The 144,179-nt window shown below is 47.9% G+C and overlaps 1 long non-coding RNA gene across 1 annotated transcript; it reads right to left on the bottom strand.

Annotated features, from left to right (window-relative positions):
* Positions 1–57,860: 57,860 nt before the first annotated feature.
* On the bottom strand, positions 57,861–134,397 carry LOC138266634 (uncharacterized). Its single transcript, XR_011199588.1, has 3 exons — positions 134,374–134,397; positions 133,134–133,276; positions 57,861–58,856 (listed from the first exon to the last, which is right to left on the bottom strand). It is a non-coding gene; the product is annotated as an uncharacterized lncRNA (long non-coding RNA).
* Between the last annotated feature and the right edge of the window lie 9,782 nt (positions 134,398–144,179).

The raw sequence follows: 144,179 nt of genomic DNA, 5'->3' as shown, positions 1-144,179 counted from the left end.
GCCTCTCACAGGGGATTGGAGTCACCTGTCTTAACTGTGTACAAATCTGTGGCAAGGCCAACTACTACTTATGGAGTACAGATTTGCGGCTACGCAGATGCAGTAATTCTCACTAAGTCCAAGAATAAATTTATCACTGCTATAATGAATCTACCATTGAGTACCCCCTTAACCTCTAAGACTTGATTTGGCACACAATCTAATCCATCTGGCCACTTTACTTAAACCTGTAATACACTGGGTCTGTCTGTGGTCAACAGTGGAGCTGTCCCCACACCGGAAGACAATTAAGGAGTTGATTGCCTGTGACAAGCAAGTGCAAATGCTCTGGTTAAAATGGTGAGGGATTGTCTGAGAGGGTAGGAATGGATGAACTGTGGTCTGTTCCAGGAGAAATAGGAAAGGTAATATTCAGCAAGTGAAGCAATTATACTGGTACAACATTTTGCACCAGATCTGGAAAGAATATCTGGAAGGGAGGATTACAGGGCAGTTCTTGAATTTTAAGTCCTTACCAAGGTTTGAACCATGTTTGGATAGAATAGCGACTTATCAAGCAAAATTTTTATACGTCAAATTCAGATGTTGTATTCCTCCTCTAAAAAAAATACCTCGAAGTGGGACGAACTGGGTTGCTCTTCAAACTGCTGACCATTTTGTCTGCACAACGCAAAGACAGAGGCACATTTTTTACCTTTTCCCTCAACTATTGCTCTGCAAGGAAAACAATGATTATTGCTCTGTGCAAAACTGAGGGCATAAGGCATTACAGGGAGGCACTTAGGATCCTAAAGAGCGATGCCAAGGAGCAACTAATGTTTGCTGTCTCTCATTACTTGTACTAGGCATGGAACCTGCATGTAAAAGCTGGATAAGTACCCTGGAACTGCTTATGATGCCTACATCTTCTGTCACTGTATTATCAGCAAGCACTTCCAAATTGGTCGATTTGCGAATGGCCTACTTGTTGGCAAGTAAATCTGTAGTACCCACCATACCAACAAACATGTTGAAACAAGACACAATAGCCATCTCTGTGTCTGTTGATGGAGCTTGGGTCATATGTAAGAGTGGCGTGCCTCATACTTGCACCCTGCATTGTGGTACATGATGCAAATTTATAAGTCAGATATTAGAACAGGCCAAGCCACTTTGTGTGATTTGGAACTTTTTACAAAAATCTGGAGTCATGCAACATAGCGACAAGTGCTGTGTTGCATGGAATGTGTGTGTGCGAGGTGTTTCAGGGGCGACGTGGGTGTATCCATGCAACTCCCATGGTTGATGATGCATGTCATTGTTAGAAATGGGGTCTTTAGTTGGCAGTCAGGTTACCCCCTTTCCAAGCAAGGACCCTCACTCTAGTCAGGGCAAAGGAGAAACACGCCAGGTTAATCCCCACTCTCCCCCTTAGTAGCTTGGCACAAGCAGGAAGGCTTAACCCAGAAGCAAAGTGTAAAGTATTTGTACCAACACACACAGTAATGCAGTGAAAACACTACAAAATGGACACCACACCATCTTAGAACAATAGGAAATATTCACCTAAACCAAACAAGACCAAAACGACAAAAATCCAACATGCACAAGACAAGATATGAATTTTCTAAAGAATAGGAGCCTTATGCAATAGAAAACTTTGGAAATTTTGATTTTACACAAAGTACCTGGTTTGCGTCAAAAATAAAACCGCACAGGCTAGCGTGCGTCGGAAAAGCCAGCAATGCGTTGATTCTTACTTGCAAGAGAGGCTGTGGGTCATTTCTGTCCAGTCGGGTAGGCGATGTATTGTTTTTCTCCCTCACAAGAGAGTGATATGTCAATTTCCAGACAGGGCACCTTGGATCCACACAGGTTCGCGATGACTTTGATGCCCAGGGACGATGAGTGAGAAATCGAATTGCACGGTGTTAGAAAATCGCGCTGCCTGGGGTTTGCATCATTATCAACAGCCGCAAGCGGGTGTTGCGCATTGTTTCTTCAGCCACGATGTGTCGATCTCCCAGCTGTGATGCAGTTGGAGCATCGATTTCAGCTGTGAAGCCAGTGGCGCGTCATTTATCAGACCCATTGCAGATGATGCGTTGAAAATTTCTCTGCACAGCATTCTGTGCATGGATTTCAGTTCTTGTTCTGCCAGCTTCACCTTTCAAGGGCCCAGAGACTGGATAGGGCACCACTAGGCAGGAGTCTCAGCAGAGAGTCCAGGTGCTGGCAGTGGAAGTCTTTAATGGCCCTGAGACTTCAAAACAGGAGGCAAGCTCAGTTCAAGGCCTTGGAGATTCTTCTCAAGCAGGAATGCACAACAAAGCCAGTTTGTGTCCCCTTTCATGGGCAGAAACAGCAACTGCAGGATAGCCCAACAAAGCACAGTCACAGGCAACACTTCTCCTCAGCTCTTCAGCTCTTCTCCTTGGCAGAGGTTCCTCTTAAATCCAGAAGTGATCTAATTTTCAGCGGTTTTGGGTCCACTACTTTTACTCCTTTCTGCCTTTGAAGTAGACAAACTTCAAAGCAAAGTATCTGTTGTTTACCGGATCATGCCGTGCCCAGACCAGGCCCCAGACACACACCAGTGGGTTGGAGACTGCATTGTGAGAGGGCAGGCACATCTTATTCAGGTGTAAGTGACCACTCATCCCTCCACTCTAGCTCAGATGGCTCATTAGGATATGCAGGTTACACCCCAGCTCCCTTAGTGTCACTGTCTAAAGGAGATTCACAAATAGCCCAACTGTCAGTTTGACCCAGAAAGGGAATCCACAAACAGGCAGAGTCGCAGAATGGTTAGAGCAAGACAATGTCCACTTTCTAAAAGTGTAATTTTCAAACTGACAATTTAAAAAACAACTTTACCAAAGGATGCATTTTAAAATTGTGAGTTCAGAGACACCAAACTCCAAATTTGTGTCAGCTCCCAAAGGGAATCTCCACTTTAAAAATATTGAAAGGCAACCCCCATGTTAACCTATGAGCGATAGGCCTTGCAAAAGTGAACAAATTTAGCAATATTTCACTGTGAGGGCAGGTAAAACACATCAGTAGATGTCCCACCTTTAACATACACTGCACCCTGCCCTTGAGGCTACCTAGGGCCCACCTTAGGCGTGCCTTACATGTATAAAAAGGGAACGTTTGGGCCTGGTAAGTAGTTACACTTGCCAGGTCGAATTGGCAGGTTAAAATTGCACCTACAGACAATGCTGTGGCAGGTCCAAGCCATGTTTACAGGGCTACTAATGTAGATGAAGCAACTATTGCTGCAGGCCCAGTAGCAGCATTTGATTTACAGGCCTTGGGCACCTCTAGTGTACCTTATTAGGGACTTACTAGTAAATCAAATATGCCAATCATGGAAAAGCCAATTACCCATATATTATACACAGGAGAACTTGCACCTTGGCACTGGTCAGCAGTGGTAAAGTGTCCATGGAACCAAAAACAACAAAAATGGAGTCTAGCACACAGTCAAAACAGGGGAAGCAGAGGCAAAAAAGACAAGGATGCCATGTCTAACAGTCATGTATACCAAACATGGTAAACCTTGGAATGCATATTAAAATATGCCTTCCCAGGTAATGTGTAACAAGGATAAATGATGATAGTTGTTCAAATCATTTCTGCTTCCTATGAGTGCTGCATTGAGTGACATACATAGATAGAGGACCAGGCCTCTAAAGATTTTTTATGTGCTGGAATGTGCTTCTTCCTGCACTAAAACACTCATGCATGCAACACAGGCATAATTACCCCATGGTGTGTGCCACTGCATGGTGAAAGTACACAAATATACAGTGTGGTTTAAATATTGTGCATCCTTTCTCAGTGACACAGTCCACTTGCTGCGCAGCTCTGTGCCACTTTATCAAGTATCTGGTCCCTAGTGTCTTGTAGACACAGTGGGAACAACTTATAGCAATGTGTGGACAATAATTTTCCATTCTGTTATATCCTCACTAATCCTCTAATGGCAGTAGCAACAAAAGATCTGTGTGTAGTACTTTCTCATCTCACACTGTCTGAATGAACTGAACCACAACATCTAACATTTGCACTGGTTAATACTTCAAAGTAATACTCATTTGACACATAAGACAACTTCATATAAGTGCAAACTGCACATGATGTCTAAGTGTGGAATGAGAGTTTCTTCAATGGTGTACCTTGTCTCAGTGTCAGTTAAATGTAAAAAAAAGATGTTTAACTAATCCTGTGTCCATGACTAAGTGTGTCACACATGGCCAAAGACTTGTATGTTGAAAATTGTTCCTCTAGCAACTCTGGAAGAACTAGTTGTGAATTCCATTTGTGTCATGCAGTGAACGTATAGGCCACAACAACATTCAGAAATTACCAGAGGACATATGTTTGTGTGTGTGTCAAACAGGTTGTCACTGTCCAAACCCACCCAGTGCTGAATATATGATACAAAATTAGATCACTATTTTGTCTCTGCACACGTGTAGTGAGTGCACAGAAGATAGAGCTGTCTGCAACTTTCAGAAGTACCAATCACAGTAATCTACTGCCTCCACATGAACATCAGCATGTGGAAGAGTCCAAATATAAGGAGCCATGTAAGCGCTGAAAAGTGTTGGGCTGAGGGAGGATCCCTGTGGGACGCCACAGATGGTTTTAGATGATTCAGACAGGTAGGGCGGAAGGGGGACTCTCTGGGTTTTGCCGGAGAGGAAAGAGGAGATCCAGTCGAGGGCCTTGCCACGGATCCCGGTATTGTGGATGCATGTTCGAATGGTGTGGTGACAGACGGTGTCGAAAGCTGCGGAAAGGTCCAGGAGGATGAGTGCTGCAGTTTTGCCTTTGTCAGGCATGGTCCTGATGTCATCTGTGGCAGCAATGAGTGCAGTCTCCGTGCTGTGGTTCTTGCAAAATCCAGATTGGGAGGTATCGAGGGCTTTGCTGTCTTCCAGGTAGCGAGATAGTTGGCTGTTCACGATTTTGTCAATGACCTTCGCTGGGAAGGGGAGAAGGGAGATGGGCCGGTAGTTTTTGGGGTCATCTGGATCTGCTTTGGGTTTCTTCAACAGGGCGTTGATGTTGGCGTGTTTCCATCTCTCCGGGAAGGTGGCTGTCTCGAAGGAGCTGTTGATGATGGCACAGAGGTGGGGTGCGATGATGTTGATGGCTTTGTTGAAGATCTGGTGCAGGCAGGGGTCCGAAGGGGAGCCGGAGTGAATGGAGGCCATGGTGTTGATGGTGTCTTCATTGTTGACGTGGGTCCAGGAGCATAGAGGGTTGGTGTTGTTTGATGCGTTGCGTTCTTGGTTGTCTGTGGTTGGCTGATGGGTCTGGTTTTGAAGCTGTTGTGGATGTCTTCGATCTTACGACAGAAGTGAGTGGCGAGGGAGTTGCAGAGTTCCTGTGATGGCAAGGGTTTGTGGGAGCAGGTCCTGGGGTTGGAGAGTTCTTTGATGATGCCGAAGATCTCTTTGTTGTTGTGGGCATTGGTGTCTATTCTGCTTTTATAGTAGGTTCTTTTGGTAGTGCGGATCAGCTGGTGATGTTTGCGGATGGAAGTCTTGAGGTCGGTGTGGTTGGATGCAGTGAGTGCAAGGCACCAGGTCTTCTCCTTTCTTCGACATTCCCGTTTGGAGGCCTGCAGGTCGGGGGTGAACCAGCTGGCCTTGGGTCTGTGATGTGTGTCTGAGGGTTGTTTGAGTGGTGCGAGGGTGTTGGCGCAGTCTTCTATCCATTTATGCAGGTAGGTGGCGGCTGTGCTGGGGGCCCAGGTCCTGGGAGGAGGTGCCAGGGTGAGGGTGGAGATCAGCTGTTCTGTTGAGATTCTGTTCCAGTAGGGGTGGGGGGGTTTAGTGGTGAGGTGGTGAGTGACCGGCTTCTGAAAGGAGAAATGGATGTAGCAATGGTCGGTCCAGAGGAGTTCGGTGGTGTGGCTGAAGGAGACGTGGTTGCTGGCTGAGAAGATGGGGTCGAGTGTGTGTCCTGCGGTGTGGTCGGGTGATGCGACGAGTTGCTTGAGTCCGAGGTTGGCGAGGTTGTCGATTAGGTTGGTGGTGTTGATATTGTTGTTGTTTTCTAGGTGGAAGTTCAGGTCACAGAGGAGGATGTAATCCGTTGAGGCGAGGGCTTAGGAGCTGATGGCGTCGGCGATGGCGTTGCAGAACTGCAGTCTGGGGCCTGGAGGTCTGTAGACCAGTGTTCCTCTGAGGGTGGTGTTGGCGTTGATGTGGATTTTGAAATGGAGGTGCTCGGCAGAGTTGATGGTGTCGTGGGAGCTGGTGGAGACTCTAATGTTGTTTTTGTGGAATATGGCGATTCCTCCTCCTGATTTTTTGCTGCGGTCTCTTCTGGTGATCTTGTAGCCTTCTGGTATGGCTATGGCTATGTCTGGTTCCGAGGCTGAATTCATCCAAGTTTCAGTGAGAAATGCAAAGTCAGGCGAGGGTGTGGTCAGTAGGTCCCAGAGTTCAATTGCGTGCTTGTGGACGGAGCGGGTGTTGAGCAAGATGCATCTTAGGTGGTTGTCTGAGGCTTTGAGTTGGAGCTTGGAGGTTAAGTTGCAGGTGAAATTGCAGGCTTTGCAGGAGAAGGGCCCTTTGCTGTGCTTCGGAGTGGACTGGAAGCAGATAGAGGAGCGTCCTGGATTGAGGGCGTGGAGGTCATTAGCAATGTAGTGGTGATTGGTGGTACGGGGGCGTGTGGGCCAGGGGTACTGGCGCTGGGCGCGGTCTTGGTGCGGACGGGCGCAGACGGGCTTGCCTTTGGCGTGCCAGCAGTGTGTCTGCGCAGCGGCTGCCATAAGAGGGGAGATGGGAGGGAGTGGCAGCTCAGAGGAGGGAGGGATCGGCTAGGTTTGCCACAGATACACATCTAAATAGTACATTTCTGTCCTCCCTATCTTAGCAGAGTAGTGCTGCACAACTAGGAGTCTTGCTGTGTTTTGCAGCAGCAAAGTGTGTTTCCTATGGTACTCAGTGAGTGTTGCAACACAAATCACTCAAAATGTCCATAACTGAGATAAACCACTCAGTGTAGTGTGTCTCCCTAATGTGGTAGCATGCAGAATGGCAGCACTTTGTAGGAGTGAATGTTGTAGAACATACGTTCACAGATCATGACTGTCAGTTGTCCTGGACAAAGGGCAAGTATGATGTGCAAAAGCTAAACTTTTGTTTGTTCAGAATGCATACATGCCTGTCTGTGGATCCTCAAAACACTACACAAGTCCATTGCTGGCCACACTGTCATATATACCACTTCAGGTCACTGTTGTAAAAATACACATTAGACAGCCATTACACAGCAATGTGAAGAGACTCAAAGTCCTGTAATTCAACAATACGAGCATATGGTGTTGCAATGTGAGTAATTTCTCTCAGAAATATGACAATGGAGATGGTTTTTGCAAACATCACAACACCTGAATAATGCACAGATTTTAAGAGTGTGAAGTGTACATTTGAAAAGACATACAAAACTGTGTACGTACTATAGGAAAGTACCATCTTGCCTGGCATGTTACCCCCATTTTCACTGTATGTACGTATGTATGTTTTAGCCCCTGTGTCACTGGGATCCTGCTAGGCAGGACCCCAGTGCTCATAGTATGTGCCCTGTATGTGTTCCCTGTGTGGTGCCTAACTGTATCACTAAGGCTCTGCTAACAGAACCTCAGTGTTTATGCTCTCTCTGCTTTCTAAATTTGTCACTGCAGGCTAGGGACTAAATTTACCAATTCTCATTGGCACACTGGTACACCCATATAATTCCCTTGTATATGGTACTTAGGTCCCCAGGGTATTGGGGTTCCAGGAGATCAATATGGGCTGCAGCATTTCTTTTGCCACCCATAGGGAGCTCTGACAATTCTTACACAGGCCTGCCACTGCAGCCTGAGTGAAATAATATCCAAGTTATTTCACAGCCATTTTTTACTGCACATAAGTAATTATAAGTCACCTATATGTCTAACCTTCACTTAGTGAAGGTTGGGTGCCAAGTTACTTAGTGTGTGGGCACCCTGGCACTAGCCAAGGTGCCCCCACATCGTTCAGGGCTAATTCCCCGGACTTTGTGAGTGCGGGGACACCATTACACCTGTGCACTATACATAGATCACTACCTATGTATAGCGTCACAATGGTAACTCCGAACATGGCCATGTAACATGTCTAAGATCATGAAATTGTCACCCCAATACCATTCTGGTATTGGGGGGACAATTCCATGATCCCCCGCGTTTCTAGCACAGAACCGGGTACTGCCAAACTGCCTTTCCGGGGTTTCCACTGCAGCTGCTGCTGCTGCCAACCCCTCAGCAAAGATTCTGCCCTCCTGGGGTCCAGGCAGCCCTGGCCCAGGAAGTCAGAACAAAGGATTTCCTCTGAGAGAGGGTGTTACACCCTCTCCCTTTGGAAATAGGTGTGAAGGGCTGGGGAGGAGTAGCCTCCCCCAGCCTCTGGAAATGCTTTGATGGGCTGGGGAGGAGTAGCCTCCCCCAGCCTCTGGAAATGCTTTGATGGGCACAGATGATGCCAATCTCTGCATAAGCCAGTCTACACCGGTTCAGGGATCCCCCAACCCTGCTCTGGTACAAAACTGGACAAAGGAAAGGAGAGTGACCACTCCCCTGACCAGTACCTCCCAGGGGAGGTGCCCAGAGCTCCTCCAGTGTGTCCCAGACCTCTGCCATCTTGGAAACAGAGGTGTTGGGGGCACAATGGACTGCTCTGAGTGGCCAGTGCCAGCAGGTGACATCCGAGACCCCCTCTGATTGGCTCTTACCTTTCTTGGTAGCCAACCCTCCTTTCTTAGTAGCCAAACCTCCTTTTCTGGCTTTTTAGGGTCTCTCCTCTGGGGAATTCTTCAGATAACGAATGCAAGAGCTCACCAGAGTTTCTCTACATCTTCCTCTTCGACTTCTACCAAGGATCAACCGCTGACTGCTCCAGGACGCCTTCAAAACCACAACAAATTAGCAAGACGACAACCAGCAACATTGTGGCGCCTCATCCTGCCGGCTTTCTCGACTGTTTCCTGGTGGTGCATGCTCTGGGGGTCATCTGCCTTCACCCTGCACTGGAAGCCAAGAAGAAATCTCCAGTGGGTTGACGGAATCTTCCCCCTGCTAAGGCAGGCACCAAAAGACTGCATCACCGGTCCTCTGGGTCCCCTGTCATCCTGACGAGAATGGTCCCGGGAACACAGGAACTCTATCCAAGTGACTCCCACAGTCCAGTGATCCTTCAGTCCAAGTTTGGTGGAGGTAAGTCCTTGCCTCCCTATACTAGACTGCAAACCTGTGTACTGCGTGATTTGCAGCTGCTCCGCTCCTGTGCACTCTTCCAGGATTTCCTTCATGCATAGCCTAGCCTGGTCCCCAGCACGCTGTCCTGCAGTGCTCAACCCTCTGAGTTGGCCTCCTACGTCGTTGGATCCTCCTTTGTAACTCTGCGTGGACTCCGGTTCACAAATCTTCTAAGTGCCTGCTCTGGTACGTCTGCGGGTGCGGCCTGCTTCTGTGGGGTTCTGTGAGTTGCTGAGTGCCCCCTCTGTCTCCTCCTCCAAGGGGCGACATACTGGTCCTTCCTGGTCCCCAGCAGCACCCAAAAACCTCTACTGCAACCCTTGCAGCTAGCAAGGCTTGTTTGTGGTATTTCTGCGTGGGAACACTTCTGCAACCTTCATCGCGATGTAGGACATCTTCCATCCAAAGGAGAAGTTCCTAGTCCTCTTCGTTGTTGCAGAACTCCAAGCTTCTTCCCCCGGAGGCAGCTTCCTTGCACCTTCATCCGGGGTTTTCTGGGCTCCTGCCCCCCCGGACACTATTGCGCCTCTTGGACTTGGTCCCCTTGCAGGTCCTCAGGTCCAGTAATCCACCAACAGTGCTGTGCTGGTGTTTGTTGTTCTTGCGGAATCCCCCTATCAGGAATATTGTGCTCTTTTGGGGTAGTAGGTGTACTTTACCCCTACTTTTCAGGGTCTTGGGGTTGGGTATCTTGGACACCCTGACTGTTTTCTTACAGTCCCATCGACTCTCTACGAGCTCCCACAGGTCTGGGGTCCATTTGAGATTTGCATTCCACTTTTGGAGTATATGGTTTGTGTTGCCCCTAGATCTATGTCTGCCTATTGCAACCTTTTGTAATTCTACACTGTTTGAATTACTTTTCTGACTCTTACTTACCTGTTTTGGGTTTGTGTACATATAACTTGTGTATATTACTTACCATCTTACTGAGGGTACTCACTGAGATACATTGTGGCATATTGTCATAAAAATAAAGTACCTTTATTTTTAGTAACACTGTGTATTGTGTTTTCTTATGATATTGTGCATATGATATAAGTGGTATAGTAGGAGCTTTGCATGTCTCCTAGTTCAGCCTAAGCTGCTTTGCCATAGCTACCTTCTATCAGCCTAAGCTGCAACAAACACCTCTATTCTACTAATAAGGGATAACTGGACCTGGCACAGGGTGTAAGTACCACAGGGTACCCACTATAAGCCAGGCGAGCCTCTTACATTGGTGGTGCAGCTGTGGGATAAGTACTTGTAACTGCTTTACTACTTTCTCATTTTGTACTTTTCATAAGAGACTCATATACCAAACAGTTCAGTGTATGTACACTTAACCCAAAAAGTTTGCTTTTCTATCCTAAAACTTTTTACAAAGTTCTGAAAAGTTGCTTAAAACTTCTAAAAAAATTCTAAAAATTAGAAAAAGTTTTTTTTTCTCTGTGCTTTCAAAAGTTCTAAAACTTTTTCTCTCTTCTCACTATCCCTAACCTCTTCGCTGTCAGGCCTTTTCCCCATTCTATGCTAGGCCTTTTTTTGGCTCTTTGGGGCAGTTTGCGCTTAGGCCCTCATAACTTTTTGTCCACATAAGCTAGCCAAGCCAAATTTGCGTCCTTTTTTTCCAACATCCTAGGGATTCTAGAGGTACCCAGACTTTCTGGGTTCCCCTGAAGGAGGCCAAGAAATTAGCCAAAATACAGTGAAAAATTCATTGTTTTCAAAAAAATGTGAAAAAGGGGCTGCAGAAGTAGGCTTGTGGTTTTTTCCCTGAAAATGATATCAACAAAGGGTTTGCGGTGCTAAAATCACCAGCTTCCCAACTTTCAGGAACAGGTAGACTTGAATCAGAAAACCCAATTTTGCAACACAATTTTGGCATTTAACTGGGACATACCCCATTTTTACGTTTCTTTGTGCTTTCAGCCTCCTTCCAGTCAGTGATAGAAATGGGCATGAAACCAATGCTGGATCCCAGAAACCTAAACATTTCTGAAAAGTAGACAACATTCTGAATTCAGCAAGGGGTAATTCGTGTAGATCCTACAAGGGTTTCCTACAGAAAATAACAATTGAAATAAAATAATATTAAAATTGAGGTAAAAAAAACAGCAATTTTTCTCTACGTTTTACTCTGTAACTTTTTCCTGCAATGTCAGATTTTTTAAAGCAATATACCGTTACGTCTGCTGGACTCTTCCGGTTGCGGGGATATATAGGGCTTGTAGGTTCATCAAGAACCCTAGGTACCCAGAGCCAATAAATGAGCTGCACCCTGCAGTGGGTTTTCATTCTATACTGGGTATACAGCAATTCATTTGCTGAAATATAAAGAGTGAAAAATAGCTATCAAGAAAACCTTTGTATTTCCAAAATGGGCACAAGATAAGATGTTGAGGAGCAGTGGTTATTTGCACATCTCTGAATTCTGGGGTGCCCATACTAGCATGTGAATTACAGGACATTTCTCAAATAGACGTCTTTTTTACACACTCTCTTATATTTGGAAGGAAAAAATGTAGAGGAAGACAAGGGGCAATAACACTTGTTTTGCTATTCTATGTTCCCCCAAGTCTCCCGATACAAATGATACCTCACTTGTGTGGGTAGGCCTAGCGCCCGCTACAGGAAATGCCCCAAAACACAACGTGGACACATCCCTTTTTTTGACAGAAAACAGAGGTGTTTTTTGCAAAGTGCCTACCTGTAGATTTAGGCCTCTAGCTCAGCCGGCACCTAGGGAAACCTACCGAACCTGTGCATTTTTAAAAACTAGAGACCTAGGGGAATCCAAAATGGGGTGACTTGTAGGGCTCTGACCAGGTTTTGTTACCCAGAATCCTTTGCAAACCTCAAAATTTGGCTAAAAAAAACAAGTTTTCCTCATATTTCGGTGACAGAAAGTTGAGGAATCTGAGAGGAGCCACAAATTTCCTTCCACCCTGTGTTCCCCCAAGTCTCCCGATAAAAATGATACCTCACTTGTGTGGGTAGGCCTAGCGCCCGCGACAGGAAATGCCCCAAAACACAACGTGGACACATCACATTTTTTGACAGAAAACAGGTGTTTTTTGCAAAGTGCCTACCTGTAGATTTTGGCCTCTAGCTCAGCCGGCAGCTAGGGAAACCTACCAAACCTGTGCATTTTTGAAAACTTGAGACCTAGGAGAATCCAAGATGGTGTGACTTGTGGGGCTCTGACCAGGTTCAGTTACCCAGTATCCTTTGCAAACCTCAAACTTTGACTAAAAAAACAAGTTTTCCTCACATTTCGTGACAGAAAGTTCTGGAATCTGAGAGGAGCCACAAATTTCCTTCCACCCTGCGTTCCCACAAGTCTCCCGATAAAAATGATACCTCACTTGTGTTGGTAGGCCTAGCGCCCGCGACCGGAATTGCCCCAAAACACAAAGTGGACACATCACATTTTATGACAGAAAACAGAGGGGTTTTTTGCAAAGTGCCTAGCTGTAGATTTTGACCTCTAGCTCAGCCAGCACCTAGGGAAACCTAGGAAACCTGTGCATTTCTGAAAACTAGAGACCTAGGGGAATCCAAGATGGGGTGACTTGTGGGGCTCTCACCAGGTTCTGTTACCCAGAATCCTTTGCAAACCTCAAACTTTGGCTAAAAAAACAAGTTTTCCTAACATTTCAGTGACAGAAAGTTCTGGAATCTGAGAGGAGCCACAAATTTCCTTCCACCCAGCATTCCCCCAAGTGTCCTGATAAAAATTATACCTCACTTGTGTGAGTAGGCCTAGCGCCCGCGACAGGAAATGCCCCAAAACACAACGTGGACACATCACATTTTTTCACAGAAAACAGAGGTGTTTTTTACAAAGTGCCTATCCGTGGAATTTGGCCTCTAGCTCAGCCGGCTACAGGAGGGGCAGAAATGGCCTAAAATAAATATGTCCCCCTAACCCCTCCGGGGAGCGACCCTTGCCTACGGGGTTGCTCCCTTTGCGTGACATTGGCGCAAAAAAAAAGATCCCCGGTGCCTAGTGGTTTCTGCCCCCTTTGGGGGCAGATTGACCTAAAATCGGCCGATCTGCCCCCAAAGGCGGCAGAAATGGCCTAAATACAATTTGCCCCTCCAGGGGAGCGACCCTTGCCTAAGGGGTTGCTCACCATCTGTAAAACAACAACAACAACAAAATCCCCGGTGCCTAGTAGTTTCTGCCTCCCTTGGGAGCAGATCGGCCTAATTAAAATAGGCTGATCTGCCCTCCAGGGGGGCAGAAATGGCCTAAAATAAATTTGCCCTCCAGGGGAATGACCCTTGCCTAAGGGGTCGCTCTCCTTGCGTGAAATTCACGAAATAAAAAAACCTCCCTGGTGTCTAGTGGTTTCTGTCCCCCTTGGGGGCAGATCGGCTTCATAAAAATAGGCCAATCTGAAATGGCCTAAATGTAATTTGCCCCCTAGCGGAGCGACCCTTGCCTAAGGGGTCGCTCCCCACCTCTAAAAAAAAAAGCAAAACAAAAACAACAAAAAAATGATCCCTGAGGCCTAGAGGTTTCTGCCCCCCCGGGGGCAAAAACGGGCCTTAAAAAAAAATGCCCCCCCTGGGAGCGACCCTTGCCCAAGAGGTCGCTCCCTTATGCCAATTTCCAAATAAACAAAAAAACTCCCTGGTGTCTAGTGGTTTCTGTCCCCCTTGGGGGCAGATTGGCCTCATAAAAATAGGCCAATCTGCCCCCAAGGAGGGCAGAAATGGCCTAAATGTAATTTGCTCCCTAGGGGAGCAACCCTTGCCTAAAGGGTCGCTCCCCACCTCTAAAAAAAAAAAAAAGAAAAAAAGATCCCTGGTGCCTAGAGGTTTCTGCCCCCAGGGGGGGCAGAAAAGGCCTTAAAAAAAAATTTCCCTCCTGGGAGCGACCCTTGCCCAAGGGGTCGGTCCCTTATGCCAATCTCCAAATAAAAATAAAATCCCTGGTGTTTAGTGGGCGTTTCAAAAGCCGGATTGCTTTACAATACGGCTTTTGAAATGCTGAGAGAGACTTCAAAGGGAAGGAAATGCATTTCCTTCCCTTTGAAGCCTCTCCGGGCCTCCTCCAGGTGATTGGAAGAGAAATGGTTTGCAAGAAGGAGGCCTCTGTGACAATCAGCGCACAATGCGCGAATGACGTCACAGGGATAGGTGGTCGGGGGTAGAAGGGGAAGGGATTCCCCTTCCATCCACGACCTGGGGGGTGGGTGGGGGTCCCAAGGGGACCCGGGAACCGGTGCCTTGGACGAGATCACCTCGTCCAAGGCACCGTAGGGGTTAAACCTTTTCTATCATGTCTGTTGTAGATTCCACTCTCAAAACTGTTAATGCAACTTATGAGAGTTTGAACTACAAGAATTTAAGGGGTCTCTGCCTGCATAGAGGTTTATGTATAGGAAAGAACCTTACAAAAGAGTTCTCTTTAATATGCTTGTTGTGGATGACCAGAACCAGTCTGGCCCATCAAATGAGACATTAGAAAAGGGAGAAGCTTCCCAGTCTGATTCAGAGGATCCCCCTGAAGACGCTGGGGAAGGTTCTGACAAGGGTCTGCCCCCTAGCAGGGCACCTAGTGATGCTGGCAGTGAGAAAGGTTCCCATAACAGTAGGGCATCCTTTTTCCCTAGAGGCCAGGTTACCAGGGTCCAGACAGTTAGGGACAGGTCTCCCTCTGAAGTCTCCAATCTGTCATCTGTGTAAAGCATTCCCAACCCACCCACCCTGAGGATAACTTGTTAGAAAGGGAACTCAAAAGGTTTAGGGTTGAAGAGACCCGACTGAAGCTTAAACAGCAACAGCTGGCCTTAGATAGGGAATCCCTAGACATAGAGAAGGAAAGACAGAGGTTGGGGTTAGTTCCCCATGGTGGCATCAGCAGTATTCCTGATAGCAATCCTGTTAGAGAGCAAGATTCCAGGAATCTGCACAAGATAGTCCCCCCTTACAAGGAGGGGGATGATATAAACAAGTGGTTTGCTGCACTTGAGAGGGCCTATATGGTACAGTTGGTCCCTCAAAGGCAGTGGGCTGCTATTTTGTAGCTATCTTTCAAAGCAAAGGGTAGGGATAGGCTCCTTACTGTTAGAGAAAGTGAAGCCAACAACTACAAAGTTTTGAAAGATGCACTCTTGGATAGATTTGGCTTAGCCACTGAACAATACAGGATTAAGATCAGAGACACCAGAAAAGAGTCTTCTCAAGACTGGACAGATTTTGTGGACTGTTCAGTGAAGGCCTTGGAAGGGCGATTACAAGGCAGTAAGGTATCTATCTGACTATGAAAGCCTGTACAATCATATTCTGGGAGAGCATATTCTGAACAACTGTGTGTCTGACTTGTTGCACCAATACCTAGTGGACTCAGATCCGACCTCTCCCCAAGAATTGGGAAAGAAGGCAGACAAGTGGGTCAGAACAAGGGTGATCAGAAAAGTTAATACAGGGGGTGACAAGGATGGCAGGAAGAAGGATGGTAAGTCTTCTGAGAAGGGTGGGGACAAAAGTAAACATTCTGAGTCTTCATCAGGCCCACAAAAATCCTCTGCGGGTGGTGGGTCCAAATCCTCTTCTAATAATCAACCTAAAAATCCTTGGTGTTATTTGTGTAAAGTTAAGGCCATTGGGCAACTGATTCCAGTTGTCCAAAGAAAAACACAAAAACCTCCCACCACCACAACCCCTGCTGCAAATTCTAGTGCCCCTAGAAATAGCAGTGGTGGTGTGAAATCTACTACTAATAGCCAATCCAAGGGTGTAGCTGGGCTCACTATTGGCAATGTAGTTGGGGTTGGTCTTGTTAGGGAGACCACAGAGGCTGTTTTAGTCTCTAATGGTGGCATTGATCTTGCTACCATGGTTGCTTGTCCCCTGAATATGGATAAGTACAAGCAACTTCCCCTAATAAATGGTGTTGAGGTTCAGGCCTACAGGGACACAGGAGCCAGTTTAACTATGGTGATAGAAAAACTGGTCCACCCTGAACAACACCTACTTGGTCAGCAGTACCAAGTGACAGACGCTCATAACAACACTCTGAGCCACCCCATGGCTGTTGTGAATCTCAACTGGGGGGGGGGGGAGGTTTACTGGTCCAAAGAAAGTTGTGGTTGCCTCATATTTACCTGTAGACTGTCTACTGGGGAATGATTTAGAGACATCAGCTTGGGCAGAAATGGAGTTGGAGGCTCATGCAGCAAAGCTGGGCATTCCTGGGCATATGTTTGCTTTAACCAGGGCTCAGGCCAAAAAGCAAAAAGGACAGGGTAACTTGGATCCTGGAACAATGGACCAAGTGCTCCCTAAAGCTAGGAGTAGCAAGGGTAAATCCCTACTCACTATCCCTCCCTCTACAGATGATTCCCCTTCTGAGGAAGAGGAATTTACTCCTTGTGCACAACCTACACCAGAGGAGCTGGCAGCAGACACCGATGAGCTTTTGGGTGGAGGGGGCCTGCCAGGGAAGAGCTAAGTGTGGCACTGCAAACATGTCCCACATTAGAGGGTATCAGACAACAAGCTGTCATGCAGCAAAATGAGGATGTCAGTGACAGCCATAGAGTATACTGGGAAGATAACCTCTTGTACACAGAGTCAAGGGAGCCAAACCCCGGAGCAGCCAGGAGATTGGTCATTCTCCTGCAGTACAGAGAGTTTCTTCTAACTCTAGCACATGACATTCCTTTGGCTGGGCATTTGGGCCAGACGAAAACTTGGGAAAGACTTGTCCCCTTGTTTCACTGACTTAACACATGTCAGAGGACACCAAAGACTTTTGCAAGTCTTGTGTGACCTGCCAAGCCAGTGGCAAGACTGGTGGCAGTCCAAAGGCCTCTCTAATTCCACTTCCAGTGGTTGGGGTGCCCTTTGAAAGGGTAGGGGTTGACATAGTTGGCCCCGTTGACCCTCATACTGCTTCAGGCAATAGATTTATCTTGGAGGTAGTGGACCATGCCACAAGATATCCTGAAGCCATACCTTTAAGGACCACTACAGCCCCTGCAGTGGCAGAGGCCCTCCTGGGAATCTTTTCAAGAGGAGGGTTTTCCTAAAGAGGTAGTATCAGACAGAGGTAGCAACTTCATGTCTGCATACTTGAAAGCAATGTGGAAGGAGTGTGGTGTTACCTACAAGTTCACCACCCCTTATCATCCACAAACAAATGGTCTGGTTGAGAGGTTTAATAAAACTATCAAAGGAATGATAATGGGACTCCCTGAAAAACTCAGGAGGAGATGGGATGTCCTGTTACCTTGCCTCCTTTTTGCTTACAGGCAGGTACCCCAAAAAGGAGTGGGCTTCAGTCCCTTTGAACTCTTCTTTTGGCACCCTGTAAGAGGTCCACTTACTCTTGTAAAGGAGGCTTGGGAACAACCTTTAAAAGCTCCTAAACAGGACATAGTGGATTATGTACTTGGCCTAAGATCCAGAATGGCTGAGTATATGAAAAAGGCCAGTAAAAACCTTCAGGCCAGCGAGGAGCTGCAAAAGCAATGGCATGACCAGAAGGCTGTTCTGATCCAGTACCAACCGGGACAGAAGGTGTGGGTATTGGAGCCTGTGGCCCCAAGAGCACTCCAAGACAAATGGAGTGGACCCCATCTAATTGTTGAGAAAAAGGGTGAGGTTACCTATTTGGTAGACCTGGGCACTGTCAGAAGTCCCCTTAGGGTGATTCATGTCAACGCCTAAAACCCTACTATGACAGGGCTGATCTCACCCTGCTCATGGCAACAGATGAGGGACAGGAAGAAGAGAGTGACCGTCTCCCTGATCTCTTCTCCACCACTGAAGCAGATGCCTTAGTGGAGGGAGTAGTTTTAGCAGATTGCCTGACTGCAGAACAGAAAGACAACTGCATCAATCTCCTAAGCCAATATTCAGACCTCTTTTCACTTGTACCAGGTACCACATCCTGGTGTGAACACACAATTAACACTGGAGACAGCCTGCCTGTCAAAAGTAAAATGTATAGGCAGCCTGACCATGTCAGAGACTGCATTAAACAAGAGGTGCAGAAAATGTTGGATTTGGGGGTGATTGAACCTTCTGAAAGTCCATGGGCTAGCCCAGTGGTGCTTGTACCAAAACCCCACACCAAAGATGGAAAGAGGGAGATGAGGTTGTGTGTAGATTACAGATGGCTCAATTAGGTAACAAAAACTGATGCTCACCCTATACCCAGGTCAGATGAGCTCATTGATACACTGGCTTCTGCCAAGTATCATAGCACTTTTGATCTGACTGCAGGGTATTGGCAGAAGATGCTAAACCAAAGACTGCATTTTCTACTATAGCAGGGCACTACCAATTCACAGTAATGCCCTTTGGCTTGAAAAAATGCACCTGCCACTTTTCAGAGGTTGGTGAACACAGTCCTGCAAGGGATGGAGGCTTTCAGTGCAGCATATCTTGATGATATTGCTGTCTTTAGCTCAACCTGAGATGAGCACCTGGTCCACCTTTGGAACGTTTTGGAGGCCCTGCAAAAGGCAGGCCTCACTATCAAGGCCTCAAAGTGCCAGACAGGGCAGGGGAAAGTGGTTTATCTGGGCCACCTAGTAGGGGGAGAACAGATTGCACCACTACAGTGCACCTGTCCTAAAAAGCCCATGTTACTCCAAGAAATTAATTGTTCAAACTGATGCATCTGAATTAGGGGTAGGGGCATTCTTATCACAACTGAATTCTGAGGGCCAGGATCAACCAGTTGCTTTTATCAGCAGAAGGTTGACCCCTAGAGAAAAGCGTTGGTCTGCCATAGAGAGGGAGGCCTTTGCTGTGGTCTGGGCACTGAAAAAGTTGAGGCCATACCTGTTTGGCACTCATTTTATTGTTCAGACAGACCACAAACCTCTACTTTGGCTAAAACAAATTAAAGGTAAAAACCCTAAATTGTTGAGGTGGTGCATATCTCTACAGGGAATGGACTATACAGTGGAACATAGACCTGGGAGTACCCACTCCAATGCAGATGGACTCTCCAGATATTTCCACTTAGACAATGAAGACTCATCAGGTCATGGCTAGTCTTATTGTCCTTCGTTTGGGGAGGGGGGTTGTGTAGGAAAGTACCACCTTGCCTGGCATGTTACCCCCATTTCCACTGTATGTATGTATGTATGTATGTTTTAGCCACTGTGTCACTGGGATCCTGCTAGGCAGGACCCCAGTGCTCATAGTATGTGCCCTGTATGTGTTCCCTGTGTGGTGCCTAACTGTATCACTAAGGCTCTGCTAACCAGAACCTCAGTGTTTCTGCTCTCTCTACTTTCTAAATTTGTCACTGCAGGCTAGTGACTAAATTTACCAATTCTCATTGGCACACTGGTACACCCATATAATTCCCTTGTATATGGTACTTAGTTACCCAAGGTATTGGGGTTAGAGGAGATCCCTATGGGCTGCAGCATTTCTTTTGCCACAAATAGGGAGCTCTGACAATTCTTACACAGGCCTGCCACTGCAGCCTGAGTGAAATAACGTCCACGTTATTTTACAGCCATTTTTCACTGCACAAAGGTAGCTTATAAGTCACTTATATGTCTAACCTTAACTTAGTCAAGGTTGGTTGCAAAGTTACTTAGTGTGTGGGTACCCTGGCACTAGCAAACCTGTTTACTGAGTGATTTGCAGCTGCTCCGGCTCCTGTGCACTCCTCCAGGATTTCCTTCATGCATAGCCTAGCCTGGGTCCCCAGCACTCTGTCCTGCAGTGCTCAACCCTCTGAGTTGGCCTCCGACATCATGGGACCCTCCTTTGTAACTCTGCGTGGACTCCGGTTCACAAATCTTCTAAGTGCCTGCTCTGGTACTTCTGCGGGTGCTGCTTGCTTCTGTGGGGGCTCTCTGAGTTGCGGAGTGCCCCTTCTGTCTCCTCCTCCAAGGGGTGACATCCTGGTCCTTCCTGGTCCCCAGCAGCACCCAAATACCTCTACTGCAACCCTTGCAGCTAGCAAGGCTTGTTTGCGGTATTTCTGCATGGGAACACTTCTGCAAACTTCATCGCTATTTAGGGCATCTTCCATCCAAAGGAGAAGTTCCTAGTCCTCTTTGTGGTTGCAGAACTCCAAGCTTCTTCCACCAGAGGCAGCTTCCTTGCACCTTCATCCAGGGTTTTCTGGGCTCCTGCCCCCCGGGACACTATCGCGAATGTTGGACTTGGTCCCCTTGCCTTGCAGGTCCTCAGGTCCAGGAATCCACCTTCAGTGCCTTGCTGGTGTTTGTTGTTCTTGCAGAATCCCCCTATCACGACTATTGTGCTCTTTTGGGGTAGTAGGTGTACTTTACTCCTACTTTTCAGGGTCTTGGGGTTGGGTATTTTGGACACCCTGACTGTTTTCTTACAGTCCCAGCGACCCACTACAAGCTCCCATAGGTCTGGGGTCCATTTGTGATTCACATTTCACTTTTGGAATATATGGTTTGTGTTGCCCCTAGACCTATGTCTGCCTATTGCAACCTATTGTAATTCTTCACTGTTTGCATTACTTTTCTGACTCTTACTTACCTGTTTTGGGTTTGTGTACATATATCTTGTGTATATTACTTACCTTCTTACTGAGGGTTCTCACTGAGATACTTGAGGCATATTGTCATAAAAATAAAGTACCTTTATTTTTAGTAACTCTGTGAATTGTGTTTTCTTATGATATTGTGCATATGATATAAGTGGTATAGTAGAAGCTTTGCATGTCTCCTAGTTCAGCCTAAGCTGCTATGCCATAGCTACCTTCTATCAGCCTAAGCTGCTAGAAACACCTATATTCTACTAATAAGGGATAACTGGACCTGGCACAGGGTGTAAGTACCAAAGGGTACCCACTATAAGCCAGGCCAGCCTCCTACATGTACACATACACCAACTATTTGAGCATGGTGTGATGCAGACATTTGGATGCAAACTTGCCTTTGCATGGCAACAGTAGATTACCTCTGACTTGAGTGTGCAAGTGCATAGTTGATGGGGTCACAAACCTTGTATCACCCCAAATGGGAAATGGGAATTGAGTGTGTGCCATTACATATCCCTGTGTCAGGGAATGCAGTCTTCTTGGACCAGGAGGGCCACACAAAGACCTGCCCTCGGAGTAGATGTACTGCTACTAACTTTGACAGGAGTAGATATCTTGTGTGTTTTGCATCATTATGTTAATTCAACAGCAGTAGTGAAAATGACTATGTGCCCCTGGTTCACTGCAGTGATGCCTAATGGCTCATTCACCTAATCCCAAGGTCTGTTGGTGTGTGTCACACTCACCTCACCCAACATCATGTTGTTAGAAATAGTTGCACATGATAACACCATGTGCAGAACACCTTTGCAAGAAAGGTTGTAACAGTGTTATATGCTGAGAGTGTATGTGCTGCAAGATTGTCTTCACCTTCTAGCACAGTACAAAGGTAATGCAATTCCAAACAGTCTACAATGACTCATTGTGCGTGCTGCACATCATGATGTTTGTTTCCCTCCTATGTAAGTGGATCACAGTATGATTTCCATATGTGACTGCAAACAAAGAGGCACATAATGAGCATGGCCACACCCTGCCACACAGACAGTATCCCTACTGCACAGCTATGTGTGAAAGCAAATTGCAAGTAATGTTCTGTATGTCCCTTATTACAAAACAAGCATGCCTTTTACACTTTGTCAGTGCTGCTATGACTACCTAGGCCCAACACAGGCACACTTGCACCATGGAGCAAGGATGCAACTATCGGATGCAGGAATGTATGTGTGTCTGAAGATGTGTCTTCCTGCTAACCAATATATCCTGTGAACCATATTCTACCATCTGTGTGTGCTGCAGAAAGCAGCACACATGGAAAAATGAAGTAAAGAGGAGAATTTAAGATCCAACTCCATGTGATGCCTCTCCTAGGTAGGTTGTACTTACTGGTACATTTCCAGCTTCACCTGGTGTTGTAGGTTTGGCAATATATGTAACCATCAGATTTGAATTGCTACCCACTTGCAACGGTCAAGGAGCCTCTCTGTGGTGCAGAGTAATGCATGCAGTGATTTACAATCACTTGTTATTGATGTCACTTTTATGGGCAACTCAATGTGGCCTTGTTCGGCCCAAACAATAGACAAATGATTACATGGCTACCTGACAAACACATGTGCCTTACTGGAACTACACCATAACTTTGAGAAAAATCCAGTAAATCTGTAAGCTGGCAGGCCCATACACTGTAGAATGGGTAATTCAGCCTGTCTCTGTGCTTCCCTAAGTGTGTGTTGCATCAATAACCCATCTTATGGCTGGAATCCTGACAGTTTGACTAAATAAAAGTATTGGGAAGAATAGGAGATACAATAGTGTTGCACATAGGTGTAGTAACCCATGTATATGACATAATTTCCGTTTCAGCGCAGATACCTAATTCCATCCAAACGTACTACAAACCACTAAGGTTAGTTAAACTCGAAAATATCTCAATATATTTCAGTATTTATCTGGCTTCCTATACAATAAATTGTCACTCAATATGAAGTTTAGATCTCACACGTAAGAAGCTTATATGTCACACGCAAGCACACCATGACCAATGAAAATTGACACGTCAGCAAGTTGTTTACTTGTTTAGTAAAAGTACTGGACCAATGAAAGTGTGCCCACGGTGCGTTTTCCTGCATTGCACAATTCTCTACAGTGGATCCAACACATTAGTCAGGACCCACATATCCACCCAGTTGCACACTGCATTACACTGGTTGTGCCTGTCGTAACCAATGCATTGATGCCAATACATGGACGTGACTCAGAAGTGCTCTAATGCGCTGTGCGTTCATCACACACTGGACATTTCAGTAGCAATGTGGCAAAAAAACTACCCAAATGTTGGAAACGGGTGGCAAACACCCAGAAAATGATGCAATGGGTGTGGCAGGCTACATACTAGGAAGTATGAAGTTACTTTCACTTTCTCTTATACTCTGTGCTTGATGTAGGAGGTGTTTTTGGAGAGTAGCTGTTGTTTTTGTGCAAATATTGTTATTGCTGGTGTGTGGTCTGTCCCTATATCATGCAATTTGTGTGCCTTTTGCACCTTTTTGTTGATAAATCTATCTGTCTTGTCATTGTTTTGTCAGGTGTCTGTCAAATTAGGAATTTAATCTTTTAGAGGTAGTGTTTGGGTTAATGAGTGTTTGTTTGGTTTATAGGTACTTTTGTTTCTATGACTATGTCAGGAAAGGGTAGGGCAAGAATTTGTAAAAGGATTAGTTGGAGGGCCAGCTACAGCTCCTGAGCCATTACCTTCTGAACATCCTCGCTTCAGAGGCAGGATCAGCGAGGGCTACCCTGGCAAGGAACAGAAAGAGCGCTGGGAGAGGGTGCGTTGGCACAAGTCAACAGTGTTTGTAACAGAGCACACTGTCCACCAGCTAAAAGACCACTGGGCTGATGTGGTGTCCGGAGAGGGTGATTTGTTCGACTCCATTGGATTGGAGATTGGTAGACCCATAGGTATGTATATGTGTACCATCTGCATGTAGATATGCTGGTAATACATTTAAACCAGTGTAAGGATGTAAGGGGCAGGTCATTTATTGTACTGGTTAAAATATTCCATTGTAATGCTATGAAATTGCCATACCCCATTCTAGGGACCTGTTCAATGGGTTGTGTATGTGTTGCTTGGACTTAAAATACATGTCTTTGAAAACATTACCTGAATTCACAAATATGCTTGTGCAGGGTATGAACCAAACATTTTGTAACCCAAATCAGGTGGTGTGAAATGAGAAATGTCATGCTCATTCCCCTCTAATGTGGATCTTTTCATGTGTGCTGCATTGTTCACTGCCCACAGACATATGAAAGTGCCTCTGGAAATTGTATTTTTTATTGTAGGTGGAACTTTCAGGAGAAGACATTTACACATTCTTCCAAGGCATGCAGCCCTGGACTAACTACATTGCAGGCAGCATGATTTACTCCTAGTCAGCACTCTGTTCACCAGGGCCATGATTTGTCTGATATGGTCCTTACAATGTTACCTATGGCATAAATCTGTCCTATCCATTGCTGCAGTACTTTGGTATGCCTATAACCAATCATTTCTCCCTGCGTCATGGTGCAAGGGGCCTAAGGGGACGCTGCCCACCAGTAAACATAACATCATATGCCTGGTACATGAATCAGGCATCTGATATTAGCTATATCTGAGCCTCAACATCCAGCCATTTCTGTACTGCAAGGTGTAATGCAAGGTGTTGAATCTCCCAATTCACTGGGATGTCATAATACTGTTAATGGAATTAAGAGAGTGGCCCTCATTCCGACCCTGGCGGTTTCAAACCGCCAGGGTGGAGGACCGCGGGAGCACCGCCGACAGGCCGGCGGTGCTCCAATGGGCTTTCCGACCGCGGCGGTAAAGCCGCGGTCGGACCGACAACACTGGCGGTCTCCCGCCAGTGTACCGCCGCCCATAGGAATCCTCCAAGGCGGCGCAGCTAGCTGCGCCGCCGAGGGGATTCCGACCCCCCCTACCGCCATCCAGTTCCCGGCGGTTCTCCCGCCGGGAACCGGATGGCGGTAGGGGGGGTCGCGGGGCCCCTGGGGGCCCCTGCAGTGCCCATGCCACTGGCATGGGCACTGCAGGGGCCCCCGTAAGAGGGCCCCTAAATGTATTTCACTGTCTGCTTCGCAGACAGTGAAATACGCGACGGGTGCAACTGCACCCGTCGCACAGCTTCCACTCCGCCGGCTCGATTCCGAGCCGGCTTCATCGTGGAAGCCTCTTTCCCGCTGGGCTGGCGGGCGGCCTGAAGGCGGCCGCCCACCAGCCCAGCGGGAAAGTCAGAATCACCGCCGCGGTCTTTCGACCGCGGAACGGTATTCTGGCGGCCCCCGACAGGCCGGCGGCGACCGCCGCCGGCCAATGTCGGAATGAGGGCCAGTGTGTCTTAGCAATATTTACAATACAATATTAACATTTTGTTTTGTAGGTGGACCTGTCCCTTACACAAGGGACGAGGTAGACACCTTCCTGAATCCCAAATCTACCTATAAGTGTGACAAGTACATGGTTGTAGCTCTGTAAGGTTTATGTGTGATCCGTGATAGTAGCAAGATTGTGATTTGTGTCTGGATGCATCAATCACCTGCTAATAAACCACACTCAGTGTACCAACACAACCGAACTTGTGTCCAGAATAATATTAAAAGGCCAAGCACATATGTCAATGTGCATGTAGGGCCAATGTCTGAAGGCACACAGATAGTGTGCATCATTAACTGCTGTGGTGATGTTTGCCCAACTACTGTTTTGATGCTTACGGCATATGTCCCATCATCTGGTGCGCAATCAGCAGGTGGGCAACACAACCTAAATCTGCCATTAAAAACATGGCATTGACATTGCATACACAGTTTCAACATATGTTTCATAAATGTGGAATGAGCTAGGCTAAGCTTGCCTGGGCACTGTTTGGAAGCCTGCATCCATATTTGAGTATATCTCTGGTGCTGAGGAGGTGTAACACATTACCCAGACAGTGTTACTAAGTGTAAAATAATCTTATCACATGAGATATGATTTAGAGTAAGTGTGTGTCCAAATGTCACATATAATGTGCCATTCTTCATCATACTATGAACAAACATGCTGCATACGTCAACTCCATCCTGCATTGCGGATGGATATATGTGTGGGCAGACATTCATGCAGAAAGACAGTGAAAATGTCAGGTCAGACAAACATGTTTGAGTATGTATGTGTGTAAAATCTAATTACAATTTTTTTAATCTTGTATGACCAAGCCATCAGGCTAGCCTACACAAAGAGACCATTTTTCCTTTGATGGATGCTGTAAATATTGTTGTGAGAGGCCAAACCTGTTCCCAATCATGGATTTGAATCATGACAGAGGACATATGGCATCTCAGCAAGTATGTCTCTGAGGGTGTGAGTTAATTATCAGTAGTATATTAGTTACATCATTTACTTAACGTAACCTGAATCCAGCCTCAGGAAACCTTGAGCATCCCTCAGAGTTGTCTCATGGTGCATTGTTCCCTGTATCATACCCCGACAAAGTTCTTGTACTGATGGGTAGTCCAGGTTACATGCACAAATTTCTGAGATGACTTTACAAATGAAAATTGTGTAGGGTGGAAGTCAGCCTTGGGAGAATGTGTATACAGATATTTGGAAATGTTTAGATCACTGCGGTATTGCTACAACTATACACCATTTTCCATCTGTCCGATTCACTGGAATTTGCCTGAGGCTCAATTGTTTTGATATACTACAGTTATATCTTGCAGGAGGTAGCTAACCTCCCTCCATCATGTATTGACTATTTAGCACTGCGTAAATCAAGACAGCAATGTATGTGGCCTTGTGTGACTCTAGATACTTAATGCAATACAGAAGCACACTCCCTGGACTTGCTTTACTTAACACATCACATATGTTAATGAGCAAATTACATACCCACTTGCATGATGCAATACCAACAGCAAAGTGTCCAGATTTGGAGCATTGTCCTATTCCCTGTGCGCAAATAATAATGATTGCAAATCATTGTCATGAATGATATGCAATTGGAAAATTGTGAGACTACATTTCAATATCATATACCTACACTGCTAGCACTTGAGTTAGTTTGTATGGTTTGATTTTGAGATGTATTTGTTCAGATGGTATAGTGTCAGATCCCTTTCACCTTATTTGTGGTTGGCCTGGGCTGCCACATATGATTGTACGACATTGTAACCGTAGTCTTGTTGACGTCATGGTCAGTTTCAGCTGGAGCTGATATGCCATTTCTTTACCTCCCTAGATAACATGACAGCAGAGGAGGAAAAACATGACTCCTTGGGACTGGAGTGCTTCCGCCATATCAGGCATGTATGCAAGGCTTTCTGTAAGATGGATGTGCAATATGAGAGGGCCAGGTTGGTGAGTACTTGTCAAACAGGAAAACATGTAAACACAAGCAGATCAAGTCCACACAACAGGAGGGAGCCCAACTACAGGTGGACATTGCCCAACCCATTGCAGGCCCATCTACTAGCTTTCCTGTACCAGGCCATCAGCCCTTGCAGACCAGACCTGCAAGTGACTCTATGTTCCAGGACCAGGTCCTGAAGAACCTAACTGAACTGAAAACACAGATGAAGGCCTTTGAAAGTGAATAGGCAAGCCTGTGTGCCATGCTGATGCAAATACAAAATAGCGTTGATCGCACTTGTGCCCACAATTGAACTCTAGCCTTCACCAATGCACTTTCCCTGTTGTTAAATTATTTTTTTTATAGTAGTATTAATATAGGCATAGTGTTAGTTAGGACATAGCATAGGTTTAATGTAATTTAGTTTTTTTACCATATTTTATTAAGTAGTTAAGTTGAAGGCTGTTTTTATAGTGTTACTTTTGTAAGTGGGGGAATGTTCATGTTCAGTGTATTACAAAAAAGACCAAAAAATACCAAAAAACATCTGTTTAGGATTACATGATTAGATAGTCTATGTTTAGGATGTGGATGATGTATGTATTGTATTGAACTATGTGTATTAAGGGGTAGGGGACCGATGTTTAACTTGTCATTTGTGTTTAGTAGGTAGGATAATTTTAGATAAGTTAGGATAGTGTAGGCTGGAGGTAAGGTTAGTTAGGATAGGCTAGGTAGGTATAGGTAGTGTAAGAATATGTAAGTTAGTGTAGGGTTGTTTTAAGGTTAGGTGGTCTATACTAGGTAGGTGTAGTTAGGTTAGAGGTTATATAGATTAACAATCTTACAGTTTAACTACTTTGTCATAATTTCAATCATTATGAGTTGGTAGCATGAAGTGAGTTAAATCCTACTTTGTCAGAAGCCAATGGAAAGATGTTCTTTGTCAAGTGTATTTCATGTTTCTACTTTAGGCATTAAGGTGGACCCCATTTTGATATGTTACGCACAGCACAATACAGGTAGCATACTACTGTTACACGCAGTGTGAAAAGTGAAAGGGCAGGTATATTTAGGATATGTTTGTCTATACAGATTACAGATTTGTGGCTGTGCACGTGCACACACAGGTACCTACCACTCCCCCACACACCCTTGCACCGTTGTGTAAGTGGGTCATTGCTGTAGGCTGATTACCAATCATGACTGTGTCTACACCTGCATGAGGAACCTTCATCATCATTGACATTGACTACTTGCTAAGTGTGGCACTTAATGCATGTAACTTTGTTATAGTACTTGCACAGTTTGTAAAATATATTTTTCCCATTTATTTTCCCCTGGGGAGGTGTTGCTTTGTTCCTGGACTTATGCTCTGATTACTATGCAATAATATGTGTGTCTATAATGCAATAGATTTCATGTGTGGTTACGCTCACACTCAAAACGTGAGGCCTCTCAGGGGCAGAGGAACACATTGTCCCTATGTATCCCATTGTAGCTTGATACACCAATTATAAGTTGACTTAGAACACCAATAATAATCCCTTGCATTTCAAGCATACTGACATGCAAGGTATTGCATGGCCCTCATACATCCATATGTGGCACAGGTATGATGCAAATTCAGAATGAGCCAGGCCATGAGTATCTGCATATCATCAGTGCACCCACAATAATTTATATACTATATGCTCTATTCAGTGTGAGGACTGAGGCCGTCATATGTGTTTGATCATGTTATCATGTTTACTGAGGTAGATATACTGTGAAAATGTGTTATTGACTCATGACACACAGGCCTCCTTTTTACAAATTAGGCACTTGTATGATAAACAAGGGCTTTTCACTGTGTGCCAGCTAAGTAATTGAAACTTATTGTCACACTGTGACGTGCAATTGTGAGACAAGATATTCAGCACATTGCCAGCGCAGTGGATGTACATAATGTTGGTGCATTAACAGAGTGCAGGTGGTAATGACTTTTGGGGGAGTGTCCAAGATGGCGACTGCATTGGACGCTCTTTAACGAGCTCCGTGCGGGGCCCAAACATTATCCTGTTTTACACCATGAGGAGTCCCACCAATGGCATACGGACCTGCAAGCTTGCTCTATGCTTGCAGAACCCCCGGAAAGTGAAGACGGTGTGGTGTATGACGTGGCGAGACCCAATCCACCCGAGGTGATAGACTGCAGAGGTGGTGGAAATGGCGGCTCGCCTCTAACACACGGACTGGTGCACATGACTGCGACTACCAGAAGATTACGGACGGCATCGCCGTCGTCCCCCCTGTCAGTTGGGATCGACAGAGAGGCCCCGTGATCGCTGTTGCGTGACACCGAGCTTGGTGACACTGCACTTGGCTGCGGTCACCTCTGTCCCCGGACCGATGAGAGGTGGGCGCGACGTCGCGGAGATCCTAGGACCGTCGTCATCCTGCAGAACAGTGGAGCAGTAGGTCTGCCATCACGGAGGGGGCAATGGGGCACACATTAAGTCTATCACTGCTGCGCATGGCCCCACCCCAGCTGCGAACTTGCTCCATTCCTAATGGAGTGAGCCCCAGGAACATTGTGAAGGCATGCACGTAGGGGTCAGAGGCACTGATTACAGGGTACAACATCATCAGCTAACAAATAATAAGAAGACCTGCAACTCTACCATACATTTCTTGCGCGCCTCCTTGGAGAAACATTGGCGCACATGAGACTACACCGAGCCTGCTGGTCATGTCACCTGCGGCAGTCTGCACTAGAACCTAATCGGTTGCTCTCCCTCCCTTGCTCCCTCATGTGAGTCAGTGTAACAGCACACACAGAACACAGGTCTACGCAATCATACTCACTCACTGACTACTTAGCGCTATGATTCTTAGGACCCTACTACATCACTGCTTGTGTGCACTATCATCCTGTGACTGATAAAACCTGTGCTCAACAGTACTGGTTGTGTGCCATCATTCACAATGACCCAATAACGTGAGTGGGTGTTTGCTGTCGTAGAACCTTTCCTCGCGACACCATGGGGAAACCGCAGCCTACCAAAACGACCGGAGATACCATGCATACTGCCGATACTCAATCAGCGGAATCACCATCACAAATTGATCAGTGTCGTCACTTGGAATCCACGCTTCATAGAAATTTGAAAAAATCCTAAATGCGATATTAGACACTAAGACCTCGATGGAAAATAAGATCGACTCAGTCTCTCTGGAAGTGAAATTATTGAGAGCTGACCATCGTAAACTTTCAGAAAGGGTCACCTAAACAGAAGCAGTCACACAAACTATATCACCGACATTCCAATCAATGCAAACACAAATAACTTCCATGCAAGAAGAACTAACTGCCCTTCACCGTAGGGCTGAAGATGCAGTGAGACGCTCATGGCACAACATCCATTTTATTGGTTTCCCTGAGTGCTCAGAACTTCCCAGTGCTGAACTGATCTTACAAAAATTGCTTCTATTGATGGTGCTCAAAGATCACATACTTCCTTTGTTCTCCTTAGAGAGGGCTCAGCTCATACCAGGTCGTCCCCCCAAAAGCGGGAGCGCCACAGCACCCTCTCATAGCCTGTTTACTGAATTTTCATGATTGTGACTTGATCCTTCAGCTGTTCCATACCAAAGGGCCTTGGCACTTTCTCCGTGTCCAGATTACCCAATGGAGGTGCGACGCAAACAGGGGTCCTACACGTTGGTTAAACAATGGCTCCGTGCCCTGCAAATCAAATATGCTCTTCTTTTCCCAACGAAACTCAAAGTTATGGATCAAGAGAAAACACTTAGGTGGTCATTACAACCCTGGCGGTCGGTGTTAAAGCGGCGGTAAGACCGCTAACAGGCCGGCGGTAAAAAAATTGCAATTACGACGTGGCGGAAACCGCCAACAAAGACAGCCACTTTAACACTCCGACCGCCACGGCGGAACAAACAAACAGCGCGGCGGTCACTGCCAAAAGACAGGCGGGAGACAATGTACCGCCCACACTATTATGACAGGCCAATCCACCACCTTTTCCGGGGCCGATTCACCGCGGATAAAAACACGGCAGAAACAGGAATTCCGAAGGGAAAACGCTCACCTCTACACACCCCACGAGGAACGAGGACACCATGGACCCAGAACTCCAAATTCTACCTGCAATAGTCTTCCTGCTCCTCTACCAGGAGCACGAACGCCGGCTGCGAAGACCACGGTGAGTACAACACCTACGACACAGAAGAGGGGGGAGGCAAAAAACAGGGACACACACACGCAACACCCCTACCCTCACCCACTACAACACACACACTAATACAGCATGATACATTACAGTTACACCCCCCAAGCCCCCGGAAGAATGCAAAGACAAAAGGAAATGAGTGTAATATATTAAAATCCAGTACTCAAAAATATATATACACTATAAACAAATATATACACCAATAATACAAGTCCAGTTATTGCACCATTTATAGTCCGTGGACCACTGGGCCCAAAATGCATGGGCGAGGCCCACACTCGATACCCGATCAAAACAGAGAGAACACTGCAGGGGCATCAGATAGAAATACAACAGGCACCTCAGGGGGAAGGGAAGGTGGGGCACCTCAGTCGGATGAGTGCACGACGCCAGATCCACGAGAAGCTCAATGCCCACTGTTCAATCCTGGGGAGTGCAGAGCCACAGACTCTCAAGTCTCTACAGTGGGTGGCTTGCCCACTGCCATATCCTGGGGAGTGCAAAGCCACAGTCTCTCAAGTCTCTACAGTGGGTGGCTTGCCCACTGTTCCATCCTGGGGAGTGCAAAGCCACAGTCTCTCAAGTCTCTACAGTGGGTGGCTTGCCCACTGTTCCATCCTGGGGAGTGAAAAGCCACAGTCTCACAAGTCTCTACAGTGGGTGGCTTGCCCACTGCCATATCCTGGGCAGTGCAAAGCCACAGTCTCTCAAGTCTCTACAGTGGGTGGCTTGCCCACTGTTCCATCCTGGGGAGTGCAAAGCCACAGTCTCACAAGTCTCTTCAGTGGGTGGGTTGCCCAATGCCATATCCTGGAGAGTGCAAAGCCACAGTCTCTCAAGTGGATAACAGTCTCCACTGGATCTGGAGGGGGACTGGTGCCCAGAGTGCTTCATCCTGTAAAGGACAGTGGTAGTGGATGGATCTCTCCACTGTTTCAGGAGGGGGACTGGTGCCCAGAGTGCTTCATCCTGTGAAGGACAGAGGTAGTGGATGACAGTCTCCACTAGTTCTGGAGGGGGACTGGTGCCCAGAGTGCATCACTCACCCCGTGACGGACCCAGTTGCGTCAGTGCCCCTGCCGCTCATGGGCTAGCGGTGCTTGAGTTGGTGGTGCCCTGTTCAGCGGTGCTTGATTTGGCGGTGCCATGTTCAGCGGTGCTTGCGTTGGCGGTGCCCGGCCCAGCGGTGCTTGATTTGGCGGTGCCCTGTTCAGCGGTGCTTGATTAGGCGGTGCCCTGTTCAGCGGTGCTTGAGTTGGCAGTGCCCGGCCCAGCGGTGCTTGATTTGGCCGTGCCCTGTTCAGCGGTGCTTGTTCAGCGGTGCGTGAGTTGGCGGTGCCCGTCCCAGTGGTGCTTGATTTGGCGGTGCCCTGTTCAGCGGTGCTTGATTTGGCGGTGCCCGGCCCAGCAGTGCTTGATTTGGCGGTGCCCTGTTCAGCGGTGCTTGAGTTGGCGGTGCCCGGCCCAGCGGTGCTTAATTTGCCGTTGCCCTGTTCATCGGTGCTTGATTTGGCGGTGCCCTGTCCAGTGGTGCTTGAGTTGGCGGTGCCCACCCAGCCGTGCTTGATTTGGCGGTGCTTCATGGCCCAGCGGGGCTTGTGCTGGCGGTGGGCTCCAGGGCAGCTGGGCCTGGGCCTGGGCTGGCAGGGCCCTTTGGGACAGCTGGGCTGGGGCAGGCGGGCCATCCTGGGCAGCTGGGCTGGGGCTGGCGGGGCCCACCTGGGCAGCTGGAATGGGGATGGTGGGGCCCTCTTGGGCAGCTGGGATGGGGCTGGCGGTGGCCTCCTGGGCAGCAGGGATGATGGCGGTCTTCTCCGCCGTGCAGCTCTTCCCAGACTTGCCGGGTTTCTTGTGGCCCTTCCCCACCTTGGGAGGTGTAACAGCTGAGTCAACACTCCCACGGGACCCCTGGAAGCGGCTTTGGTGGCTGGAGTCTTCCCCCTCTCCCGCCGGGCACTGGCCAACTTCTGATGCTTCACAGGGGGTGGACTGGCTGTGCTGTGGCTCCGTGCCATACTGGCTGTCCTGGTGGCCGGTGCACTCCACATACCTGTGACAACAGGCACTACTGGTCCCGTAGATGTTGTGGCTGACGTGCTACTTCAGGAGCTATGAGATGGACGGGGTGGGGGAGGTGTGGGAAAAAGGTTAAGGCTGGACAGGAAAATTATTTTGGATACACTGGGACGGGTAGCTGGAGGGGGTTTGGGAGTGGAGGAAGAGGTGGTGGTTGTAGGAGGTGTACCTTTGGTGACTTTGGATGAAGGTGCATGCGCTGGAGGCTGTCGTGAGGTGGATGGCTGTTGGGTGGGTGTGTGCCTGCGTTTGTGTATCTTGGGAGGGGGCATCACAGACACACTGGGAGAGGACACAGGGGACGTGTGAATGCTAGTGGGGGTGGTGACTGCACGTGAGCGGGGTGTGCTGGTGGGTGTGCTGGTGAGGGACGTAGTGGGTGTATAGGTAGTGCATGCAGGTGTGAGTGTAGACGAGACTGGGAGGGAGGAGTGAGACGATGAGGAGGGGGTCACAGTGGAGGCAGTGGATGTTGCTGTGTCTGCATGTGTGTGTTGCTTGCGTGAGTGCCTGTGGGATGTGTGTTGCTTATGTTTGCCTGAGCTTCGCTTGTGTGTTGAGGTGTGTGCAGGCTGGTCTGATGGTGTGCTTGGGATAGGCAAAGGTACAGGGGATTGGGTCTGGGTGGAGGAAGTTGGAGGGGGGAGGCTAGAGACGGGGGACAATGGCTGCCAATCAGTGCTGATGCCAGAGTTTGAAAAGCTCGGTGAAGGGCTGCTTGACCAGAATGAATACCCTCCAGGAATACATTAGTTTGTTGCAACTGCCTTTCTACACCCTGGATGGCATTCAAAATGGTAGACTGCCCAACAGTGAGGGACCTGAGGAGGTCAATGGCCTCCTCACTGAAGGCAGCAGGGGTGACTGGGGCAGGGCCTGAGGTGCCTGGGGCGAAGGTGATGCCCACCCTCCTGGGTGAGCGGGCAAGGGGCGAAGGCCAAGGGGCTGCTGGGAGGGCGGTGCTGGTAGGGGGGGTGGCGGCTGTCCCTGTAGATGCGGGGGCACAGATGTTGCCGCCACCACAAGGGAGCTCCCATCAGAGGACGAGTCCGTGTCGCTGGTGTCAGCTCCTATCCCCGCCGTGGAGCTCCCCTCGCCCTCCGTCCCACTGGTGAATTCCGAGTCCATAGTCTCGCCCTCCATGGCCATGTGGGATGCAGCTCCCTCGCGCTCCGGTGCCACTGCTCCTCCGCCTGATGATGCTAATGCACACAAAAATAGGAAGACCAAAAAAGGGGGGGAGACAGAAGAAAAACAGTGCATGGATTACAGCTACCGTTGCAGGACAAGACAGACACAGCGGCCCCCTGCACTACGCCACGCTCTTGGGCTCCACAGTGCAATTCCTGGGAAATGGCCTACAAGGCTATGGACGACATCTGCACATATAGATGATACAGGGGCATGAATAGCTGTACTTGCCACTCTACAGAGGTGGGGGGGGGCCACAGGGCCATGCCTTACGGAGGGGCCTAGCCTACAGAACTCGCCCTGGCCTAGGGATACCCACAGCCTTCCTCCCCCACCCAGACACCTCCAATGTGCGCAAAATCAGCAGAATGTGCTTGTACTCACCCCCTTGTGTCTGCTGTGATGTCCTCACGCGCCCATCCAAATCGGGGTAGGCCACCGCCAGGATCCGGGACATCAGGGGGGTCAAGGTACGACTGGCACCCCTCCTACGTTGGGAGGCCATCCCCAGAAGAGCCTCCGCGGTCTTCCTACTCCCGCGGCGGATGTCCTCCCACCTCTTCCGGCAGTGGGTGCCCCGTCTGTTGTGTACCCCCAGGGTCCGGACGTCCTTGGTGATGGCACGCCAAATGTCGATTTTCTGATGGGCACTGACCTATGTGACATGTACAGGGGGGGAAAAATAAAAATCATCACCTTCTGCATGCTCGATGTGAGTGGCCCCCCATCCCCACCCTTGCCATGTGGCACATGCTCTCATCTGTCGTTTGATGCATGCCTCATTCGCTCCCCTCCCCACTATCTTTCATTCACCCCACTCAACCCAGGGATTGCCCACAAAGCATGGTCCCAGTGTACTTACTTGTTGGTCTGGAGGACCGTAGAGTAGCGCATACTGGGGAAGGACCCCATCCACGAGTTTCTCCAATTCTTCAGAAGTGAAGGCAGGGGCCCTTTCCCCAGTCGCAGCAGCCATTGTCTCTTCCAGACCGAGGTCACAGAAGCACTTGCAGTATAGGTCCTCTCCTGTGGATGATCAGGTATCGAGTGATTAAGCAGATAGAAAATGGCGGTCATGCCCGCGGCGGTGCGTACCGCGGCGGGGCGTCCCGCGACTGCCGGCGCACATCGTCATTGGCTCCTGAAACCCATAGGGATCAATGTTAACCAATGCAGCTTTGCGCCGCGGTCTTCGACCGCCTACCGCCACGGTGTGCCACGCCAGCGCTTGACCTCACATCCCACTGTCGCACTTCACAGATCAGGCAGCCGCCATTTCAAGGGCCCCCATATCTTAATTTCTACTGCGTCACACATGCCTAGGCCTTGCATCAACACTCATACAAGCCATTCAATGCATTGAGAATCTTGTACTGTGCAAGTTGTGGGAACGTACCTGTGGGTTGATTGACTCTGTGCTCCATGTTGTCCTTCCTAGGCACCGTCCGCTGGGACTTGCGAGGAGATGGAGGAATCTTCCCGTGTACAGACCGCTGCTGGACCTGTCGACAATGGAAGAAAGACATGTCATACTGACATACAGGCTTGACAGAGCCACTATACAGGAACTGTGTGCCCAGCTGGAGCCAGACCTGATGTTACCTATCCGCCAACCCACAGGGATCCCCCCTCTAGTGCAGGTTCTGTCAGTACTCCATTTTTTGGCAAGTGGGTCATTTCAAACAACAGTGGCCATTTCATCAGGGATGTCTCAGCCTATGTTTTCCAAGGTGTGGTCCAGAGTGTTGTCTGCCCTGCTGAAATACATGCGGAGCTACATTGTTTTCCCTGAGGTGGGCGATTTGGCTACAGTGAAGGGTGATTTCTATGCGCTTGGACATATTCCCAACATCATTGGTGCAATTGATGGGACACATGTTGCTTTGGTCCCCCCCAGCACGAGTGAACAGGTGTACAGGAACAGAAAAAGTTATCATTCCATGAATGTCCAGGTGGTCTGTTTGGCTGACCAGTACATCTCCCATGTAAATGCCAAGTTCCCTGGGTCAGTGCATGACGCGTACATCATGCGAAATAGCAGCATCCCTTACGTGATGGAACTACTTCAGAGACACCGTGTGTGGCTAATTGGTGACTCTGGTTACCCCAACCTGTCATGGCTACTGACCCCAGTGAGGAATCCCAGGACCAGGGCAGAGGAACGGTACAATGAGGCCCATGGGCGTACTAGGAGGGTGATCGAGCGGACCTTCGGCCTCCTGAAGGCCAGGTTTAGGTGCCTCCATATGACAGGGGGATCCCTAATGTACTCACCAAAGAAGGTTTGCCATATCATCGTGGCCTGCTGTATGCTTCACAACCTGGCTTTGTGACGCCAGGTGCCTTTCCTGCAGGAGCATGGTCCAGATGGTGGTGTTGTGGCAGCTGTGGAGCCTGCGGAGAGTGAAGAGGAGGAAGACGAAGAGGACGAAACAGACAACAGGGACACAGTAATACAGCAGTATTTTCAATGACATACAGGTAAGAATCAACACCGGCATTTTACATTTACTTAAAGTCTCCTGCCTCTCTACTGTCTGAGTTTCCCCCCAGTGTATGTTAACTGAGTTGTGACTTTCCCTTCCAATTTCAGAGATGTGGGCCCCACTCCGTGACCTCTGCTTTGTTTCCCCATGGACTACAGCTGTGTGACAGTGGTATGTTGTCATCACAATGTAACTGGACATTTTGGCACGGTTCTATCTAATACATTTGTTCAAAAATACAGGCAGACTCCAGATTATTTTTGTACAATAAGTGTGTTTATTAAAGTTCTCAATTTTGGGTAATGGTTGCAATTCGGTGATGGGTGATGGTGGAGGAATGTCCATGGCAGAGTCCAGATTTTCAGTCTCACAGGTGCATTGTCCATATGCCTGTGGAAGGTGGAGCTGGGGCAGTTTAAGGTTGGACAGGGTGACAATGTGGGACAGTGGAATGACAATCAGGGGGTATCCTTTCCTGGCGGGGGTCTTGGCATCCTACTCTGTCTTCTTCCTAGATCTCAGGCACCGCTTGCGCGGTGGTTCTCCTTCTGCAGGGGGTGGGGTTCTGGTGGCCTGTTGTTCTTGTGTTGGGGCCTCCTGTCCACTAGCGCCGGCGGAGGTGGTAGCCTGTTCTTGGTCCATGCTAGTGACAGGGGCCCTTTGTGGTGCCACATGGTCCCGCAATGTGCTGACAATCTAATTGAGAGCCACAACAATGGTGCCCATTGCGGAACTGATGTTTCTGAGTTCTTCCCTGAATCCCATAAACTGTTCCTCCTGCAGTACCTGAATCTCCTGGAACCTGGCCAGGACCGTCGCCATCGTCTCCTGGGAGTGGTGGTATGCTCCCATGATGGAGGATAGGGCCTTGTGGAGAGTGGGTTCCCTGGGCCTGTCCCCCCCTGTCGCACAGTAGCCCTCCCAGTTCCCCTGTTTCCCTGGGCCTCTGTCCCCTGGACCGTGTGCCCACTACCACTGCCCCCAGGTCCCTGTTGTTGTTGGGGTGGTGGGTTAACCTGGGTGCCCTGTAGTGGTGGACACACCGCTGATTGACGTGTCCTGGAGACAGAGGCATGAGCCCGCTGGGTGGGTGCTGTGCTGGTGTTCCCAGAGAGGGGTAGGTCTGCTGTGGCCTGTGGCTGTCTGACGGGAACCGACTGTCCCGAGGTCCCCGATGGGCCGGGCTGGTCATCTGGGTCCAGGGAGACAGAGCTGCTGTCATCACTGTGGGCCTCTTCTGGGGGTGGAATGGACATTTCTGGACCCTCTTAGGCGGTGTCGTGGCGTTCGGGTCCTGCAGGGGTATAAGAGTATGGTTATTGCTTCTGTGTGTGCCATAGCGTGCAATGGGTGGCTGCCCGTGTACCCCAGTGCTGGCATTCCCTTGTGGGGGCTGTTGTGACTGTGGTTTGGGGGGGATGGGTATGTGCAGTGGGCATGCTTAGGTGATGGGTGTCCATGGTTTGTGGTCGCATGCAGGGCTTGGTGTTGGGATGGGTGGGTTGTGATGGTGAGACATTAGCAAGGAGGATGTGTGATGGGGTGGGGGGGAGGGTGGGGGTATGATTTGGCATGCCGGTGGGTGGGGGGGATGAAGTAGTTGAGATTAGACTTACCAGAGTCCATTCCTCCGCCTACTCCTGCGAGGCCCTCAGGATGCAGGATCGCCAAGACCTGTTCCTCCCATATTGTAAATTCTGGGGGTTGAGGTGGGGGTCCGCCGCCAGTCTTCTTTACCGCGATGTTGTGTCTGGATACCATGGAACGCACCTTCCCCCGTAGGTCGTTCCACCGCTTCCTGATGTCGTCCCGATTTCGTGGATGCTGACCCACAGCGTTGACCCTGTCCACTATTCTTTGCCATAGCTCCATCTTCCTGGCAATTGTGGTGTGCTGCACCTGTGTCCCGAAGAGCTGGGGCTCTACCCGAACTATTTCCTCCACCATGACCCTGAGTTCAGCGTCTGAAAACCTGGCATGCCATGGGGTGGTGTGGATGAGGTGTGGGGTGGTGTTTGTGGTGATGAGTGTGGTGAGTGTGGTGGTGTGGTGTTTTGTGCGTGGATGTTGTGTGAGTGATGGTGTAATGTGCCTGTGAATGCTCTGTACTAGCTGGTGGTGTCTCTCACTGGCCTTAGTCAATAAATGGTGGTCGTAGTGGTTTGTGGGTGATGTGGGTGTATGTTTTATATTGTATTGGGTGTGTGGGAGTGGTGTTTGTATGTGTATGAGGTGTGTGTATTTCAAAATGTCCAATGTGGCAGTGTTTTGGAGCTGTGTGTGTATTTTGACCGCGGCGGTGTGTACCGCCAATGGAATACCGCGGTTGAAAGACCGCCGCGTGGATTCGTGGGTCGGAATGGAATGGGCGTATTTCTGTTGGCGTGACAGTGGAGGTTTGGTCATCGGCATTTTTTCGCTGGCCGTTGGTGTGGCGGACTTTTGTGGATGTCGGGTTTTTGTCAGTTTGCCTGTTGCGGGTCAGAATGACCGTGGCGGTTTCCCGCGGCCGCTGCGGTGTTATGGCGGTCTTCTGACCGGCGGTAAGCGCCTATTACCGCCGAGGTCAGAATGACCCCCTTAGTGTCATATTTAGCCAACTTTAATCGGCTGGTCGCGGAGACATCCTGGCCGGAAGAAAAACAAGCGGCCTTGTTTTACAGGGGACTCAAAGAGGAGCTAAAAGACATCTTAGCGCGAATTGACCCACAACCTGCAAACTGTCAAGATTTAATAAACCTTGTCTTGAGGCTTGATCATCGTTTAAATGAACGAAAAGGAACGCGTAAAAAGACTGAAAAACATTCTTGGCATGCTCATGATAACAAAGACTCAAGAACTCCGAGAGAAAGAACGCCGGAACCTATGGAAATTGGAACCATCAGGAGACCTTTGACCAAAGACGAAAAGGATTTACTCAGAAAAAATGGGCAATGTCTCTATTGTGGGCGGAAAGGTCATTTCGCCAAAGATTGTCCAATCAAAACAAAGAGCAAGCGAGGCCCAGTTCAGAAAGTTGCAACCAATGCATCAGTCGAGTCGGAAAATCTAAAGCACCCAAGTTGCAGAGAAGGGTTGCTCTTGGGTGTCACCGTGGATCCTTCACAATCCAAACATCTAAAATTGGGAATAAGAGTTCAGGTCAAGAAAAAGACCTATTTCAAGAAGGCTCTAGTTGACTCTGGGGCTACCGGAAACTTTGTTGACGCCCAATTGGTTTGTGCATGGGGGATCTCATGTATTGAAAAGAAGACTCCAGAAACCATCCAGGCAGTTGATGGAAAACTCTTGACTGGAGGTCCGATAACTCTTCAGACTGTCCCCTTGACAATAATTTGTGAAGGTAAAAATCAAAGAAAGAAACATAAAGAGGAACTCATCCTTGACGTGATCCATGCTCCCAAGTATGGGATCATCCTTGGCTTGCCATGGTTAACTCATCACAATCCAGAGATTAATTGGGCTGAACGAAAGATCGTGTTCTCATCAGTGCTATGTAAAGAACATTGTCTCCAAAGGACTCAAGAATCGGAAGTTCGCCATTCTTACATAGCTACCGCCGCAGAGAAAGAAGTTCAGTTGCCCAAACAGTATTCGTCTTATGAAGATGTATTTGATGAGAAGGAAGCAGAGAACTTACCTCCTCATAGATCTTATGACTGTCAAATTGATCTAGTCCCAGGGGGAATACTTCCCAACTGTCGTGTGTATGCCCTGTCAGAACATGAAAATCAACATTTACGAAAATACTTGGATAAATTCTTAGAGAATGGTTTCATCCGCCCCTCTAAGTCTCCCACAGCTTCTCCTTTGTTTTTTGTTCCAAAAGCGAACGGAGAGCTTCAAACTTGTATCGACTATAGGGGCTTGAATAAAATCACCATCAAGAACAAATATCCTTTGCCTCTAATTCCGGTCTTACTGGAACAAGTAAAGAAAGCAAAAATCTACACGAAGCTTGATCTTCGAGGTGCTTACCATTTGGTCAGAATGAGAGAGGGTGACGAATGGAAAACGGCATTCAAAACAAGATATGGCCTTTTTGAATACACCGTCATGCCTTTTGGTCTGTGTAGTGCTCCAGCAACATTTCAATTTTTCTTAAATGACTATCTTAGAGAGTACCTAGATATCTTTGCCATAGTTTACATTGATGACATTTTGATCTACTCAGACAATGAGAATGAACATGTTCAACATGTCAAGAAAATTTTGGCAGCCCTTCATAAACACCATTTATATTGCAAGCTAACCAAGTGTGAGTTTCATGTTACCACAGTTGAGTTTTTAGGGGTTATCCTTACCCCTCAAGGTATGGTGATGGCAGAAAGGAAAGTAAAAGCCGTATCTGAATGGCCCATCCCAAAGTCTGTTCGTGATGTACAATGTTTCCTGGGCTTTGCAAATTTTTACCGGAGGTTCATCAATCATTTCTCCCAGACAGTGGCTCCAATTACTAAGTTATTAAGAAAGAAAGAAAAATGTGTATGGTCTCCAGAAGCAGACCAAGCCTTTTCAACTTTGAAAGAAGCTTTATCCACCACCCCAGTCTTGACTCATCCAGATGCGGATCGACCTTTCATAGTGGAAGCTGATGCTTCAGATGTGGCGATAGGAGCAGTCTTGTCACAACGAAACAAAGACACTGGTCAGCTTCATCCTGTAGCTTACATGTCTCGGAAGTTGAACGAAGCCGAACAGAACTATGTCATTGCTGAAAAAGAGCTTCTGGCGATTTGTGACGCCTTTAAAGAATGGAGACATCATTTGTTGGGAGCTAAGTATACTGTCACAGTATATACTGATCACCGCAATCTTCAATTCATGAGTTCTGGCAGACTTTTGACTCCTCGGCAATTACGCTGGATGCTGTTTTTTGCCGAGTTTGATTTTGTGGTAACCTTCCGGCCTGGTAAAGATAATCGCAAAGCTGACGCCTTGTCCCGCCAAGAGTCTACCACATTGCCTGCAGTTCAAACCTCCAGAGCTATCATTGCTCCTGACAAGGTCCTATGTATCATAAAAACAGAAGATTTCTTTGAAGACATCCGCAATTCATTCACTGTTGAAAAATGGCAGGCGTGGGCCCAAGCAGATCCAAAAAGATCAATCAAGCAAGGATTACCCTTTTACGATGCTCGTTTGTTTGTGCCCACTACCAAACTTCGCAAGATAGTGTTTCATTGGTTGCATGTTATACCTACAGCAGGTCACCCTGGTACTCCTAAAACTCTTGAATTAATCCAACACTATTTTTGGTGGCCTACCTTAACAAAGGATGTAAAAACAATGGTAAACAACTGCGAAGTCTGTGCTCGCACTAAAACAAGTCATTCAAAACCGAAAGGGTTGTTACACCCACTCCCAACCCCAAGTCGTCCGTGGGAACACATCTCTTTAGACTTTATTACAGGTCTGCCAGTGGTACAACAGCATTCAGTAATTCTGGTGGTAGTAGATAGTCTCACGAAATATGGACATTTCATTGCCTGTAAGAAATTACCCACCTCTAGTGAACTGGCAACTATCTTACTGAATAGAGTGGTTCGTTATCATGGACTGCCAAAAGTGATCCTCTCCGATCGGGGATCGCAATTTGCCTCCAACTTCTGGAAGACATGGTGTAAAACACTCCAAGTGACATCTACCCTATCTACTAGCCATCATCCTCAAACAGATGGTCAAACGGAGAGACTAAATCAGACTTTGAAGCAATACCTACGTGCTTACGCTGAAAAAGCACTTAATTCATGGACATCAATGCTCTGGTTAGCTGAGTTAGCCTACAACAACTCCTTCCACACTTCTACTGGCATTACACCCTTCTTTGGTTTGTTTGGCTATCATCCTGACACCTTGCCCATCACAATTCCTCAAGAAAGCTCTCTCACTCCAGCTGTGTCAGAAATCATTCAACATTTGCATCAAACTCAGAAATCGATTCAACAACATTTAGAAAAAGCCAAACAAAAATACAAAAAGCATTATGACAAGAAACATTGCGAGGGATCGCAGTATCAACCTGGTGACAAAGTGTGGCTTTCCACAAAACATATAGACTTCAAGACGAAGCACATGTTCAACCCCAAATTTATAGGTCCTTACACTGTTCTTCAGCAAATCAATCCTGTGACCTATAAACTAGAATTGCCAAAATCATTACGGATTCATCCAGTGTTCCATACTTCCCTCTTGAAAAAGGCAGTCCAAAAGGTCTGCCCTCATCCAGCTCCTGTTCTAGTACAGGGGGAAGAAGAATATGAAGTCAAGAAAGTGTTGGACTCTAAACTGAGAAGGCGTAACCTATGGTACTTAATCTCATGGAAAGGTTAGGGTCCTGAAAGTAATTCATGGGTTTCCGCATCTGATGTTCATGCTCCAGTACTTGTGAGACGCTTTCATCGTCTCAATCCAGATAAACCAGGCCCTAGAGCGCGCCTGGGAGTACTGTCAACACCAGGACAGTGCGCGCTCTACGGGCATCTAGAATGCAAAAACCCAAAACTCGCAAGATAAAGTAATTTATGCATTGTGATGATATGTTATTGTTCAACCTTTTGCATTGCAGAATTCCATCCAAAAGATTCATTTTTAAGGTGCTTATAAATACTGTACATTTACAATGTGTTGCTGCAGACATTCAGAGTGTGTTAAGGTGTGGTCCCTTTCCAGGGCCTTCTGGAGACTTTCCCTGCAACATGCCTGGGCGTGGTTCTAGGCTGGGCCAAGACTCTATAAAAGAGAGTCAGCCCAACTTCCAGTGCTCACTATTCAGAGGTCCCGGTGCGGAGCAGCAGCTTCTTCCTGAGCTCCTGTCCCGGCGGCCTATTTGGATTTTCCAGTCTTCTGCACTCATCTCCCATTGGTGATCACTGTTTCCAGGCGGTAAGACGGTGTTTGGACATTTCCCAACACCGTAATTGAGAATCTTCATATTCTTGATTTTAATTCTTAAATGAATAACAGATTACTTGTGCGCTGCCATTTTTTGACATTTGTATGGTGGTTTGCAAATAGGGAGGACGCGCAATTTATTCCATAAAGATTTGACTTCGTTATTACATTATTGTTCATTGCGCGCTGATATTTCTTGACATTTACATGATGTTTTACGAGTTGGCAAGACGTGCAACTCGTTTCATGAGCATTTAACGTTGTTGTTCATTGCGCGCTACCTTTTCTTGACATTTACATGGTGGCATTCGAATCGGCGAAACGCGCGATTCACTTCTCGTGTGTAATTCATGCTGTTCATTGTGCGCTACCATTTTCTGGCATTTACATGGTGGCATTCGAATCGGCAACACGCACGATTCTTTCCTTAAGTGTTTTTTCATGTTATTCATTGTGCGCTACCATTTCTTGGCTTTTGTATGGTGGCATTTGAATCGGCAAGACGCGCAATTCTTTCCTCGTGTATAAATAATGTAAGTTACTGTGCGCTACCATTCTAAGACATTTTCTTGGTAGCATTTCAAGTTGACACGTCGCATGATTTATTCCTTGCATCTACATTGTGTGATTTCATGGTGCACAAACCTTTATGGTGTTTAATACTCATATAAAAATCTGCAGTGTGCGCAATTTACTTCCCAATGTTTTTTCTGAGATGAACACAACACAATACCAGAGTTCTAGAGGTAATTCTGTGTGTTCCTGATATGTATTCCTAAAAGGAGATTCATATGGTTGTTTAGAAATTGCTCAGAGTGTTTCCTGATTCTCATGCTAAAGAAAGTACTTGAATCTGAAAGTCCCATTTAACTTTTCCTGTTTCCTCCTCAGGTATTTGGTCATCTAAAACCTAGTCAGTTTTAGGATTATTCTAGGGTTGTTCATGTTTTTTGGAAAAGACGAAGCTTAAAGTTGTGGCATGGTACTGATTTCATGAGATGTAATTTTGATGTTGTATTTTAACCTTTTGCTTCCTACAGGTCTCCTTCCCAGCTGTTCCCGTCCTAATCCCCTTTTCCCTACTTGGACTCTCTTAGACTCTGTGATAAATCTAATCAGAGTATTGGAGCTGTCTTGTGGTGGAAGTGTTGGGAACCTGCACGGACCCCGAGGATCTGGTGACTGTGACACTTCCAGACTGAGGTCACAGCAGCACTTGAAGTGTAGGTCCTCTCCTGTCGAAGATCAGGTATCGAGTGATTGAAGTGATAGAAAATGGCGGTCACGTCCGCGGCGGTGCGTACCATCACTGCCGGCGTACATCGTCATTGGCTCCTGGGACCCATAGGGTCCAATGTTAACAAATGCAGCATTGCGCCGCCGTCTCTGACCGCCTACTGCGACGGTGTACAACTCCAGCGCAGTTAGCTCACATCCCATTGTCCCACTTTAGAGGTGAGGCAGCCGCCATTTCAGGGGCCCACATGGCCTCATTTTCAACTGCGTCACACATACCTAGGCCTAGCCTCAACACACATACAGGCCAACTTTTGTGTATGATTGGTGTTCTGTGTAAACTGTGGGTACGTACCTCTGAGTTGTTTGACTCTGTGCTCGCTGTTGTCCTTCATAGGCACCGTCCGCTGGGACATGTGAGGAGATGGCGGCATCCTCCAGTGTACCGACTGTTGGTGGACCTGTCGACAATGGAGGAGCGACATTTGATAATCACCTACAGGTTTGACCGTGCCACAATCCAGGAACTGTGTACCCAGTTGGAGCCAGACCTGATGTCAGCAATCCGCCATCCCACAGGAATCCCCCCTAAAGGGCAGATGCTGTCAGTGCTCCATTTCCTTGCAAGTGGGTCATTTCAAACAACAGTGGCCATGGCATCAGGGATGTCCCAGCCTATGTTTTCCAACGTGTTGTCCAGAGTGTTGTCTGCCCTTCTGAAACAAAAGCAGAGCTACATTGTTTTCCCTCAGGTAGAGGATTTGCCTACAGTGAAAGGTGATTTCTATGCCCTGGGACATATCCCCAACATCATAGGTGCCATTGATGGGACCCATGTGGCTTTGGTCCCCCCCCACAGGAGTGAACAGGTGTACAGAAACCGGAAGAGTTTTCACTCTATGAATGTACAGATGGTATGTTTGGCAGACCAGTACATCTCCCATGTGAATGCCATGTTCCCTGGCTCAGTGCACGACGCCTACATCCTGCGGAATAGCAGCATCCCTTATGTGATGGGTCAACTCCAGAGGCACCGTGTGTGGCTATTAGGTGAGCCCCTGGAAGCAAGACAGTGGGAATGGTTGTCTGGGGTTATCCCTACAGGTTAGTGTGTGTCTAACAGTTGTCCCTCACCATTTGAAGGTTACTTTGGGTACCCCAACCTGTCATGGCTACTGACCCCAGTGAGGAATCCCAGGACCAGGGCAGAGGAACGCTACAATGAGGCCCATGGGCAAACTAGGAGGGTGATCGAGCGGACCTTCGGCCTCCTGAATGCCAGGTTCAGGTGCCTCCACATGACAGGTGGATCCCTATTCTACTCACCAAAGAAGGTGTGCCAGATCATCGTGGCCTGCTGTATGCATCACAACTTGGCTTTGCGACGACAGGTGCCTTTTCTGCAGGAGGATGGTCCAGATGGCGGTGTTGTAGCAGCTGTGGAGCCTGTGGACAGTGATGAGGATGAAGCAGAGGAAGAAGACATGCAGAACAGGGACTCAGTGATCCAGCAATATTTCCAGTGAAACACAGGTGAGAATGCAATCCTGCCTACTAAATGTACTTTTACACTACTACCTCTTTCCAGTCTGTCGTTTTCACCCAGTGTATGGTCACTGAGTTGTCACTTTCTCTTACGGTTTCACAGATGTGGGTCGCACTGTGTGTCATCTGCTTAAATTCCTCATGGACTAGAGCTGTGTGACATAGGTATGTTGACATTACTATTTCAAAAACAGTTTGTCACTGTCATTGCAAATACACTATTTTGAAATCACAGACAGACTCCAGATCATTTTGTGCTTTAGGTGTGTTTATTTAAATGCAAAATATTGGAGTGGGAAGTTAAATGGTGAGGGGTGATGGTGGAGGAGTGTCCATGGCAGAGTCCAGTCTATTAGTCTCACAGGTGCATTGCCCATATGGGCATAGGAAGTGGAGCTGGGGCAGTTTAATTATGGACAGGGTGACCAAGTGGGACAGTAGGATGACAATCAGGGTGGTCTAATTTCTTGGCGGGGGTCTTGGCATCGTTCTCTGTCTTCTTCCTGGATCTCAGGGACCGTTTGCGGGGTGGTTCTCCATCTGCAGGGGGTGGGGTGCTGGTGTGGTGGTCCTGTGGCGGGGCGTCCTTTCCACTAGCGCCGGCGGAGGTGGTGGGCAGTTCATCGTCCATGCTAGTGTCAGGGGCCCCTTGTAGTGCCACAGTGTCCCTCCTGGTGTTGAGTACTTCCTTCAGCACCCCTACGATGGTGCCCAGGGTGGAGCTGATGGTTCTGAGTTCCTCCCTGAAGCCCAAATACTGTTCCTCCTGCATGCGCTGGGTCTCCTGAAACTTGGCCAGTACCGTTGCCATCGTCTCCTGGGAGTGGTGGTATGCTCCCACGATGGAGGAGAGGGCTTCGTGGAGAGTGGTTTCTCCTGGCCTGTCCGCCCCCTGACGCACGGCAGCCCTCACAGTTCCCATGTGTTCCTGGGCCTCCGTCCCCTGGACCGTGTGCCCAATGCCACTGCCCCCAGGTCCCTGTTGTTGTTGGGGTGGTGGGTTATCCTGGGTTCCCTGTAGTGGTGGACACACAGCTGATTGACGTGTCCTGGGGACGGAGGTATGGGCCTGCTGGGTGGGTGCTGTGCTGGTGTTTCCAGAGGGAGGAAGGTCTGTGGTTGCCTGTGCCTGTGTGAGGGGAACCGACTGTCCAGAGGTTGTCGATGGTCCGTGCTGGTCATCTAGATCCAGTTGGACAGAGCTGCTGTCATCACTGTGGGCCTCTTCTGTGGGTGGAGTGGACATGTCTGGACCCTCCCGTCTGGTGACGTTGGGTAGGGGTCCTGCAGGGGTGGAAAGGCATGATTATTGCATCTGTGTGTGCCATTGTTTGCAATGGGTGGGTGACCGTGTACCCCAGTGCTGGCATTCCTGTGTGGTAGCTTGTGTGATGATGGTTTAGGGGGGTGTATGGCTATGTGCAGTGTGCATTCTTTAGTGATGGGTGTCTATGCTTTGTTGTTGCATGCAGGGCTTGGTGTTGGGATGGGTGGTTTGTGATATTGGGACATTTGTGAGGAGTTGGTGTGATGGGGGTGAGGGTGAGGGTGGGGGTATGTGATAGCATGCAAGTAGGGTGGGGGATGTAATAGTTAAGGTTTGACTTTCCAGAGTCCATTCCTCCAGATACTCCTGCGAGGCCCTCAGGATGCAGAATCGCCAAGATCTGCTCCTCCCATGTTGTTAGTTGTGGGGGAGGAGGTGGGGGTCCGCCGCCAGTCCGCTGAACCGCCTGGTGGTGTCTTGAGACCACAGAGCTCCTTCCCCCGTAGGTCGTTCCACCTTTTCCTGATGTCCTCCCGATTTCTTGGGTGTTGTCCCACTGTGTTAACCTGTCCACTATTCTTCGCCATAGCTCCATCTTCCTTGCAATTGAGGTGTGCTGCACCTGTGATCCAAATAGCTGTGGCTCTACCCGGATGATTTCCTCCACCATGACCCTGATCTCCTCCTGCGAGAACCTGGGTTGTCTTTGCTATGCCATGGAGTGGTGTAGGTGATGTGTGGGGTGGAGTGTGTGGTGATAAGTGTGGTGATATGTAGTGGTGTGTTGTGTGAGGTGCGTTAAGTTGTGTGGGTGATGGCGTTATGTGCCTGTGGATGCTGTTGTACTTGCTGGTGGTGTCTCTCTCTGGCCTTCTTTCTGTATATTTTGTCGTGGGGGTTTGTGGGTGATGTGGGTGTGTGTTTTATATTGTAATGGCTGTGTGGGAGTGGTGTGTGTATGTGTCTCAGGTGTGTGTATTTTGAATCGTCCAATGTGGTTGTGTTTTGTAAATGTGTGTGTATTTTGAGCGCAGCTGTGTGTACCGCCAATGGAATACCGCGGTTGAAAGACCACCGCGTGGATTTGTGTGTCGTGATAGTGTGGGCGTATTTCTGTTAGTGTGACGGTGGAGGTTTTGTTTTCGCCAGTTTATCACTGACCTTTGGTGTGGCGGACTTGTGTGGGTGTCTGAATTTTGGTGGATTTCGAGCTGTGGGTCATAATTGCTGTGGCGGAATTCCTCGGCTGCGGCGGTGTGTTGGTGGTCTTCTGCATGGCGGTAAGCGGCTTTTATCACCAATGTTGTAATGAGGGCCTTATTTTCCAATCCCCAGAGGATGTTTGGACTTGGCTGCATGCCAAAGGCCTGGTGGCAATACTTGGAGAAGAGAAAGAGACGGACACATGGGTAACCCCTAAACCAAAACGACGTCATAGGAACCCACCCAACTCCCGCACACATCAAACTCAAGCAGCGGCAGTACGGGCTTGAGTGGTAGTGACAGCCACACAATGTCGGAACAACTCCTTCACTGCTCTTCGCTCTGAACATATACTAACGTCGGGATCTGACACTGGCGGGTCTGAGATCTCCTCTACTGGCAGCAACAGGGATCCACACGTCACACCTGCATCAGTGGATGACCTCATTTAAATCTCAATAACCAACAAATCGGGTATCATATTCCAGCAGACACTATTCCCTCCCTCGTTCAATGATGAGGCCTTCCTGCGGACAATTACTCCTCCCGGACCCTTCCTTACTATCCACTATGGGCCCCCAAGTGGGGCACCTTAGTAACTGGGTTGACACTGCCTGCACACGATGCATCTTTTGGACACACTGTTCACTGAAGTATCATGGTAACTGTTAATTCACGCATATTTTGGCACATTGGGCAGTAATCTATATAGTTACAGCCCTAGGGGGGATTGTTCCAACTGTTGGGGTTATTCCTTATTTTTTATTTGCTTGTTCTACCATGCTTAACATTACATTGTTATGAGCAGCATTGCTATTTAGGTTATGGGAAAATAATAATGCAGATGACTATGAGTGATATCTGATGTGGGTGCAACGCGGGATCCAGGAAGATATTATCTACTATGCATTGTCTTAAGAATGATGTCTCACACACCCTAAATGACCCATGCTCCACAGTATAGATTCTTGACCTGAAATGTAAGGCGTGTGGCATCCTACACCAAGCACTAAAGAATACACTCATCACTCAAAGGTCCTGGAGTAAACATTGCAGTGCTTCAGGAGACACATCTTACGACCTCAGATTTAAACAAGGTATGTTCTAGATGGAGAGGACAAACATACTGCACTACTACATATGTAAGGGGAGTCCTCATATGTGTGGACCCTGGAACTCCCTTTGCTCTCACGACACAGACTATAGACCCAGATGGCAGATATGTCATCTTAGAAGGTAGACTAGATGGCATACACATTAATTTGGCGGCTGTGTATGCTCCTAATGCAAATCAAATACAATGTTTTGATTCTCTGATGCCAGCTCTATTCCATGACCCATTTGTTCCAGCAATTTGGGGTGGAGACTTTAATTGCATCTTGGATCCTCAACTGGACCGCTCTCATCCCCCATTATCAAATGCCACCAGTCACTGTATTGCCCACCACTTTAGGACCTGGAGTACACATATGAGACTTGGTGACATATGGTGCATGGGCCATCCGCAAGACCGCGAATACTCATTCTACCCTCCCGTACATGACCTCCGTACTAGGATAGATCTCCTATTTAGCACCACTTACACCGGACCCCTCCTAGATCGTTCAGAGTATTAGCGAAAACACATTCACATCACAGCCCACTGACAGCGATACTGACTTGGGGTTTCCCGCAACCCTCTTTACCTATCTGGTGCCTAGAAATGGAAGCTCTATTAGATTCCCCGTTCCGGGAGTCATTGTCGCAAACCATTTGACAATACTTCCTAACAAATGCTGGCTCCACCTCCTCTCAGGCGATAAAAGGGGAAACTCATAAAGTGGTAATTAGTGGTCACTGCATGGCCTCTACCTGGGGAGTTAGGCAGCAATTATTGCGTGACCTCTCTGAAATAGAACATGACTTACACCAAATGGAAATACATGAGGCGAACTGTATCGCCATCATGACTCCAACAGCTCCGTGTTCTTAGAAACGAAACAGAATGCACCCTAAGTCACCATGTCTATCGCACACGAATGGCTCTGCAACATGCCCAAGAAGATCGCTCGGGCAGGGTGCTTGCCTGACTTCTCCGCGAGGTACACCATGGGACACCGGCTATGTCAATTAGGACGCAGGATGGCACAGTAGCCACTTCACAATTGGACTATAAATGACACTTTTTGTACTTACTACCAACAGTTATATGAGAAACCGGTTGACCTGGACGCGGGCGGTGTACAGGACTTTTTACGGGGCATATCCCTCTCTAGGTTCACAGCCTCACAATGCGCCACCATCGAGGAGCCTATACAATTAGAGGAGATCAAAACAGCTGTCACGCAAATAGCCTGCAACAAATGCCGGGTGCAGATGGCTTACCCATTGATTATTATGCTACGTACCCCACCATCCTTACTCCTCAACTATTGGAGGTCTATCATGAGGCATTTGAACGGGGCTCCCTACCACACTCCTTATGCAAAGCCCTTATTGTGGTGCTACCTAAGCTGGGGCGTGACGCAACAGATGTACGATCCTATCGCCCTTTGTCCTTGCTCAACTTAGACTGTAAAATACTAGGAAAGGTATTAGCTAACCGAAAACTCCCTCTAATGCACAAATTAGTACACCATGACCAGTCAGGCTTCATACCAGGCCGTACCACATTTCTTAATATCAAGCGCCTCATAACCTAATTCACAATACGCCACCCAGTGACACACACCAAGTGGCAGTCTCCCTAGACATAGAAGAGGCCTTTGACACTCTGGGATGGGATTTTCTCTTTGCATGTCTAGAAAGTATGGGGTTCGGTCCTCATATTTTACGATGGGTCAAAACGCTACATGGGGAGCCATTGGCTATGGTGAAAATGGGGCGGATGATATCAAGCTGCTTCAAATTAAAATGAGGGATGTGACAGGGCTGTGCGCTGTCACCACTCCTCTTCGCCTTGGCCATGGAACCCTTGGCATGCTACCTGTGTAACCAGGCTGAAGCCTGGGGGATATGGGATTCACAGCGGTTCCATGTGATATCCCTATATGCGGATGATACTCTCATTTACATTAGAGATGTATGCACTACACTATCTGAGATAGAACAACTGCTGACACGCTTTGGGCGGGTCTCGGGTCTCCAAGTCAATTGGCCAAAATCATGTGTGTTCTCGCTAGCATTGTGCCCCCGTCACAGACCTACTAGGAACACCTCGTGCCTGCAATGCCAGTACAATACTTTCAAGTATCTGGGAGTTACTATTTATCACACATCAAAAGTCCTTCTTGATGGTAACTTACATAGAGCGATAGAGAATATATGCTCATCTCTCACTTTTTGGCAATCACTACCGTTATCTCTGATCGGTAGGGTGGCAATATCCAAGATGTTAATCCTACCCCGGCTGCTGTATTTTTTCTCGGCCTTACCCAGAACGTTACCACGCATCTTCTTTAAAACATTGGATAGCTTGCTCTTGGATTTGATCTGGGGGACAAATACCGCAGAGTAGGCCTCTCCAAACTCCAAAGACCCTTACAGGAGGGTGGTTTGGGTGCCCACATTTCGAGACTTATTATGCAGCAGCACAACTGCGATGGCTAACTTCATGGCTAATTTCACTGCTGCACCCAGAAACACGAGACATACAAGCTCATCTGGGGAACGTTGCATTATACACTTGGCTAATCGATACCAATAGATCTGGTACCATAATAACCCCACTATTGAAAGTAGCATGCACATGTTGCCACCGTTGCTTACACCTTAAAGGACCACACATCCCTTACTCACCGGAGAGTTCAATATGGGACGTCCCCGGGATAAAGCAGAACACACAAGCCCATGCCTGTACCCACTGTATAGAAAAAGGGGCCACCCGCTTGGGACATTTCTTTTCAGAGGGTATGCTCAGATCCTTTCCAGCAATGGTCACAAATTTTGACATTGCACCGGGATAATTTATCACTTATCACACTATACTACAAAGCATGCGCAGCTTCTGGGGTACGGTGTCCACTGAGCCACCCATATCGCCTGCATTACACTCCGTCCTATCAGCCCGGACCACTAAAAGAGCTATCACCACCTTGTATACAGTGCTGCGTGTGATAACCAGTAACCTCTTGCAAACAGCACATGAAAAATGGAGCACGGCACTGCCACACCCACTGACTGCACCAGATTGGAACACAACGCTACACTCAATAAGGGTGATATCCAGTAACGCCAGGTTCAGGTTCACCCAATTTAATTATGTACATCATGCATATCTAGAGCCTCAATGCCTCCATCGCATGTACCCTACACATGAACCGTTTTTTCCACATTGTGCCTTCCCCTCAGCTGATCTTTATCATATGGTGTGGGACTGTCCAGTCTTATGGACTACTTGGTACAAAATTACTGAGTTAATATCAGAAATGACTACTCATCCTTTACCTGTGACACCGACCTCCTGTCTGCCAAGCATTCGCATAAAAAGGAAAAGAGATAAATACCTTCACAGGTTTATTGATTTAGCTTTTGTACTCTTCAAACGCAGGATAGCCATGTCATGGAAATCTCTTTCTTCCCCATCCATATCGCAATGGTTAAAAGACTTATAGATCTGGTCTAAAGCAGAAGCTTATCATCTATGATGGCTCCGAGCCTGGGGCATCCTTAACATGGGAGTGGAATGCTGGGGCTCCCTAGTTCTGTCGGTGGAGGCTAAAAACTATTTGCATCCACCCTGAGACATGCTATCATCACTGATACACACATTGTTACTCCACACCTACATACCCACTCAGAAAGCAAAGGTGTCTGCTTATGTTGACAATCCCCCTCTCCCCTTGGATACTGCATAGTTCACAACCTACTGCAACCATTCTATCCCTTAGTATTGTATACAATTATGTGTAAGCATGGTTTTTGTAGCTTTTGTTGTTTTTTGTTTTTGTTTCTTTTTCATGGCTGACAGCCTTAATGTTATATAAACTATAAGTTTGTACATTAATATGCTGTTGTAACAAATAAGGAAACCTCCACTATAATATTTTCAGTAAAATTTGTAATATATCATTACCCGCAGCAATGTTAATAGGAACAACGGAACAATATGTTGTACTGTATTACTCGAAATCAAAGTTTATGAAAATCAATAAACAAACGTAATAATAATAATTTTTAAAAAAGGTGATAATGACTTTAGCTCACACTTCTTGAGATACTAAGAAGTGTGTTTGGTATATACACAACCACCATGGTACAAGTAGTCCTTTCTACAACAGACATACAACACTCGGTCTTATAGGAGTGAATTCATTTACAAGTGTGGGTTGGTCAGCATGAACATTTTTGCATTGTTTGATGCAACACCACCAAAATGGAAAGTGAGCAAAGGATGATCAGACAGATTCTATTTGGGAGACACGCCATGCGACACGTGGAGTTGATGAGATTTCAGTGAGAAGATATATATTGTCATTACGGAAGGTTGGCCACTTCAACAGTTTACAAGTAGATAAGATTAACAGGTGCACAAACAAAAAGTGGCAATTCTGGGAAACAAAAGAGGTGGTCTGATGATAGACACCGGACCACTGAGAAGCTGACCAGGGGCAGATGTTACCTGACAGTTCTCCATTGGAAATTGGAGAGGTCCACATCTTCTTTTTCTAATGGGAGTTGTGCCTAACCTGCAGTTGGTGGTGTTTATGTGTGAGGCATTTGAGGCAAACACACATCAGGGACTGAACATATGGCTCCCCTGTTCCTGAAAGCATTTGTCTGTGCCAGCAAGGAAGACAGTACAGTGCTGACAAGGTTCTGATGGCTTCTCAGCAATGCAACCAGCTCTCTATAGAGGACACCCGTTGCTTCTCTGTTGGAATCCAACTTGCACTCCAGAGATGCCATGATGTGCATGATGGTCACCAGTTTGGTGGCAACCTCACTGGTGTCAGATGTTGAGGCCGTTGTTCTTGTCTCTGCTTCATGACGCTGGCAATGTCAGCTAGGAACTCACCCATACTATGGAGCCAGATGAAGGTGCCTTTTATTGCCATAGATGTCTCCTTATTGGGACTGAGGCACCTATGGACTCCTTCTAGGGTACTCGCTATGGTCTCCATCCCCTCCCGCACCTCATTAGTCATCTGCTACTGGACTCCTATCCCTTGCCATTGGGAGACAACTTAGGGGTCCCCCGAGTCCACAGCTAGACTTGGACTGGCTGATGGGGCATTTACTGTGGGTGGCGGTTCCTCTGGAGACCCTGCATGTCATCCCTTACCATGTCCGGAAAAGAAGATTCTATGAAGTCCAGGAGTTGCTGGAAGGTGTTATCATCCGTCAGGGGCAGGATGTCATCACCAACAGGAAGGTCATCCAGGACAGGCTGCTGGACAGGAGGTGTTGTTTGTCAATCTGCAATGAAAGTTTTTTTTTTTTTATGAAGATCTATGATAGGTGTGGCCAATAGTAATTTTTCTGATAAACAGACTTTATAATCATTCACTTTATATTACACATAGATGTGTTGAACTTTGTTACTAACAATAAATGAGGGCAAGGTATGCTATTTTTGCTTTGCAAATGGCAACATCTGTACATTGTTCACAGTACCACTGTGTGACAAGGGGCCAATTTTGTGTCATTGCAAGGCAGTTACGCAGCTTGGTTGTCTGTCCTGGCTGAAAGGGTTAGCGCATGTAAGGGCCCGTTTTAGCATGCTGCTGGATGTATTTTCATATAATGGCTATATTGATTTAAGGTTCACTTATTTAAACTACTACTGAGAACATTGCACCATGTCATAATGGTGCCCGCACTCCCTCTAACAATTACTCAGCCCACAACTCCTGACCTGAAAAAGTGATGTTAGTTTGGTCATCTATTAATTTTGGTGCCTTTCACACAGTGAACCACACCAGTATGACTTGCAGTGCTGTATTGCATGGAATTTATACAATCATGTGGCCAAGGACAAGGGCTCATACTTGCCACACATCCACACAAGTCTATGCAGAAAGCAACCTTTCTACTGCATGAATGGGTAAGGGCATGTACTTACCATGGTTTACTTATTTGCGTGCACTCATGTGATTTCCTACCACACACAGTCATCTCCGGAGTCCAGACCAATAGGCACTGTGAACCACCTCTGGACAGCCCTTAATTTTCAAATAAAAAACACGCCAGTGCTCGAAGCTTTCCTCTTAAACACGCTGGTGATGCAATTAAAAGTGCAAGCACATAATACTGAGGCAGCGTAATCCTAAAATCATCTTGAGCCTCATTAATCTATTTATAGCCACTCCCTGCCCATGCAGCTCACTCTTGCAGCTTCCTGCTTTTCCTCTTTCTGGCGTTTATTTGTTTTTCTCTTCCTCCGTCTTTCTCGCATGTCTTTTGCTCACAGTAAATGCTTGAGATGGAAAACTAAGTGCCGGTGCTCCGCACCTTAAACAACAAGCACAAATTGAGCACTGCCTCTGAAGGGGATAAGCACAGTCACACTTGTAAATATGTAACCACTGAAGCGCAACCCATTTTGTCATTACCCAAGTTGTTCCTCTGCCTGGTATCACAAATTTCTTCACTCAGCCCTGCTCACTTCTACCTGTACATGACTCCTCTGTCTATCATCATTTGGCCCTAGGGCCAGGACCTACTCTCAGATATTGATGACACTCAGACCATACATTGACTCTCAGAAGGCATGAACACAACCTGCATTAGTTACAATATGCAACTGCCCAACATGCCTACCTGTGTGTCAGAGCTATGGCTCATGATGAACCTCACACGAGAGTTGTGATGATAATTTGTAACATGTACCTACCCTGGTTGCCCACATGACTTGTTCCAGATACCACCCTCTCCAAACATCCCAAAATCCTGCCCATCATCCTGGACAGCTGGCTCATACTGTCACTTCACAATTTGCTAGTTAAAATCCACCTGCTTTGACATACATATCATATTCAGACTTTTCTACTTACACCTTCCTCCTGACCCAAGCTACATCTTCTGCCAGGCCCCCATCACATGTCAAGTGTGGGGCAATTATGCCTTCTTCTTTGCCATCCCTACACAACTACTACAGAAGTGCAGCACTATCAAACTGATGTTTTTTTTACCCATAACTGTTTGAAAGTTCTCTCCTAGTTTGTGGAAAAAAAATGCACAAAAAATCAGTCATCCCTCCCTTTTTAAAAAAAACCCAAAAGGTTACACACACCTCAGTGGCTAACCAGAGTGTGTTTAGGAGACTGCTTAATTTAAATTGTGTTTGGAAAGTGTCTTCATCACTTGTTTTTGCCTTGAAAAAGCCAAATATCTAAGTGTGCGACATGCAGTTGCTAGCGCACCTGGTCCTTAGTAAGTAAACTTACAAGGGGACTCGTATAGGTTGATGAACCTTTTGATTCACATGGAGTATCCTAGCTACGGTGTAACCAATGCTCATCAATAATCACTACACAAACCAATTACCATTTAAGCAAAACATTAATCAGTATTTATCAACGCCAACATTCATGAATAACCACTACTCAATATACGTTTTAGCAATTTTATTTCCCTATTAATTACAATGCTAAGTCATGAGGTTAATTATAACTTTATTCAATTCCACTTAAGATTAATTCTTTAGTTACCACCAATGACATATATTCTAATGCCTCGACATAAGCCAATAACGATGAACGTGTTAACATGAGTAGCAAAGTTCAGCAAATCAGTCCGTCAATCATTTGTCACTGTTTTATGTCAACGTCTTAAAATAGGAACCCAACCTAACCCAAATTAGCATTAGCATGTGGGACTTCTTGCGAAAACAGTTTGGAACATGAATTTGGAAAAACATCTAGCTAGGAGAAAAACTATTTAGACAGCGCAGTTGGTACCTAGAAAGGAAAGGCACAAAAGTCAATCAGTCACATTGTCATAGCTACCTATCCACAGTATGGATCAGCAGCAAAGTCAGTCTTTGGCATCAAGCGATCAGCATAGCATCAGGCTCTCGAGAACTTGAGCCCCATGACAGAATCTCGAATCTCTTCAAACATCCACACCTAACCTCGAACCTCTATTCTCTCCATTAGTTGTGAAGTCCTGCCCCTTTGTCACAGCATCTTATCAAAGTCACCCAGACTATCCCCCAATTCCTAATTGTCAATTAGTCACCGGTTAGGACTCTACCCAATAATTTCAGTTCTTCAAATCTATGAATTCTATCATTATGCGGTTACCAAGGTGTTGATTGGTTCACTGTACGATGTTCTCATCATCCGGCTCGTCAGGCATTAAAAATGTTGCATTTTCTTCTTCAGTCGGTGTCTCCATTGTTCGAGTCCTGGGAAAGTACATCTCATCTGCTTTACACAGTCCTTGTTACACTTATGATTCCATCATCTCCTGTCCGTCGGTTCACGCATAGGATTTTGCTGAGCTGATTTTTATTAAACAATTAGCAGTTCAGGGTCCGTTCAGCACATTAGCTTCTCGACATTGCACCAATAATTCAGCTTCTGCATGAGGCCTGGCAAAACTAGGCCACAACTTTGGCTAGGTTAACTCTACAATATAATGCAAAACATATGTTATATATCTCTCAATATGACATATTACTACATTATTGTAATACACTTTCTATATTTCATACATGTTATTCATATTATTAGTACATTTTTTAATCTTGGTGACCACTCTCTGAGGGCACATTTTCAATGTGCACATTAATATCTCTATATTATTTCTTTCTACAATTTATTATTATTATTCAAAATGCATAAACATTCATTAATATTTCTAATTAACATATTGGCTTTAACAGTCCCTCCTCTGATGACTAATTATGTTATCACACTACTTTTCCCATCAATATTTTCATTGCTCAATTTCTTCAGTATTTTGTCTCCTTCTCAAATCTTCCCTATGAATTCTTTCCCTGTTTCGTTCTTCCCTCCTCTGATTATTTTTAGACCTTTTCAATTTAATCTTTTGACACAATTTACATGAACCCCATAATCCTAATATGCAAGCAATCACAATTAATATTCCCTTTATGATTTTTAATAACACCCCATTTCAAATATATTAATATTTTTTTAAATATATTTGTATTGTTTTTAAAATGTAACAAATAAGCATACAAAGAAGAGATAAATACAGGTGATCAAGTTACATGGCAGGTAGTGACATGTTCTGCTCAGCCCACAGCACCCAGGTCAGGCCCCTCCAGGTATAGGCTCCCAGTGGTGCCCTTCATCGCGCGATCAGGGAGTGGCGCGCGCTGGTTTGGTATGGCGGGGCACAGGGAGAGCGTTTATCCGATCGACCTTAAGAAATTAAGATTATATTACTAGGAAAACATAGGTGTGAGCACAGGTCTGGGGGTGGGGTGCCCACCCAACGAACGCCGCGGGGAGGGGGGGGGCACGCAAGGGGGGGAGGAGGCACCGAGCCGTTTTTTTTTTTTGTTTTGTTATTGTTCATTGTTATTGTGTGTTCCCTAGTTAGAAGTATGTTGAGCTTTCCTTGTGCCCGTGTTGTTCTGTGTGCTATGAGACGCACCTTTGTTGTGTTTATGTTAATATGAGGTAGTGTTAATGGGTTTGTAGTGTGCAGTCTCGGGGATTGCCGTTTTGTAGGATATTCATGGTGGGCGTTCGTCGTCTTTGTTGTCTATGGTTGTTACAAAGGAGTTCCAGGTGGTTAAGCCTTTAACTGGAATCCCCCTGGACAATAGTAGCTGCAGTGTGTCTGCCTCAGCTTTGGCCCATCGCAGCAGCTCAGAGCGCCACATATCTATCCCAGGGGCGGCCGGGGCCTTCCAATGCATGGCTATGAGGCGCCTGTATATCACCAGTGCCAGAGCTATACATCTTAGTGACTGTTTCTGTTTTTTAAGACCTGGAACTATCCCCAGTAGGCACAGTTTGGGTGTGGGGGAGAGCGTGATGGCCGTCCATTCCGACAGCATAGTTATTATGTCGTTCCAAGTTGTATGAACCGGGGGGCAGTCCCAGGTCATGTGATAGAAGTTGGCGTCAGGAACAGAGCATCTGGGGCACACCTGGGTTGACTGAGGGAACATACGCGTAATACGATGAGGGGATAGGTATGTTTGGTGCATATAATTAAACTGGGTGTAGCGGAGACGTGGGTTGCGCGATACCTCTTTTATCATGTTCATGGCTTGGCTCCATGCGTGTTGTGAGAGTGGTGCAGTCAGCACGTTGTCCCATCTGTTTTTTGCTTGTTCTTGTCTGTGTTCTTGGTGGGCTGCTAGGATCGTGTATGTTCTGGATAAATTTAGTGGGGAGTCTATGCTGCCCAGTATGTCGTGGAGCGTGGGAGCAATGTTAGGTTATAAATTGCCGCAGTTCCACCAAGAGCGTATTATCTGCCTTACTGCTCCGAATGTTATGAATCCACCCTGTCCCAAATCATATTTTTCGGCAAGAGCATTGAATGTTGGGAGGTGCCCTTCACTATATATGTCGCCGAATGTGCGTATGCCTTTATCAATCCATCCATCTAGCCCAACCCTTGCTGCTATATTGGCAAGTTTCGAATTAGCTAGTAGTGAATTTTGGGGGAGTACGGCGGTTTTGGGGCGCCGGCTAGGACGTAGTGGCCCCATATCCAGTGCACGATTTTCAATAATATATTGCGTGGGTGTTTGGGGTGCTCGCGATTCATCAGATATTGTAGTAGCCCTGGGTTACCCATTGTGGAGAGAATCAATTGTGATTCCGCGCTATCAGGGCACCCAAGCCAGGTGGATATCCACTGTATTTGGGCGGCTGCCTAGTATAGCTCAAGTCTGGGTGCTCCCAGTCCTCCCACGTTCAGTGGTTGGTATATTTTAGTTAGTGCTACTCGACGCCGGCCGGTGCCCCAAATTAAGGCTGTTAATAGGCTATTCAGTGGTTTGAACAAGGATGCTGGTAAAATCAGCGGGAGGGCCATGAAGTAATATAATAGCCGGGGGAGGATTATCCTTTTTGCTATGGCCACTCTGCCTAGGGGCGAGAGCGGGAGCGAGCACCAGAAAGGCAGGGAGCCTCTGATGGATCTGATTGCTTGACCTAGGTTGCCCTCCCTAAGGTCGCGTGTATCGTGGTATATATTTATGCCTAAGTATTTGAAAGTATTGCTGCACCACTGCAGATCGCCCGAGCTGGGAGGCGTCCTGAGTGCTTCAGGGACTGGGCGCATAGGGAAAATACATGACTTTGTCCAGTTCACCTTTAAACCGGCTAGTGCGCCGAATTCACTCAATAGTTTCAATAGTTCTGGCAGAGTTTCATTTTGATTACGAAGGAATATGAGGGCATCATCTGCGTATAATGATACTATGCGGTATGTGTGAACGTCGCGGATGCCCCATAAAGGGGCAACCGCTCGTAATCGGGCTGCTAGTGGTTCGATAGCAAGTGCGAACAGGAGTGGTGACAGTGGACATCCCTGTCTGGTTCCCCTTTTTATGTTGAATGGTTGGGAGATCATGTCGCCAGTTTTGACTCGTGCGGTGGGGTTAGCGTAAAGCACCCCCACCCAGTCTATGTATATCCGTCCGAATCCCATGCGTCGAAGTGTATCCGTCAGGAAGGGCCATCCCAACGTGTCAAAAGCTTTTTCTATGTCTAGTGACACTGCAACACGGTGATAATCGCCCTCTGGGGAGTTTGCCATTAGGCGCAGTAAATTCCGGATGTTGCTGAAGGTGCTGCGACCTGGTATGAAGCCGGATTGGTCTTGGTGGACCAGATATGTCATATATGGGAGTAATCGATTGGCTAACAGTTTACCTAATAATTTACAGTCTGTGTTAAGTAACGAGAGTGGTCTGTATGAGCGTACATCTAGTGGGTCACAGCCTGTTTTAGGGAGTACCGCTATTAGAGCCTCCCGGCAAGTGTCAGGCAGTTGGCCACGCTTCAGGGCTTCAGATAGCATAGCGAGATATGGAGTTAATGTTTGGGTCGGGAACGTGCTGTAATATTCTAGGGGTAACCCATCGCTGCGGGGAGCCTTGCCTTGTGATAGTTGTTGTAAAGCCTGTTGTATTTCCATTATGTCTATTGGCCTATCTAGGTCAGCTGTTTGTGTGGCAGTCAGGCAGGTCAATGTGATATCATTAAAAAACCCATTCAGTGATTCTGTGGGAGGTGTTGGGAGAGCTTTGTATAGTGTACTATAATACTCTCTGAAAGCGCAGTTTATATCAACTTGCGTGTTTACTATTAGTCCTGTGTCAAGGCGGATGGCCCCTATAGGAGAACTCCTTGGTTCGGGACGCGTGAGCCATGACAGAAGTTTGCCTGACCTATCTCCCTCCGCATGCGCACGTGCCGTGCAGTGTCTGAAATTGAAGAGCCTTAGTCGCTTATCCGTTTCGTGCCATTGTGCTCACGTTCCGGTGAGCTCAGCTTGGGTAATTGTGCCACAGGCAAATTTACATAACGAGGAGTGGATTTCATCCTCGAGCTTGCGGAGCTCACGTACCAGTGTTTGGCGTACTCCTACCGTTGTTGATATGCAAGCACCTCTTATAACTGCTTTGTGGGCGTCCCATTCATTTGCTCTTGTGTTCGTTGATCCGTCATTGTGAGTGAAATAAGAGGAGATGTGTGTGGCTAGTACTTTTCTGAATGGCGGGTCCTGTAATAACTGTGTTTGCAGGCGCCAAGTTGGGATACAAGCGTGTGGCCTGCCCCACTTGATATGTGCAATAAGTGGGGAGTGATCTGAGATCACTCTGGCAGTGTATTCGATGCCTGTGATTCTATGTATCAAGTCATGTGTGGTGAGAATGAGATCTATGCGAGTGTGTAGAAGATGTACCGGGGAGTAATAGGAGTATGTCCTGTCTTGAGGATGTAAATGTCTCCAAGAGTCTATCAGGCGGTGGTCCGACATCCATAGTCGCAGAGTTTGAGAGTTTTTAGCTACAGGAGTGACCGCTATGGGGTGGTGTGATCTATCCATGTCTATCTGTGGGACGCAGTTCATATCCCCACCCCAGATGCATGTTGAGAGTGAGTTGTTTGATATATGCAATATCGTTCTTTGTAGAAAGCCGCCCTGACCAGCGTTCGGGACATATAGTCCATTAATCCTCAGCATCTCTCCGTCGAGATGGGCTACTAGTTGTATGCACCTGCCGTCTCTGTCTGTTACGCTGCGTTGCACCACATAGGGAACCCCTGGAGCTATCCAGATCAAGACCCCCCTAGCGAAGGATGAATTGCCAGAGCCGTAGACTTGCCCCGCCCACGATTTCGCCAACCGCAGGATCTCATCTGAGGGGATGTATGTTTCTTGAAGAATGGCTATTTGGATGCGATGTCTTTTTAGATGTGAATGGATTCTGTTGCGCTTGTTTATTCCTGCCATGCCTTTTACATTCCAAGTCATTATATTGTATATCGGTTCCTTATTCATTATGTTAATTAGAGGTTTAATGTGTCAGCGTAATGATCCGGGGATCCCATCCCCAGTGTCGTCTATGTAACGCTGTCGGCACGGCGCGCACACCCCCAACCCGAGCCCGTCCCACAATGGCACGGGGGCCGCCCCATCCCCGAAAAGGGGAGATAGTGCAGAGGTGGAGTGAAGAAAATAGAGAGGAAAAACAAAATACAACACTAAAGGATATTTCGGGTAAGGCCCGAGTTGAAACAAAGTGGCACAACCGGTGCCTAAACAGCAGTCCAGGAGGTTAAGTTCCATACGGGTATGAGGTTGATGGGGAGCGTGGGTTAATTGAGGTTGGACCTCCTATGGCCCACCTCCAGGATAGTTCTTTCCCTGTGCGCGTTAAGTTGTGGTCGCGTCTCGCGGCGACCGTCCGGCGAGGAGCCGGAGGGGCGGTAGCAGCTTCGGCCCCAGTCCAGGGCAGCCGCGCGGCTCCATTCGTGGCTACGCGGGAAGGGGGGCCCAGCCCCCCCTCACATGACATCTGGAGAGAGCGCGGTTCCGGCTTGTGTAGAAACATTAGAGTTCGGCAGCCGAGCGTGGGGTGAAGACGGGGCCGGCCAGGAGAGGGGAGAGGGATGGGCTGGATCCCCCCCGGGAGAGCCATTGTCGGTGTCATCTGCCTCGCTTCTGGTGTGGGTTGGGGATTGGGTGAATGTGCTAGTTTCCTTTAAGTTTTGTGCTTGATCGGCTTCCATCTGTGATTTTGTTGGTCGAGATATTATTTTGGGTTTCTTTTTCCTTCTGGCTTTGGGGGTGACCCATTCTTCAGTTTGTTCTTTTCCTTTGGGCGAGTTGACCAGGCCCTTTGCGTGAATCCATGTCCATGCGTCCTCCAGAGAGGGGAACATGAGTGTTTTATCGTCGGTATCAATACGCAGGCGGGCTGGAAACACGAGTGAGTAGATGATGTTATGTTCCCGCAGCAGTTGTTTTATCTTGACGTATGCCGCTCTTTTACGTTGCACTTCTATTGTGTAGTCTGGGTAAGTGGAGATCGTGCTGTTTTCCAGGATGATTGGGTTAGCGTTTCTGAAGTGCTGGAGGACAGAATCTCTTTCCCTGTGGTTAAGGAACCGGGCTATCAGTGGGCGTGACGGTGCTCCGGGTCGGGGGGGTTTGCCCGGAATTCTATGGGCTCTTTCTATTGCAGGGGCTTTGGCGGTGCCTTGTATGTCCATAATGTTTTTCAGCCATTTCTCGATGAAATCTTCGGCTATAGGTAGTTCCAGGCGCTCCGGGATGCCTACAAATCTGATGTCATTGCGTCTGGAGCGCCCTTCCGCTTCTTCGGTCCTGCGGTGCAGTTGTGCCAGCTCCGTTTCCATTTGTTGGATTTTGTTTTTCATGTCTGCTATCTCTGGTTGGACCGTTTTTAATGTTGATTCTGTGTTATGCACTCTGTCTGTCAGTTTACGGTGATCGTCGCGGAGCAGCGAGACCTCCAATGCCGCGGCGTCTCTTTTCCCTTCCAGTGAGGTCTTGGTCTCCATTATTGCTTGCATGATTTTGTCAAACTGTAGGGAATGTGTTCGTAGAGTTTCGCTCAGTTGGAGCAGTGTTGCCGCTTGCGTAGCAGAGTTTTCAGTGTCATGGAGGGATTCCCCACCAGTGGGGGGTCCCGGTTTGGGGAGCTTTGGCTTGACCATGGTGCCCTCTTCTTGGGCGGAATAAGTAGAGTTAGGTAGGATCCAGAGGGGGTTCCAGGAGGATTAGGTCGGACAACTTGATGTGATATGAAGATGCAGCGTTCGGTGCTACTGTTGCGGGGTTCAATGAGTAGTAGTGTGAAGTTTAGTACTGTTGTGGAGCCAGAGGTTGTCTGAGATTGTGTTATTAGTGCAGGCTTAGTTTTTTTCCCTTGCCTCATCTGTGCGATCCACAGTGTCCTCGTTGGTGCAGCCTCTGCAGCAGCAGCCTCCGCTTGTTGGAGAGCAAAGGTATTATCGTGTGCCAATGGTGTTTGTTGTAGTCAAGAACTTACTACTTAAGGAATTTTGTTTTTCTGGTATCTAAATAAAAAAATTAAAAAAATTTAATTTTTCCTTTTTCGCCTATACTCCTTTTTTTTTTTTCCTTTTGCGCTTTACTTTGTTCTGGGTTTCTCCGAGGTGGTTTTTGTAGCTAGTCCTGGTGCACACACAGTCTCCGCCTCGGTGCAGGATTGTATTTGCCCATTCTTTATTGCTAATCTAGGCCCTCTTGTTTTCCTCGTGTGGGGGGAGGGGGAGCGGGGGTCAGTCACTACAGGTAGGCCATATTCTTCGGCCCAGTCGCAGCGGGCCCAAAAGACAAAGTTCGGGCTGCCCCAAGCCGCATGGGGCGCGTCGTAGAGTCTCTGGAGGTCCGGGCCCCCCGCAGACGGCTCCGCACAGCACAGGGCCACTCCGGGGGCGAGCGGCTCCGATCGGACAGAGCCGGGTTCGCGCGCGGCCCGGGTCCGATCCCACGGGGACCCAGGGCTCGCACGCCTCCTCCGCGCGAAGACAATCAGGCCGGCGGGACGCAGCTCCCTGCCCTGGGGTCGGCCCGTCCGCCACTCGCACCCCGGGCCGAAGCCGCCCGAGCCGACCGCGATCAAGGCAGAGGGCGCAGGAGGCGATCTGCGTGACCCCATTTCAAATATTACTAAGCCAATTCCCCACTGAAGCAAATCCCTTTCCAACCTTTTCCCAAATACCTGGTTCTTTCAATTCATTCAAACCCTTCCTTGAGTTGGTCAGATTAGTATGTAAGGTGGTCATTATGACCCTGGCGGTATTAAAACCGCAGGGCCAAAATGACGGGAGCATCGCCAACAGGCTGGCGGTGCCTCCCGGTGTATTTTGACCGCGGCGGTAGCGCCACGGTCGCACCGCCGGGGCCGGCGGTTTTCTGCCACAATGGCCCCGGCGGATGTAATCCGCCAGGGCAGCGCTGCTTGCAGCGCTGCCCAGGGGATTACGAGTCCCCGACCGCCAGCCTTTTTCTGGCAGTCTGAACCACCAGGAAAAGGCTGGCGGTACGGGGAGTCGTGGGGCACCTGTGGGCCCCTGCACTGCCCATGCCACTGGCATGGGCAGTGCAGGGGCCCCCTGACAGGACCCCATGCGGCTTTTCGCTGTCTGCTGTGCAGACAGTGAAAAGCGCGACGGGTGCAACTGCACCCGTCACACAGCCGCAACAACGCCGGTTCGGGGGCCGCGGCGGGGTGTGGCCGCATTGGCAAACGCATGGCGAACGCATGGCGGTCAGATCTTGGCGGGTGGCATTCATAATGACCCCCTAAGTCTCTTATCTCTTTACTATTGTTAGGAATATACGAGCAGCAATGCCTAGAGTTAATCATTTTACAGACTCCGCCGTCCTTCGCTAGAAGGATGTCTAAAGCAAGGTGATTTTGAAGCGTCATAGCTCTATCCGCTGCTAATTCTGTATCTATCAGGAGTATTGGCTCTGTAAAATTTGTCAGCATGTTATCCACAATAGTAGACAACTTTTGTATCTTGATTGAGTTTAGGATGACTCCCAGTGAAGGAATCACTGAACCAAATATCTCTCCCACAATAGCAGAAGAGGATTCCGTCCTCTGTCGCTTATGATGTAATTCAGTCAACCTTGGAAACTTCTTTAAGTCATCTATCTGATAAATCTTTGGGAAAACTATTTCCAAATAACATGTCCCATACTATCCTCTTGGAAGACGATAATAAGCATTAAGTCCACAAATATAATAGATACCAGGAATCGCAGGGTCCTGACCATTCAACATAAAAGTCCATTTACTCTGAAACAAAAACACATGCCTACATTCTCTCATTACCACAAATAAAGTGTCAGTACGTGATTTTGGCCTATATATACAAAGCTTCCCTACATGTAATGCATCTAAAGCTAATTTTCCTTGTGTTTCAATTGCAGTGTAAGCATAATCATTTTTGTAAGTCCTTTTCTCTAAACCCTTTTCTAATTTCTCTTTTAGTGCTTTTCTCTCATCATCAGTATGCTCTATAAAGCTCTTTTCGAAAGGGATAACCAAGCATTTGAGACTGTTTTTATGCACATAAGCAGTTCTAAATGTAAGTGTAGGCTCAAAGAATCCTCTAACTAATACTATATCATGATCCTTAGCTACTCTACTCAGATACCTAATAATAGGAACAAACGAAAACACCACATCGTAATTAGAATACAAATACTGTATATAATCTTGATTATAGAACCTTGTTAGTAGCAGACTGCATCTTATTCCATAGGTTAATGGCAGACTGTGGTACCTAACTCCGTCCTCTACTAATGAAGGCATTTGCGTACACACAAGACAATGCCTTGCATCCATCGTCTCAACATATTCACTCACCAAGCGATAGAAGACATTAGAAGAAAGCTCTCCTTTAGCATTAGTATAGTCATGCAAATACTTCTCATCTAACTTAAACCTCTCTAAAGCCATTAGTATAGTAGTTTCAGGAACAGAAGTACGATTTGCTCCTCTCGTATCAAGAACAGACATTCCCACAATCACTACTATAAACAAAATCCCAAACAAAATCGCCAATCCAATGCTCATATATCTACAGCCTCTAGCATTCCTAACTTGATTATTTAACTCAGTCATGAACTGTAAAGAATCAGAAAGCAGAAGTAACTCTTATATAAAGTGCAATAAAAAGGAAAAAATAAGGAAACATTATTCTCTCACAGTTTAATTTCACATTCAGGAACCCTTTTCCTTTGTCAAAATCGAATAGCAGCTTGTTACATCCGGGTTTATAATGTCAAATCAGGTTATCAATATCTTTTCCGGTTTATTATCAACAGTCTCTTTAAAGTATTTCAGATTGGTTCAAGTTCAGCTCCTTGTTCACCTTCAGGTTGCATCAAAATACTGACTCGGAACCTCTCTATCAAAGCAAAAGGACATAAACTTGTGTTGCCATTCATTTGTAGTTGTATACGCACATTCAGGACCTGCGTAAGGCCTACTTGCTATTCTCTTTCTTTTCAACCTTCGATTACCACTTATTTCTCCTTCACACAATTCTTCCTTTCTCTAAGTATCTACTTCTTCCTCTATTGTTTCATTTAGGACCACTCCCTTTCTTTTCTTTACTTGCGGTTAAGGCCAGCTATCTCCTTTCCTCAGGCCTTCTGTTAATATTCTTCTCAAGATTGGACTCTTCTCCCTTTCTTTTTCTATGGTGTTCTCTCTATGGACCTGCAACAGGAGGAGTTGGATCACCTTGACTTTGCTCCATCTCAACTCCCTCCCCTGTTGGTCTGGCACTTGCTCTGTCTGCTTTTTGGCACCGTCTGCTTCTGGGAGAACCCCTGCTGAGCCAGGCTCTCCTGTTGTATCCGCAGAGATTGATTCTCCCGCACCTTCCTGTAAATCTTCACTATAGTCTCTTACAGGGGTCGTAGAGCCATCTTCCACAAGCTCTCGTTCAATTTCAGATTCTCTTGGTTCTTTTTCTGGCTCAGGTGTGACAACCTGTTTCACTGTTGTTGGTGCTCTCAACAACACTTCTTCATCATCCAGTGGACATGCCACCTTCTTCGTATGACTTGCACGAATCCACCCCATCTGATCATGCAATTGTAACAGACATGGCCATTCCCCCCAACAGGCACCACCACCCATGTCACCCTGACAGACAGGACAAGGAGTGGCAGTGCCCCACAGGGAGACAGCGGCACCTCCCAGGACACTGGGGATGGAACCCTGGACATTGACGATCACCCTGGCCCCTCATACGGTCCTGGACTGTCAATATCCAGCAGTCCCACCCAGGATACCATTGACACCCCTACCACCCAGTCAACACCATCACCCCAGGGCAACCGTCCCCACACCTGTGTATCCAGGCTACAGACTGGTGGAACACATGTACAGAGGCCACAGTCACCCCCTACCAACAGGCAGGAAGATGATGGCCCCAGTACAAGTGGTACTGCCAGACCTGTGCAGGGGACACAGGCACAAGGGGCTAGGCCCAGTGGGAGGGCATCAGTGGCCCAGGGGGGAGGCCACAGGATGGATGCTGCAGCCCAGAACATGATCTCTGAGGACCTGGGAGCATATCACCATACCCAAGACAGATTGGCCCAGATAGTATCCACCCTGAAGCAGAGTCAAAGGATGCAGCTAGCACAGCACCAAGAGGCCATGGAGCAGTGGAAACTGAACAATGCCACAGTGGCCAGCATAGCAGGTGCACTGTTGCACCTTGTCCCAACACAGCCTGAGGCCCACACAGACCAGGAAGCCCCTACTACAGGCCAGGCTACAGACCGGACAACAACAGCATCAGCAGCAACTGCACATGTTCCACCCTCTCAGGACACACAGGGGACATCCATCTCAACCCATACAGACCAACACCAGGCACCTAAACTGACCCTCAGGCCCAGATATGGCATTGGAACACCTGCCAAGACCAAGGCCCCCACAAAGAAGTGACTCTGGCAAGAACTGTCCTCAACTGAATCAACTAGCAAACCATGAGAAAACTACAACAAACTCCTGTAAACGTAGATGGACCTACCACTACTGCCAACAAATGCTGCGACCTTGTACAACCACCAGTAGCCCACTCCCATCACTGTAATCTGCACGATTTAACCCCTGCACCAAATAAAACACCAGTTAACCTGTTACAATGTCCCCTGTCATTATGTAGAAACAAAGTGAAGTATGGATGCTACTGTATGATAGCGCATTTATTATTATCTGAGTAGCAGGAAATGCACCACACGCATTACATGTTGTAGTGCCTACAGATGTGTTGAACTATTATTCTATAATGTAAACTGTCCTATGCAGACCTGGTCACAGTGGCAATGAGTATTGACCCAACACCCCCCCTAAATGACAAGGCACACTGACAGTATGCTGCACAGACAGCAGTCTCATCCAATTGTCCCACAGAGTTACTGGAAGTAAAGTTGCATCAGTTGGGTCCTGGAATTTACATCTTCCCCTTCCTCATCATCACCATCATTCTCATCCCCTCTCTGAGGAAGCTGGTCTGGATATACAGCACCCTCCTCCTCCAAGAGTGTGATATCATTTCACACATCCACGTAGTGCAGCATGCACCAGGCCACCACTATTCTACACACCTTTTCAGGCCCATAGGCCAGGGATCCTCCAGAGATATGTAGGCAATGAAATCTAGCTCTCAGGATACCCATTGTGCACTCTATCACCCTCCTAGTATGTCCATGGGCCTCATTGTAATTCCTCTCTGTATCTGTTCCAGGATTCCTCACTGCTGTCAGGAGCCAACGCAAGTTGGGATAGCCTTAATCACCTAGAAAATGGTGCAAAGCAGGACTGTCATTGACAGCCCTCAGAGGCAGTCAGCCTGGCTGTCTGCTATGTGGCAATAAGTGGCAGAAACACATCCATATGATCCATCCTCTATCCTCTTGTAATTGTTCCATCTTGCGTGGCACACTACTGTTCTTCAGCACAAAGGAATCATGGACTGATCCAGGGAACATGGCATTCACATGTGAGATGTACTGGTCTGCAGTACACACCAATTGAATGTTCATGGAATGAAAGTTCTTCCTGTTTCTGTACACCTGTTCACAGCTATGTGTGCTATCAATGGCAACTATCACATGGGGTATGTTGGCAAAGGCATAGAAGTCCGAATTGATGGCAGGGAGGTCAGCACTGTGTGGAAACCTCACATAGGACTGCAGGTGTCGTACAAATGCATTCAGGAGTCTGTACAGTATAATGCTCAACATTGGCTGTGAAAAACCTGCACCCATGCCCACTGTCACTTGAAATGAGCCCATGGCCAGGAAATGGAGTGGGGGAGAGCACCTGCACTTCAGAAGGGATGGAATGCTGAGTACGATTAGCCAGTCTCAGTGCTGGATCCAGTAATGCACATAGTTCATCAATAGTTCATCACAAGTGAGTCTGTAATTGATGATGATGTGACGCTTCACCATTCTCCGCAAATCAACAAGTGGTCTGTACACCGATAGGGTCCTCCTTCGCCACAAGGGTCTGTACATAGGAGGAGTTGAAAACATGTGTGAGGAACACATATACATCTGCAGACATTGTTTCTCATTCAGCACTGCTGGCATGATTCTCGACGACTCAAATGCTTAGTGTGTGTGACATTGCAGCAACATGCCCACAATGTAACATCAGGACTGGTTTGGTTAGATAATGTATATTGTTTCATGCCTATGGGTGTTTAGGGGACAATAGGGCCTGCATTGTGCTGATGAGGGTTTTACAACTGTGTAGTTAAGGCCAAAATGTCTGCCCCCTGTAATCCAGAAGTGTCGTGGTGGAAGTGACCTACTACCGCTAGAGGTTGATGTAATACTGTAAGGCTGTGTTTCCCGCCGTGCGCAAATTCATTGGTTAACATGGTTGTCAATGGGCATTGTTAGCGTATCATGATCGCCACCGGAGGTGACGGTGCACACCGCCGCAGTGCGTATGCAAAGTTGTCATCCCAACTTCACTTGACTCCCTGATCGTACTGCTGTGTCCTGCCTCTGGTCATGGAAATGGCATGTGTTGCAGGGGAAAGGGCCCCGGCCTTAACCAACGAGGAATTGGAGAAGCTTGTGGATGGGGTCCTACTCCTGTACACCAAGCTTTACAGTTGGCCAGAGGTACAGGGGAGTGGGAGGATTGGGGTGCATGGATCTGTGTAATGGTGGTTGTTGGCTGCATACATGTGTGAACTTGTGACACTGTGTGGTCCATCTTCTTCCTTTTCAATTTCAACAATACCACATGTCAGTAATGTTGCTGGGTTCAGCACTGTACATCTTTTCAATGTTACATTTGGAGCACATAGAATGCTCGTCTCGTACCTTGTCAGTCTGGCATCAGTCAAATACTGTGTTTTCGTCCTTGTCAGTAAGATCTCAACAGAGTGCGGCACCATTACTTTCAAAGAGTATCCCATCACTACTCCCTCACACTGTGAAAGGCTTTGACCAACTGCGGCAACTGCACGCAAACAACCTGGTAAGACTGCTGCGACTAGTCCAAAGTAGCTGAAATATAGGCAACTGGCGATAAGTATCTCCATGGACCTGTGTCAAGACACACAAAGAACAAGCATCACATTAATGACAAAACAACATGAATGACTTTGTGTAATCAGGCATTCCCAATGCTGGAGCTCTGCATAAACTCTCTCTCAACTCAGTGAATGCCTACGTCTGATCCTGATCTGAGGTAATGGGATCTGTAAGATCCTTATGTGTCAACGGCTGCAACGGTTTGGCAATCTCAGCAAAATTTGGAATCCATTGACGACAATAACCTACCATTCCCAGAAACATTCTGACATCTCTCAGTGAAGTTGGGGGACTTCTCTGCAATATCATTACAATCCTTTCTCTGGAAATTCTCCTTGACCCCTTCTCAGTTTGGTGTCCCAGGTATTTCACAGACTTCTGACAGTACTGCAATTTCAAAGGTGACACTTTATGTCAAAAATTTCCCAAATGATTTAAGAGGGCAATTGAGTCGTACTTACACTCGTCCCTCATTTTGGATGCAATCAGTAAGTCTCAATGTACTGCACCAGAGTCGATTGGTATAGCTATTCCAATGACTCCAGATACTTTTTGAAAATCTGATTGAACAAGGACGGTGACTCTGTGTACCCTTGAGGAAGCCTGCACCAGAATCTATCTAGGAATTTGAAACTAAAAAGAAACTGACTATCCTCATAAGGAGGCACAGAAAAGAAGGCTTGCGACAAATCAACCACTGTGAACCATTCTTCATCGCATGGAATCAGAAACATTATTACAGCTGGATTTGGCACCACAGGACAACATTTGACCACCATGTGATTCACTTTTCACCAGTCTTGCACAATTCGTACTTTCCCACAAGGTTTCTTCAAGCCCATTATCAGTGAATTACATAGACTGCGCAACACTTCCTTCAAAACCCCTTGTTTCAGAAAATCTCCAATTATCTGTGCCACTTACATCAGAACATCTTGTGCCATGTTATACTGTGGAAGCTGCAGAAACACTACATTTGGCTTCAAAGTGTTCTTAATTGGCTCGAATCCCTTAATCAAACCCACTTCTTTACCTGTCAGGTCCCACACATTTTCCTGCACTGTTCCCTGCAAGTCTGCATGTAATTCTTTCACAGTAAACATCGTGAAAAACTCAATCAACGGGTATTCTTCATTAGTGGTTACATTCTCAGTTTCAGGAGTCTGTTCTTCCTCATCATCACTATTCGTTTGAACATCTATTCCAGCATTTGAACAATTAATCGAACATCTATTCTTGCGCAACACGTCCCTTCCCAGTAGGGATAATGGACTTGAATCACAGACTACAAACGTATGCAGTCTCTGGAAGTTGCCAATCTCAACCTGTACTGGATCTGTGATCGGATTTATCAACTGTCTATTTGCTACCACTACAACCTGAATTGTTCTGCTTAAAAGAGGTAAGTTCGGAACTTCTGCACTTCTTACTGTAGAGAGCGTAGCTCCTGTGTCCACCAGAAATTAGACCCAATGACTCATCACCTTTCCTTTCACAAAAAGTCCTCTCTGATCTGCCTCTAGGACGCTGCAAGCATGCATGGCTCCTCATCCGAACTCTCACACATCCATTCATCGTTTATTTCATTCTCACTATGTAATGGGAATTGGTGCACTGCGTCAATATTTTTGTCTTGTCTTTGGCCTGTGACCTGCTGAGTAAGCATCATCTGTTGCTGTTCCATCAGGGCTTGAGGTATCTCCATTTTACCATAGGAACCAGCTGCTGCATTGGTTGCATCTGTGTCATTTGTGCACGAAGTGTTTGCATCTCCGCAGGGGTTGAAAATTCTGTACTTAATTCACATTATTCTGAAAATGCGGATTAAGTCCTCTCATTCTAGGGACTTTCACAGCCTGAAATGTATTGACATCACCACTTTGCTGAACAACACCATCCTGCACCATCATCGAACACTCCCGTTTCCAGTGTCCCACGTTTCCGCAGAGATAACACAGCAACATCTTTTTCATCCCGTGCACATCATTTTGAACCACTACGGCATTCAAATCTGGACCACGATTCATATTAGCACCACAACCTCTGCCTCTCACCTTGGGCTGGAACATAACTGTTTCCTGCAGCTGCGGCATCTGCTGAAGTATGGCTCCCGGCACTCCTGTCTGAGCTGCCTTGATTTGCATCACCATTGCTTTCTCCTTCAGCTTTTTTGGCTTCAACTCAATCTTGTCACTACCGTATTTTGCATACTGCGACCCCTCATCAATCGGTTTTGCTTGCCAGCAAATCAACTGACTCATTAATCATCTGACCTATTTCAGCTCTTAATCATTCTACAAACCTGAACACAAAGTGTAGCATGTCTTTCAGCTCAATCATTTCCTTGCAACTGTACTCCTTGAACGCCTTCAGCAACCTCTCATACTACGCATGTATCGACTCTATTACCTCCTGCACTGTCCTGTTAACTTTTTGCCAATCAATATTATTAGGCGAGATTATTGTCTTCAGGAAGTTAATCACCTTATAATAGTGTTTCATCACTTCAGGTGATGGTGCACCTGTAACTCCATCTCTTTCCGGTTCACTTGTCTACCAATCTACTGCTCTCTTACACTCAACCCACAAATCATCTGGCACTACTATCTCCAATAGAGTATTCAGGTCTTCCCACAGACATTTTGCAAGTTTCACAAATCTATCTGTCTGCTGGTATGATTCAACCAGTTTCTCCCTCAGCTTTGGATAATCATTTGTGAATGACAAAATATCACTCCTGTGCCATGGAACGTAAACAAACTGCCCTCCTGGAATTTCCCTCAATGGTAAAATTTGTACTGGATCCCTTTCTTTCTGAACACTTTCGGACCCTTCCTGTGAATCTCGTTTCCGTATATCCTTCTTCTTTGCCCATCTGCCTTCCCACTTCTCTAATGCTCCCCAGATCTGAGCACTCTGCAATAGCTCCTAAGATGCACTTATATCCCAGCTGACCTCATATGTTCAAAATACTTTGCTTCAAAATCTAACCTGTCACTCCTTTTCAAATGCTTTGTTTTCTCTATTTCTATGTCATGCTTCTCCGCTAAGTCTGCCAATTTCTGATGTATCTTGCCCACTTCTTTCGTGATTCTCGGACACAAATATCTAATTTCTTCTTTGGTATAGGATTCTAACCTATTCACTTCCATTGTACCCTCAACCAGTTCAGTCACCTCTGTAGCCAGCCTTACGCAATCAATTTGCTCTTCACCCTTGGATGTGTTTCTTGGGGTATTCAGACTATCTAACTACTCATTTAGCCGTAGTGCTGTCAATCCCTGTAATGAAATATTACTTGCGTTCGGCAATGGCACCTGTTTTACCACTGCACCTGGTGTTTGCAGTGTCAAAAGCTTCAAGCTCTGACTTACACTCGGGCCTTTTACTGCATCTGGAAGCGCAACAAGTAGACTAAGATCCATTAATGATCTAGATCCATCAAAGGTCTGACCCATAGATGAAACCCCCTGCACATGCTCTCCCACCCCCCTTCCCACAAGCCTTTGTGACATTTCAACCTGTTCTCCTGCAATCAGCTTCTTCTGCGCTAACAAAGATACCGCTGGACCAACAGTAATCAGCAGCGATATTGCATCTGGTGCCTCTCTGACACCCGCATTTTGTGGAATGGCTACTCCCATACTCTGATTCATTACTGGTGTCACATCTGACTGTGTCCCTGTCATCGGTGTGAACTTTGGCAAAACCTGTGCTGTGCCTGAGGCATCAACATTGAAGTCAGCTCAGTCTGAACTAGCATTGGCCTCGGAACCACTTGCTTCGTAGGTACCACTAAGTTCAAGGTTGTTTGAAGTATCAGTATCTCTGGATAGATTCTCTGTATCATGGTGGGTGCATCTGCTCTTGAACTACTGAAGTAGTCACTGCATTAGGAGTACTCTGCTCTACTCCTTGTACCTGTCCATTATCTGCTTGCATTGGTCCCACGGTCCCTGAGACTTGAGCTGGGGCAGTTGGAGCAGAAATAGTACTTGGACCCTCTTCATGCATCACATATGGTGGAGGTCGGTCTCTCAACACCTAAGTAATAAGGTCCTCAACATCTGAATCTTCCTCTCCTACATAGGTCTTTTTCTTCTTCTTACCCCATGATGAACTCTCATCACTCCTTCTAGTTTCCTCTTTCCCTTCTGGCTCATCTTCCTCTGTGAGAGCAGAGAACAACTTAACACCTTGCAACGTCTCTGTTCTCCATCTTTTCTGTTCCCAATCCCATCTTGCCTCTACTAGAGCCTTCTCTACCTACCTTATTTTTCTTTGGAATTTGATTTCTTGCTGCTGTCTCACTATGAGCTCCCACACCACTTATGCCTCAAACTGTGCTGGTCTCGGAAGATGCTTTGTCTCATACTGTGTCATTTGCAACTGATCCAAAATTCTCAAATTAAATGTCCCATGCTCTGGAAACGCTAAAGCTCCCTGTTTCTCCGTCAATTTGCACCACTGCTTTAACCATAGACATGGTGCAACACCTCGTTCCTCCATTAAAATATGAGCCGGAGAATTTTCCGGTGGCGTAGGCTCCCCTACTGTCACCTTAATGTATGTATGACCCTTCATGGCACTCCTCAATGCTTTGAAAAACTTCATCTTGCTCTGTTGTTTTTATACGATTCAATAAGGAAATGACGTTTACTCCCAGGATTCTCTTCACCTGCCTTCACCTGCCTTCACCTGCCTTCTGAACCAATTGTCTCTAACAGACGGCTGCCAATCCGCTCGCGACTCTTCTCACTAACCAACCTAGCCCAGCACGGCTCAGACTGACGTCACACTCACACACTGGGCTGACAAAGTCTTGCGGCTTGCCCTCCTAAATTCCAACTCACACAAAACTAATGCAACTTATTGAGAGCACTAACCAAAACCCAATCACCAAAACAAATCAGCTGGTTTACTACAGGAAGGTACACAAACGCTTCAGAGACCTTGCGGATTTTCACTGATGGCCCTTTTCACTCATGAACTTATTCCTCTTTCTCAGTCTCCCACATTCGCAAGCAAAATTCGTCCAGAAAATATTACTCTCAACTGATCAATGATTCTGTCCTTGTGCACATAGGACTTGCCAAATCTCAGTCGAAAATGTCTTTTACTCACTTAACTTACACACTGACTTGTTGACCACGCCCGATCAACCTACTAAACCAGACAGATTACAATATATAACCGAGTGTCTCCTACACTTGTCAACATACTCCGGAGTCTTAGACCACCCAGGGTCTGTACATCACCAACAACTATGTGGACAATTTTTGAGCACACATATGAAGTTCGACTACTTCCCTACTCTCATACTGCAGAGTACGCACACTCCTACTAAACCTCAGCTGGAGTATGCAGACCCCCCTACTTCCCTCACATACATCACAATTCACCTGTGATTTTGCATAAGCTTTTGCAAGCGCAATCTACCACTTTTACACTATCACAAATACACTGAGACCATACACAACTCTACTTGCAGGATCCAGGACCTGGGAAAGTAATTTCTGGGCTTAAGGGGACATCATTCTTGCTACAATTGCAATTCCAAAAAACAAAATTCAAATCCCATAAAATGAATAACTAACCCTAATTTAAACTACCACCATAACTATCAGTCACCACATAACTAGTTCTCCAAGGAAACTAACCATCAAGCTTCTACCAAAAACTGCTAGCCCGCCTGGTCCTTAGTAAGTAAACTTACAAGGGGACGCATATAGGTCGATGAACCTTTTGATTTGCACGGAGTATCCCAGCTACGGTGTAACCAATGCTCATCGATTATCAATACACCACCCAATTACCATTTAAGCAAAACATTAATCAGTAGTTATTAATGCCAACATTCATGAATAACCATTACTCAATATACATTTTAGCAATTTTATTTCCCTATTAATTACAATACTAAATCATGAGGTTAAGTGAAACTGTATTCAATTCCACTCATGATTAATCCATTAGTGACCACCAATAACATAATCAAATCAGAGCTTGAGAAAACATGCATTCTAATGCTTCGACATAAGCCAATAATGATGAATATGTTAACATGAGTAGCAAAGTTCAGCAAATCAGTCCGGCAATCATTTGTCACCTTTTTATGTCAACATCTCAAAATAGGAACCCTACCTAACCCAAATTAGCATTAGCATGTGGGACTTCATGCAAAAACAGTTTGGAACACGAATTTGGAAAAACATCTAGCTAGGAGAAAAACTATTTAGACAGCACAGTTGGTACCTAGAAAGGAAAGGGAGGAAAGTCAATCAGTCACATTGTCATAGCTTCCAATCAACGGTATGGATCAGCCATGTCATACTTTTTAGATTACCAAACTGGATTCTGCCCAGGAGGAACCACTGAATCGGCACTCATAGAAATCTGGGATGATCTCAAAAACACAGTTGACTGAAATGGAGTTGCTGCACTACTCCTCTTGGACCTCTCAGCTGCCTTTGATACTGTTGTTCATGTCACCCTAATTCAAAGACTCCACGAAGTTGGCATAGAATGGAGTGCGCTCGACTAGATTACATTCTACCTTCAAAACAGAACTAATATTATCTACTCTCCCCCTCTTGTCCAAAACCTACCTCACAAAAGCAGGGGTCCCCCAGGGATCAATTAACTCACCTATGCTTTTCAACATCTACATGATGTCATTACCAGAATTGATCAATGATTTTCAACTCATATGCTACAACTGTGCAGATGACACAGAAATACTACTTAAATTGAAATGGCACAAAAGACATTTAAAACTCACTAATCTTCAGTTGCTTCAATGCAATTGATCAGTGGATGGCTTGGAGCCATCTCAAACTGAAAGCTTCCAAAATGGAAATACTCCAATGTGGTGAATGTAAAAGTTACGACCCACTGTGCACCTGGCCTGACAATCTGGGACCACCTCCTCAAGTATCAGAGGAAGTTAAAAACCTCAGAATTACCATGGACTCTACGTTGACAATGAATGTCCAAGTGAAAAAATTTGCACGATCAAGCTTCATCATCTTGATGACTCTGCAACACATCTTCTCCCACCTCAGATTTACACACAAGGCGAAGGCTATTATCTCTCTTGTACTATCTAAACTGGATTATGCCAATGGCCACTGCTATTATAAAAAAACTACAACGTATTCAGAACTCAGCTGCCAGGCTACTATTACATGTAAAACCACAAGCCAACATCTCCCCTGCCTTGAGAGCACTACACTGGTTACTGGTTGCCAGAAGATCCACCTTCAAGCTTCTTTGTATCATCTACAAAGCTATACAAGGAACAGGAACGCTTTTTATCTGAAACAATATAACCAAATACATTCAACAAAGAAGCCTCCGCTCATGATTGGCACCCAGCCTTAAAACACCACATACAAGAAAAAGACAACAGGTGGTACATCCTTCTCTGTCCAAGCAACCAAACTATGGAATTCATTACCCCCAAATATAAGATCCACAGATAACTATCTTGTCTTCAGAAGACTACTCAAGAGTTGGCTCTTTCCTTCATAACCACCATATTCAAACAGCAATGGACTGCACATGCCTGTGTTGATCAATAATTATAATATGATTATGTGTATATTATAGATAAGTATAGTTATTTAAGAAATATGTATTGTTACTATTTCATAACAATAAATTATACACATACTCTTCAAACTTGTTTAACAAATGTATATGTACTCATGGTTAAATATATATATGTGTGTATGCGTGTGTGTGTGTGCATGTGTGTGTATATATATATATATATATATATATATGTGTGTGTGTGTGTATATATACATATATAGATTTTTTTATTCAATGCTTAACATGTTAATAGGTCATTGCATAGCTCCTAGATAAGTTGTTATATTAGATACTTATGAATCCCTGCTTTCTTTTTTAGATCACGATGAGCAAATGTTATCTTAACTATTTAACAGCAAACATTTCGCTACTGGAAACTTGAGGAAAGATAAATTAATGCTGTTAGACTTGCCATCCTTGGCATGGTCTCCCCTAACTTTTTGCCTCTGTTTCCCAGGTTGTTGATGTGTGCTGGACTCTGTTTTGCTGTTTTTGTTACTCTGGGCACTTTACCAATGCTTTCCAGTGCTAAAGTGCAAGTGATCCTATGTAAAATGTATGAGTAATTGGCTTTCCGCGATTGGCATATTTGATTTACTGGTAAGTCCTTAGTACACTGCACTAAAGGCGCCCAGGGCCTGTAAATCAAATGCTACTAGTGAGCCTGCAGCACTGATTGTGCCACCCACCTGATTAGCCCTGTAATCATGTCTCAGACCTGCCACTGCAGTGGCTGTGTGTGCAGTCTTACACTGCCAATTCGACTTGGCAAGTGTACCCACTTGCCAGGCCTAAACCTTCCCTTTTTATATGTGTAAGGCACCCCTAAGGTGGGCCCTAGGTACCCCCATGGGCAGGGTGCAGTGTATGTTAAAGGTGGGACATGTACTTATGTGTTTTACATGTCCTGACAGTGAAATACTTTCAAATTCAGTTTTAAATGTTGCAAGGCCTGTCTCTCTCATATGTTAACATGGGGGCTGTCTTGAAACGTTATTAAAGTGCAGATTCCCTTTGGGAGGAGAAAGAGATATGGGCCCTCATTATGACTTAGACCGCCAAAGCCACGGGTGCCAGAAGACCGCCATACTTTGGGTGGAAATCCAGCAGTAGTCGTCCTGGCAGGCGGAGGTGCTCTGGTGGTTCCAACACTGGCCTACCCCACCAGTAGGACACCACCCACCATATTATGGGCCATAATACGGCCTGGTGGTGTTCTGCTTGCAGGGCGCTGCCGGTGGTGGAAGTGCCCCTTCCCGTTCCTTGCTGGACAACCTTCTCCCTGGAACAGGTAAGGTGATCGTTCAACAGGGGAGGTGGGTGGGGAGTGTTGTGTGTGTGTGTGAGTGTGTGGTTTCTACATGTGTGAATGAAGGTATGTATTCGTGGTTGTATGCATGTTTGAATGGGTGTGAGTATGCACGCTTGAATGCGTGTATGAATGTTTTTGTGAATGCGTGTTTGGATGAAAGTGAGTGAATGCGTGTACGTAAGTGTAGGTGAAAGAAATTCCTTGTCACTGGTAGTCTTTCTGCCATGGTTTTCGTGGCCGTGCTACCACTGCTGAAACCATGGTGGAAAGCCGGCTCCTAATACCGCTGACGGTCTTCTGTGGACCGCTGGGCCGGAGATGATCATCTCCGGCCCGGCAGTTCCGACTGCCATAGTGTTATGACTGGAGAAGTGGCGGGTTGGCAGAGGTCAACCCGGCACACTCATAATGTGGCGGTCTTCACCATCAGCCTGTTGGCAGTGGGACCTCCACATTTACCCTGGCAGTAAAAAGTCCACCAGGGTCAAAATGAGGGCCATGGAGTTTAGGGTCTCTGAACTTACAATTTAAAAATACATATTTTAGTGAAGTTGGTTTTGAGATTGTGCGTTTGAAAATGGCACATTTAGAAAGTATGCATTTTCGTTCTTAAACCATTCTGTGACTCTGCCTGTTTGTGGATTCCCTGACTGGGTCAGTTTGACATTTGTTTGCACCTCTCTCTAGATAGTGACACAAAGGGGTGTGGGGAGTAGCCCGCATATCCTGATGAGCCATCTGGGCTGGAGAGGAGGGGAGGAGTGGTCACTCACACCTGAATAGGCTGTGCCTGCCCTCAAACAATACACTTTATCCTCCTGGTGTATGGATGGGGCACAGCCTGGACAAGGAATGATCCTACAGACACTTGAGACTTTACTTTGAAATTTGTCAACTTCAAAGGCAGAAAGGGGTATATGTAGTGGACCAAAACCCCAGACTTGAGATTACTTGAAGAATTCAAGAGGAACCTCTGACTGGAGAAGAGCTGAAGAGCTGAGGAGAAGTGCTGCTCTGGTCTGTGACTGTGCTGTGTTGAGCTATCCTGCAGTTGCTGCTTCTGCCTCTGCCAGGGGACAGAGACTGGACTTTGTTGTATTCCTGCTTGAGAAGTGACTTCAAGGGCTTGGAGGAGAGCTTGTGTCCTGTTTTGAAGCCTCAGGGACAGCAACCAGACCTGAGTCTACTTGCTGTGGACTCTAGCTTGCCAGAGGGTGCCATTCCAGTTCCTGGACCCCTGGATGTGCATTCCTGGAGAAAATCCAGTCTAACAACGCCGGACGATGGTATACAACTGCCCAGGACCACTATGCCACTTGACCCGAGGCCGTGGACCTCGCTGAGTGTGACGAATCTGACAACCTTGTGAGCTGATGCTGCTACCCCAGAACGACGCCGCCGCCTGCCCCAAGGCCGTTGACCTCGTAGAAGTCCGAAGACCCTGTAGGCCTCGTGTCACTGCAGCCACTGATCCCGCCTGACTTTGCTGACACCAGAGTGTTGTAAGTCCAACGGCCGTGACGATATGACGCCATTACAGCACCTGCGGCCCTGCAACATCATTGTGACCCCATGAGGTCGCCAGGTAGCATCGGGACTCTGACGGACTTCGCATCTGCCGGAACCAAGGGACCGACTTCGAATCTGATGCTGCAATACCTCCACCGCCCTGCACGACGTCGCAGTCCATCTGCCCCGTGGCACCGGAGCTGATGCCGCATCAGACCCGACGAAGCTGCTCTTCCCCACTCTGTACACCGGCCTGTTTTCTACTTGTTTCTCAAGGTAATGCACCTGGGAGTCAAACGACTCCGTAAATGGTGGCATTGGCGTCGCATTGTAAGAAACTACTCCGTCAGGCCACCTCATATTACCAACTTTCAGTATTTGTGAATCCAGGCTCTGTTTTCTTGCTTTTAAGTGCTAAATTCATTTTTTCAACTGTATATTGTAGATTTTTGGTCATATTTGGTCTTGTCTATTTAGATATTTACTATTTTTCTAAGCCTGTGTTGTGTCCTTTTGTAGTGGTTCACTGTATCACTGTATTACTGTTTGTGTTTCTACAAATACTTAACACATTGTCTCTGAATTAAGCCTGCCTGCTCATGTCAAGCTACCAGAGGGGGTGAGTGGGGGTTAACTGAGTGTGATTCTCCATTACTGTGTCTAGAGTGAGGTTCCTTTCTTGGACAGGGATAATTTGACTGCCAACCAAAGATCCTATTTCTAACAAATAGAAGTACACTTAATAATTAACATCAAATATTACAAATCTTGCAAGTCTGTGTTTATACAATACAACTTAAATTCTCATACTATATTACCCATTATTATATTCCTTGCACATATATTCCCTTACTATGTATTTAAATATCTATTTATGTATTACTCTGGTCCTACTGTACTAGAGAAAAAAAATAAAAAAATAAATGAAATTAAATCTATAAGTAAAATTCAAAAATAAATAATTAAATAAAAACAATAAGATAAATGTTAACCTCTTGTAAGCTTTACTCTGTCTCCCCATCACCCTATGTCTCTATCAATCTATCCTCCATTCCCACTCTGACTCACCCCAAACCCATTCTACTTCTTTGATCTCCAAAATAATCCTGCCTAAGCTCTTTCATCCTCTACCGCATCTAGCTCACCCCAAACCTCAGTTTACTACCCTACTAAATTCTCCCTCATTTATATCACCTTTGACTCAGCCAAAACCCATTCTGCTACTATGATTTCCCTAACCCCTTTTCACAGATTCTTCCCTCCTCCATCTCTGCTTTACTCATCCGAAACCTCATCCTACTACTATAAACTCCCAATTAACACTTCTGGATTCTTTCTTCCTCTATCCCTCTATTACTCTAGTCAATCCAAATAACAATCTCACATATCCTCTGCCCAAATTAACTCATACTAATACTAATACTGTACTCATGTTTACCTATACTAATCCACCACTAATTCCTCTTGGCTTACAGAGTAGCGTGCTACTCACCGAAAAGTGTGTTGATGCCTCTTCAGGGGTAGTAAGCACTATATAAATACAGTTACAATTACAATTAAAAAGCAGCAGTGCATGACTTGCACTAAGGCTATATTGCAACACGAACATCACCTCTCTCCTACTTGAGAGCCATGGCTCCCCATTCAGACACACTGCCAGGGCATTGTGCTCAGCCACACCTACAACATGGCACTTCACTGCCTGAGATGCACCAAGCTCCCACACCCTCTATGCTTCTGACAAACACTCATGGACCTCTGGTGTGTATCACTTGCATTCACTCCCACCCCCAATATTCATTTGGGCAAGACAGAAGGTAGTGTGATCTCAAACATGGCAGGCACCACCTGTGAGATATGACCCAGCACATCAGGGCAGCTACATGCAATGTTGTTTCATACTAGCAACTGTACACATGTCTCTTCACATGATCCTACTTGGAGATACTCCACTTACTAAAGCCCAGGATCCCCTCGCCGGCAAAAAATGTATCCTCTGGTAACCCCATTCCATTAGTTCACAAGCCATGTTTGGCTGAGTAGCCCCAAGATTAACACATATGCCCCATGGTGCAAGTGGTCTGTATTGTCACAGTTACGTTGGGCAGATTCTCATGCTCATGTATGATGTGCTGCTCCAGTCCAGGTTTTTTATTTTGTTTGTGGGACTTGTAGTCCTGGTCACTCAATTTACATTAGGCCACAAGTTGTAGTAGTCAAACAACAACCTGGGCTGGGGCAGCATATTAAGCATGGACATGAGAAACTTGGCAGAGCTGGACTGGACTTGATAACTTGACACTGGCCAAATAACTAACATTTTTGTGATGTATGGGTTGACACGTTAGATGTGACTTCCCGTTCCGTTGCACACATTGCAGTGTACTGGCAGCAAAGTGTGCTCCAGCACAGCACTACATGACATGATAAACCATATTGTTCCTTGATGACAATTAGCCTGTAGATCATCCTGGTCTTCAATCGCAGCACTGTCTTGTTTGACATCCCCTGACACGAACTCAGTTTCAATGATTGACTCCACCTGCTCTTCCAATGGGTCCAACTCCTCCTGATCCTCTGCTCCTCCTCTAGTCCATATGGCAAGCCTTCAGGTTTTTGGACAGTTTTTCATTGGTCCTGCACTTCTAGTCATGTAACCTTTCTCTCAACTCCAACACTGAACATTTTGCTTGGCCAATACTTTGATTTTATCCACTATGGACCAGCAAATGGCTTGTTTCTTCCCTAACCGTAATTTGGAGGTTTCAGAGAGAACGTGTTCATTTTCTGTCACCTCAACAACAAATATTTGGTTCTCCTCCTCACTGAAATTGCTCTTCCACTTCCTTCTCCCCTGGCCTGCTTTTTGGTCATCTGGCTGGGGTTGGTATTGTTTACTTCCTGTCTAGTAGATTATGCTGTCTCCTTTCTCTGTGTTTGTTGTGATTTTCTGTTCAGGTTTTTGAAATGCGTACTTTTTTTTAAGCATCCTGCGGCATAATGCACTCCTATATGTCCCTAATCTGATTTGTGGCACTTCCAAGTGCTTTAAAACACAAATCAGCTTTGCGCCACGGAAGGGCCAGTTGCCCAACACCACGTTGCATCTTTTTTTATGCATTAACATTTTTGATGCAGTTTAGGACCTTAAAACATGATGTGCCATTCCATTGATATGGTGCATCGTTTTCAACGCAACTCTGCTGAAACACAGCATTGTGTTACTTCTCACAAATCCGGCTCGAGGAGAATAACAGCTTTTCAGGTACAACATACTGTAAACAATGGACGCTTGGAAAACATATTGAAGGTGGTCATACTATAGAGGATAGTACAAATTTCAAAGATGACCGTATGTGGTGAGAAGAAGAAAATGTAGAAAGAAACTTTAGATTTTTCAGTTACAGATATACCAAACAGGCCATAATGAGAGATTAATTTGAAAACAGATTATCAATGTATTAGTATGTTTCCTGTGGTAGTTAGCTCATTAATCTTTGGCTTATGACCTGGTACCGAAGAAGGTGCTGAAGGATCCTCTAACACTTGTGATTGGAGTCACGAAAGAGAAGGAGATGCTTTGGATGTACGGTATGATCAAATGTACCACAGACAGATTGTGAAAGATCATTCTGTTTGTAAGGAATCCCACAAGGGAAGAGAATTTTTAAAAACAATTTCTGCATTTAGCCCATGTTACACATTTCGATCATCGATCAAACATATCCAGACCAAAGGAAAGTGAGTATAGTGGAAGGCAAGTACAGAAATCGGTGAAGGTTTTGTGTATGGGGCATTTAATTGGACTGATTGATGGAACAAATGTATATAGGAATGGTTATACATAGGGTTCTCAAACTGCAGTTGATCAAAAAAGTTATGTTGAGGACTTAATGAACTAGATTTCTCCCATATTTATATTTTAGATAATATTACAAATGGTCTCTTTGGTGACATCCTTAGGGTAGGGACTACCAAAATGGAAGTGATTCTGCAATGCCACTGCAACACAAATTTTACTTTAGTAGTTTAGCTGCTAATTTGAATTACAGCCACCTCTAACATGTTGGTCACACAGGGATGTATTTGCTACAAGAATGTTATTTGATTCATTTAGCCACTTTCAGATGGTTATGAGCTTCTCTGATATGAGTGTCCAATCACTTCTAATATGGTTGCCATGTGAGGGCGTAGAAATAACGAAAGAGGCACTACAGGTGTTAGACCTTAGAATTAGAGCCAGATTCCACATGCTAACATTTTTGCAGTTGAACACATATAAGTTATAACAGAAGGTGGATACGTTTTGCCTATACTCGTAAATTAAACCCTTGTCTCGGCGACCATGCCAGCCGGAGGAGTAGCCAAGGACTCAGGAAGACGTGCACATGGTTGGATAGCGTTTGCTACATATACATGGAATGTAATTTCTTATTTTTTTCTATTTAATTGTTAATCAAGCAGTATAAAGGGTTCTATAGGGTATGCTCTAGCCATATAAACACAGGTGGACACCTGTACAGCTGGAAGGGGTAGACTAATTATTAGTACGCATCATAATGATAAGTCAATATTCTCAATAACTAAACGGTTGACATTTTTCAAGCTTCTTAGGTCCTTTTAAGGTTTCTAAAGGACAAGATACAATTTTGTTGTCCAGTTGTACATACACTGATGCATTAATGTTCCTATGCTCAGGAGAAAAAGCTGAAAAACCATGCAACATGTTTGGCACCTTGATTTTCCTTATGGTAACGAGTTAGCCTCTAGTTAAAAAAGTCAGTTTTTGCAGATTTTCTTTCTGTCCTCAATATTCTTTAGAATCTTTATTTTTAACTCGAGCCCTACAAAATTTGGCGAAAAAAGGAAGAATTTCAAATTGCCAGTCAAAGACAGCATTCCCATTGGTCCTGGATCGAGGTGCACAATGTAGTTGCGGCTCAAGCCAGGAGAAAAAGAATCGATAAGAGGGCAAATTGGTCCCGTTTTGTGGTCAACAGAATGATAGCTGTTGAGGATCACGTACTGATGGAAGTTTCATACCCCTTATGAACGACGGGCATGGACAGCAATCAAGATAAACGGTAAATGGCATCATGATCACAGCCCAGAGAGGTCGCAAAGTATCTGCTAGGAATATGTTGTGGCTCCATTCAGCAATCAGAGCTAGGAAATGGATTACTGGGACATGCAATCACTGTATAGTGACATCAGAGACACGCCCATGCGACTGCTCACTAGTCCACCATCAGAGGCAGCCAGTCATGGGCCAGTCACCGACCCTGAGGAGAGGATGGGCAGAGAGGCAGAAAGTCTACCTGTTCCATCGAGTGGAAGAAGCCACAGGTATGACCTGCGACCGAACCCAATGCCCAGTCAGTGACCCAGAGACTATGGGGGTCATTCTGACCTCGGCGGTAAAAGCCGCTTACCGCCGGTCAGAAGGCCGCCACAATACCGCCGCGGCCGCGGTCAGCCGCCACGGACATTCTGACCCACAACTGCAAAACCTCCGAAAATCCGCCCTCCACTGCAGTCCGCCACATCAGCGGCCAGCGGTAAACTGGAGAAGACCAAACCTCCACCGCCACGCCAACAGAAATACGCCCATCCCATTATGACCCGCAAATCGACGCGGCGGTCATTCAACCGCGGTATTCCATTGGCGGTACACACCGCCACGGTCAAAATACACACACCTTTACAAACCCCTACCACATTGGACAATTTGAAAGGCACACACCTGAAACACATACACACACCACTCCCACACATCCAATACCATATAAAACACACACCCACATCACCCACAAACCCCTACCAACAAAAACCAGAGACGAAGGAGAGAGAGAGACACATCAGAGAATAGAGAGCCAGACACACAGAGGCACACCGCAACATCACACACACCACATAGAAGCACAAAGCACCACACACCAACACACACATCATCACATACACCACCCCACACCTCATACACACCACCCCATGGCACCACAAAGGCACCCACGCTTTTCGGACCAAGAACTCCGGGTCATGGTGGAGGAGATCATAAGAGTGGAACCCCAGCTCTTCGGCTCACAGGTCCAGCACACCACCATAGCAAGGAAGGCGGAGCTCTGGCAGTGGATCGTGGACAGGGTCAACGCGGTGGGACAGCATCCCAGAAATCGAGAGGACATCCGCAAACGATGGAACGACCTACGGGGGAAGGTGCGCTCGATGGTCTCGCGACACAACATCGCAGTGCAGAAGACTGGCGGGGGACCCCCACCCACTCCACCCGAATTCACAACATGGGAGCAAGAGGTACTCAACATCCTGCATCCCGATGGCCTCGCTGGAGTACACGGAGGAATGGACTCTGGTAAGTACAAGGCCAACCACTTCACCCCCCCCCCCAGCATGCTAACCCCCACCCTCACCCCCAACCCCCCAGCACACATCCTCCCTGAGAATGTCTCCCCAGCACAACCCACCCAACACCAACCCCTGCATGCCACCCCCAAACTATGGACACCCATCACCTAAGCATGACCACTGCACATACCTATCACCCCCCCCCCCACAAAACACCCTCACAACACCTCCCCCAAGGGAATGCCAGCACTGGGGGACAAGGGCACCCATAAAACGCAAGCTAATGCACACACAGAAACAATAACCATACCCTCTTACCCCATGCAGGACCCGAACGACAACACACCGGTCAGGAGGGACCAGAAATGTCCATCCCACCCCCGGAACAGGCCCCTAGTGATGACAGCAGCTCTGTCGACCTGGAACCTGACGACCAGCCCGGACCATCGGGGACCTCTGGGCAGTCGGTTCCCCTCACCCAGACACAGGCCACTGCAGACCCATCCCCCTCTGGGAACAACAGCACAGCTCCCACCCAGCGGGCCCATGCCTCTGTCTCTAGGACAGGTCAAGCAGCAGTGTGTCTACCACTACAGGGCCCCCAGGGTAACCCACCAACCCAACAACAACAGGGACCTGGGGGCAGTGGGAGTGGGCACACCGTCCAGGGGACAGAGGCCCAGGGAAACAGGGCAACTCGGAGGGCTGCTGTGCGACAGGGGGGGGAGGAGAGGCCCAGGGAACCCACTCTCCAAGAGACCCTCACCACCATCATGGCAGCCTACCACCGCTCACAAGAGACGATGGCGACGGTACTGGCCAGGTTCCAGGAGATCCAGGCACAGCAGGAGCAATGCTACATGGGGTTCAGCGACCAACTCAGCAACATCTCAACCGCTATGGGGAGCATAGTCCAGGCCCTGAACCGTATAGAGGACACGTTTCGGGACCATGTGGCATCACACAGGGCCCCTGTCACTAGCCAGGAACAGGAACAGCCTACCACCTCCGCCGGCGCTAGTGGACAGGAGGCCCCACCACAACGACAGCCCACCAGAACCCCACCTCCTGCTGAACAACAACCGCCCCGCAAAAGGAGCCTGAGATAAAAAAAAACGACAGAGTAGGATGTCAAGTCCCCCGCCAGCATCACATACCCCCTGAAGTCCTCCCACTGTTCCACATTGCCACCCTGTCCAACCTTGAACTGCCCCTGCTCCATCCTGCCACAGGCATATGGACAATGCACCTGTGAGACTGAGAACTGGACTCCGCCATGGACATTACTCCACCCCCACCCATCACTGTTTCACTATCATGTACCAATATCTATGCACTAATAATAAATCACACATTGCACTGAAATCAATCAGGACTCAGCCTGTCTTATTTACAAATGTATGACACATTACATATCAATTACGTATAATTAACATTGTGAATTACACATACCGAGGTAACTTAGCATTAGTCCATGGGCCAACCAAGCCGAGGTCACGCAGTGGCTCATACAGCACAGAAAAGGGAAGGGAAAATCAAACATCATGTTTATAGGTCTGGGGGGAAATCGACAAAGTTGAGATGCAGGAGGCTTTCAGGAAATGTAAAATGGCATGGGTGATTATTACCTGTGTGCTACTGGAAATACTGTTCTATTACTCTGTCCCTGTTGTCTGTGTCGTCCTCTGAGTCTTCCTCCTCTTCACTCTCCGCAGGCTCCACAGCTGCTTCAACACCACCATCTGCACCATCCTCCTGCATGAAAGGAACCTGACGTCGCAATGCCAGATTGTAAAGCATACAGCAGGCCACGATGATGTGGCACACCTTCTTTGGTGATTACATCAGGGATCCCCCAGTCATATGCAGGCACCTAAACCTGGCCTTCAGGAGGCCAAAGGTCCTTTCGATGATCCTCCTAGTTCGCCCATGGGCCTCATTGTACCGTTCCTCTGCCCTGGTCCGGGGATTCCTTACTGGGGTCAGTAGCCAAGGCAGGTTGGGGTAACCAGAGTCACCTATTAGCCACACACGTTGTCTCTGTAGCTGCTCCATCACATAGGGGATGCTGCTATTTCGCATCACATACGCGTCATGCACTGACCCTGGGAACTTGGCATTTACATGGGAGATGTACTGGTCAGCCAAACAGACCACCTGGACATTCATCGAATGATAACTCCTTCTGTTTCTGTACACCTGCTCATCGTCTTTTGGGGGTACCAAAGCCACATGGGTCCCATCAATGGCACCAATGATGTTGGGGATATGTCCAAGGGCATAGAAATCACCCTTCACTGTAGGCAAGTCACCCTCCTCTGGGAAAATGATGTAGCTCCGCATGAGTTTCATCAGGGCAGACAACACTCTGCTCAAAATCTTAGAAAACATAGGCTGAGACATTCCAGATGACATGGCCACTGTGGTCTGGAATGACCCACTTGCCAAAAAATGGAGGACTGACAAAACCTGCACCAGAGGGGGAATCCCTGTGGGTTGGCGGATGGGGGACATCAGGGCTGGCTCCAGCTGGGCACACAGTTCATGGATAGTGGCACGGTCAAGTCTGTATCGAAGTATTATATGGCGTTCTTCCATTGTCGACAGGTCCACCAGCGGTCGGTACACGCGAGGATTCCTCCTTCTCATCGCAAGTCCCAGCGGACGGTGCCTAGGAAGGACAACATGGAGCACAGAGTCAGGCAAACCACAGGTACGTACAGACAGCTTGCACAGTTAAAGAATGGCAATGGGTTGAAAGGCGTGTATGTGTGGCAATGCAAGGCCTAGGCCTGTGTGTCGCAGTCAAAAGTAAGCCATGTAGGCCCTTGAAATGGCGGCTGCCTGACCTGTGAAGTGGGACAATGGGATGTGAGGTCAATGCGCTGGCGGGGCACACCGTGGAGGTAGGCGGTCGAAGACCGCGGCGCAAAGCCGCATTGGTTAACATTGAAGCCTATGGGTTTCAGGAGCCAATGACGATGTGCGCCGGCGGTCGCGGTACGCACCGGCGCAGTACGCACCGCCGCGGGCGTGACCGCCATTTTCTATCTGATTAATCACTCGAGACCTGATCATCCACAGGAGAGGACCTATACTGCAAGTGCTGCTGTGACCTCGGTCTGGAAGATACAATGGCTGCTGCGACTGGGGAAAGGGCCCCTGCCTTCACGTCTGAAGAGTTGGAGAAGCTCGTGGATGGGGTCCTCCCCCAGTATGCGCTACTCTACGGTCCTCCAGACCAACAAGTGAGTACGCCTACCCTGAATTGGATGGGCCCTTTAAGACATCACAGCAGACACAAGGGGGTGAGTATCAGCACATTCTCCTATCTTTCTGCGCAGTGGAGGCGTATGGGTGGGGGAGGAGGGCTGTGGGTGACATTAGGCCAGGGCGCTTTCTGTAGTGTAGTCCTCTCCCTTAGGCATGGCCCTGTGCCCCCGGCCCCCACGTCTGTAGGGTGACAAGTACAGCCATTGAAGGTCCAGCATCTCCCATGTGCGCGTTTGACGTCTCTTGGCCTGTTGTCCTAGTCAGTAGTACTGAGTAGTGTACCCCGAATGCGCGGCTTAGTGCCATAGGCTCCTGTGTCTGTCCTCTCCGCCAACGGTGTTGACATTGCATGCACTCAACCTGGTCTTCTTTTTTCTCCCCCCACCCTTTCTCTTCATCTTCTTGTGCATGTGTGCATTAGCATCATCAGGCGGAGGAGATTTGGCATCGGCGCACGAGGGAGCTGCAGGACACAAGGCCCCGGTGGGCCCAGGAACAGACACCGAGGGCACCAGTGATCCGGAGGGCGAGGGGAGCACCACGACGGGGACCGCTGGTGAGAGCAGCGACAGCGACACGTCCTCGAATGGGAGCTCCCTAGTGGTGGCGGCAACATCCGTGCCCCCCGCCTCTACAGGTACAGCCGCCACCCAGCGCACCAGCCCCGCCCTCCCAGCAGCCCCTCAGTCTTCACTCCGTGCCCGTTCGCCCAGGAAGGCGCGCGTCTCCTTCGCCCCAGGCACCTCAGCCCCTGCCCCTGTTGCCCCTGCTGCCCTCAGTGCGGAGCTCATTGACCTGGTAAGGACGCTCATTGTTGGGCAGACGACCCTTTTGAATGCCATCCAGGGTGTGCAAAGGGAGGTGCAACAGAGCAATGCGTACCTGGAGGGCATTCATTCGGGTCAGGCTGCCCATCAACGAGCGTTCACTGCTCTGGCCTCAGCACTGACGGCAGCCATTGTCCCTGTTTCCAGCCTCCCTCTTCTTACTGCCTCCAGCCTTTCTCTGTCTCCTGTTCCTCAGCCTATCCCATCCACACCATCAGACCAGCCTGCACACACCTCAACACCCAAGAGCAGCTCATCCAGACACAAGCACCACAGATCCCACAAACACTCACCCAAGCAACACACAGATGCAGACATGCCAACAGCCACTGCCACCCCTGTGTCTCCCTCCTCCTCGTCTCCCTCCTCCCTCCCTGTGACGTCTACACTCACACCTGCATGCACCCCAACATCAGCCAGTGCTTCCATCACCACCTCACCCTCCAGTACAGTCCACACTCGTGCAGTCACCACCCCCACTGCCATTTATACGTCCCCTGTGTCCTCTCCCACTGTGTCTGTCACCCCCTCTTCCAAGACACACAAATGCAGGCAGCCACCCACCCAACAGCCATCCACCTCACGACAGCCTACAGCACCAGCACCTTCACCCAATGACAGCACACCTGACTCTCCTACAACCACCTCCTCTTCCTCCACTTCCATCTCCACTTCTCCTACCCTTTACCCTGGCCCTAAAAAACTTTTCCTGGCTAACCTTGACCTGTTTCCCTCCGATGAGCTCCCCCCTCCATCTTCAAAGAGTCCCAAGAGCACCGCAGCCACCACCAGCCCAGCTTCGGGTGTCACTGTTGTGCATGGGTTCTGGAGCCCACCCTTTGCCAGCAGTGACAAATCGATCAGCAGAAAGGGCACGTCCAGCCCCCCCCCCCCCGGCAAGAGGACCCGCAAAAACAAGGGCCGCCGTGCGAGGACCGACAGGGCTGCCCCCAAGGAGCAATGTGCGGCCACTTCACCACCCACACCATCTAGGGGAGGCAAGGGCCCGAGAGCCCCATCAAAGGAGCGGAAGGGCAGCAGGAGCGCAGAGAAGGTGGACCCCACATGTCACATCCCAGCTGGGAAGGAGGACACTAAGGAGGCCAGGAGTCCGTCCCCGAAGGGTCCAGAAACGTCACGGTCCGAGGGCGACTGAGCAGGGAGTCCAGGCCAGGTCTGGCTCCCTTGACCTGCTGGATGAGCACCGCTGAACAGGGCCCGCGGGGCAGAAGAGCACCGCTGAACAGGGCCCGCCGTGGAGAAGAGCACCGCTGAACAGGGCCCGCCGTGGAGAAGAGCACCGCTGAACAGGGCCCGCGGTGCAGAAGAGCACCGCTGAAGAGGGCCCGCCGTGGAGAAGAGCACCGCTGAACAGGGCCCGCGGTGCAGAAGAGCACCGCTGAACAGGGCCCGCCGTGGAGAAGAGCACCGCTGAACAGGGCCCGCCGTGGAGAAGAGCACCGCTGAACAGGGCCCCGCCGTGCAGAAGAGCACCGCTGAAGAGGGCCCGCCGTGGAGAAGAGCACCGCTGAAGAGGGCCCGCCGTGGAGAAGAGCACCGCTGAAGAGGGCCCCGCCGTCTCAAGCACCGCTCCGCTGGGCCCTTCTTCTCAAGCACCGCTCCGCTGGGCCCTTCATCTAAAGCACCGCTCCGCTGGGCCCCGCCGTCTCAAGCACCGCTCCGCTGGGCCCTTCATCTCAAGCACCGCTCCGCTGGGCCCTTCTTCTCAAGCACCGCTCCGCTGGGCCCTTCTTCTCAAGCACCGCTCCGCTGGGCCCCGCCGTCTCAAGCACCGCTCCGCTGGGCCCTTCTTCTCAAGCACCGCTCCGCTGGGCCCTTCTTCTCAAGCACCGCTCCGCTGGGCCCCGCCGTCTCAAGCACCGCTCCGCTGGGCCCTTCTTCTCAAGCACCGCTCCGCTGGGCCCTTCTTCTCAAGCACCGCTCCGCTGGGCCCCGCCGTCTCAAGCACCGCTCCGCTGGGCCCTTCTTCTCAAGCACCGCTCCGCTGGGCCCCGCCGTCTCAAGCACCGCTCCGCTGGGCCCTTCATCTCAAGCACCGCTCCGCTGGGCCCTTCATCTCAAGCACAGCTCCGCTGGGCCCCGCCGTCTCAAGCACCGCTCCGCTGGGCCCTTCATCTCAAGCACCGCTCCGCTGGGCCCTTCATCTCAAGCACCGCTCCGCTGGGCCCTTCTTCTCAAGCACCACTCCGCTGGGCCCCGCCGTCTCAAGCACCGCTCCGCTGGGCCCTTCTTCTCAAGCACCGCTCCGCTGGGCCCTTCTTCTCAAGCACCGCTCCGCTGGGCCCCGCCGTCTCAAGCACCGCTCCGCTGGGCCCTTCTTCTCAAGCACCGCTCCGCTGGGCCCTTCTTCTCAAGCACCGCTCCGCTGGGCCCCGACGTCTCACGCACCGCTCCGCTGGGCCCTTCTTCACAAGCACCGCTCCGCTGGGCCCCGCCGTCTAAAGCACCGCTCCGCTGGGCCCCGCCATCTCAAGCACCGCTCCGCTGGGCCCTTCATCTCAAGCACCGCTCCGCTGGGCCCTTCTTCTCAAGCACCGCTCCGCTGGGCCCTTCTTCTCAAGCACCGCTCCGCTGGGCCCTTCTTCTCAAGCACCGCTCCGCTGGGCCCTTCTTCTCAAGCACCGCTCCGCTGGGCCCCGCCGTCTCAAGCACCGCTCCGCTGGGCCCTTCATCTCAAGCACCGCTCCGCTGGGCCCTTCATCTCAAGCACCGCTCCGCTGGGCCCTTCTTCTCAAGCACCGCTCCGCTGGGCCCTTCTTCTCAAGCACCGCTCCGCTGGGCCCTTCTTCTCAAGCACCGCTCCGCTGGGCCCTTCTTCTCAAGCACCGCTCCGCTGGGCCCCGCCGTCTCAAGCACCGCTCCGCTGGGCCCCGCCGTCTCAAGCACCGCTCCGCTGGGCCCTTCATCTCAAGCACCGCTCCGCTGGGCCCTTCATCTCAAGCACCGCTCCGCTGGGCCCTTCATCTCAAGCACCGCTCCGCTGGGCCCTTCTTCTCAAGCACTGCTCCGCTGGGCCCTTCTTCTCAAGCACCGCTCCGCTGGGCCCCGCCGTCTCAAGCACCGCTCCGCTGGGCCCCGCCGTCTCAAGCACCGCTCCGCTGGGCCCTTCTTCTCAAGCACCGCTCCGCTGTGCCCTTCTTCTCAAGCACCGCTCCGCTGGGCCCCGCCGTCTCAAGCACCTCTCCGCTGGGCCCTTCATCTCAAGCACCGCTCCGCTGGGCCCTTCTTCTCAAGCACCGCTCCGCTGGGCCCTTCTTCTCAAGCACCGCTCCGCTGGGCCCCGCCGTCTCAAGCACCGCTCCGCTGGGCCCTTCTTCTCAAGCACCGCTCCGCTGGGCCCCGCCGTCTCAAGCACCGCTCCGCTGGGCCCTTCATCTCAAGCACCGCTCCGCTGGGCCCTTCATCTCAAGCACCGCTCCGCTGGGCCCTTCTTCTCAAGCACCGCTCCGCTGGGCACCGCCGTCTCAATCACTGTTTATGGTTCACTGTGCCCACCATGCCTCCTCCTTGACCAGTGGAGACTGTCATCCACCTGATGGACTGTGGCTTTGCACTCCCCAGGATGGTCCAGTGGGCAGCCCACCCACTGTAGAGACATTGAGAGACTGTGGCTTTGCACTCCCCAGGATGGTCCAGTGGGCAGCCCACCCACTGTAGAGACATTGAGAGACTGTGGCTTTGCACTCCCCAGGATGGTACAGTGGGCAGCCCACCCACTGTAGAGACATTGAGAGACTGTGGCTTTGCACTCCCCAGGATGGTCCAGTGGGCAGCCCACCCACTGTAGAGACATTGAGAGACTGTGGCTTTGCACTCCCCAGGATGGTCCAGTGGGCAGCCCACCCACTGTAGAGACATTGAGAGACTGTGGCTTTGCACTCCCCAGGATGGTCCAGTGGGCAGCCCACCCACTGTAGAGACATTGAGAGACTGTGGCTTTGCACTCCCCAGGATGGTACAGTGGGCATGGTGGCTCCTCGTGGATCTGGCGTCGTGGACTCATGTGGCTGTGGTGCCCCCCCCTTCCCTTCCCCCTGAGGTGCCTGTAGTTTTTACATCTGATGCCCCTGCAGTGTTCTCTCCAAAGGACTCAGGTCTCCTGTGTGGGCTTTGCCCTTGTTTCTCAAAACTTTGGCCCACGGACATGATGAATTCGTAGGATGTGCAGGACTTGTTACTTCAGTTATACACTGATGTGTATGTCATTTGTTTTCTTGTGAATATCTTTCATGGTTGTACGATATTTTTCAGGAGCTTTTCGGTACATAAATATTTATTCCAAATTTGATTATGTCCTAGCATTTTTCTGGGGTGTTTGGGTGGTGTCACTGTGACTTGTTGCTCTGCATTGGTGTGTACATAGTTGGGGGGTGGGTCGCATATGTGTGTGCCCGTAACCTTTCGTCCTCCCCCCTCCCGTGTGTCGTAGGTGCAGTACTCACCGTTGTCGTCTGCGCCGAACTTCGTACTCGTGGTAGATGAGAAGGTAGACGAGAGCAGGTAGGATGTTTAATTCGGGTTCCATGCTGTCCTCCTTCCTCCTGGAGTGCGTAGTGGTGAGCGTTTTCCCGTTCGTAGTCTGTTTCCGCCGTGTTTTTATAGGCGGTGCTCCCGCCCCGGAAAAGGTGGCGGATTGGTGAGTTGTGATAGGGTGGGCGGTACATTGTCTGCCGCCTGCTGTTGGCGGTGACCGCTGCGCTGTTTGTTTGTACTGCCGTGGCGGGCGGAGTGTTAAAGTGGCTGTCTGTGTTGGCGGTTCCCGCCAGGGTCAGAATTCCATATTTTTTACCGCCAGCCTGTTGGCGGGTTGGCCGCCGCTTTAACACCGACCGCCAGGGTTAGAATCACCCCCTATGTGCTCATAAGGGAGGTTCGCCTTGCTATCTGGCATAGGATGGGATGTAATGAGCTACCTGAGCTGTGCGCCACTGCACATCGTAAATACGCACTATCTTGGCTGGGTGTGGCAGAGGTATTAAATAAATGGGGACGAACAGCTCAGAGTCAGTCTCGACACAGTGAACACTGAGTGCGCATGGTCCTTGTATGGCTGAGAGTGAGTGGTGTACCAGGGGCCCTCTCCGGCTGAGAACCCGCCGTGGAGGGAGGCAGCAAAGTCAGGGGAAGGATTGTCAATGTGTTACAGGTATTCGGACAGGAGTGGGGCAGTTGCAGGTAGAACAGGTCTGGAATGGTGAAACTGTAGGAAGGAAGGGTAAGGAATAGGAATGGGGAAATAAGCTGAAACAAGGACTGACAATGCGGTGGGGAGAATTAGAAGGAGGAATGTGCCAGAATGGAAAGATAAGAAGTTACAACAAGGTTTAAAGGAAGAGCTCGAAGTGAGAATATCAAAAGCAGGAAGGCTCACAAGTGGTAATGTGTCAAATAATAAGGGTCTGGAGGTGAAAAACAAAAGGGATAAAGGTCCAGAATGTTTAATTTTGCAGGTATGCAGGATAGGAAGTGGAAATATGATGAGAACAAATCAAGGGAGTAGCCAGGAAAATAAAATACACCCTTCTGTGAGGCCTATGAGTTAAATACAGAGTAAGGTGGGCGACCCCAACATTTCTCATGAAAGACAGTGAGAATTGTTCTCCAAGGAAAAGTTGCAAGAATTGTGCACATGAATTCGTTTTACAGCATGATTTTAAAGCAATTTAGTGAAAAACGTAATTTACCTGTAATTACTACTTTCTTTCCTTTGTTATCTTCCTTCTTTGTTGTATTCTTAATTCCTCATGCCATTCTTTCTATTTATCTTTCTTCCTGCTTTCTATTGTTCTTCTTCAATTCACATCTTTCTTTCCATCTGTTAATCCTTCCTTCATTCTTTTTTCTTCTTTACACTTTTATTTCATTCTCTTTCCATTCTTCTTCCAATTCCTTAAATCGTTTTTCCTTTCTTTTTTTTATCATTCTCTTGTCCTTCCTACTACCCTTAATTCCATACTTCTTTCTTTGTGTATTCCTTCCATTTCTTAATTATTTCTCTTCTTCTTTCTACCTCTCATTACCTCTTTCTATAATTTAATTATTTTCTTGATCTTCTTATTTATTTCTCTCCTTCCATTTTTCATTTTATTAATTTGTTCCTTCCATCTTTTCTTCTTGCTTCTTTCTTTCCCGTCTTCTTGTTATTTCTTCTTTATTTCTTTCATTCTTCCTTTCTCTCTTGTTATTTTTCTTCTTTATTTCCGTTAATCTTTTGTGCTTTACTTCCTTTTTTGCTTTCCATTTTTCTATCTTTCTTTGCTTCCTATTCTCCTTCCTTCGAACTATTTCACTCAATTGCCTCTCCACATTTTTCTTTACCATTTAAATCAGTTCTCTTTATGTCTGTCACCTTTTTGGCCTCCTTTCGCACCCTTTGGCCCCCGACTCCACAGATCAAAGTTAGGAAGGGCCATAGAACAATTTATTCTGCTCAATGACACCCCTCTTAAGCTGACATAGGGGGTCATTCTGACTTTGGCGGGCGGCGGCGGTAATTCTGAGTTTCCCGCTGGGCGGGCGGGCGGGCGACCGCCAGAAGGCCGCACGCCCGCCCAGCGGGAAACCCCCTTCCACGAGGATGCCGGCTCCGAATGGAGCCGGCAGAGTGGAAAGGGTGCGACGGAAGCAGTTGCACCCGTCGCGATTTTCAGTGTCTGCTATGCAGACACTGAAAATCTTGGTGGGCCCTGTTAGGGGGCCCCTGCAGTGCCCATGCCATTGGCATGGGCACTGCAGGGGCTCCCAGGGTCTCCCAGGGGCCCCACGACACCCGTTACTGCCAGCCAGGTTCTGGTGGTCAAAACCGCCAGAACCAGGCTGGCGGTAAGGGGGTCGGAATCCCCATGGCGGCGCTGCCTGCAGCGCCGCCATGGAGGATTCCTCAGGCCAGGGGAAAACCGGCGGGAAACCGCCGGTTTCCCTTTTCTGACCGTGGCTTTACCGCCGCGGTCAGAATTGGCCTGGATGCACCGCCAGCCTGTTGGCGGTGCATCCGCGGTCCCCGGCCCTGGCGGTCCATGACCGCCAGGGTCGGAATGACCCCCATAGTGTTTGAACACATGGCAGAAGGGAAAGAACTAAGGGGGTCATTACAACATTGGCAGTAAAAGGCGCTTACTGTCGTTCAGAAGACCGCCAATACACCGCCGCCGCGGCGGTAGTCCGCCACAGCTATTATGACACACATCTTGGAATCCGAAGAAATACAGACACCCACACAACTCCGCCACACGAAAGGTCAGAGTATAAGTGGCGAAAACAAAACCTCCACCTCCACGCCAACAGAAACACACCCATGCTATTACGACCCATGAATCCACGCGGCGGTCTTTCAAACGCGGTATTCCATTGGCGGTACACACCGCCGCGCTCAAAATACACACACATCTCCAAAACGCCGCTACATTGGACAATTCAAAATACACACACCTGATACACATACACACACCACTCCCACACACCCAACTCAATATAAAACACACACCCACATCACCCACAAACCCCTATGACCACAATTCATGGACGAAGGCCAGAGAGACAGCACAGCCAAGACAACACCACCATACAGAGGCACACAACACCATCACCCACACCACATCCACGCACAAAACACCACACACCACTACACATCACCACACACATCAACACTCACACCGCCCCACACATCACACACACCACCCCATGTCATGCCAAAGACACCCCCGCTTCTTCGAGCAGGAGCTCAGGGTCATGGTGGAGGAAATCATCCGGGTAGAGCCACAGCTATTTGGCTCACAGGTACAGCACACCTCCATAGCCAGGAAGATGGAGCTATGGCGAAGAATCGTGGACAGGGTCAACGCTGTGGGACAGCACCCAAGAAATAGGGAGGACATCAGGAAGAGGTGGAACGACCTACGGGGGAAGGTGCGTTCAACGGTCTCCAGGCACAACGTCGCGGTTCAGCGGACTGGCGGCGGACCCCCACCTCCTCCCCCATAACTAACAACATGGGAGGAGCAAGTCTTGACCATCATGCCTTAAGAGGGCCTCGGAGGAGTCAGTGGAGGATGGGACACTGGTAAGTCAAATCTTAACTATCATATCCCCCACCCTACCTGCATGCTATCACGCACCCCCACCCTCATCCCCTCCCCTATCACCCAGAATCCTCACTAATGTACTAATAACACAAACCACCCATCCCAACACCAAGCCCTGCATGACACAACTAAGCATGGACACCCAGCACTAAAGCATGCTCACAGCACATACCCAGAACAACCACCTAACCATCATCACACAAGCCCCCATGCAGGAATGCCTGCACTGGGGTACACAGACACCCACCCTTTGCACACCATCACACACACAAATGCATTAATCATGCTCTTATGCCCCTGCAGGAACCCGAAGGACCGTCACCACACCAGAGGGTCCAGACAACACCACTCCACCCCCAGAAGAGGCCCACAGTGACGATAGCAGCTCTGCCCTACTGGATCCTGATGACCAGCCCGGACCATTGTGGGCCTCGGGACAGTCGGTTCCCCTTGCACAGGCACAGCCCAACACTGACCTTCCACCCTCTGGTAACACCAGCACAGCACCCACCCAGCGGGCCCAAACCTCCCTACCCAGGACAGGTCAATCAGTGGTGTGTCCACCACTACAGGGAACCCAGGATAACCCACCACCCCAACAACAACAGGGACCTGGGGGCACTGGTAGTGGGCACACGGTCCAGGGGACGGAGGCCCAGGAACACAGGGGAACTGAGAGGGCTGCTGTGCGACAGGGGGCAGACAGGCCAAGGGAACCCACTCTCCACGAGGCCCTCACCTCCATCATGGGAGCATACCACCACTCCCAGGAGACGATGGCGACGGTCCTGCTAAAGTTTCAGGAGACCCAGCGCCTGCAGGAGGACCAGTATTTGGGGTTCAGGGAGGAGCTCAGGACCATCAGCTCCGCCCTGGTCACCATCGTAGGGGTGCTGAAGGACATACAGCAGACCTTGAAGGACACCGTGGCACTCCAAGGGGCCCCTGACACTAGCCAGGACGATGAACTGCCCACCACCTCCGCCGGCGCTAGCGGACAGGACGCCCCGCCACAGGACCACCACACCAGCACCCACCCCCTGCAGACGGACAACCACCACGCAAGCGGTCCCTGAGAGCCAGGAACAGGATAGAGCAAGATGGCAAGACCCCCGCCAGGAAATGAGACCACCCTGATTGTCCTCCCACTGACCCACTGTGTTACCCTGTCCATACTTGAACTGCTCCAGCTCCACTTCCTATGCCCAGATGGGCAGTGCACCTGTGAGACTAATAGACTGGACTCTGCCATGGACATTCCTCCGCTATCATCCATCCTCATTTTGCAACCCCCTCCCATTTCTGAGCACTTCAATAAACACCCTTGAAACACAAAACAATCTGGAGTCAGTCGGTGATATTGTAAATATGTATTATCAATGACAGAGTCATAATGTGTTTCATATTGTAAAGCCAACATACCTATGTCACACATCACAAGTCCTTGAAGGATGCAAGCAGATGACACACGTTGGTAACCACACCTGTGAAACCGTAATGGAAAGGTACAACTCAGTTACCAAATACTGGTTGAAATCGACAGACAGGATGGAGGTAGACGTGTGAAAGTTAATGTAATGGTAAAAATGAAAATGTTCTCACCTGTGTCTCACTGGAAATATTGCTGTATGACTGACTCCCTGTTGTCGTTGTTTTCTTCCTCAGCTTCCTCCTCATCACTGTCCAAAGGCTCCACAGGCTCCACAGCTGCCACAACACCGTCATCTGGACCATCCTCCTGCAGAAAAGGCACCTGGCGTCGCAAAGCCAAATTATGAAGCATCGAGCAGGCGATGATGATCTCGCACACCTTCTTCAGTGAGTAGAATAGGGAACCACCTGTCATATGGAGGCACCTGAACCGGGCCTTCAGGAGGCTGAAGGTGCGTTCGATCACCCTCCTAGTCTGCGCATGGGCCTCATTGTACCGTTCCTCTGCCCTGGTCCTGGGATTCCTCACTGGGGTCAATAGCCAGGACAGGTTGGGGTAACCAGAGTCCCCCAATAGCCATACACGGTGCCTCTGGAGTTGAGCCATCATATCAGGGATGCTGCTATTCCGCAGGATGTAGGCGTCATGCACTGAGCCAGGGACCATAGCATTTACCTGGGAGATGTACTGGTCTGCCAAACAGACCATCTGAACATTCATGGAATGATAATTCTTCCTGTTTCTGTACACCTGTTCACTCCTGTCGGGGGGGGCAGAGCTACATGGGTCCCATCAATAGCACCTATGATGTTGGGGATATGTCCAAGGGCATAGAAGTCACCTTTCACTGTAGCCAAATCTTCCACCTCAGGGAAAATGATGTATCTCCTTACGTGTTTCAGCAGGGCAGACAACACTCTAGACAAAACGTTGGAAAACATAGGCTGGGACATCCCTGATGTCATGGCCACTGTTGTCTGGAATGACCCACTTGCAAAGAAATGGAGCACGGACAGCACCTGCACGTCAGGGGGGATTCCAGTGGGATTGCGGATTGGTGACATCAGGTCTGGCTCCAACTGGGTTCATAGTTCCTGGATTGTGGCACGGTCAAACCGGTAGGTGACGATGACATGTCGCTCTTCCATTGTCAACAGGTCCACCAGCGGTCGGTACACCGGAGGATTCGCCATCTTCTCACATGTCCCAGCTGACGGTGCCTACGAAGGACAACAGCGAAGAATCAGTCATTTTTCCTCCAGGTATGTACACACAGCTACACACAAGACTACACCAATCACAAAACCCTTCCTGTATGTGTGTTGAGTGTGTTGAGTGTAGGCCTAGCTATGTGTGACGCAGAGGTAAATGAAGCCATGTGGGCCACTAAAATGGCGGCTGCCTGACCTCTAAACTGGGACAATGGGATTGTGGGGTAACAGCGCTGGTGTTGCACACCGTCGTAGTAGGCGGCCGTAGACCGTGGCGCAATGCTGCATTGGTTAACATTGGACCCTATGGGTCCCAGGAGCCAATGAACAGGTGCGCCGGCGGTGATGATGCACACCGCCGCGGACGTCACCGCCGCGGACGTCACCAACATTTTCTATCTGTTCAATCACTAGATACCTGACCTTCGACAGGAGAGGACCTACACTGCAAGTGCTGCTGTGACCTCGTCTGTAAGCGACGATGGCTGCTGCGTCTGGGGAAAGGGCCCCTGCCTTCACTGCTCAGGAGTTGGAGAAACTGGTAGACGGGGTCTTCACCCAGTACACGCTACTCTACGGTCCTCCAGACCAGAACAGGTTAGTACACAGGGAGCACGTTGTATGGGCTAGGCCTGGGTGAAGAGGGCTGGTTGAAAGAGGGAAGGGGGCAGAATTCATAGAACATTAATGCATATGAATGAATGGGCCACATGGCCAGAGTAGGGAGGGGGCCACTCACATCCACGGTGCAGTTGGTAATGACTGTTCCTCTTCCCTTGTGCATGTCATGTAGGTCAGCGCCCACCAGAAGAGGGACATTTGGCGTGCCATCGCCAAGGAGGTCCGGACCCTGGGGGCCCACGAGAGACGGGGCACCCACTTCTGGAAAAGATGGGAGGACATTCGCCGCTGGAGCAAGAAGATGGTGGAGGCTCAGCTGGGGATGGCCTCCCAACGTGGGAGGGGTGCCCGTCGCACCATGACCCCCTGATGTTCCGGATCCTGGCGGTGGCCTACCCAGAGTTGGATGGGCACTTGAGGGCATCACAGCAGACACAAGGGGGTGAGTACAACCTCATTCTGCGGACTTTGCGCGCAGTAGAGGGGTCTGGGTGGGGGAAGAGGCCTGTGGGTGTACCTAGGCCAGCCAGAAACACGAAGACTAGGCCCCTATGTAATGCAGCCCATGTGGCACTCTACCACACCTCAGTAGAGTGCCAAGTCGAGGTATAGTTGCCCCTGTGGCATCCATGTTTGCAGATGTCCACCATTGCCATGTAGGCCATATCACAGAAATTGAATATGCAGAGGGTAGGAGCATGGCGTAATGCAGGGGGCTGCTGTGTCTGTCTTGTCCACCAACGGTAGCGGTATGCCATGCACTCAACCTGTCTTTCTTCTGTCCCCCCCCCCTTTTTCTGCTCTCCCTGTTCTTTTGTACATCAGCATCATCAGGCGGAGGTACAGTGGCACCGGAGCACGAGGAAGCTGCATCCCACATGGCCATGGAGGGCCACATCACGGACTCAGAATGCACCTGTGGGACGGAGGGCGATGGGGGCTTCACGTCGACCACCGGATCACCAACCAGCGACACGGACTAGTCCGCCGATGGGGGCTCTCTTGTGGTGGCGGCACCATCTGTGCGCCCCACTTCTACAGGTACAGCCGCCACCTCCCCTACCAGCCCCGCCCTCCGAGCAGCCCCTCAGCGTTCGCCCCGTGCCCGCTCACCCAGGAGGGTGGGCATCACCTTCGCCCCAGGCACCTCAGGCCCTGCCCCAGTCACCCCTGCTGCCCTCAGTGAGGAGGCCATTGACCTCCTCAGGTCACTCACTGTTGGGGAGTCTACCATTGTGAATGCCATCCAGGGTGTAGAACTAGAGTTGCAACACGGTAATGCATTCCTGGAGGGCATTCATTCTGGTCAGGCTGTCCTTCAGCGAACCCTGCAATCTCTGGCCTCAGCACTGATGGCAGACATTGTCCCTGTGTCTAGCCTCCCCCCTCCAACCTCCTCCATCCAGACCCACTCCCCTGTACCCCAGCCCATCCCAAGTACACCTACAGACCAGCATGCACACAAGTCAGCACACACAAGTAGCTCAAGCAAACATAGGCACCACACAACCCACAGGCACTCACGCAAGCCTCACCCACATACAGACACAGCAACATCCACTGCCTCCACTGTGTCCCCCTCCTCCTCTTCTCCCTCCTCCCTCCCAGTCTCGTCTAAACACACACATGCATGCACCACATCTACAGGCACCATGAATCGCACAAGGACAACCAGCACCCCAAGCCAATCACCTGCACTCACCACCTCCACTCCCATTTACACGTCCCCTGTGTCCTCTCCCAGTGTGTCTGTGACGCCCCTCCCAAAGTACACAAACGCCGGCAACCACACACCCAACATCCATCCACCTCACGACAGCCTTCAGTACCTGCACCTGCACCCAAAACACCTAAAGTGACACCTCCTACAACCACCTCCTCTTCCTCCACTCCCAGACCCCCTCCAACTACCCATCCCAGTGTTCGTCAGAAACTGTCCCTCTGTAAAGTTGACCTTTTTGCCCCCACCCCCCTTCCAATTCATCAGTCCTGTCGTAGCGCCTCAGCCAAAAAGCCTCCAATACCAGTGGTGCCTGTTCAAGGTATGTGGAGTGCACCGGCCACCAGGGCAGGCAGTGTGACCCGGAGCCAAGGCACTGGCAGCCCAGAGTAAAGGCTCTGAAACTGGAGACTCCTGGTGGGAAAACAACCCACATGGGTTCCAAGGAGATTGGGGAGTCAGCTGTGACTCCACCAAAGGTGGAGAAGGGCCAGAGGAAGTCTGCCCATCCTGTTGTGAGTATCACGGCGGAGAAGGGCGGCATCATTCCCGGCGGTCGAGACCCAACCGCCAGCACTGGTCAGGAGACCACCGCCGGAGTCACAGCCCAGGAGGGCCCAAGTATCGTTACTGGTCAGGAGACCACCGCCAGAGTCACAGCCCAGGAGGGCCCAAGTATTGTTACTGGTCAGGAGACCACCGCCGGAGTCACAGCCCAGGAGGGCCCAAGTATCGTTACTGGTCAGGAGACCACCGCCGGAGTCACAGTCCAGGAGGGCCCAAGTATCGTTACTGGTCAGGAGACCACCACCGGAGTCACAGCCCAGAAGGGCACAAGTATCGTCACTGGTCAGGAGACCACCGCCACGGCCGGAGTCAGTGCCCAGGAGGGCCCCGGCTGCCACAGCCCAGGTGGGCTATGAGGGAACGTCATGCCACACACCAATGTCCGTACCAGAACCGCCATGCCAAAGCACCGCTGAACAAGCCAAAGACCGCCATGGTGAAGACCGCTGAACAGGGCAAGTACCGCCATGGCAAAGCACCGCTGAACAGGCCAAAGACCGCCATGGTGAAGACCGCTGAACAGGGCAAGCACCGCCATGGCAAAGCACTGCTGACCAGTCCAAAGACCGCCATGGCAAAGCACCGCTGAACAGTCCAGAACCGCCATGGCAAAGCACCGCTGAACAGGGCATGCACCGGGTAAGAATGAATAGACCGCCACATCAAGCATCCTTATCCCATGTGCAGCTGGGACAGTGACGGAACAGGAACTTTCACGGGGAGACTAATCCAGTCTGGGCACCAGTCCCCCTCACGAGCCACTGGCGGATGTTATCTACTTGCGAAATTGAGGCTTTGCACTCCGCAGGATGGCACAGTGGGCAAGCCACCCACTGTAGAGACTTGAGAGACTGTGGCTTTGCACTCCCCAGGAGGGCACAGTGGGCATGGAGCTCCGTCATGGATCTGCCTTTGCAGTTATCCGGCTGAGGTGCCCCCCCTTCCCTTCCCGCAGCTTTACCACCGTCCGCCAGGGTTGTAATGACCCCCTAAGTCCCATATTTATACTTTTTAGTGCCGCATTTGCTTCATTTTGTGACACAAAAGAGGCACAAACTCACAAAATACAATTACATTTTGTAAGTTTCCGCAGCTTTTGCGTCAAATAATGACACACAAGCGGTGCTAAAAAAGTAAAAATATGGGCCTAAGGGGCCTGGGTCATGAATTTGGTTAGAAGGAAAATTAATGTAAAAAATTGTGAGAAAAGGCAGGCCTGAGGTTGAGTATGTATCATATATGATGGGTCTGGGTGTGGCTGTGAAGAGAAAGAAGGGTCTAGAGACGGATTATGGTGAGGAGAAAGGTTCGGAATGGTTAATGTTTTCGGGACACTGCTTAATTCGAGCCAGTGGTTACTGGTGCTTGGCACTGCACTTAATTGGCAACACCAGTACTATGAAAGTCTGCAACATGGTGCCGCTGTTTTACTTTTTTGGAGACAAACCCAACAACAGTTTTTAATTAATTCAATATACATTAAAAATGACTAACACCTCCCACCAAAGACATTCCTATAGTTTTGGAGACATGGAATAGTCTGAGTTGTTACACTGGCACAAGTGTGATGGTTAGTAGTTGTGTTGTTACTGTAATTGACAGAACTGAAAGCAGCAATGGGCGGTGCAAGCGGAAATGGCACATGTATTTCTTCAAATTAAGCACTGGTTTGGGAGGTGGGTTTTTAATTTTGAATGGAGCAAGAAAAGATAGTTCAAAGGTGGTGATAAGATTTAATATACACATCTACATCTTTCATTGGCAAATTTATATTTGTGGACTATGTATGTCTGGTTTTGGTTTAACAACAATTCTGTGGGGAATTAAATATTGTGAGTCACAATCTCAGCCAATGTTTATTTATTGAACTGGATTAGGTTGACAATAACAACCTCAAACTACACAATACATATAAAGTCAACACCTAAGGTCATAGAATGAATTTTTCTTAACAAAATTAACAATTAATGATGTAAAAAAGCATTTTCAGAACAAATTACAAATATTCTCAAGTATTAACCAATTAATAGATTGCAGATGACTTTCTTTTGCAAATATATTCTTGTTAAGGGATTTCATCAGGTGAAGAAAAATATCATATAAGAGGAGATCACTTTGGGTAAATTTATCAAAAAGTTATGCAACACAGCAAGGCAACTTGCTGAGTTGTGTTGTGTAAAAGGAAGAGAGCAGAAATGCACAGTATCTACTAAGATATGACGCATTCCTGCCTCTCTTCCTGTGCTGGTGCACTTATTTCCTCCTAGCGCCAATGCAGGCACTGTTGAGCCAAGATGCAAGGAGGCTTGTGTCACTGGCAGGATTGTTTTTGAGCAGAAAGGGACAATTTCCTGCACAAAAACAATTGTATGAGGTGTTTTTTCTGTTTACACCTGTGCTGCAGAATGCAGCACACGTAGAAAGAGAACGTTTAAATGAGAAACAAAGATATTTCTCCTAGTTACGTGTTTGATGGTAAGGCGTACCATTTTGATTAAATCCCAGGTTTAATAAACTTAGTAAATCTGGGAATGCATCAAAATGCATGGGTGGGTGCATTTAATGCCTACTCTAAACCCATGTAACATCAACACGCAGCAATTTGTGCTACTTTGCATTACTTTGGATTTACTAAGCCACGCAGAGCCACACAAGGTGGCTTTGCATAGCTTAGTAAATCCCACTAAAGTGTTTTTGGTGCCTTGCATCACCTTGTGAGATTGAAGCCCTTTGCAAATATGGGCCTTGGATTCTAAGAAATCCTTTTTTTGTAGCTGGTCATTTTTTGTTACCCTGGCCCGCACATGTTTATTGGCAATCTCAGGATTTAAAAGATATGTAAAATATTGCTTTTCATAAAGGTTATTGCTATGTGTTTCCAGATGTGCAGCAATGCCCATCTTTTCCAGGCCCCTATTATTCTTCTCCTGTTCATATTAGTGCCTATCAATTTTAATGGCACCCTTCGGGGGACATTAGCTAGAGCCAGCGCATGCTTCATGACGCACCTGGACACACATAACCTAACAAATCTCTTTCTGCTGGTTTCAGCTATTTCTCTCTGGCACGATATTCCAGGGCCTATGTAATCTCATCCAACCTTCACACACCTCACTGATCTGGCATATGTTTATCAAATGCCTATCACAGTGGTAGATTAAGGGTGACATTTCAAATTAAGTATATTTCAGTTCTATATGCCACCACTCTCCCCTTCGCAAGTTACTTATACCAAGGGCATTCATAAAACGAGTCAGAGGGGATCAGGGGGGAAGAGTTACTCCTGACTACAAGCTGAAAAAAATGCTTGCAATTGCCACATGTTTTCCCCCTGAGTTTCACTAAAGATTTTGTCTGTCTTCATTGGCCGAAGTCTCCTTTTGAAAACTAGAACCTTGTGGACTTATACACAAAAGTAAATTTACATGTGTAAATGTACAGATGTGAAAATCTAATCCTGCACGTAGTTGTAAATCTACACATTTGTACCAGTCATCAGTATGAGTATACGCCCTCTGTTTTGGGAGTGGAAACATCTGACATCTGAGAGTGAATTTTCAACAGCAAAGTAATTACTACTAACTTTTCACAAGTAGGAGGAGATCTATGCCACTTGGCAGAGATCCCCCTAAAAGAAAATATAGACACTTATGGCATTGGTGCAGGGCAGGAGGGTGCTGAACTGGCATTCTACGAATAAGAACCAGGATAAGATAGAAAAACTCAAACTCAAAATAGTGCTAGATTAATTTATTGACAACATGCAGTGCCTTCGTAGAACCCCAAACACCCTAGATAAAGATTAACAACACAAACAAAGAGCTATGGTGAACACAGAAGCAATGCGATCACTGCAGTGTAGGAGGCTGGCCTGGGTTGTAGTGGGTACCTTGGGAACTTACACCTTAAACCAGGTCCAGTTATCCCTCATTAGTGAAATGTAGTAGTGTTCTAGCAGCTTAGGCGGATAGAGGTAGCTATAGCAGAGCAGTTTAGGCTAAACTAGGAGACATGCTAAGCTCCTGCAATACCACTTATAGTTACACAATACTTACACACAAGTAAAGACAATACTAAGGGGGTCATTCTGACCTCGGCGGTAAAAGGCCGCCAACATACCGCCGCGGCCGCGGTAAACCGCCACGGTCATTCTGACCTCCAACTGCCAAACCGCCGAAAACCCGACATCTACGGAAGGCCGCCTCATCAGCGGGCAGCGATAAACTGGAGATGACCAAACCGCCACGCCAACACAAACACGCCCATGCCATTACGACCCACGAATCCACGCGGCGGTCTTTCAACCGCGGTATTCCATTGGCGGTACACACCGCCGCGCTCAAAATACACACACCTTTACAAAACACAGCCACATTGGACAATTTGAAATACACACACCTGATACACATACACACACCACTCCCACACATCCAAGCAACTATAAAACACACACCCACATCACCCACAAACCCCCACTACTAGAAAATCGGAGAGAAGGCGAGAGAGAGAGAGAGAGAGCACAGCTATCGCAAACCCCAACACACACAGGAACCCAACTTCATCAACCACACCACATCTACGCACACATCACCACACACCACCACTCACATCACCACAAACACCACCCCACACCTCATCCACACCACCCCATGGCACCCCAAAGACATCCCAGGTTTACGGACCAAGAACTCAGGGTCATGGTGGAGGAAATAATAAGGGTAGAGCCCCAGCTCTTCGGCACACAGGTGCAACACACCACAATAGCCAGGAAGGCGGAGCTATGGCAAAGGATCGTCGACAGGGTCAACGCTGTGGGACAGCATCCCAGAAACCGGGAAGACATCCGAAAGCGCTGGAACGACCTACGGGGGAAGGTACGGTCGATGGTCTCAAGACACAACATCGCTGTGCAGAAGACTGGCGGCGGACCACCACCCACTCCTCCCGAATTCACTGCATGGGAGCAAGAGGTCTTGAACATCCTGCATCCTGCGGGCCTCGCTGGAGTAGGCGGAGGAATGGACTCTGGTAAGTCTAATCCCCACTACTCCCCCCCCAACCACCAGCATGCCAACCCACACCCCCACCCTCACCCCCAACCCCCCAGCACACATCCTCCCTGCCAATGTGTCACCAGCACAACCCACCCAACCCAAAACCAAACCCTGAATGCCAACACAAACCATGGACACCCATCACCTATGCATGACCACTGCACATACCCATCCCCCCCCACAAACCACCCTCACAACTCCTCCCACAAGGGAATGCCAGCACTGGGGGACAAGGGCACCCACAAATCGCACGCCATGGAACACACAGAAGCAATAACCATACTCTTTTACCCCTGCAGGGCCCGAACGCCAACACACCGGCCAGGAGGGTCCAGATTTGTCCATCCCACCCCCAGAACAGGCCCCCAGTGAGGACAGCAGCTCTGTCGACCTAGAACCTGATGACCAGCCCGGACCATCGGGGACCTCTGGACAGTCGGTTCCCCACACACAGACACAGGCCACAGCAGACCTAACCCCCTCTGGGAATATCAGCACAGCTCCCACCCAGCGGGCCCATGCCTCTGTCTCCAGGACAGGTCAATCAGTGGTTTGTCCGCCACTACAGGGCACCCAGGCTGACCCAACACCCCAACAACAACGGGGACCTGGGGCAGTGGTAGTGGGCACACCGTCCAGGGGACAGAGGCCCGGGGAAACAGGGCAACTGGGAGGGCTGCTGTGCGACAGGGGGGGGAGGACAGGCCCAGGGAACCGACTCTCCAAGAGGCCCTCACCACCATCATGGGAGCATACCACCACTCCCAGGAAACGATGGCGACGGTACTGGCCAGGTTCCAGGAGATCCAGGCACAGCAGGAGGAACGGTACATGGGGTATAGAGAGGAGCTCAGGAACATCGTCCTGGCCCTCAACCAAATAGTCACCACATTGCAGGACCATGTGGCACCCCAAAGGGCCCCTGTCACCAGCCTGGACCAGGAACAGCCTACCACCTCCACCGGCGCTAGTGGACAGGAGGCCCCCACACAACGACAGGCCACCAGAACCCCACCTCCTGCTGAAGATCAACCGCCCCGCAAGAGGAACCTGAGATCACAAAGGAAGACAGAGTAGGATGCCAAGACCCCCGCCAGCATAAGATACCCCCTGATGTCATTCCACTGTCCCACATTGTCACCCTGTCCAACCTTGAACTGCCCCTGCTCCATCCTTCCACAGGCATATGGACAATGCACCTGTGCGACTGAGAACTGGACTCTGCCTTGGACATTACTCCACCCCCACCCATCACCGTTTCACTATCATCGACCTATATGTAGCACTTTAAATAAATCACTAATTGCACTTAAAACACTCAGGAGTCTGCTTGTATTCTTAACAAATGTATTACACATAACGGTTCAAAAATGTTCAGTTACATTGTGATGACAACATACCAATGTCAATGTGCTTTACTCCATGGGAAAACAAAGCAGAAGTCACGCAGTGGGTCATACAGCTCTGGAAAGGGAAGGGAAAGTCACAATTCAGTTGAAAGGAACTGGGGGGAAACACAGAAAGTAGAGATGCAGGAGGCTTGAAGTAAATGTCAAATGGCGTGGGGGATTCTTACCTGTGTGCTACTGAAAATACTGTTGTATAACTGTGTCCCTGTTGTCCGTGTCGTCCCCGTCGTCTTCCTCCTCTTCACTCTCCACAGGCTCCACAGCTGCTACAACACCACCATCTGGACCATCCTCCTGCAGGAAAGGCACCTGGCGTCGCAATGCAAGATTGTGAAGCATACAGCAGGCCACGATGATCTGGCACACCTTCTTTGGTGAGTACATTAGGGATCCACCTGTCATATGCAGGCACCTAAACCTGGCCTTCAGGAGCCCGAAGGTCCTTTCTATGATCCTCCTAGATCGCCCATGTGCCTCATTGTACCGTTCCTCTGCCCTGGTCCGGGGATTCCTCACTGGGGTCAGTAGCCACGGCAGGTTGGGGTAACCAGAGTCACCTATTAGCCACACACGTTGTCTCTGTAGCTGTTCTATCACATAGGGGATGCTGCTATTTCGCATAACATACGCGTCATGCACTGACCCAGGGAACTTGGCATTTACATGGGAGATGTACTGGTCAGCCAAACAGACCACCTGGACATTCATAGAATGATAACTTTTCCTGTTTCGGTACACCTGCTCATCGTCTTTTGGGGGTACTAAGGCCACATGGGTCCCATCAATGGCACCAATGATGTTGGGGATATGTCCAAGGGCATAGAAGTCACCCTTCACAGTGGCCAAATCACCCTCCTCCACATGTATTTCGTCAGGGCAGACAACACTCTGTACAAAATCTTAGAAAACATAGGCTGAGACATCCTTGATGACATGGCCACTGTTGTCTGAAAAGACCCAGTTGCCAAAAAATGGAGGACTGACAGAACCTGCACCAGAGGGGGAATTCCTGTGGGTTGGCGGATGGGGAACATCAGTGCTGGTTCCAGCTGGGCACACAGTTCATGTATAGTGGCTCGGTCAAGTCGGTATCGAAGTATTATATGACGTTCCTCCATTGTCGACAGGTCCACCAGCGGTCGGTACACAGGAGGATTCCTCCTTCTCCTCGCAAGTCCCAGCGGACGGTGCCTAGGAAGGACAACATGGAGAACTGAGTCAAGCAACCCACAGGTACGTAACTACAGCTTGCACAGTACACGAATCGCTATGCATTGAATGGCTTGTATGAGTGGCAATGCAAGGCCTATGCCTGTGTGACGCAGTAGAAATTAAGCCTAGTGGGCCATTGAAATGGCGGCTGCCTGACCTGAGAAGTGTGACAGTGGGATGTGAGGTCAATGCGCTGGCGTGACACACCGTGGCAGTAGGCGGTCGAAGACCGCGGCGCCAAGCCGCATTGGTTAACATTGAACCCTATGGGTTTCAGGAGCCAATGACTGGGTGCGCCGGCGGTCGCGGGACGCACCGCGGCAGTACGCACCGCCGCGGGCGTGACCGCCATTTTTTATCTGCTTAATCACTCGAGACCTGATCATCCACAGGAGAGGACCTATACTGCAAGTGCTGCTGTGAACTCGGTCTGGAAGAGACAATGGCTGCTGCGACTGGGGAAAGGGCCCCTGCCTTCACTACAGAAGAGTTGGAGAAACTTGTGGATGGGGTCCTGCCCCAGTATGCGCTACTCTACGGTCCTCCAGACCAACAGGTAAGTACACTGTGTGCACGTTGAATGGGCTATGCCTGTGTTGAGTGGGGTGGATATAAGATGGTGGGGTGGGGAGAGAATGACGAGTGCAAGGCACGACAGATAAGAGCATGTGCCACATGGCAAGGTTGGGGAGGGGGGGCCAATCACATCTAACATGCGGAAAAATGATGATATTTCCAATTCCACCCTGTACATCTCAAATAGGTCAGCGCCCATCAGAAAGTCGACATTTGGCGTGCCATCGCCAAGGAAGTCCGGACCCTGGGGGTCCACAACAGACGGGGCACCCACTGCTGCAAGAGGTGGGAGGACATCCGCCGCGGGACCAGGAAGACCGCCGAGTCACTGCTGGGGATGGCCTCCCAACCTAGGAGGGGGTGCCAGTCGTACCCTGACCCCACTGATGTCCCGGATCCTGGCGGTGGCCTACCCCGATTTGGATGGGCGCGTGAGGACATCACAGCAGACACAAGGGGGTGAGTACCAGCACATTCAGCTATCTTTACGCGCAGTGGAGGTGCCTGGGTGGGGGAGGAGGGCTGTGGGTGACATTAGGCCAGGGCGCTTTCTGTAGTGTAGTCCTCTCCTTTAGCCATGTCCCTGTGCCCCCACCCACCACCTCTGTAGGGTGACAAGTACAGCTATCCATGGTCCTGCATCACCCATGTGCACGTTTGTTGTCCCTAGACCTGTTGGCCTAGTCACAAGTACTGAGTAGTGTACCCCGATTGCGCGGCTTAGTGCATGAGGCTCCTGTGTCTGTCCTCTCCACCAACGGTGTGGACAATGCATGCACTCAACCTGTTTTTATTTCTCCCCCCACCCTTTTTCTTTGTCTTCTTGTGCATGTGTGCATTAGCATCATCAGGCGGAGGAGAATTGGCACCGGAGCACGAGGGAGCTGCAAGTCACAAGGCCCTGGTGGGCCATGGCACAGACACCGAGGCCACCAGTGATACGGAGGGCGAGGGGAGCTTCACAACGGGGACCCGTGGTGACACTAGCGACACCGACACGTCCTCGGATGGGAGCTCCCTAGCGGTGGCGGCAACATCCGTGCCCCCCGCCTCTACAGGTACAGCCGCCACCCAGCGCACCAGCTCTGCCCTCCCACCAGCCCCTCAGCCTTCGCTCCGTGCCCGCTCGCCCAAGAAGGCGAGCATCTCCTTCGCCCCAGGCACCTCAGGCCCTGCCCCTGTTACCCCTGCTGCCCTCAGTGAGGAGGTCATTGACCTCCTACAGACCATCATTGTTGGGCAGTCTACCCTTTTGAATGCCATCCAGGGGGTAGAGAGGGAGGTGCATCGTAGCAATGTATACCTGGAGGGTATTCATTCGGGTCAGGCTGCCCATCAACGATCGTTCAATTCTCTGGCCTCAGCACTGACGGCAGCCATTGTCCCTGTTTCCAGCCTCCCTCTTCTAAATGCCTCCACCCTGTCTCTGTCTCCTGTTCCTCAGCCTATCCCATCCACACCATCAGACCAGCCTGCACACACCTCAACACCCAAGGGCAGCTCATCCAGACATAAGCACCACAGATCACACAAACATTCACCCAAGCAACACCCAGATGCAGACATGCCAACAGCCACTACCACCTCTGTGTCCCCCACCTCGACGTCTCCACTCACACCTGCATGCACACCACCAACAGCCAGTACTTCCATCACCAGCACACCCTCTAGTACAGTCCGCACACGTGCAGTCACCACCCCCACTGCCATTTACACGTCCCCTGTGTCCTCTCCCACTGTGTCTGTCACCCCCTCTTCCAAGACACACAAACGCAGGCAGCCACCCACCCAACAGCCAACCACCTCATGACAGCCTCCAGCCCATGCACCTTCACCCAAGGACAGCACACCTGACTCTCCTACAACCACCTCCTCTTCCTCCACTCCCATAACCACTGCACCTACCCTTTACCTTGGTCCTAAAAAAGTTTACCTCTCCACTCTTGACCTCTTTCCCTCACCTGACCCACCCCCTCCATCTGCTAAGAGTCCCAAGAGCACCTCAGCCACCACCAGCCCGGGTTCAGGTGTCACCGTAGTGCAGGGATTTTGGAGTCCCCCCTTTGCCAGCAGTGATACATCGGTCAGCAGCAAGGGGACAGCCAGCCCCCCTCCTGGAAAGAGGACCCGTAAAGTAAGGGGCCGCCGCGAGAAGCCTGACACGGCTGCCCCCAAGGACCAAAGTTCTGCCACTTCACCTGCCACAACATCCAGGGGAGGCAAGGCCCAGAGAGCCACATCGAAGGAGGGCAAGGGCAGCAGGGCGGAGAAGTCAGCCAGCAGGAGCGCGGACCAGGAGGGCCCCACAAGCCCCATCCCGGGTGTCAGGGAGGACAGCCAAGGGCCCAGGACACCGTCACCGAAGGGTCCAGCAACTGCACGGTCGGAGGGCGACTGAGCAGGGAGTCCTGGCCAGGTCTGACTCCCTTGAATTGCAGGACAAGCACCGCTGAACAGGGCCCTGCCGTCCACAAAGGCACCGCTGAACAGGGCCCCGCCGTGCAGAAAGGCACCGCTGAACAGGGCCCGCCGTCCAGAAAGGCACCGCTGAACAGGGCCCCGCCGTGCAGAAAGGCACCGCTGAACAGGGCCCCGCCGTGCAGAAAGGCACCACTGAACAGGGCCCCGCCGTCTCAAGCACCGCTCCGCTGGGCCCTTCCTGTCAAGCACCGCTCCGCTGGGCCCTTCCTGTCAAGCACCGCTCCGCTGGGCCCCGCCGTCTCAAGCACCGCTCCGCTGGGCTCTTCCTGTCAAGCACCGCTCCGCTGGGCCCCGCCGTCTCAAGCACCGCTCCGCTGGGCCCTTCCTGTCAAGCACCGCTCCGCTGGGCCCTTCCTGTCAAGCACCACTCCGCTGGGCCCCGCCGTCTCAAGCACCGCTCCGCTGGGCCCTTCCTGTCAAGCACCGCTCCGCTGGGCCCTTCCTGTCAAGCACCGCTCCGCTGGGCCCCGCCGTCTCAAGCACCGCTCCGCTGGGCCCTTTCTGTCAAGCACCGCTCCGCTGGGCCCCGCCGTCTCAAGCACCGCTCCGCTGGGCCCTTTCTGTCAAGCACCGCTGATAGTTTTATCATCTGATGCCCCTGCAGTGTTCTCTCCAACGGACTCAGGTCTCCTGTGTGGGCTTTGCCCATTTGTTGATACACTTTGGCCCACGGACAGTTGAAATTTCAGTGACTGGCCAGGACTTATTGCCTCTATTTATCGGTTACGCAATGTTTTCAATTGATTTTTGTATTCATTTTCCTGTTTTACCATGACTTCAATGAACCTATTTTATACATATATTTAGTTTCTCACTTTAATTATATCTTTTCATTATTCCGGGGGGGTTGGGTGGTGTCACTTTGACTCGGTGCTCTGCATTGGTGTGTAGATAGTTGGGGGGTGGGTGTATTGCGTATGTGTGTGCCCGTAACCCTTCCTCCTCCCCCCTCCCCTGTGTCGTAGGTGCGGTACTCACCGTTGTCGTCTGCGCCGGAGTTCGTACTCGTGGTAGATGAGCAGGTAGACGAGAGCAGGTAGGATGTTTAATTCGGGTTCCATGCTGTTCTCCGTCCTCGTGGAGTGTATAGAGGTGAGCGTTTTCCCGTTCGTAGTCTGTTTCCGCCGTGTTTTTATCGGCAGTGCTCCCGCCCCGGAAAAGGTGGCGGATTGGTGAGTTGTGATAGGGTGGGCGGTACATTGTCTCCCGCCTGCCTGTTGGCGGTGACCGCCGCGCTGTTTCTTTGTCCCGCCGTGGCGGTCAGAGTGTTAAAGTGGCGGTGTGTGTTGGCGGTTCCCGCCAGGGTCAGAATTCATTTTTTTTTACCGCCTGCCTGTTGGCGGGTTGACCGCTGCTTTATCACCGACCGCCAGGGTTGGAATGACCCCCTAAGTGTTACCAAAAATAAAGGTAGTTTATTTGGGTGACACAAGGCCACAAATATCTTATCTTATCACCCCGGAAAAGGTGGCGGATTGGCGGTTGTGATACTATGGGCGGTACATTGTCTTCCGCCTGTCTGTTGGCGGTGACCGCCGCGCTGCTTGTCTGTACCGCCATGGCGGACGGTGTGTTAAAGTAGCTGTCTTTGTTGGCGGTTTCCGCCAGGGTCATAATTCCCTTTTTTTTTTCGCCGGCCTGTTTGCGGTATTACCGCAGCTTTACCACCGTCCGCCAGGGTTGTAATGACCCCCTAAGTCCCATATTTATACTTTTTAGCGCCGCATTTGCTTCATTTTGTGACACAAAAGAGGCACAAACTCACAAAATACAATTACATTTTGTAAGTTTCCGCCGCTTTTGCGTCAAATAATGGCACACAAGCGGTGCTAAAAAAGTAAAAATATGGGCCTAAGGGGCCTGGGTCATGAATTTGGTTAGAAGGAAAATTAATGTAAAAAATTGTGAGAAAAGGCAGGCCTGAGGTTGAGTATGTATCATATATGATGGGTCTGGGTGTGGCTGTGAAGAGAAAGAGAGACGGATTATGGTGAGGAGAAAGGTTCGGAATGGTTAATGTTTTCGGGACACTGCTTAATTCGAGCCAGTGGTTACTGGTGCTTGGCACTGCACTTAATTGGCAACACCAGTACTATGAAAGTCTGCAACATGGTGCCGCTGTTTTACTTTTTTGGAGACAAACCCAACAACAGTTTTTAATTAATTCAATATACATTAAAAATGACTAACACCTCCCACCAAAGACATTCCTATAGTTTTGGAGACATGGAATAGTCTGAGTTGTTACACTGGCACAAGTGTGATGGTTAGTAGTTGTGTTGTTACTGTAATTGACAGAACTGAAAGCAGCAATGGGTGGTGCAAGCGGAAATGGCACATGTATTTCTTCAAATTAAGCACTGGTTTGGGAGGTGGGTTTTTAATTTTGAATGGAGCAAGAAAAGATAGTTCAAAGGTGGTGATAAGATTTAATATACACATCTACATCTTTCATTGGCAAATTTATTTTTGTGGACTATGTATGTCTGCTTTTGGTTTAACAACAATTCTGTGGGGAATTAAATATTGTGAGTAACAATCTCAGCCAATGTTTATTTATTGAACTGGATTAGGTTGACAATAAAAACCTCAAACTACACAATACATATAAAGTCAACACCTATGGTCATAGAATGAATTTTTCTTAACAAAATTAACAATTAATGATGTAAAAAAGCATTTTCAGAACAAATTACAAATATTCTCAAGTATTAACCAATTAATAGATTGCAGATGACTTTCTTTTGCAAATATATTCTTGTTAAGGGATTTCATCAGGTGAAGAAAAATATCATATAAGAGGAGATCACTTTGGGTAAATGTATCAAAAAGTTATGCAACACAGCAAGGCAACTTGCTGAGTTGTGTTGTGTAAAAGGAAGAGAGCAGAAATGCACAGTATCTACTAAGATATGACGCATTCCTGCCTCTCTTCCTGTGCTGGTGCACTTATTTCCTCCTAGCGCCAATGCAGGCACTGTTGAGCCAAGATGCAAGGATGCTTGTGTCACTGGCAGGAATGTTTTTGAGCAGAAAGTGACAATTTCCTGCACAAAAACAATTGTAGGAGGTGTTTTTTCTGTTTACACCTGTGCTGCAGAATGCAGCACATGTAGAAAGAGAACGTTTTAATGAGAAACAAAGATATTTCTCCTAGTTACGTGTTTGATGGTGAGGCGTACCATTTTGATTAAATCCCAGGTTTAATAAATTTAGTAAATCTGGGAATGCATCAAAATGCATGGGTGGGTGCATTTAATGCCTACTCTAAACCCATGTAACATCAACACGCAGCAATTTGTGCTACTTTGCATTACTTTGGATTTACTAAGCCACGCAGAGCCATACGAGGTGGCTTTGCATAGCTTAGTAAATCCCACTAAAGTGCTTTTGGTGCCTTGCATCACCTTGTGAGATTGAAGCCCTTTGCAAATATGGGCCTTGGATTCTAAGAAATCCTTTTTTTGTAGCTTGGACGAAGACTGCAGAAATACACCCAAGGAAGATGTCAGCGGGTTCCTGCATGATGCAATGGATGTCCCACAAAGAAATGTTGGAATCAGGCGAGTTTTGGCGCTGGATTCATCCAACAAGCCTTGGTTCCGGCAAAGTTGTGTTTTGCATCAAAGTTGTACTGTCTGGACCCAGCAGGGACCTGGGGGCCTCAACTCTGCTTGAGGAGGAAGAGGAGGCTTTCAGCACTTCGGAGAGCCCACTGTCAACCAAACAGCACCCACAGGAGTCCCAGGACACGGGGACAAAGGAGGTGCAAAATACGGTTGGTGCAGCACTACAAAGGAAGGTCCAATGCCGCCAGTTGAGCGTCGCAGGATAGCGTGCTGGGGACTTGGGCCACACTGTGCACAAAGGAATATTGCTAATAGTGCACAGAGGCCTCAGGAGGTGAAGAAGACACAGTGCACAGGGAAAGCAAGGTCTTACCTCCTCCAAATTGGGACAGCAGGACCTCAGGACAGTCTGTGTCGAAGGGGTCCACCACCTGTGTTCTAAGGAGCACACTCATCACGAGGAGAGGAGTCCAAGAGAACCGGTCATCAACTTAGAAGGTGCCTGCTTGAGCAGGGAAGTGACTCCGTCACTCCGAGGGAGATTTCTTTGGTCCTTCTGGTGCAGGGTGAAGGTAGGGAGTCCCCAGAACGTGCACACCATGGAAACTGTTGTAGTTGCTGGCTGGAGCTCAAGTTGCAGAGGAAAAGTAGCCCTTGTGGATACTTTGTTACTGTTACAGCGGTTCCTGGAGGAGTCTGCGGTTGATCCAAGGTCAGAGGATGAAGTAGTAGTTGCAGAGGAATCCTGATGGAAACTTGCAGGTAGAATCTGAAGAGAAACCCACAGGAGAGACCCTAAATAGCCCTGAGAGGGGGATTGGCTACCTTATCAGGTATGGACCTATCAAGGGGGTCTCTGACGTCACCTGCTGGCACTGGCCACTCAGAGGCCTTCAGAGTGTCCCCACACCTTGGAAAACAAGATGGCTGAAGTGTGGGACACACTGGAGGAGATCTGGACACCAACCCTGGGGTGGTGATGGAAGAGGAGTGGTCACTCCTCTTTCCTTTGTCCAGTTTTGTGCCAGAGCAGGGACTGGGGGTCCCCGAACCAGTGTAGACTGGCTTATGCAAGGAGGGCACCATCTCTGCCCTTCAAATCATTTCCAGAGGCTGGGGGAGGCTACTATTTCCCTATGTAACACCCTGCTCCCAAAGGAAATCCTTTGTTCTGCCTTCCTGGGACTGAGCTACTCAGACCCCAAGAGGGCAGAACCCTGTCTGTGAGGTGCAAGCCTCAGAGAGCTGGTTTGGAAGTACTGGGGCTCCATGGTGGAGCCCCCAGGATGATGGAATTGGCTCCCCAATACCAAATTTGGAATGGGGGACAATTCTATGATCTTAGATATCTTACATGGCCATATTCAGAGCTACCATTGTGAAGCTACATATAAGTATCGACCTATGTGTAGTGTATATGTGTAATGGCGTCCCCGCACTCACAAAGTCCAGGGAATTGGCCCTGAACTATGTGAGGGCACCTTTGCTAGTTCAAGGATGCCCTTACATTTAGTAACTTTGCACCTAGCCTTCATAAATGAAGGTTAGACATATAGGTGACCTATAAGTTACTTAAGTGCAGTGAAAATGGCCGTGAAATAATGTGTGCACTATTTCACGCAGTCTGCAGTGGCAGTCCTGTGAAAGGGTTTGTCTGAGCTCCTTATAGGTGGCAAAAGAAATGCTGCAGCCCATAATGATCTCCAGAAACCCCAATGCCCTGGGTACCTAGGAACCATATACCAGTGACTTATACGGGGGATCTAGTCTACCAATTGAAATTGGTAAATGAAGTCACTAGCCTATAGTGACATATTTAAAAGGAGAGAGAGCATAAGCACTGAGGTTCTGGTTAGCAGAGCCTCAGTGACACAGTTAAGCACAATGCACAACATACACATTAGGCCATAAACTGTGAGCACTGGGGTCCTGACCAGTAGGATCCCAGTGAGACAGGCAATAACATAATAACATACAGATAAAAATGGGGGTAACATGCTATGAAAGATGGTACTTTCCTCCATTCAGCATTATCAAAGTCCTACTTCAAATGTACAATATCTCTTAAGGAAACATTATCCCATTAAAAAAACAGTGAAGTTTAAACCTGATTGCAATACAACTAGTTCACAATGCAATCGTAGAGAGCTATTTCATAAAGAAGGCAAGAAAAAAATACGTATAAATAACATTTATTCCACATTTGTCATTACTTGCAATGCATACATGAGGAGCATTACATTAATATTTAAATCTATCAAATTGTCACTGGAAATAGGCATAATGTTTATAATATAATAAGGAGGGGAGTGGTTATTTTCCTGTAATGCTTCTGACTTATAGCCAACAGAGGAAATACTTCTTACCTCAAGTATTATTGCCCCAGTGGGAGGTGGAGGTTGGGTCCGACAAACAGTGTCCCATGAGGTGCAAGATAGAAATACAGCCATGGGGGCTTGATCCTTAACACTTCTCAGATATACCAAAACAAAATTTATCTGAATCTGACCACATCATCTGAGGTAATATTCTTTCACCTCAATTGTTTTGCCAAAGTGGGCTTATTCATATTTGTCATCTACATCTAGCCAACGTTCCCTCCTAGTGGGCAGTGTTGCACAGGCTACAGTAGCCATTAAAATTATATATATATATATATATATATATATATATATATATATATATATATATATATATATACATATATATATTTTTTTTACTGAAAAAACGAAGGTTACAGGGACATTATTGTTAGAAAAAAAAGGTTACGGGGACATTGTAGTTAGGTACAGATTTCACTCATAAAAAAACATTGAAATTCAGCATTTACAGTTAGAGTTATTTCAAGTAACTAGAACTTGTGGTCTAAAGAATCTATAACTTGTGCCCCATGGGCAGTTCCTGAGGCCAACCTGTCCATACAACCCCACACTGCGTATTGCCTTTGGCCATGCACAGTAGGAGTTGTCTGCAGGGCCTGTCTCTCTGGGTGTGAGAATAGGTGTGAGAGGGTGTCTCTGGTATGAGAGTCGCTGTGAGAGTGTCTGTCTGGGTGTGAGAGTGTCTATGTGGGTGTGAGAGTGTCTGATTGCACTCCAACAGGAGAAAGATGCATTCACCTTCATGAAGGATTTCAGATCGTTTTTCAGTATGGAATCGCTGAGTAAGCACTCTTGCTTTGCCTTTGCTAAGCAAGGTGTTAGGATCATTTGTACTTTCCAGAAGTGGAGCTTCAACTGGGGCACCTTCTCCGTTCAGATTTGTAAGTGCTTCCTGTTGAGGTTTAATTTCTGTGAAATGAGCATCATGGCCAGAACAGAAGCACATCTGCTCATTTATCCAACAATAGTCTACAGTTTATACAAAATGTCTATTCAACTGAAGCACTTTCTATTGGTTAGTTAGTAAGTGCTACCTCGTTGGATAAATGTGCATTGTGGGGGAGGGGGCCGTGCAGCCTTCCTCCCCTGGTCGAATTAGGTCCCAGGGATACTATCCCCCAGGGCCCACTACAATTCCATGGGGGGAGCCACATGACCCCCTTGCAGGGACCATCTCTGCCACAGGGGCCCCATCCCGGGGCCCAGTGTTTGACCTTGTACTTTTGGTGTGTTTCCTCTGACTTTTTGCCTTTTGACCTCCTATTTTTATGGTATGGTGGATTCTGTTTTTGCTGGTTTATTGACTCTGCGCACTTTAGCACTGCTGATCAGTGCTAAAGTGCAAGTGTTCCCTATGTAAATTGTATTGGTGATTGGTTTACCCATGACTGGCATATTTGAGTTACTGGCAAGTCCCTAATAAAGTGCGCCAGAGGCGCTCCAGGCCTGTGAAGCACATGCTACTAGTGGGCCTGCAGCACTGGTTGTGCCACCCACATGAGTAGCCCTGTGAGCATGTCTCAGACCTGCCACTGCAGTGTCTGTGTGTACAGATTACATCTGCTAATTTGACCTGGCAAGTATTCTAACTTGCCAGGCCCAAACCTTCCCATTTACTACATGTAAGGCACCCTTAAGGTAGGCCCTAGGTAGCCCCATGGGCAGGGTGCAGTGTATTTAGAAGGTAGGACATGTACTGATGTGCTTCAAATATGCTAACAGTGAAAGACTGCTAAATTAGTTTTTTTACTGTTGCAAGGCCTATCTCTCTCATAGGTTAACATGACGGCTGCCTTTAAATAACTTTTTTAGTGCAGTTTCCCTTTGAGAGCAGATAGAGATTTGGAGTTTAGGGTCTCTGAGCTCACAATTTAAAAACACATCTTTTTGTAAAGTTGTTTTTTAAATTGTCTGTTTGAAAATGCCACTTTTTGAAAGTGGGCATTTTCTTTCTTAAAACATTCTGTGCCTCTGCCTGCCTGTGTATTCCATGTCTGGGTCAGACTGACAGTTGAGCTGCTGTGAATTCCCTCTAGACAGTGACACAAAGGGAGCTGGGATGTAGCCTGCATATCCTGTGGGCTGTCTGGGGCTAGAGTGGAGGGAGGACTGGTCACTTACACTTAAATGAGCTGTGCATGCCCTCTCACAATGCACTCTCCAACCCCCTGGTATGTGTCTGGGGCCTGGCCTGGGCAAGGCAGGGTATTGTCAACAAGAGAGACTTTCCTTTGAGGTTTGCCTACTTCAAAGGCAGAACTGGGTATGAGTAGTGAACCCAAAATCCTAGACCTTTAGAACACTTCTGGATCAGAATGAACCTCCGCCAAGGAGAAGAGCTGAAGAGCTGGGGGAGGAGTACTGCCCCTTTGTTGTGTGTGCTTTGCTGGGTTCGCCTGCAGATGCTGCTTCTGCCTTAAAGAGGACAAAGACTGGACCTTGCTGTGTATCTTGCTTGTGAAATTTCTCTAAGGGCTGTTGGGAGTCTCAGTGATATCAAAGACCTTAGCTTCATCTGCCTACAGCACTGGGAACTGTGGGTCTTGTGCTGCAACAGTAGAAAAACCACAGCAATGCCATCAGCGACGCCGCTGGCTGCACTGTGACCTGACGACACCACATGGAGCTGTGCCCCACATCACACCGCAGCCCTGGTCTCACTGATGCCGACACCTGATGTCCTCACTGAGCTGCTGCATGCACCGTGACCTGAGGGCCCCGCACTCCATATCGCCTTACTCACACCACATCCTTGGCATCCCCAGCAATGCTGCTCCACACTGACACTGATGCCGCTGCCTGCACTATGGCCTGTGGACACTGCTTGTGAGGTACACAAAGCACTGTCCCATCCCGCACCGCAGTCCCAGTCCACCAACGCCAGCACCATCGACTCCAGTATTGTCAACAGATGCCCGTCTGCACTGTGACCCGTGGGAGCTGCTCGGAGCCCACCCCATTCCACCCCACCGTCTTGGGCCTATAGAAAACAGCACTTCAGCAACAACAATGTTACTGCTTGCACCATGACCTGGAGACACTGCATGTCATTCCGCCCCACTTCACACTGCATCACTGGTCTCACTGACAACGCAGGACGCTGTCACCGTGATGCTGCCTGCACAGTGACCTGTGTGCACTGCACGTCGCATGTCCAGCTTCGCACTGCAGCCCTGATGCCAGCCACGCCAGCGCTCCTTACCTCGTCATAAACCCAGAGATCGATCTGCAACACATGTGACTTCAAGTGCCCGACAACCCCAAAACCGACCTCCAGAACCGATGTCTGCGACGCAGCACTCCAGGTCTCATTGTGAGGATCATGATGCCCTACATTTCCAAGGTACTTTTTGCGGTTCTTCCCAACACCATAGCTAGCCCGCGACACCGCAGCCAGCCTGAACTGTTGAATTTGTTGTTCAAGATGCTGTGATAGCCCCAGACAGAGCTATCGACTTCCAGGAACTATATTTTTAAGTAATTCTTGCAAAATGTATAACTTTATTATTGTATGAGATTGTCCTCATTTTTATAGATAGAAATATTGGCTATTTTTCTAAAACTGGTGTGGTGTCCTTTTGAAGTGTTTTCACTGTATTACTGTGCGTTATGTGCAGATACTTTACACATTGCTTCTGAGATAAGCCTGCCTGCTCGTGCTAACAAGGCAGTGAGCAGGAGTTACCTGCGCTGGGTAGCTCCCTTATCCTGACTACAGTGAAGGTCCCTACTTGGACAGGGTGCAAACCGACTGTCAACTAGAGATCCCTTTTTCTAACACCCGGCTTCATAATTTTTTTAATATTTTTAGGGAGGGTGACCATGCGGCCCCACTCCCCTGGCCGATTTTGTCCCAGGGGTCTCCAAACCCCCTGGGGCCTACCACTGTTAAATGGGAAGGCGGGCTGCGCAGCCCCCCTTCCTGGGCCAATTTTGGCCATGAAGGCCCCATGGCCCGGCCATCTCTCCAGGGTGCCCCCCAATGCACCCGTGTGAAATGGCACCATGTGGGGAGCCTCAAGGGCTCTGAAGTCCGAGCTGGTTCCTTGACCCCCACAGGAACCGGAATTGCTGTCACAGAGAGGGAGATGCATCTTCCCTGCCTGCAAGTCTGAATGCAGGGAAACAGAGGAGACCTCAGCTCACAGCAAGTTAGAGCTGTTAGACAGCTCTCACTTGCTGTGAGCAAAGTGTTTGCTCTGACTTGGCAGGAGCTGTCAAAGCTCCCACCAAGTCAGAGCACACATCTATGTCCAGGGGTAGGCTCCTCAGTACATAGCAGGAGCCAGCCCTGTGGGGTGGCTGTTCCCACAGAAATTATTTGCTCCTCGAGGGGGCTCTGCAGCCCCCCTACAACATTAGAATTAGCCTGGTGAGGTGGCAGTCCACATGGCTGTGGGGGGGCTTTGTGGCCCCCACATAGAATTCAACATGAGCCCCAGGGAGGTGGCAGTCCCCGGGGCAGTGTGTGGCACCTTGCAACCCCCGCATTTCATTCAACATTTGCCCAGGGGCCAGCATGGCCTCCTCATTTAGTCCAACATTTGCCCCAGGGAGGTGGCGGTCCCTGGGGCTGTAGGGAGGCATGTGGCAATCCTATATTTAATTCAACATTTGCGCTGGGGAGGTGTTGGTCCACAGGGCTGTGGGGGGGGTGCATCCCCCCTGCATTTCATTCAACATTTGCCAAAGGGAGGTGGCAGTCCGGGGGCTAATACAAGTACATAGGAGGTGGGCCCTATGTGCCCCACTCCTTTGTAAAGCCCCTGATGCCCCAGGGACCTGGTCCGTCTGGGGCAAAAGAAAAGAAAAGGGCTGGATGCCACTCTCTTTTTTTTAAATGTTGCAGAAAGCTGCGGATCTGTGGATTTTCCCCGATATTTAAAAAAAGGAATTTTAGCCTGGGCTGGGTCCATGAGGTACCCCTAGACCACAGCTAGGGCAGTGGTTCTCAAACTTTTTAATGCCACGCCCCCCCCCCCCCCCAGTGCGGAAAAAAAAATCTCCGGGGCCCCCCTAAGGATTTTCCACAATTATTCAATTAAGTTGGCAATGTTTAAATATGTCTAGACTTATTTAAACATTGCATTTAAGTTCTGTTGCCTTTTAAAAAATGCAATAAGTGTTTTTCTACTTAAAAAACATCAGTGTTCTCTCCATAATGCCCCGTTTGGCCAGAGCCTAGCGCCCCTCTGGGATTATCTGAGGTCCCCCTAGGGGGGCTTGCCCCCCAGTTTGAAGACCCCTGGGCTAGGGGCTCAGAGTGACCCTACCGTGGCCCCTTTAATTTTTTTCACTTTTTTGGGGGTCTCGGCTGAAGGTGAGTGCCAAGATAGCTGCCAAAACTTCCTTGTTGAAGTGTTGACAGCCAATCAGATATCAGCAAGGGAACAGTTGGATCCACTGAGGATCTGTGTCCCTACATATCTATATTTCTTCAATTCTAATCTTTCCAAAACTACTTAAAGAATTTACACCAAATCACAAAAAGCACACTTTCTTGACAAAGAGCTAGCTTTTTGCCAAATGTGGTGTAATTCCATTCAGCGGTTCAGGATGTAGTCATGTTCAACAATTTGAAAAATCCCACTGCCGTAGAATGTGAAAGACATTTTTAGCACCCCCCCTACTTTTCTTGCCCCAGCTCATTGATCCCTCCAAAACTTTAAAGGCAACACCTGTACTGACAAAATTATAGGTTTTGAAAAGTTTGTGAAGATCCATAAAACTGCGCAAAAGTTATTGACAACACAAAAAACGCTCTATCAATGGAATAAATGGTTCTAACTATAGGTACCTACTGGAACCGCTAGTAGGAATATATATATATATATATATATATATATATATATTCTCTTATAAAAAGCAATGGTTCACTTGGACATTCTTGTTAGGCTCACATTTTAAATGTACCAAACCATAGAAAGAAATTCACCTGTTATAGTTAGAGTTATCTCATGTAACTATAACTCGTGTCCATATTATCAATGTTATCAAAGATGTCATGAGTGAACTATTATGTGGGGTAATTAGCAGTACATGGTAAGGGTGCGAGATATAGTACCTTAGCACAAGTAATAGTTATGTGAGATAACTCTAACTATAATTGGTGAATTTCTATGGTTTGATACTTTTAAAATGTGAACCTAATTGTAACGTCTTGTAACCTGAGTTTTTTTTTTAACTGAATTTCAATGTTTTTTACAATTCTATTCCCTAACTATAACATCATTGTAGCTTTTTCAGTGAATTTCTTCCTTTTTTTAATGCAAAGTAATTGTCATTCCTATACATTAATCCAACCATAATTGTGCATGGTGGCTGTTGGCTGTAGGGCCTGGCATGTGGCCCGGCCCGCAGCCAGACCCTATAACCACCCAACCCTGCGCTGCACAGGGCCTTCAGCTATGCATAGCGAGGGTTTGCCACAGGGCCTGGCCTGTGTGCAGGCCCTGCTGGCAACCCCTATTACCACCCAACCCCACGTGATGCTCGGCTTTTGGGGTTCACCTTAATGGAATCACCCTCTTACAGACTTAACATAAGCCCAATTTTAAGTTAAGAGGCAGACTGGTATGCATTAGCCACTGAAAAGATACTTTCAGCGAGGCCCTATGGACAACCTTTTGTAGTTTGATAAAATACACTACACACCTTTCCTGAGATGAGAACAATGGCATACTACCTTAGAGCCATGCTTACAACCACACTGTGAGGTTAACCTTCTCTAAGTGGGTCACTCCTCCATTCTACATTATTCAATAATCTGCAGTGCTATAACTATAACATCACTTTAACCATTGCGTTTTCAGTGGATTTCTATTTTTTAAGCATACATTTATATCCTATTGTCATACCTAGCTACAATGTTAGATTATCCTTTGATTTTTCAGTGGTATATTCAGTCTTAGGAATCTTCACCTCCTAAACTGAAGGAATTCATACCTGTAAGTGTATTTTTAGGTGTAAGTCTACTGTTGGCAAGGAATACATTTACAAGTGTAAAATCTATCTTTTGGAGTCAGCCTTTTATTGCTGAGCATTTGCAACTGTTCGCCATATTTTCCCTGTGAAATGACCAAATAGACACAAATATTACAAATTTGTTAATGAGAGAAGATGACGTCACAGACTGCCTCTTTTCTTAAACCCAAATGGTGTTAATTCATTCTTCCATCATTCACCAGCTTGCAGAGGGTATGATTGTTTCCCACCCTCAGGTAGTTTAGTGAACTCAGCTTAAAAAAGAATCATCCTGTCAACACAACAGGAGGCTGTGCCTCCACGCCCACATTGCTGCACTAGACAGTGTGCGCTACAGTGCCCCTGGCAATGATCAGATGTGAACCAAGGCTGTGAGTATTTTTCCAAAAGGTCTTGGTGCTTGACACTTTTGTAGAGTCTTTTAATCCCGAGTGCATGTGAGGTGGTGTTAGCTTTCAAAAGAGATGAAGCTGATGCAGCTGGACCTTTTTGCTTCGCAGGGTGTGGACTATCTGCATTTATTTATTCACCCCGTAACATCCACTGCAGCCACAATGCACAAGAAGGCAGTCCTCATTTGAATGAACACTGACCAATAGGACCCTTCAATTCGAATCAGCGCCAGCTCTGCTCTTGATTGTTGTGACATGCTAAGAAGCATTGGGATATTCCAATTTAAAAGCTCCTGCAAACCTAAGGCACCATGTAGGAGATGATATAAGGGGAAATGTTGATTTTTGTTTACGTGAGAAACTAATCGATGAAACATGAGAATATGGCTTTGTACAATATGAATGTCTGATGTTTTTAATGCCAGGCACTGATTATTGTGCAAAATCAATTTTGAGTTATTTCTGAACTGATCACCTAAGCAACTTTTTTTAGAGCAAAAACATTTGTTTATTGGGAAAATGCCATAGCGAGTGAGGCTACTTTATGTACGGTAATAACTTTCTCTTCATGTCCTGATGACTCCTCCCTTTTCTTTGTTGACTCCTTAGTCATATTCGATATTGGATTATGGAGAGAACACATCACTCATCTTTTGTCAACAATCTCTGCTGCAGTATCGACTCTTGTATTTTTTGTACTTTTGCGGGAAATGAAGTAAGTTTATTTTAGTACATTGACATATATTTGATGTTTGAGAGAGCAGTCATCTAGAACAGTGGTTCACCAAGGACTCACTCAGGGACAGGTTGGTATTTTATTAGCAAATCGTCTGCTACACACATTTAATGTTGAAAGCATCTGAATTCAACCACAGTTATTTATACAGCAACTAAATTACTGAGAACAGTAATGTTAAAATTTTGAGCTAGCCTCCCTTGATACACAATGGTATTTAGTTAGAAACAAAATGCATAATAGACAGACCTTAGAGAAACATTAGAAAAACAAACAAGCAATTATTTAGTGTCCCAGTGGTCTTACAAACAGCAATAATAATAAATGTCCCTACGTGTAAGTACATACAAAAGACAAAAAAACTGCACTCGGACGAGCCGGCTAAATTAATTATTCACAATAATTCAAGGCTCTGGGCATAGTAGTTTATACTGGGACCAAGCCTGGAAGTTGGATGTTGATGTTTTAACTTTAATGATTGCTTTCTGAGGTCATAATCAGGAGAGATAACAATATTGCCCATTTACATTGAGACAGATTAAAGGTAAGACTAGTAGAAATTGAACACATTTGATATTAAAGCCTAGCAAGTAGAAATAGAGAGATTTCAGTATGTACTAGTGTGTAGCAGTCTCAAATGCTCCTGAAATGGCAAGAGATGTTTAAAAAGTAGGTAAATAGTAGCAAAGAGATCTCCAATGCAACTGAAAAATGAAAAATAGGTTACTTATGATTAGAAAGTTCATATCAGACATACTGTTGGTGCTTGGGAAATAAAATGGAAATATTCGAAAATAGAAACTGGTAAGTGACTGGTTTGAGCCACCACAGTGAGTGACATGAGAAGAATATTCAATAATGAGAGTTACCTGAAAATGATAAGCTCTCTAATCAGACTATAGAGGTAAGTACCCTTGATGTACACGATTGAGGCTAAACTGTAGCTAACCCTGTTATAGAATAAATGTGTCCATTTGGGAAACTACTCACCCATGATAGATGGTAACAGGGGATAGGTAAAACAGGTTCAAGTATAGGTGACGTGAGTTCATCATGTTAGGCCCAGAGGAGTGGCTTATCCTTAAGGAGAAGGGGACAGCACTCAAATGTCACTTTCCGTCTGTGTTTTGCTTCTGAAAGGAGAGCGGCATTCATGCCCAAATTAATTATGACCGATGAACCTTGGAGCAAGACTTGTATCACAAAGGAGAAACAAAGCAAACAGCATCAAAGGACTGTGTGGCTCAGAAGACAATGTAGGAATAAGCAGTTGGTCAAACAAACTTGTATGGAGCGGAATCAAAAGGACTGGGACCTATTCCTGAGAGTAAGCTAGCAAGACATTTACAACAGCCTTCACAATGAAATTTGCCACTCAAAGATAAAATTCAATTCTTAGAAAAATGTACTAAAAACAATATTAGAAAATTCAGAAGATTATAAAGAATCATTTTAGTTAAGATGAAAATGAAATGCATTTGAGAAACTAATTTGTACGAAACAAAAATGTCAAGAATGGAAAAACAAAGGCATGGAATAAAGCGTACCGGCGTATTGAACCTACGACTGCTAAAACAAATTACATGATGCAGAACAGGTCACATTAAAGATTCACAACAAATGTTAGTTATCAGCTAACAATTCTTCAACTAATATGTGCCTTGCTTCCACTGCATGCAGCATTGTGTCATGGCAGATCTAATCACACAATAAGGCGGCTAGTTGCTTAATCCACGTAAATAACGAATTTAAACCCACTGCTTAGTACAAAGTCGAGTTCTTACAGTACTATAACATTTCCATCAAAATGAGTCAGTGATTGATCAATTCACAGCACTGTATCCTCTCGCATTCTAGTCTTGTACAATTTATTGCCAATCTCTTGCTCTTGCTGTTTTGTGGCCATTTCAATTACTCGCTAAGTCATGTTTCATATTTCACTTCCCATGAAGTGTGCAACTAGAGGATAAACAAGCATTTTCAACGCAACGGGGCTCGCATTTGCTCGAGTCGGAGCTATTTGCGTTGTAAACTCCTAACCTAACTTTTCTTGCCACACAAATTAAAAGAGAAAAAAACAGCATGATCGCGCTGAAATTTAAAACGAAAAAACGGAGCACGGTCGCGCTATGTAAACCCCAGTGCGATTGCGCTGCGGGGAAAATTAACAGATAAAGTTGTCCAGAAACCAGGCTCAAAACATCGGCCTCGTATGTTTCTAGTAGTTTACCGGTGCTCTGTAGGTGGGCTCAACACCGGAAAAGGCATGACTATGCATGCCTTTCACAAATGAAAGCAAGCGGATTTTAAAGAGCATGCCCAGGAACCAATGAAAGAGTCTGACGTAACCTGGGCGTGGTTTGAAGCCCAAAGAGAGATTACTTTATGGATGGAGTGCTTTGCGCTCGCCAATAAAAATGCACCTTGTAGTGGAGTTTCTGTGAAGGTACTAAAAAACTCTGCCGAATTCCGCGGAGTTCAGCGAGCCGGCTGAGCATTGCTTGGGCATGCGTAGTATTCAGAAGTAGTCCAAAACGACCTGTTTAAGATTAGCTATTGTCTTGTTCGCCCCTTCTGTGTGCGGCTATGGTACTTGCCATTTGCTAGAGTTCCAATGTTTATCGTTTGATGAAAATCAATTACTCTAAATTGGGGAAATGATCCCAAACCATGAAATTGATTTAGAGTTGTGCATGTTTTCAGATAAAACACAAATAAAAACGTAACAGCTGTTATATGGGTGAGAAATCACGACGCAGCTATGAATCACATTAACTTAATTTACAATATTTACAAAAATGCAATTACTTTATAGTTCCGTGCCAGACACACCTTTCAGCACAGAAACAGAACCCCTGCTGTGTGGCCGAATAATGTAGTAAATAATTCTTCCCGTCAATCAGTATTTACCTTAGTGATGAAGGCAAACTTGGCGTGATCAAGGAAGAGCTAACTTGCTTAGCTCCACCAGGAAGACGTACCTGGATAATGGTAGGGAGGAAGCTATACCTGGCTGTATCAAGGATGAGATAAAGTGTTTATGCCCCTTTGTGTCTGCATCCACTAACAGAACCTGCCTTGGTGATGACACACCTGGCGGTATCAAGGAGGTAGTAACGCATCTATATCCATGAAGAAGACTAACCTGGGCGACAATGAGGGCATGCACTTTGGACCACATGGGCTCACTGTGGCACCAAAGGGGACATGTACACTTGTGCCGGAAGGTTGAGCCGTTTGCCCGGTGCCCCTGCACCCCCTCTGAAGATGGGCTGCAGCATGTGACCCTACACAAGCACGATGAACGCTACAAGCTGCTCTATGAAGCCTGCCAAGCAGTGCTTAATTTGTGGCTGTTTTTTCCGGTGCTGAGCACCAGCACTTATTTTTGAGGGCCGGGGCTTATTCTTCAGCCTCAAGCATTTGCTGTGAGCAGAAGACACATATGGGAAAGACGGATGAAGGGAAAAACGAAAAGCGTCACAAAGGGAGAAAGCAGAAAGCTGCAAGAGTGAGCAGAAGGGGCAGGGAGTGGCTTTATATGGATTGAGGAGGCCCGGGATGGCTTCAGGATTACGTCACCTCAGTATTCCGTGTTCACACATTTAATTGCAGGAGCCGAGTGTTTAAGAGAAGGCCCTTGGCACCGGCACTTTTTTATTTACAAATTAAGCACTGCTGCCAAGTGAGCTTCCTTAGACTACAAGCATTTCAGGAGTTTTTATTTGGAAATTTAGCGCTCCGCATTTTACCAGCCTCTGAAGGATGAGAAGCGCAGTCTCTTAGAGAATAGCTCAAGCATTTACCTGATCTGATGTCTGCAGTAGCTGCACCAACCCCCTCCACTAACTTCATGGGATTGGAATATGCTTCCGACAGATTGCATGCAGACTCATGCCACAGGTGCCTTAACACTGATTTATCCCAACCTACGCGCTTTTGCCCCTGGGAGTTATGGAAGCTGCTAAAAAATGACCCAGTAACCAATTTAGTTAGAAGTGGTAGGAGTTTATAATTAACAGATTCAGTGCTCTGCATGTTATCATCCTCTGAAGGATGAGAAGCGGAGTTTCTCAAAGAATAGCTCAAGCATCTATCTGACCGCATGTCTGTAGAAGCTGCACCTACACTCTCCACTATCCTCATGGGATTGGATTTGGAACAGGCTCCTTGACAGATTACATGCAGATTCATGCTGCAGGTGTCTTAATACTAGGAGTTATATCAGCCTACGCGCTCTTGACCCTGGGAGTTGTGGGAGCTGGTAAAAAACTGACCAAGTAACCCATTTAATTATTAGCAGTTAGAAGTGGTAGAAATTCAGCATGAGGCACTGTTTAAAGAAAAGGTATCCTAATCTTATTATAATTTATATTATTGAGAGACCATCTGTGTTTTCTCACGTTCTCTCCAAGTTTTTCTCGGTCTGGGTCTGGTAGCTGTGCCTACAGATGCATCTATTGTGGGGTTCTGTGATGATGACATTGTGGTCACAGCCAGGTTCAAATCCTGCTGGTCTACTTAGCCTTTCATCCTTCAACGGTCGATAAGATGAGTACCATTGAGTAGGGCAATAACAGATATGTGTTCAGCGCCAAGATGCTCTTCAGTTAGTGAGCGTTATAAATAAAAGTGACCATGTTTCCCAAGAAGTAGGGGCCAGCTCTGTCTGCTGTTTTAGAGCGATGTGACAACTGGATCACAGCATAACTCCTCTTTATAGTTTAATGATTTAAAAAATGCTAACAGATAACATCTCATTTTTTCCATGGCTCTCAAGTGCAGATCTTTTTATCATCACCAAGGCAATGGTATTCAAGACTTTAGTCTTCGGCTGCAGGGTACACAGATGACAATGCAGCAGGTGCATAACCTACACATTTAACCATGAGCCATATAATAGCTCTCCAGCTGGCTGGGTTAGCGTGGTGATCCCAAAACCTGTGAGAAATGTGTTCGCTTTAAACTCCCAATGTGTCAGGAGGTTATCTGGTAATCCAGTCAAGCCTGCTGTCTGCTGGCATCATTGGAGCATTTATGGTCGCTTTTGCAGGCCCTGATTGGGACGAGGCTGCAGGCAGGCATAGACTGAGTCTCAGATGGATGGGCATGATGCATGCCATCTGGATATTAGGGTGACCACCCGTCCTTAATTTTCACGGTCTGCCCATAATTTCACCCTGCGCCCGTTGTCCGTGATGAAAGGCTTAACAGACGGCATGTTTGAAATGAGGACTTACACATTCACAGTTCTTTCAGGGACCTCGGTACCTCATAGTACTAACAAGCATAGGCAAATCCAATAGGTCTCGTCTACGCAAGAGTTATTGGCTTTGCCAATGTGTTTTAGCCATGTTATACACCAGAGTGGCTGATGTCCAGCATGGCTAAAAGGTAGTGGCATAGTGGTGTAGAGTAGAGTAGAGTGGCATAGAGCACAGTGGAGCAGAGTAGAGTACAGTGGGGTACAGTGCAGTTGTTTAGAGTGCATTGGCATAGAGTGCAGTGGTTTAGAGTGCAGTGGCATGGAGTGGCGTGGGACAGAGTAAAGTGGCATAGAGTGCAGTCGAGTAGAGTGGCATACACCGGAGTGGCAGAGAGTGTAGAGTGGTACAGTGGCATAGAGTGCAGAGTAGACTCGTGTGGCATAGAGTGCAGTGGTGTAGAGTGGTGCAGAGTGGAATAGTGTAGAGTGGTGCAGTACAGAGCAGAGTGCTGTAGAGTGCAGTGGCTTAGAGTGGAGTGATGCAGAGTAGAGTGGCATAGAGTGTAGTGGCATAGAGTGCAGAGGCGTAGAATGCAGTAGTACAGAGTACAGTGGTGTAGAGTACCGTGGCAGATAGTGTAATGTTGCAAAGTAGAGTGTCAGTGCAGTGGCACAGAGAGCAGTGGCTTAGAGTATAGTAGTGCAGATTAAACGGCAGTGGGGTAGAGTGCAGTTTAGAGTGCATTGGAGTAGAGTGCAGTGGCATAGAGTGGTATGGGCCAGAGTAGAGTGGCATGGAGTGCAGTGGAGTAGAGTGGCATGCAATAGAGTGGCAGAGTGTAGTAGTGCAAAGTGGCACAGTGGCATAGAGTGCATAGTAGACTCACATGGCATATAGTGGTGAAGAGTGGAGTGTAGAGTGGTGCAGTGCAGAGTAGAGTATAGTGCTGTAGAGTGCAGTGGCATAGAGTGTTGTGGCGTAGAATGCAGTAGTACAAAGTAGAGTGGTGTAGAGTACAGTGGCGGAGAGTGCAATGTTGCAGGGTAGAGTGTCATTGCAGTGGTGTAGAGTGGCAGAGTGGTACAGATAGCAGTGATATAGAGTGCAGTAGTGTAAAGGGCAAAAGCATACAGTGCAGTTGTTTAGTGTGCATTGGCTTAGAGTGCAGTGGCATAGCGTGGCATGGGGCAGAGTAGAGTGGCATAGAGTGCAGTGGAGTAGAGTGGCATACAAAGTGTGGCAGAGAGTGCAGTAGCTTAGAGTGGCGCAGTGGCATAGAGTGCAGAGCAGACTCAAGTGGCATAGAGTGGAGTGGCATAGAATGATGCAGAGTGGAGTAGTGTAGCAATGTATAATGCAGAGCAGAGTATATTGCTGTAAAGTGCAGTGATGTAGAGTGGAATTATGCAGAGTAGAGTAGTAAAGAGTGCAGTGGAATAGAGTGTATTGGTAAAGAATGCAGTAGTACAGAGTACCGTGGTATAGAGTATAGTGGTAGCCAGTGCAGTGTTGTAGAGTGTCAGAGTGCTGTGGCGTATAGTGCAGTTTTTTAGTGCATTGGCATAGAGTGCATTGAAATAGAGTGCAGTGGTTTAGAGTGCAGTGGGGCAGAGTGGCGTAGAGTGCAGTGGTGTAGAATAGATTGTTTCAGAGTAGAGTGCAGTTGCACAGAGTGCAGAGGTATAGGGTAGAGTGCAGTGGCATAGAATGCAGTGGCACAGAGTGCAGTGGCGTAAAGTAGATTGTTTCACTGTAGAGTGAAGTGTCATAGAGTGAAGAGGTGTAGGGTAGAGTGGAGGTGCATCGAGTGGCATAGCATGTGATGGCATAGAGTAAGGTGGTGTAGAGTGCCGTGGCATAGAGTAAGTTAGAGTGATGGACAGTCTATTGATGTAGAGTGTTAGAGCATAAAGTTGAGTGCTACAGAGTAAAGTGCAGTAGCATTGAGTGTATTAGCATAGAGTGCAGTGGCGTACAGTGCAGTGTTGCAGAGTGGCATAAAGTGGAGTTGTGCAGACTAGATTGGTGCTGCCTAAAATGAAGTGGTATAGCATGCAGAGGTGCAGAGCACAGTGGTGTACAGAGGTGCAAAATGCATTGGCATAGAGTAGGGTGGTACAGAGTAGAGTAGAGAGGCGAAATCTGAAGTAGCATGGAGTGCAGTGGCATAGGGTGGAGTGGTTGAGAGTAGAGAAGAGTGCAGTGGCCCATAGTGCAGTGGCATGGAGTGGTGTAAATTGGAGTGATGAAGAGTGGGGTGCAGTGGTGTGGAGTGGTGCAGAGCAGAGTGGAGTGGAGTATGCATGGTGTGGTAACACACTGCCATTATAGACAACATGTTTTTGATTGAAATGACCCTTACATTGCACAGATATACAGTTTTTCAAATAAAACTATACATTAAACAGACGATGATGTGTGGAATTTGCATCACCTAATGCAATGATTTGTTTCAATCATATAAAGGTATTTGTTTCCAGCACAGCTGAGCAACAAAATGTGAGTTACAAACCACAAAGCCAATGGCAAGCAACGGGTGGAATGCATTCCCAAGGAAGCACTATGAATGTACTTAAAGTGACAGCCGTGGGATACTTTGTCAGAAAAGTCTGGTATTTTAGTCCAGTCTCTATCTTGCAGAGGTTTGGCCACATCAATCACCCAGGTAGTATGACAAGAAGACCTGTAGTGGTCTCAATGTTGCAGGAAAGGTCTATACACCCATTCTATCAGTTTGCCACCAGTCCCTACATTGTAGAGCTTCTGGCACACGTCATGTAGGGTTAGTGCTAGATGGCAGACATGAAATAGGGCATTTAATGATTGTTTAAGGTGCTTGTAATTAAGGACTTGATCGGTGTGAAGATGGTAGTCTGCCACCAGGGTTTGTAAATTTAGTAGCTCGACATTGATGGAGTTGCGCTGAGCACAGCCAGCGTGGGTGAGTAGGAAGGCTTACCAAAGGTAGTGCAGGAGCACAAGGTTTCTTTGTGTCAGTGAGTTTACAGGTTCTAGGAAGGCAAGAGAAAGCTGTGCATGATATCTCCGGATGGTGATCTGTAGAATGGCCAGTAGGAAACAATGAGCAGTGCAGTAAGCCCTCCTGAAAAGTCTTTACAGATAAACCCCATCTCATGCAGGAGGGTGGGCCGAAAGCCAGAGTGCCACCCACTGGACCTGTGGAGCTGAATAATAGTGTTATAAGTGCAGAAGGCCTAATCCACCCGCGGTCACGGGTACCTTTAGAGTGGAAAGAGCTACCCGATGGCACCCTAGAAATCAAATCAGCTGTGTGGCATGTCTGAAGAAGGAAAAAAGGTTGAGCAGGGGAAGGTTTTCAAAATAATACTATCTTCGGGGTAGCACACCATCTTCACTAGTGCCACGTGGTCCACTACAGAAAGCAGAAGAGACCAAAAAGAAAACTGGGCTCGGAGGGACAGTGATGCTCTGCCGAGATTTCCATCCTGCAAATCAGTGGGAGAATGGTCGATATTAATCACTAGGTATCGAAAGGTAACTGGTTCCCACTTCAATCTGAAGTCTACGTTTATTTAAAGGGGAATACCGTGCCATATGTCAAAGAAACACTAATTACATTTTAAAATGTCTACATTTTGTTTGTGCAATTTACATCCCAAATATTTTGAAGATTCGATGTGTACTTGACAGTTAGAGATGACCTAGATCACTAGTTTGACTTTTGCCCAATTCCAAAACCATTTTAAGACATAGACAAAGTGGTCAATTGCTTTGCACAATATTGCAAGGGTTCTGGCCCCTGCTCACACTTCAGAAGCACGAACAGCGGACCATTGCACCAGAAGAGTTTAGTGGGCGGGTGCTGCTTGTTCAAACACTTGACAGTGCCTCTCCTGTTTCTCTCCTGTCTGCAGAGGCTTTTCCCCTTTTCCCCTTTCCCCTGAAAGTCTTGGTGGACCCATCTTCTCTGATTTTAGGAACTGTCCCACCTTGTTCTTCTCTTCCTTATTTATCCGGTTCTTAGCAACAACCTCCCATTTGTTCTCAATTTCACCCTCCACTTTTATTCTCTTTGATTGGTAGTCCAGGCTCCCAGTTCTGAGATAATTGTAGAGTCTCAGACATACACTCTAATGCTGTGAGACTACAGACAAGTTGTGGTACATCACATCCTGAACTTAGGTGTGAGACTGTCACCCACACCATCTACCCTGCCTCATCAATCTTTTTAGGTAGAATGTACATGGGTAGTAGGGGTCAGTCAGATGTTTTTATTCAATTTGTTTAAATTAGTATAAGGTTAATTACCTTAACGTTTCCCAAACTGTTCGCCAGGGGTTTTAAAATGCTCAGAAACATAATCAAAATGTTGTTGTTACTTTCTTTTTTAGAAACATTGGGTAAATTTAGGTATGGGTGATGGCCTTGACGCAGTGCTGAAGGACATTAATTTACTACTGAACAAGACACCTGCAATGTGACACCTGAATGTAGCATATCAGGAGGCAATCACAAAAAGACTACAGAGAATAAATAGTGCTATGGTAAAATAAAGAGTATATAAATGCACTGATAACGTAATGGGGTATGGCCTCTCTTGGGCGTGTCTGTAAAATTGATGTTTGTTTTTGAATGTTTGTCCTGAATTTTGAACCTTCATCCTGAATTTTTGTCCTTAATTTTGACCCTGTGTCCTGAATTTTTTACAGTCCTGTTCAGAATTTGCCTCAATTTTAGGTGGTCACCTTTCTGGATATGGTGCCTGGTTTTACAGAGAGCACATATCTCAATATACTAACTGAGGGCGCAGAACTGGATATCGCGACAGAGAGCACATAGCCCCATAAAACAAAGAGGGGTCTAAAGACTGACCTGTTGGGATGATTTATACAGAGACGAAATAACTAGTTAGATCAACAGAAAAGATATAGCTGGGTGATATTGACAGAGCAAACATGGAAGGATGTTATTATTAGGAAGGAACAACAAACTGGAAATACCTATAAAGAGCCCATATTTAAAAAATACCCACATCGAACGCATGTGTGGATAATACTCATAGACTAAAAATAATTATGGGTGAGTGCGCTTGTAAACTCTGCTCCACTGGCTGTTGGTGGAGTTTTTGCTGAACTCCTAAAACTCTGCGAACTCTGCTGGCGGAGTGGACTTTCCCACCCAGGCTTCTATGTGCTGAAATCTGTATTTTTATCTGTTGGATTGTTAGCTCCACATAAATTAACCCACATGAGTACCATATGCAGTAGATAACATTATTAGAATTACTGTTGGTAAAGATTTTTAAGTCATGTTTGATCTTATTGTGATGAAAAGCCTTGATATTAGATGTAAACTTGGACACAACACAGTTATCACATTTATAATGCCCAACATTTCAGGGAGGCTGCAGGCTTTTCTCGAGCTCTGTTCAATAGAGCAGAAGTCACCACCCTGTACAACAAAATACTTGATGTCAATGCCCTGTTTATAAGAAAAAAAGAGGCAGATATTGGTTGCATTTACCTGGAAATAGGAGAGGCCAGTGTTTTTGATGATTTTCACCCAGCATGTTCGTGTGTGAGTAAATGGTTGCCACACAGATCAGCCTTTCATTTTCTCTTTTAGGTCTTGGAGACAACAGATGTTTTCTTGGGGAGAACGAGGAACATTTTATAGCAGCTATTACCATTTTACAGGGATATCCTCTATCACATAGGTGTTGCATCAGGGTTTTGGCCTGCAATGTATGAAAAGAGAACAGGGGAGTACCATATTTGCATAGCTATGGCACTCTCCTTCCCTCATTCTAGTGCCAACACAGAAATTTGCTGCTGTGCTCCACACACACTCCTTTTTGTGTCTGCATGAGTCTAGCATAGGCTTTGTACTGTACAGATACCCTTCTAGTACGAAATACTATGCTTAGACTAACTTTTGAAACTTTTCTCACTCTATATTTGTGCTGTACAGTGCAGCACACATGCGAGGTCAGAAAAGAAAGACAAATTAAAAGCATTTCTCTGTGACAGCGCACAGTTAAAACGTGTGCTATTTTTTTATGCAAAACCTTGTCTACCTTTTTAGTAAATAGAGCTCTGTCTCAAAAACCTTGGTGGTTGCATGGGAAGGCCTAGGTGCCATCCATTGAATGCCCCCTTGGTTCTAAGTAATGTGAAGCGAAGCTATGTCCTGATTTGCATTACTTTTCAGTGATTTTCCAGTGAAAAACAGGTTTTGCACTGGAAAGTAATTTGGTAAAAAAAGATTTTGCATCAATGTGCTTCACGTTTGTGACACAAACATGGTGCATAATCTTAGTAAATATTCCTTTTAGTGTTCTGCATTATAATTGCTGGAGGGCAGGCACCACCATTTGTTTACCTTTTCAGATATCTTTCATTATGTTTGTTGCTTAATGGCCTGGTACCTAGGCTAAAGGATGCATAGGAAACTAACCTTTGTCTGCACATGACTGTTAGTGTTTGAGAGCTTGAGGAGAATAAGCCCAAGCAGCTAGACATTTCCTTTTATCTGGGCTATGGATGTTATTTAGGGGTTGTTGGATCCCTGGCTTGCCCTTTGCGACCCCTGGCACTGCCTTTCTGACCCCTGACCTCCCAGATGGCAAATTCAGTCTTTATGGACTTCAGTTGAGGCTCCATTTTCTTTGTTTTCTGTCAATTTTTTACTACACGACAAGTGAACAATAATGTATTTTTCATTGTTTCTGTAATGAAAATGTGGTGCAATTTGCTGGAATATACCCTTCCAGTAAAAAAGCTTTTACATGTATGTTGTGTGAGGGCTTGCAGGTGAGAGTGTGTTTATGTGAGAGAGAGTGTCTCTA

This window comes from Pleurodeles waltl, chromosome 11 (assembly GCF_031143425.1).
Source record: "Pleurodeles waltl isolate 20211129_DDA chromosome 11, aPleWal1.hap1.20221129, whole genome shotgun sequence".
In the NCBI taxonomy this organism is placed as follows: domain Eukaryota; kingdom Metazoa; phylum Chordata; class Amphibia; order Caudata; family Salamandridae; genus Pleurodeles; species Pleurodeles waltl.
Note: the sequence above shows the minus strand (reverse complement) of the source record. Positions and strands in the feature narration are given on the sequence as shown.